Source organism: Haliotis rubra, unplaced genomic scaffold (genome assembly GCF_003918875.1).
Source record: "Haliotis rubra isolate DU_JTF1 unplaced genomic scaffold, ASM391887v1 Scf1088, whole genome shotgun sequence".
Taxonomy (NCBI): domain Eukaryota; kingdom Metazoa; phylum Mollusca; class Gastropoda; order Lepetellida; family Haliotidae; genus Haliotis; species Haliotis rubra.
Genome location: NW_025764990.1, coordinates 41,300 through 185,478, shown reverse-complemented (window position 1 = coordinate 185,478; position 144,179 = coordinate 41,300). Strand labels below are relative to the sequence as shown.

General features: G+C 40.2%; 5 protein-coding genes across 5 annotated transcripts; 2 read left to right on the top strand and 3 right to left on the bottom strand.

Annotated features, from left to right (window-relative positions):
- Nucleotides 1-8,104: 8,104 nt before the first annotated feature.
- Nucleotides 8,105-18,169, bottom strand: LOC124282294 (kremen protein 1-like). The gene is made up of 3 exons (XM_046718252.1): nt 17,782-18,169; nt 9,745-9,881; nt 8,105-8,513 (listed from the first exon to the last, which is right to left on the bottom strand). The coding sequence occupies exons 1-3, from the start codon at nt 17,930-17,932 to the stop codon at nt 8,367-8,369; spliced, it is 435 nt and encodes a 144-aa protein (XP_046574208.1). The 5' UTR covers nt 17,933-18,169; the 3' UTR covers nt 8,105-8,366.
- Nucleotides 18,170-72,834: 54,665 nt separating this feature from the next.
- LOC124282256 lies at nt 72,835-87,549 on the top strand. Its single transcript, XM_046718209.1, has 7 exons — nt 72,835-73,000; nt 75,873-75,947; nt 77,189-77,260; nt 79,111-79,176; nt 81,780-82,078; nt 85,499-85,603; nt 87,046-87,549. Exons 1-7 carry the CDS (start codon nt 72,961-72,963, stop codon nt 87,547-87,549), a joined length of 1,161 nt encoding a protein of 386 aa, XP_046574165.1. The 5' UTR covers nt 72,835-72,960.
- A 6,871-nt stretch (nt 87,550-94,420) lies between these two features.
- LOC124282285 (perlucin-like) lies at nt 94,421-99,746 on the top strand. Its single transcript, XM_046718241.1, has 4 exons — nt 94,421-94,546; nt 97,028-97,113; nt 98,352-98,445; nt 99,509-99,746. Exons 1-4 carry the CDS (start codon nt 94,474-94,476, stop codon nt 99,703-99,705), a joined length of 450 nt encoding a protein of 149 aa, XP_046574197.1. The 5' UTR covers nt 94,421-94,473; the 3' UTR covers nt 99,706-99,746.
- A 1,342-nt stretch (nt 99,747-101,088) lies between these two features.
- Nucleotides 101,089-127,242, bottom strand: LOC124282275 (arylsulfatase B-like). The gene is given in 15 exon segments (XM_046718231.1): nt 101,089-101,446; nt 102,610-102,752; nt 103,299-103,422; nt 104,497-104,555; nt 105,791-105,927; nt 106,109-106,206; nt 107,239-107,302; nt 108,114-108,215; nt 117,734-117,798; nt 118,402-118,508; nt 119,979-120,048; nt 120,051-120,081; nt 121,215-121,266; nt 123,718-123,829; nt 127,134-127,242. Coding segments are annotated over 15 exon segments (1,341 nt in total). The 5' UTR covers nt 127,240-127,242; the 3' UTR covers nt 101,089-101,375.
- A 4,908-nt stretch (nt 127,243-132,150) lies between these two features.
- LOC124282243 (ankyrin repeat and death domain-containing protein 1B-like) lies at nt 132,151-133,241 on the bottom strand. The gene is made up of 2 exons (XM_046718199.1): nt 132,614-133,241; nt 132,151-132,311 (listed from the first exon to the last, which is right to left on the bottom strand). Exons 1-2 carry the CDS (start codon nt 133,239-133,241, stop codon nt 132,151-132,153), a joined length of 789 nt encoding a protein of 262 aa, XP_046574155.1.
- Between the last annotated feature and the right edge of the window lie 10,938 nt (nt 133,242-144,179).

The following is a 144,179-nucleotide window of genomic DNA, read 5'->3' as shown; positions in this document are numbered from 1 at the left end:
ACTTCCATGCAAGACGTATGTGATAAGGCTGCAAAAATGTAAAAGAATGACACATGACTTTGCGAATTTCTATCGAGATAACTGACCTCCAGCTGTTGAGTGAGTAACATCTGCATGTAGACTATCCCTATTCAACACTCAGTCTGTCTGCAAATGTACACGAGGAAACGGTCTTGCCAAGGGAAAGGTTTTGCGATGAAGCACCTGCATTTTCTACTGGTAAGCCATGGCATACATTGTGTTAGCTCATTGATTTACTTCCTACATTATTATTTTCCTATGGCAGTAACGTGTAAGGTATTTGGTCAAGGAAATCTTTGTTTGCTTGTGATGCCATGCATTTTAATCCAAGCTTTCATACCGCAAGGCTGATGCTTTGAACAAAGCCTCACCATTAATACACATACCTTTTTGTATAAACTAAACTTCACCTTTAGCAATTATTAATTACTATTTAATAAGCCTCTTTATCCACGCCCTTTTGCCTTCTCAAGGCGCTGTGTCAGCATCACTCTGTTAACCCTAGCTGCCTGTGAGGCACCAGAAGGCTAACAGTCATAATGACCTATCCCGCCGTATACCCATTCACTGCTGCCTGTGAGGCACCAGAAGGCTAACAGTCATAATGACCAATCCCGACGTATACCCATTCACTGCTGAGATAATCTGTGGAAACAACTTTGAGACCACATGTGTTACGTGTGATTCTCTGTGAGGGAGGACTGATATCCTAGAAACTCGCAGGGGTCAAGCCGCCAAACACGGTCACCCATTCAAGACTCTCCGCTACCTATTCCCCTCGCACTGTTTGATACACCCGATCTTCACATTGTTTTTTCTGTCTCCACAGCTGCTTACTCCGTGTTTGCTGGGGGGCATAGATGCAAGCTCGGAGAGAGGTGTGTTAGTTTTTGACAAACTCGATATTATCATTCCATTTTTCAAATTGTTAAATCTATCACTGGTTGACTGGTTTACAGAAAGCTATGTTTTTCTCCAATGAATTATTGTGACATTACGTAATAATGAAAACAACAAAACGTTATTTTACTTACTGTTAAAAGGGTAATTGCGTGTACTATTGTGTCTAATTTATCATTTGGGCTCTTTTTTGTATATGATATGCACACGTACAGCCAGGCCCTATCGTCCAACAAGATTTGTGCCTCTTTCAGATCTCCAGTTGTGTCCGGCTGGCAGGGCGCCAGTGAAGGGCAGCGATGGAACAGATCTCTATTGTGGACTCGGTTCCTCGGGGAACTGCCCCGTACACAGTTTCTGCAACGTCGACCCTGTTGACAGATTTGCTGTCTGTTGCCCAATCTAATAAAATAAACGGGCTTATTATAATGGATATCATATCAAAGTCTAAACAGTCGCCTTTCATTGTCTTTTAACCTTAACGAACCATGCCTTAAATTTGTAAACTGTTATACAAGGTAAATAATGTTCTGGTTCAAAAACACTTTGCACTTTTTGTACTTTTGCGACATCTTGAACTACTGTGTGGGGTACAGTTTCAGGGTATCCCTTGTGATGAGAGAACCACGGTCAAGCATGTCCTGCTTGGACACAGGGATACATATTTCAATATCAAAACAGTAAAGGACCTTTCTAATAATGTTAATTATCATTTAAGCATTTAGTTTTTAAAAGAGATGGATTTGTTAAATGAATTTTGATATATGTTTTGCAAATAGATAAAGTTTTATAATTGGTAGTTCAAATTACCAAATTAGATTGTTAGTGGCTGTATCCTCAAAGGGGGTTGAAGTAGCGTAAAATTATTGTCCTCCTGAGAGGGTACGTAAGTCCCAAAACTTTCAAACATACCAGGATTTTTAAATGTAGTATTCTTGTTATTTTAAGTTTGGCTCACATTTCTTACAATCGCCAACAGCTGAAGTGATGGTGTAAATCCAACTAGGGTCTATGCAGGTAGCAAATGTACTGTAAGTTCCCATGGTCCCTCGTATGGTGATCTATTTTCAGTTGTTGGCTATCTATAGCCTGTTTTATATTGTATTGTCCAAAAAAGTGCTATTAGTTTTAACTTTCCACTCTAGTTTTAGTTGTAATTGTGATATTCTAGTTGTTTTACTGACCTCGACAGGTTTTTGTAATGTACAGATATTCCATTTCAATGTCACAAATGTCTGGATTATGGCCGACGTGACGTTAAATATTAACTCACTCACTCACAATTTCAGGACTGAAAGAACATGTTTACTGCAACTGAAATGAATCAATTAATCAATACATTAATTTTTATTTTCAACAGCTTGAAAATCCATGTACTGCCAAAATCATTTGACAAAAGCACACTACGAATACTCGTTAAGTAGTTTTTTAAGTCACAATTATCAAAGCCCATTTGCATTTCATAATTATTTACAAGCATACAATCTTCCTGCATTTCAACAAAATTTAAGCAATACTGAAATTATTTACACATGGTGTGTATATAGACTGATTTCTCCATAAACAATAGCATTGAGGCAGGGAAAAAGCCTAAGCATTATGAACGTCGTTATCCTATGGTCCGTAATATCACCTACATGATAGTCCAGGTGGATTTACGGCATCATTTTGACAACTGGTGGTTATCGTGAAGTTTAGCCGAACAATAAACATTAACACCGATTCTACGTAAAATGAGGAAGACTTTCCTCCCTTACTTTCCCACCCACACGCACGAAAACACACCCACAGACACCGCAGACACAGAGACAAACACAGACACGGTACACGCACGCACAGACACCGCATTCACACAGACACACACACCGCACATGCTCTATTAGTGTTGTGAGTTAAGGAAGACACATTGGCTACATATGTACTCCTTTCTCGTGTTACGAGAAAATATACATCATATTTGCCTTTTTTGCAACATATACTTTATTAGTCGTTGTTACATTAAATACTCGGTCGATGACTCATACCGCACTGTGTGTATCATGAACTTCAAGGTAAGAACATTAACTTTATGAATGAGCAAATTGCAATACTCTGCAGTGAGCATGCACGAAACACATCAAGCAGATACAGTAGGACGTAGTATATCTGTTTCATTGTGAATGCCTTCACAGTGCCAACTCTTTTTAATACACAAAATTACGTTTTGCATAATAATATATATATATTTTTTTGCAGAAGATAATGTGCCGGAAACACAACATCTTGCCACTTCTCCATTTCCGTTGATATCACGTTCATGGCCTCTAAGACACACGAGAACTAAATTCATTTCAGTAAAACTTGCATGTGCTATTTTCGTGTACATTGGATCCTATAAGTTATCCTTTTTTAAAGATATAACATAAAAATGTCCAAGATGTTTTAAAAGAAGAAGGTGTAATGTCACACGCAATTTGCATAAACCTCAGAATTATTCAAATGGTGGGTTACCGTAGAGAAACATTTTGGAAAGTGTAGTTTCATATACTAGTAAATAAAAACGTGTCGGATGTCTTTGACGTCCTTACATGATATAAGTGCAATGTGCTTGTCTGATATTCTATGTTGCGTTATATTCTTCAACAATCGATAGGGTAGTATAAGCAGGAAAAGAAGGCATCTGCAAGAGGATTGATGTTTCAATTCTCTAGACCTCCAGTGGAAATACGTATAGGCGTAAATTACAAACTATTGTAAAGAACCACAGCTCATTAAACTTTCCTCAAATGCGCGTGACGAAACTGAAAACAAAACCGCAAATATAACAACGCTGTGTGAAATTCCCATGCAGTTTTCAGCTGGCAATTACAAATATTTTTAAAAATCCTTTGCTACTGATCGAAGGCTGGAGTGAATAAAGGACGGAATTGAAAACTTCCTGCATATTGTAATTTATGGCGTTTACCAAGACAAAAACTTATGCTAAATAAAAGTACAATGTGCGTGTGCATGTATGTCTATATACATTTGCATGTGCGATGTGCTGAAGTGATATCTTGTTTGTCATAATGTCCTCCTAAGAGAGTACGTAAATCCTTAACCATTCAAAGTAAATTTAAGCCCACCGGATTCTTAATCCTAGCATATTTGTGTTTTTTATTATGCCTAATCTGTTTACTTCTAGTTTGTTTGTTTGTGCGTGAGAGTAAGAGTACGTGTGCGTGTGAGTATAAGCGTGCGTGCGCTTGCGTGTTTATGCGGGAGTGCGCGCGTGCGTGTGTGTCGGGATGTAACTAAAATATTGCAGGCTGCAGGGTTTACAATATTCACATTCTCATGTCAATCTGCATAATGTGTGTATAAAAAAATAATAAGTATTATTTACATGATGGAGATAAGCTCAACATATGTCGATCGTGTATTGGAATGCAGGCACATGCAATTTGGTGAACTGAAAAGCGCATCAAAATTCCAAGTTTAATGAAAACCCTGAAAACTCACAAGTCAAAAACACGACTATCAGCTGCACTATCTTTAGGTTTTAGTCGCCAAGCTATACACTATCTGGCGAACCGTAAGCAACAGAGAGGCACCTTGGCAGAAAACGCGGCGTGTGACGTCACACAAAAATGACGTAGTGAGTGAGTTAAGATTTTAAGTCACAGCGGCAATATTTCAGCCATATCGTGACTAAATCAAGTTAGTCAAGTAACAATTACAATTACAGGAAAATTATAAAATTGTGTCATTGAAGGACAGTAAAACAACTAGATTATCACAGATATAAATATAAAACTAGTAACTGAATCTAAAATATTTTAACTATACATGACAATACGATATAAAAACAGGCTATAGACTACCAACAACTAAAGGTAGATCACCATACCAGGGACCATGGGGACTTACAGTACATTTCCAACCTGCATGGACCCTAGCAGGATTTACACCATCCCTTCAGCCGTTAGCAGTTTAGCAAATCTAGCCATACATTAAAAGAAGAGGTATTCTGCGATTAAAAAAGTAGAACATTTTAATTCGTTAGAATATAGTTTGGTTATATATTGTAATGGTAATTTTATACGGCGTTGGGTAAGAGATGGTTCATCTGCCTCGACGTAGAGACTGTCAACAGGAGATGTTCAGAATGACCCTAGACAAAGTCTCAGACCTTGGTGGTGGACAGAATCTAATAGTTTTAGGTTGCTTTTGCAGGCTCCACCATATACGATGGAGCCATAATCAAGCTTCGATCGGACCAGTTACCTATAAAGGTGTAGGAGGGTAGCTTGATCCCTCCCCACTTTGAATTAGAAACGACTTTCAAAAAATGCTTTCAGGCATTTAGTTTTTAGGGATTTGATACGCGGAAGAAAGGTGAAATAGGAGTCGAAAATCCGACCTAAGAACTTGTCCTCTTTTACAACTTTGATGGGAGTGCCATTTAAAGATAGTTCTGGGTCCTTATGGGGCCCTAAACCTCCAGACTCCCGTCCTCCACGGACACAGGGTCGCAACCCACGGCAAACGGCTTGGTGGACCAAATATACCCCCGGGTCCACAGCGGGGGGATTGAAGAGTGCTTAGCTTAACACCCACCACGAGGAGGTGGCTCTTGACGGGTGTTCAAATAAAGTACATATCTCCTCTTGCTGATACTAGCACTTGTTTCGAGGGAAACTGTCAGCACAGACCATCAGGAGTGTGTGTATGTGAGTTAAGTTTTAGGCGCTTTTAGCAATATTCCAGTAATATCATGGCGGGGGACACGCGAAATTGTCTTCACACATTTTACCCATACATTTGGGGTGACGAGCGAACAATTTAATCACTAGGCTATCCCACCGCCCATCATTGAAAGTCACATCGGCAATATCTCAGTGAGTGAGGGGCGGTAGGGTAGCCTAGTGGTTTAAGCGTTCGCCCGCTACGCCGAAGACCCTGGTTCGATTCCCCCACATGGGTATAGTGTATGAACTCCACTTTTCTGGTGTCCCCGCCGTGATATTGCTGCAATATTGCTAAAAGCGGCGTAAAACAAAACTCACTTACTCACTCAGTGAATGAGTGAGAGAGTGAGCTTTAGTGAATTTCAGTGAGTGATCGAATGAGTGAGTGAGTGAGTGAGTGAGTGTTCACTGCACGAAAGGCAGTAAGCACCTCCAACACTGCGCTAAACTCTAACAAATGGAGTGTTTGAAAAAGGTATCCCCGCGCAAATAACACGTTATCGTGAATTTTATGATACAGTGGAACAATTACTACATACAATTGTTTTGAAACTAGCAAAAATGCATGTGTTTTTCTAGTATCTATTCTATTTTAAATACATTACCTTAGAATTTTCACAAAATTGTACAAATAAACTAGGAAATTGATTGGTCATTCACATATATATTTTGAAAACATTGCAATGACAAAATATTTTTGGGCAGGCAAAATTTGGAATGCATTACATTTCTATACAATTACCAATAATGGACAAACCCCATTGTGTCCCCAGTATTACTAATAGGATGAAGATATTTAAGTATACAAGTATAGACACATAACTTACAAATCCCAAGGCGCCCATATACTGTCTTCAGAACTATCACCTCGACCAGAAATGGACCACGGTGGCGTGTGTGTGGCAAACGTAAAAAATGTGTTGAGGATTTTTTTGGGAAGAATAGCCACCCACGATCCAAGAGTGTTTGGCCAATGAAACGAACAGAATAGACACATAAAATCACATTGTAATCGTAGACGGAACAGCCGCCAAACACAGTATGTCGATATTCTCAAGTTATATTAACCTTTTTGAAAACATTAAGAGACTTTTTTTTTTCTTATGTTTCAATTCTATGAAGTATCCTCATTGTCATAGAAGTTCCATCAGTTGTTTGTACTCACTGTTTACAAATTCGTTATTCAATATTTACCACCAACTGTAGCTGTTGCTATACTGACACACATTGAAAACGCTAAGCCCATTTTAGCAATGTCTAACAAAGCTTTATGAAGCAATTTCATTTATCACACGGAAATATAGTGATGTAAAGTTGCCGAATACAAACATATGCACATCTAGGTTCGAACCCTTTTCATGTTTCTGGCATGGGTACAGTTCTCTGGCAGATTCCTTGGAATTTTTGGGGTGCACGATTGGACGCATAAAAGGCACCATGGTTCAACCGTTCCACTAGCAGTCACAAAATGCCAAGGCTCGGAGAACAGCAGAGGGAACAAGCTATCGGGATGCTGTTGGTGGGAACATCACAAAGTGGGGTCGCCCGCCACTTCAGAGTGAGCCCATCCTCAGATCCCCAAATCGTCATCAGCAAACTGGAAGCGTCCGTGACCGATCCCCGACCAGGCCACACTCCGGTCACGACGGCACGTCCAGACCGGCAGATCCGACGAGTTACCCAAAGGAAACCGCTTTATATCCCTTAAAGTACCTCATTCCTTCCACGCATTCTGATTGATTTGACGTAGTTTCGCACATAATATCCATTGATAGTTGGGACGAGTTTTCGTGGACGTTACGGACAGGGGCAAGTGGTGACCAATGGGTCAAGCCCCTCCTGCTTGACTGTATTGGTTTTACAAGGGATAATTATTTCAGTGCAAAAATAGTCAAGGATCTTTTGATAGCGTTATTTTTCATTTGGTTATTGACTTCTTTAAAGAAATCGATTGTTTCAAATTTTGAGTAATTTAGGTTTTGTAAATAGATAAACGGTATCTTATAATTGGTAGTATAAATTAGCAACATATATTGTTAGTGGATGTATAGGCAAAGGGGCTTGAGGTACCAGAAAGGTAATTTCCTCCTGAGAGGGTACATAATGCCACGTCATTCACAGAGTATTTATTTCTACAACGTTTTTAATCGGGGAGTATGAGTTCATTTAATCTTTAGCTAAATTTGTCATACTCGCCAACATTTGAATCCAGCTACTGTCCATGCGGGTAGCAAAAGAATTGTAAGACCCCATGGTGCCTAGTATGGTGATCTACCTTAAGTTATTGGTGATCTATAGCCCGGTTTTATATTGCATAGAAATAAAACGTCTATAATTACAAAGGACAAAGTCCACTAGAATACCTTAAAACTAGATATTCTAGTTGCCTTTCCGTCCTTTGTTGACGGCGCTAATAGTGTGGCTTTATTTGTTATCAATGACTTGTTTTAGCCACGACATGGCTAACACAAACAGTCCGGTATTCCGACTGCCTATGTAAGGACGACTGCGAGTAGGATAAAGCTGTTCGAAAGAAACTCCTTGAGGTTGAGCTACACATCCACTCACCTCATGTACATCCCCGCCGGCAAATCAGCTCATTACAATCTTGTCATGTATTTATCATGTAATGGATACCCAGCTAAAGAAGGTTAGACTCAAATTCTTAATTCTGAGCTGGTTCCCTTGCATTAACAACATGAAAACAACGACATAGAACATTGTTCCTCGAGTTGTTCAGATCAGCTGAAATAAAGACAGTCTGTAGAAACCTCCACACATCTGGTTGTTGTTGCCAGCACATGTAGTGTTGCAGTCCCCTTCGTTCTGGACAGTATACTTCACATGGTCATAGGAGTTTCCACATACACAATGCACATAAGCCTGAAAGAAAAAGTTAGTATGTCATTGTGTTGTCTTGCATATAAAGTAACAATATAATTTCACATTCATCATAGTTACAAGTGACAAGTTTATTTGCATTTAAGGCCACATGGCCCATAGTGCTTCTGCACTTGTATAATGTTTGACCGCCTCCGTGGTGTAGTGGTTAGAGAGTCCGCCCGGAGAGCGGAAGGTCGCGGGTTCGATCCCCGACCACGTCATACCAAAAGATGTTCAAATACGGTACCTGTTGGTCCCTGCCTGGCGCTCGGCATTAATGGGTACAACAAGGACTAGTCGGCTCGGAGTCAGTATAATGTGTCTGAGTGGGGTATCCATGCTTCATTGCGGCATTGTCTCCCAGTGGGCTAGGCACTATAAAACCAGCTTAAGTCTGGGCTAGTACAAGCAGCCGCACATACACATACACGCCTGCACGTCGTCATATGAGCGAAATATTCTCAAGCACGACGTTAAATCCATTTTCACCTCACCTCACTTGTATAGTTTTCAGTTTATGCAGTGGGAAGATTCCGTTTCAAATACAATGATCCATTTTTGATAACTGAAAGGATTTTTGAATGACATAACTGGTATCAGTGGGAGGATAACTATAATAAGAAAGCTGCAAAAAAGTATTTCTCTCCTAGACTGGAAATAAGCACATTCCAAGAGGAAGCGAAACGCGTCGTCAGGGATACGTGAATTACGATGTGTGCACAAACTCATTTGGGGATCATCATTTGCTTTTCACAGTTGATACTGAACTTTCAAATTCATCATACTACTGCATGAAAAGAAGTTGTGACGGTTGTGTGATGTTGACTGTGCAGTGATAGAACTAACCACTCGCATAGTCCGCTTTGCTTCAACTGGGATGTGTCTCGTGTTGGATGAATATTGCGACTGAAGTTCAAACATGATTTCTGATGTTTGATTTGTGTTGTATCAGGTGTCAGGTTGAATAAAGTTCAGTTGTTCTGTTTTGTTGCGTTGATTTGACTGCAATGGAAAGGTGTTTTCCATCTCGATTCAACTGAGTTGTGTAATATTTTGTTGGTAATAGGCATCGACTACACTGCAAAGCAGCCTTTTGTATTCCCAGGTGATGTGGGGTAGTGACCCCTTTCGAAATATTGATCATAATTCGTTTGACCTTGCCAGGTTAGATATACTTTCTCGCGAGAGTTACGTTCAATGTTAGGATGCAGGGTACAGAGAGAGTACTTACCTGTAGTCCTGCAAGAAGAAAGTTGCCCTGTCTGCACTGAGTCAGACACAACTCGTAAGTCATGGAGTCGTTCACGATGTGTTCGTCGTTGATTAGTCTTTCCTTGTCATCCAGGTAGCATCCCAGATACACATACCCTGCAAACAGAGCATTGGGTAACATGTAGGGCTTACTTCTTACATACTGAAACAAATGTAAGCTTCTATTCTTTGCTTGATGTTTATGTAATGCAGTGTGTAAACAATGGCGACTTTATTACACCGAAGAAAAGTGGTTTAACTGAAGAAAATAGCATATCGGGCTCAAAAAGGTTTTGGTTTGAACTGAAAACTTTGAACACTTCTACCGTAGCAAAAAACAATATTAGTTTGATTGAGTGGCATCGACATTTTAGAAATCTTTTCAACTTCGAAACTGAGAATAATACTGATAACTTTGTTGACGATGCAAATCTATCAACATCACCTGATACTAATTTTGCACTCACAGAAGATGAGCTGGATTATCCTATTAGAAGGGAATAGATTAAATGCTAAAACCCAATAAATCAGCAGGAATTGATGGCACAATTAAGAATTCCGCAAATATCATAGCACCACAACTAGAGTTATTATTCATTATTATATTAGAAAAAAGTACTTTTCCAACTAGTTGGACAACTATTGGCCTGCTCCGTAAACAAGGCAGTTTCGATAATCCAAATAAGTACACAGGCATTACTCTTCTGAGTATTTTTAGTAAGATTTAAACTTCTATCATTAAAAACAGATTAGTGTCTTTGGGAGAAGCATTGACTATGATAAATGAATCTCAGGCAGGATTTAGACATGGATTTAGGAAAACTGACAATATGTTTATATTACAAAGTATTATACAGATATACCTCAACATCAAAAGTGATAAACTATATGCTGTTTCCGTTGATTTCGAAAAAGCATTTGATTCAGTTGACAGAGAAAAGCTATGGTCTATTTTAATAAGCATGGTCTCAGTCTGAAAATGAAAAAAAAATATTCATAATATGTATGAACATGTTAAAGCTTGTGTCAAGAATAACAATGACTTCTCAGATCCTTTGAACTACAACTCTGGTTAAGACAATGCAGTATACTTAGACCATTTTTAATCTCATTTTTTTATCAATGAATCAGGATGACAAATTGAAAGCAATTGTGTGTATGGAATACGGTTACACCCTGACCTGGTACATATTTTCTTCTGCTTTTTGCTGTCGATATCGTATTATTCTCACGCACTGTTGCAGGTTTAAAGACCTATAGAAGAACCTGAGAGTTATTGAGGCAAATACAAAGTATCTATAAATAGATACAAAACCAAGGTGGTAGTTTTCAAAAAGGGGGAAACGAAAAATGGTGGCATAAAATCTTGCAAGCACAAAAGGTCATGATTGGTATCTGTAAACAATTAAGTGTACATGGAGCCATTAATCTACGTTCATACTTTAAAATATTTGATGCCAAAATTAGGTCAGTTATATTGCATGGAGCTGACATCATGAGTTTGAATTATTACAATGATATCGAAAGAGATCGTAAAATTTCTTGGTGTTACATCAAATACGACGATTACAAAGAATGTGATAGATATCCTATGCGAGTGAGTGAGTGAGTTAATATTTATAGTCACATCGGCAATATTTCAGCCATATCGTAACGAGAACAGTTTATAATTATATTATAGATCAATAAAGTAGGACATTAAAAAACCTGTTGATGAAGAACAGTAAAACTACTAGTGTATCACAGATATCTATTTAAAACTAGCATTTAAATCTAAAATATTGGAACTATAAATGACAATACAATATAAAAACAGGCTATAGATTGCCAACAACTGAAGATAGATCACCACACTAGGGACCATGGGGACTTACAGTACATTTGCTTCCTGCATGGGCCCTAGCTAGATTTACATCATCCCTTCAGCTGTTAGCAATTGAGATATATCTAGCCATACATTAAAATTACACGTATTCTACGATTAAAAACCGGAAAGTTGAAATTTACTTTGAATGTTTTGGGACTTACATACCCTCTCAGGAGGACAATAATTTTACAGTACTTTAACCCCCTCGAGGATACAGCCACTAACAATCTCAGTTACTATTTCAAACTTCCAATCACAAAATATTTAGCTATTTACAAATCTGTTAACAAATTCAATTCTTTTAAAAAAGCAATAATTAAATGAGGACTTATATTAGTAAAAAGATCCTTCATAGTTCGGGATTTGAAATAGATATCCCTTGTGATGGAGTACTCAACACAGTCAAGCAAGACATGCTTGACCGTGATTCGTTCATCACAAGGGATACAAAATGGAGGATCCTCACCTTTTAATAGGTACTCATGGGTATATCTTGTGTGGCCAATACGACATCGTCGTATGATGACCTCTTCAAATCTGGACTGACAACCCAAGTAAGTGTAACCGATAGTTGGTTTTATTTCATGTAATTTATTGATACCTACTTGGGTGTCCCTTCTTCTTTGCATCAGATCACGTATATAAGATCTTATAGCAGCTTTGTAATCAGAGTATGGGATCAGAAGTGGTGTCACAGATATGTTGATTTCCGCCTTAGCAGCAAAATCAGCCATTGTGTTACCAGAAATGCCAACGTGGCTGGGTAACCAACAAAAGACGATGTCGCATTGGCCAGTAGCAAGCTCATTATACAATTCAATAATTTCTAATAAAAGTGGATGTTTAACAAGAAAGATTTTTAATAGCCTGAGGACAAGAAAGGGAATCGGAAAAGATGATGTTTTGCTCATATTTACGGTGTTTATTAATATATTTAAGAGCTGTTGATATGGCGTTAGCTTCTGCTGTGAAAATAAGTCTGTTATTTGGTAGACGAGAAGATATTGTTCGGGATCCAATGACAGTGGCACATGCCACCATCCTTGGACCCATCTGTAAATAAGGATTTGTGAGTATTATATTTATTTTTTAATTGATTATATTCTTGTTTATATTGTAATTCATTAGTTACAGATTTCTTAAACTTTGTCAGAGTTAGGTCAACTTCAGCCCTCACCAGTTGCCAAGGAGGAGAAGAAAAAAGACGGAAAGGAGCAATACTTGCCAGCTCAGTGCCGGCAGCAGAAATGAAAGGCTTAATTCTGTGCCCAAGAGGCGGAACAAGAGAAGGTTTTTTGTTGTATAAATCCTCATAGAGGGGATTAAAGACACAGTTAAATGCAGGGTTAGACTCGCTAGAATATAGTTTAGTAATGTATTGTAAAGATAATTTTATACGACGTTGTGTAAGAGAAGGCTCATCTGCTTCAACATATAGACTATCAATAGGAGAGGTTCTAAAGGACCCAAGACAAAGTCTTAGGCCTTGGTGGTGGACAGAATCAAGTAGTTTTAGGTTGCTTTTGCAGGCCCCACCATATACGATGGAGCCATTATCAAGTTTCGAGCGGACCAATGATCGATATAGGTGGAGGAGCGTAGCTTGATCCCCTCCCCACTTTGAGTTGGAAACAACTTTCAACAAATCATGTGCCTTCGGGCATTTGGCTTTAAGTGATTTAATATGCAGCAAAAAAGTTAAATGGGAGTCGAAAATTAGACCCAAGAATTTGGCCTCCTTAACAACTTTGATGGGAGTGCCATTTAAAGATAGTTCTGGATCTTTATGCGGCTTATATTTTCTACAAAAGTGTAGACAATTAGTTTTGGACTTGGAAAATTTAAAGCGGTTTTCAAGACACCATTTATTTATTGTATTTAAACACAACTGCAATTGCCGTTCAATAGTATGCATATTTTTACCACGACAAGAAATATTAAAATCACCCACAAAAAGTGATCATCAATTGAATCGTTTAAAACCTTGGATGAACTGTTTATCTTGATACTAAACAATGTGACAGACAAAATACTGCCTTGCGGGACACCCTGATCCTGATTGTAATGGTCAGACAGGGTTGAACCCACTCGGTCTTGAAATTGTCTGTCATTTAAATAAATTTGATATAAATTGAGGCAAACGGCCTCGTAATCCAAACGGCCTCGTAATCCAAAGTCATGTAAATCTTTTAAAATCCCATGTTTCCATGTCGTGTCGTATGCTTTTTCTAAATCGAAAAAGATCAACACTGCATGTTGTTTATTAATGATGGCATTTTTCACAAAAGACTCTAAACGTACTAAAAGATCGATGGTACTACGGTTTTTACGGAAACCACATTGTATATTAGTTATCAGGTTATTGGATTCCAAGTACCGAACAAGTCGATTGTTGATCATACGTTCCATGGTTTTGCAAACGCAGCTAGTCAGTGAAATTGGTCTATAATTAGCGGGATCAGTATGATCACGTCCAGGTTTAGGTATGGGAACATTAATAGCATCCTGCCACGACGAAGGAAAATTTCCAGATGTCCAAATGTCATCAAAAATATGTAAGAGCGTCTCTAAACATGAGTCAGGTAAGTGTTTCAGGAGTTGATAATGTATGTTATCAGCCCCTGAAGCAGTATCATGAGCCTGATCAAGAGCAGTATGTAGCTCATGTATCGAAAAAGGTTCATTGTAGTCTTTCCCATTATCTGAATTGAAATTAAGAGATTTCTTTTCTTGCTGTTTTTTTTTATATTTTTGGAATTCAGGTACATAGTTAGATGAGGAAGAATGTTTGGCAAAAGTTTCTCCAAGTTTATTGGCTATGTCAGATTTATCAGTTAATAATTCATCTCCATCTTTGAGATGCTTAATGCTAGATTTAGAGCCCTTACCTTTGATTTTTTGGATCATATTCCAGACTTTAGACATCGGCGTACGCGAATTAATGTTTGATACATAATTTTGCCAAGATTGGCGTTTACTTTGTTTAAATGTTCGCCTTGCTTTAGCATTTAAAATCTTAAATTTATTCAAATAATGCACCATGGGGTGTCGACGGAAATAATGTTCTGCCTTTTTCCGTTCCTTTCTAGCTTGTTTGCATTTATCAGTGAACCATGGTTTCCGAACATGTGGAATTGCATAGGACTTTGGTAAACACTCGTCAGCTATGATATTCAGTTCATTAGAAAAGTAATTTATAGCATCACGAACATGAACGAAAAGTTCAGGTGTAAGTTTTGTAGCACAGAGAGTTTCATATAAAGGATCGTGATGATGGAAGAACATCAGATGGGTTTATAGGTTTGAGGACTGTGGGAAAATGGTCACTTCCAAAATGGACTGACCATTCAAACTCAATCAGTAGATTAGTGTCAGTAATAGACAAATCAAGAGCTCAATATGTTCCTGTGCCTGGGTGTAAATATGTGTTTGAACAATCATTATATATGAATAAATCATTGTTGGAAATAAACTCCTCCAGTATTTTACCTTTAGCGTTTATAGTTGTACCACCCCAGAGTGGGTTGTGGCCATTTAAGTCACCCATAATAATACAGGGTTTCGGAAGTTGATTGTAAAGGGATTGAATATCAGCCAGCTGAAGAGCTGAAGATGGCGGAATATATAGCGAGCAGAGAATAAAAGCAACGTGCAGAGTAATGCGTACTGCAACGGCTTGAAGATTAGTTTTAAGCAAAACAGGGCTTTGGAGTACATTATGCCCTACAAGGATGAAAGATCCTCCCGTGGCCCTATCACACGGAGGAGAAAAAGAATGATATGCATTGAACTGACGTAAATTGAAATTATCTGACTTCTTAAGGTATGTTTCTTGAAGACAGAATGCTGATGGACTAAAGTCCTGGACCAATAGTAGTAAGTCATTAAAGTTGGTCTTCAGTCCTCGACAATTCCACTGTATAATATTGTTTTGGGAAGCTATCTTTTGGGTGGAATGATTGGGGATCTACCCCGTACCGTCTTAGAGGGCGACATGCTATGCGCCCGTGGCAGGATGTTTTCAGCCACATCCATACTTTCGAGAGATCCAAACTTATTAGATAAATGGATCTGATTATTTGACCCCTTTGAAATCCGATCACTTGGAACTTCAGATGTTGGGTTAGTAGTTGGTTTGTCTCTATGTAATTGCTTTCCTTTCTTCCCTTTGGAGTGACCACTGGTTGGTTTCGATGTAGATGGTATAGATGGTTTATCAATCAAAATCTCTTCTGTCTGGGAACCTGACATAGACCTAGTGACTGGTGAAATAAGCTGGGTAGATTGAATGGTTGATGTTATAGGTTTGTCTGACTTGACCCAGGTCAAGTCAGTCTGACATCCAGTTGAGGACATTACTACAGTGCTAGTGACTGCAGCGGAATATGTAACGTGCAGAGGAGTTGAGGACTGATTTGTGAATAGCTTTTTTGCTTCAAGATATGAAATGTTCTTTTCACATTTTAGTTTCAAGATTTTTGATTCCCGTTGATATACACGGCAGGACTTGGACGACGCGGAATGTGGGCCGTCACAATTTGCACATTTATATTCTCTTTGACAATCTGTATCCTCATGGCAGTCTCCACAACGATAACACACCACAGGGTTTCGACACGAGTGCGACCCGTGACCAAAATGTTGGCACTTATAACAACGGAGTGGATTGGGGATATACACATCCACCCCGATGTTAAATAACCTGCTTTGATCGATTGCGGGAGAGAAGATCTAGAAAACGTTAAGAGGTATGTGTTTGTTTTGGTTACAATGCCCTCTTTCTTGAAGGTGAAACGTTTCACTGCCGTAACACCCTGATCTTGAAGCTATTCAGCAATGTCCTCTTCACTCATATCACACAGACAGCGGGCCCTGTCACGTATGATACCATGACAAGTATTAAGAGTCCTGTGCACAGACACAGCAACCTCGACATTTGCAAATGTTTTAATAGATAACAAATTGAGAGACTGCTGCCCCCGTGCACATTCCACCAGAAGGGAACCAGTACGGAGACGGGTGACATTTTTCACCTCGCCACAAATCCCAGGGATAGCTTTAGAGATAGCAAACAGGTTTAGCCTAATTGGAAGAAAATCCGTAGCTTCGATAACCAGGAAGCGAGCCCATGATTCGACGTTTGCAGAAGTATTTTCAGTAGAGTGATCTATTTCATGTAGACGCCTCTTCTTTTCATTTCGAGTTGAACCAGCTTGTATTTGAGACATGGCTCCCCACCCACCATGGAGTGTCAACAAGGACGATGTCAATATGCACCGGATATCCAAGATGCTGACACCTGGGATACAGGGATGGTATACTGCAGAGAATAAGACTTGAATAGCTGCATTTATCTACCAATTTAATGCTTGACTGGTTCGGCCCTTAAGAAATTGGAGACATACATCATTCAGAGGTCAACATCACCAGATTGGCCCATGAGCCACCGCCTTCTGGCATAGGATTCTAGGCAAGTTAATATAATCAATAATTTTTGGACAATAGTTCAAAATACCCAAGACCCAATGATAATTTGAATGTGCAAATATAATCACCATGCACAGGGCTTGGCGTGACCAGCCGATTGATAGAACCGGGCCAGTTCTACCACCTGTCTAGGTGAAGTAAGGGTCGAAGTGGTGTGTTGGGCAAAAGGAACACAGTTCCAGGCTCCAAGTGCCCTGAACCACAGGACTCCCGCCCTCCACCTACACAGGGGCGCAACCCACGGCAAACGGGTTGGTGGACCAAACATGCCCCGGGTCCACACGGGCGTTGAAGAGCTCTTAGCGTTACCCAGCACCCACCACGAGGAGGTGGCTCTTCACATATGCCAAATGGTGTTTAGAAAATGGTTTTAGATTATACATTCTGCATTGGTGGCTAAGTGACACATATAAAAAAATGATGCCCTAAATTTTTGTATAATTGGATGTTTAAATTTCCCAGGAGGTCGGCAACCCAGGACTCCTGGGTGAGTGTGAAAAACTATGTGCAAGAATAAATGTTTTAATCGTGATACGACATGGAATGTATCAAAAAGAAATGGACACAAAGAAAATATTATTGCCATTTTAACAACTTTCTTACCTGAACTGTAAGAAATATATTATTCAATGAATTAATGTGGTGCATTTCCTTATGACTAACCGTGTTTGATGAAGGTTCTTGCACCGGGAGCTTGAACATCAGATGTTGACACCGATGAATTGTAGAGGTGGCACTGCCCTACATGATGTGTCAAAGAAGCGCATGTGTCATCCTGGGCACAGAGTATCCCACAACCCAGCTGACTCTCCATGTGCAGGACGTTGGATGGGATCTCTCCAGACAGTTTATTATTCAGCTTGTTCTGTCTCACAAAGTATTGATTCAGATAATTCCCCCTGTGCAATAAAGACTGAAATGAAGAGACAGAGGACAATCACCATCATTTTCATCCTTCCTCACAGACGTTTAACAAGCTATGAATATATAACAACTGATAACAGTCCCGAAACAGTTCCTCTGCTACCGATATATGAGACTTTACATTACATCGACGCTCCCCACCCTTTCTCAATCACTAACTGGATGCATCAACCATTCTTTGAAAAGCACAGTGGGCAGAACACGTCGATCTATCTGAGAACAAAGATGAACTAAATGAAATAAAAAACAACCCGCAAGAGTGCATACACTTAAAACTGTGACAACAGTAAGTGAAACATTAACGATCCAACAATGTCAAAACGATTGTTGCTATAGGCACAAACACTGCACAACTCCCAACACATCTCTCAAGTGAGGCGACCGCCTCCGTGGTGTAGTGGTTAGAGCGTCCGCCCGGAGAGCGGAAGGTCGCGGGTTCGATCCCCGACCGCGTCATACCAAAAGACGTTAAAATATGGTACTTGTTGGTCCCTGCCTGGCGCTCGGCATTAATGGGTACAACAAGGACCGGTCGGCTCGGAGTCTGTATAATGTGTCTGAGTGGGGTATTCATGCTTTACTGCGGCATGGTCTCTCATTGGGCTAGCACTATAAAACCAGCTTCAGTCTGGGCTAGTACAAGCAGCCGCACATACACATACACACGCATGCACGTCATATGAGCGGAATATTCTCAAGCACGACGTTAAACCCAATTTCACCTCACCTCACCTCACCTCTTACCTCACCTCACCTCACTCCTCACCTCACACGAGGCATCTTACAATATGTATGCCTCTTAAGAATATTGTTCATATGTTCTTAAGAGAGTATGTGAATTGAAAATTAGCATAGCATTTCAGCCATATAGTGAGTGAACGAATTATGTATAAGAAACATTTGTCACAAAGGACAGTAAAACATTAGCAAGATGTCACAATGTGAGTCTAGAAACTTACCCTTTCAACGATTAATAACAAACAATTTTAACACAAAGACCAGTATGACGTTTAATACCATTTCTGTACGAGCTATAAACCACCTCAGTGGGCGTTCTGGGGACTTCCTGTACTTCAACTTCATGCATGAACCCACAACAGGATTTAATCATCACTTTGGTAAAAGATAGTTGTAGATAACTGATAAGTTATGGACAGCTTTAGCTAATACCAATCTATTTTCCACACTGAAGGGAAAACAATATATAATTACATGAGATATACAGGGTGAAAGAAATACCAGTGATGTGGTTTACGTCACATCGGCAATATTTCAGCTTTATCGTAACAAAAGAAGGTTATACATTAGGAATAAACACATTTATACTCTTGTAAAACAATAGTAAAACAACAACTAGGTTATCAAATATTGTTCAAACTAGCTTGTGAGTGTCACTTTTCCCCGACTTATTATCAATTATGTAATTGTCTTATCCCATCATCAGTTGTACAGTTTTGTAGAGCAAACTGTGCTCTTTCTGGGTATATATTGTACTTCACCATTTTAGCATTGTTTACGGGATATGTTTGTTTTTGTGTCCCAATACAGATTATTCAATTTTGCTCAACTATTACGATGTCAGAAGTATGATTACACAATGCCATTTAGAAAGTAGCAAATGCAGCATATGTTATATTTGGGATTACACTTTCTAAGTAAAGTACACATTCTAGTACTTTTGTTTGGTTGAGTCCCATCCGGGATTCGAACCCACACCCTCAGAGTCAGGCACCAAATCGCCAGCACTCAAAGTCAGCCGCCAAACCCGCTCAGCCACCGCAACTTCCACAAAGGGGTACTAGACTACCAGTTGTCCGACTTCCATGTTTTTCCTATATGCCTGAGTGATTGCCTCTTGAGCTAATTAACAGTTCAGTAGTCAGTGTGCAGTCGAAGCTGACCTTGCATATTTTCTTGACCCTGGTTGTTGGAATAACGGTAAATAAACTCGATATTACTTTTATTCACACTTGTCTTGGTTTTTTAAGTGTTTTGTAGGTGTATTGTACCACCTTCAAGCGGAAACATATGTTGTATTTGTACAGATTCTAGTACTTTTGTTGGGTTGAGTCCCATCCGGGATTCAAACCAACTCACACTCCTAATCGCCATCAAACAAAGTCAAAATATAGCATATGTTACATTTGACCACTTTCTAATGGCATTGGGGGGTTGAAGTAGCGTAAAATTATTGTCCTCCTGAGAGGATACGTAAGTCCCGAAACATTCACAGGAAATTTATATTTACCAGCTGTTTTAAATGTAGTACTTTGTCATTTTAATTTAGGCTAAATTTGACTTCAATCGCCAGCGGCCATAATGGATCCCTATACTAAACAATGGCCAGATTGGATCCCAATAATAAACTATGGCAAGACTGACCCATATAGTGAACGATAGCCAGACTTGATCCCTACAATAAAAGATGGTCAGGATCCCTATACTAAAAGATGGCCAGATATGACCTCGATAATAAAAGATGGCTTGATTGCATCTCTACAATAAGAGATGGATAGAGTTTACCCTTAAAATAAAAGATAGCCGGATTGGATCCTTGTGATAAAAGATAGCCAGATTCGATCCTTATGATGAAAGGTGGGCAGATTAGATCCGTCTAGGAACATATAGCCTGACCGGATACCTATAATAAAGGGTAGCTGGATTGGATCCCCATAATAAAAGATGGCTAGATTGGACCCCTATAATTAAAGATGGCCAGATTGGATCCCTATAATAAAGGGTAGCTGGATTGGATCCCTATAAGAAAAGATGGCTAGATTGGATCCCTATAATAAAACATGGCCAGATTGGATCCCTATAATAAAAGATGGCTTGATTGCATCTCTACAATAAGAGATGGATAGATTTTACCCTTAAAATAAAAGATAGCCGGATTGGATCCTTATGATAAAAGATGGCCAAATTGCACCCCAATAATAAAAGATGGCTTCATTAGATCTCTTTAACAAAAGATGGCTTTTTTGTACCTTCTAATAAAAGATAGCCAGATTGGATCCTTATGATAAAAGATGGCCAGATTCGATCCTTATGATGAAAGGTGGGCAGATTGGATCTGTCTAGGAACATATAGCCAGACCGGATACCTATAATAAAGGGTAGCTGGATTGGATCCCCATAATAAAAGATGGCTAGATTGGACCCCTATAATTAAAGATGGCCAGATTGGATCCCTATAATAAAATATGGCCAGATTGGATCCCTGTAATAAAAGATGGCCAGCTTGTATCCGTATAATAAAAGATGGCTAGATTGGATCTCTATAGGAACATATAGCCAGATTGGATTCCTATAATAAAAGATGGCTAGATTGGATCCCTATAATAGAAGAGGGTGATATTGGATCCTTATAATAAAACATGGTCAGATTGGATCCTTACAATTAAAGATGGCCAGATTGGATCCTTATAATAAAAGATGGCCAAATTGGATGCTTATAATAAAATGTGGTCAAATTGGATCCTTATAATAACATATGGTCAGACTGGATCCTTACAATTAAAGATGGCCAGATTGGATCCTTATAATAAAATATGGTCAGATTGGATCCTTACAATTAAAGATGGCCAGATTGGATCCTTATAATGAAAGATGGCCAAATTGGATCCTTATAATAAAATATGGTCAGACTGGATCCTTATAATGAAAGATGGCCAAATTGGATCCTTATAATAAAATATGGTCAGATTGGATCCTTACAATTAAAGATGGCCAAATTGGATCCTTATAATAAAATATGGACAGACTGGATCCTTATAATGAAAGATGGCCAAATTGGATCCTTATAATAAAATATGGTCAGATTGGATCCTTATAATAAAATATGGTCAGATTGGATCCTTACAATTAAAGATGGCCAGATTGGATCCTTATAATGAAAGATGGCCAAATTGGATCCTTATAATAAAATATGGTCAGATTGGATCCTTATAATAAAATATGGTCAGATTGGATCCTTACAATTAAAGATGGCCAGATTGGATCCTTATAATGAAAGATGGCCAGATTGGATCCTTATAATAAAATATGGTCAGACTGGACCCTTACAATAAAAGATTGCCAGATTGGATCCCAGTAATATAAGATTGCTAATTGGATTATTGTCCTCCTGAGAGGGTACGTAAAACCCAACACATTTAGAGTAAATTAAGGCTTGCCACGTTTTTAATCGTAGAATATGTGTGCTTATAATTTATGGCTAGATTTCTCTTCTGTCGCCAATGGCTGAAGGGATGGTGTAATTCCAACTAGGGTCCACGCAGGTAGCAAAAGTAATGTAAGTCCCCATGGTCCCTGGTATGGTGATCTACCTTCAGTTATTGGCGATTTATAGCCCATTTCTATACTGTATTGTTTTTCCCCTATAGTTAAAACGTTTTAGATTTAATTACTACTTTTACATACATATCTGTGATAGTCTAGTTGTTTTACTTTCCTTCGTCGGCAGGTTTTTTATAATATACATATATTTCATTTCAATATCAAATGTTCTCCTCACGATATGGCTGAAATATTGCCGATGTGACGTTAAATATTAACTCACTCACTCACTCACTAAATTGGATCTCTATAATAAAAGAAGGCTAGATTGGATCTCTCTAGGAACAGATAGCCAGATGGTATCCCTATAATAAAAGATGGTTAGACTGGAATCCTTATAACAAAAGATGGCCATATTTGATCCTTATAATAAAAGATGGACAGATTGGATCCATGTAATAAAAGATGGCCAGATTGGATCCTTATAAAAAAGATGGCCAGATTGGATATTATTATAAAAGATGGCCAGACTGGATCCATTATAATAAAAGATGACACGATTGGATCACTCTATGAACAGATAGCCAGATTGGATCCCTATACTAAAGGATGGCTAGATTGGATCCCTATAATAAAAGATAGCTAGATTGGATCTCTGCAGGAAGAGATGTCCAGAGTGGATCTCTACAGGAACACATGGCCAGATTGGATCCCTATAAAAAGGATGGCCAGTTTGGATCTCTACTGAACAGATGGCCAGATTGGATCCCTATGATAAAAGATGGCCACATGTGATCTCTACAGGAACAGATGGCCACATTGGATCCCTGTAATAAAGTTGGCCAGATTGGATCCTTATGATAAAAGGTAGCCAGATTGGATCCAATACCAAAAGATTGCATGCTGACGACGGCATTTGATCGAGTTGTCATTCTTGGTTACTTTGCTGATTGAGAAGTGATGGCAAAAGGTCAGATATTTAGGAGATAAACCTTCTCTGTTTTGTAGTTAGGGGTAGTGTAACGAAATTATAACAGTTCTAAATTCAACTTAAAACCGAACGCGTGAACGTTTTGATCTTGTGAAATAAGTTTGTATGTATTATCACTTGTTTCTGTTATTTACGCAAGTAATGAGTCAAATTCATCACCTCTAAATCCTTTTTCATAGCCATATGTGTAATTTCCAACAGCAAATTCGCCGTAATCCACCGATGTATCGGGAGTACGTTTGGTGTCCGCCATGTTGATGGGCCAACGAAAATAGTGCATTACCGTGAACCATGTTCATGTATAATTGCGCACGGAAATTCAGAGACTCGTATAACGTGGTCTACTATTTACTGAAGTCAAGACGAGGTTTTAAAGATTGAGTCGCACGTGCATGCAGCACATACATAATTTACTATATATATATGCTGCAGTGTTCCTGTCACGCGACAGCGGAGAGAAAGCAGACATCCAAGTGTTTCAGAAAATTTAACTGTATATTTTGATTACGTTTTCCGTAAGTTCCGAGATTCAGCTGCTTACAAGTAAGGAAAACAATTTAGGATTAGAATTGTTTTAAAACAAGGGGGGTACCAGTGTTAAGTTGTTGGACATGGATAGATGCGTCTGAGCTCGTGATGAATCTTTTGAATCCACGTGTGATAAGAATTATCAGGTCATAATTGTTATTTAAACGAATGAAGTATATTAAGATTTAAGCTATCATTAATGTGAACAGATGTTTGTTCCAAGCTATACTTATGTGTTCTTTGCAGGATTAACAAACATGAACACTGCCATTAGGTTATCGTCTATCGTTAACAATGTCACGGTCGGCTGCAGTTGATGAGTTGGATTCCTTTATTTGGAACGCACGTTATGATGGGTGCATGGGCTTGATGAAAACATTCCTGGTAACAATTCTGGCATGCAACGTTAAGCCATGTCTAACGGAAAATACATGGATTTTGCATTGAAAGCGTTCGTTAATGCTATAGGAGTCCATGCGACGTGATGACATGCAACATTTATTGGGAATTCGATTTTGTCACAGTAAACATTTTAGTTTAGCTATATGCTCATAACACAAAAGCTCAAGATTCGATTTACCACATGTGAACCATGTGTGAAACCATTTCTTGTGTACGGGTCTAGTTATTGCCCGATTATGACAAAACATTTCCTTCAACGAAAATACATAAAATACTATTGATTTACAAAACATGTTTGAAACGTATATTTTTAAATTGAGCAAATGGTACATCTAAGAACACACAATTTTTTACTTATATTACAGATATCGAACGTTCTCTTTGAGGGGTGTTGTCAGTTCAATCGCCTATATTGAGTGAAATTCAATTTCAATATACAACGGGCCTAGAGCATACAAGAAATTGATATTATATTATGTTGTGAATGCAGATGACATTAGGCAGTCGTTAATGCATTTGTTCATAATCAATATAGAGCTTAATCATTATCGAAGACAAAGTGCAGCCTTTACAATAGCGGCGTTAAAAGCTTAAAAGATTTTTGAGAACATGAAATTGGCAATAATTTTACTTCGGTTAAACAGTACGGTTTAAACTGAAGTTTGCATTCTGGAAGGAAATAATGCGTCTCCAATAATGGACAATCATACTTGACGGTACAAGAATCTGTACCGAATCGTCGCACTCTCGAAATAAAGTACTTGTTAACATTCATAAAGTTTGTCCATATCGAACTAAAGGGAGATCACTTTACTGGTGACGTGAACCAGATAGAGTATCCACGGGATGAACTGGATAGACAAGTAGGTTGTCAATGTACAAAGAAAGCCCAACCAATTGCAGGCAGAATGTGTCCCACAGTACAGAATCTGCTTAAGGAATTCAGTCAGTGTCAAGGTTACAACCGCTACTGGCTAGTTGGGCGATATGTCTACTTCCGCCCTCACTTAGAACCAGGGCGTGATGGATAAAACCTAATATAGAGAGACGATATCGATATACACAGCTATGATATTAGTTAGGTCTGAATCCCACGTGGAGCACATAGCTTGTGTTTCCTATAAAACAGTTGATATTCACACACAGTCAAAACAAGAACACAAAGTCTCCTTCCCACTTCCTGGTGTCTGACGACCAGGGATGAGACACTGCCAAATGACAGATCGACAAGCAGGGCATATTTGTGCTAATTCACATGTGGGTCAAATGTGTGAAGCCAATTTCTGGTGTCCCCGCCTTCATATTGCGGGAATATTGCTGAAAGCAGCGTAAACCTAAACTCGCTCACACACCTATAGCGTCGAATAATGAAATAGCTTTAGAAACTCAAAGATCATAAATCAAAAGCGTTGGATACCGATAGTTTTAGTGAGAAGAGTTTCTAATGGACAGGCCATGTTGAATATTGTTAATAAATGATAAAATCCTTGTCAATTATTTTAACATTATCCCTTCATATTTCCAATAGGTAAAACAGGACGTGCAGGTACATACCTACGTCTTGTTTATTTGTTGTGGTTTAAATCTAGTTTTACTTCCAAACCTTAGTTTCAACACAGTCACTGAAGCTAGTAGCAACGTTTTCTTAGCATGCGTCAACAATATCTTTGTGCATCTCTTACAGAGAAGATTCAAGAGCTGAACAATTGTTAGTGAGACCGTTGTGGTCTAATTGTTGATTGTGAAGACAATTCAGATGGTTTGAGTGTTATTTGAATTGACAATGCTACGTTCATCAAATGTTGTTGAGTTAAGTTGAAGTTTTACGTCGCATCAAACTGAGCTGTGGAATTGCAGTGATATTATACGTGCGCATCATGTCAGAGAGAGTCAAGGTGACCCGAAGCCCCCCTGGGTGATAGACTTGCAGCAGCTGACGTCAAATGTTATCATTACCGATACACCATAAACAACACGCATTGATTTATGGCCCGAGTTCGGTCTCTGTCACATCATGTAATTACACAGACAGGCAGGTGTGATACTTGTACACATGACATGTTATGATTGCAAAAATGTTATACACAAAAAATGAGCATGTATACACACACACACACACACACACAATGAGCAGTGAGGGAATCGGCAAATGAACCAGTCGTTACACTTGAGTGCAAACCCACCGCTCTGACTGGGTTCGGTATCCCGGGTGCTTCGTGTCGAGGGAAGTAATCCCAAGTACACAATAGTGCACTTTTGATTTGCGATTGTACGCTTATAAGTTTGTTTATGTTTTTTTTCATCACAAGCAATGTATATTATATGTCATGAATAAGTGATAATTGTGTTTTAATTAAGTTTGATTTTTGGGTTGCTCGAGACCTTTAACGTACTCGTGTCTATAGGATCTTGAGTTCATTATCATAATTACATATCAATGAATGGAACGCCGGACTCAACAATAATCCATCTGTCTGTAAACTTATCATGTCTGAACCAGACAAACCAGATATTAACAATATCCGCATCGATCTACGCAACTGGAGTGAGTGAGTGAGTCATTATTTAAAGTCACATCGGCAATATTGCAGGCATATCGTGACGAGAACATATTTGATTTTGAAGTGGAATATATGTATATTATAAAAACCTGTCGATGAAGGACAGTAAAACAACTAGAATATCACAATTAGAATTAAAACTAGCGTGGAAAGTTTAAAACGAATAACACTATCGGGACAATACAATATAAAAACAGGCTAGAGATCGCCAACAACAGAAGGTAGATCACCATACTAGGGACCATACTAATCCCTTCAGCCGCTGGCGATTGTATGAAAATGTAACCGTAGGTTAAAAGAACAAAAATACTACGATTAAAATGTGGTAAATTTACATCTTACTTTGCAAGTTTTGGGACTTAGGTACCCTCTCAGGAGTTACGCAACGGGAATGACCAGTCAGCGAGCATATCGACTCACTTCCCAATACTGTCTAAAACAAAATTTCACATGCCCAATCAAGACTGTTTTTGTACGTAATGCCATGAACAGGCAATGTGCCTGTATATGAGCGCCATATAAGCGGGCAATTACTATTACTATCACATTCGAACTGACTTAACATGCCCTTAACATGACTTTAGGACCATTATTTGACAGCGTTCAAAGGGCAAACAGTCGGAATCAACCAATGAACTACCACCTTTTGCGAGGAAATTTCTCTTCATGTTTAAAATAGAGATGATAATAATAATAGTCCACTTTCATAGCGTCATTCCATGATGAATAGTGAGTGAGTGAGTTAGGATTTAAAGTCATATCGGCAATATTTCAACCATATCGTTGTTCCAACTAGTTCTAAATTCAAAATACATACACATATTACTCAAAACCCTGTCAACGAAGGACAGTAAAATTACTAGATTATCACAAAATGAGTTAAAGCTAGCTAGCATATATCTTTAAAAGTAGAAAAAAATGGGCTATTGAGTGAGTGAGTGAGTGAGTGAGTTAGAATTTAACGTCACCTCGGCAATATTTCAGCCATATAGTGACGAAAAATGTTTTACATAAACAATAAATTAAAGTTGCTAAATAATCAGTCATCGAAGGACTGTAAAATAACTAGATGGATTCTATATAAAACTAGCATGAACATGTAAAACTATTATATTTACGAAGACAATACAATATAAAAACGGGCTATAGATCGCCAACAACTGAAGGTAGATCACCATACTAGGGACCATGGGGACTTACAGCTCAGATGAATATCTTTTGATCAAAGCGCTATTATAATATCACGATACGATCTTCCGAGATTATCTCCGGTTTCTTTCGTTGTGATCTATCTCTGATTTAGTACAAGCATGGTTCGGATTAGCCAGCACCACAGTTTGGCTGCATGTGGGAGTTTGGAATAGAGAGTTTGGTTGGTCGGTCAGTTAATCTGACAGCATACAGTCAGGCAATGCTTGATTGTCTGGATTTACTCATCACAAGGGACAAAATATGCAGCGTGAGTGAGTGAGTGAGTGAGTGAGTGAGTGAGTGAGTTAAAATTTCAGCAATATTTCAGCCATATTGTGACTTAAAAAGTTATAAATTAACAATAACACAATTACATTATAAAACATCTGTCGACGAAGGACAGTAAAACAACTAGATTATCACAGTGATAAATTTAAGACTAGTAATTAAATCTAAAATATGTTACTTTTAAATGACAATACAATATAAAAACTGGCTATAGGTCGCCAACAACTCAAGGTAGATCACCATACTAGGGACTATGGGGACGTACAGTACATTTGCTTCCTGCATGGGCCATATGCAGCGTGAAAACAGTCAAGGATCATTTAATAAAGTTAGGCCATTTAATTATTGGCCATTTCTTTATAGAAAGTGATATTGAATTCGATTAAAATGTTTTATAAATGTACAAATGTCATTTCATATTTGGTAAATGAAATTAGCGGCTGGAACTGTTAGTGGCGTCTTTTCTGAAAGAAATGAAGTGCCGTAAAATTGTTCTGTTGGGGTACCGTTCGTGTCCTCTTGCATGGTTATCTACATTCCTTTCCTGCAGCATGTCGTCATTCAGCTGTGATATTCCCCTTGAATAACTGTCCCTTGTTGACAGAATGTATGTTGTAACTGTGTTGACTTTGACTTCATGTTACTAATCTTTCCGTGATTACACAATGCCATTTAGAAAGTGGGTGAGGGAGTGAGTTAAAATTTAAAGTCACTTCGGTAGTATTTCAGCCATATCGTGACTATGAGTGTTGCATATCAGACATAAACTCAAGGAGTATAAAATATCTGTCAACGAAGGACATTAAAATATCTAAGTTATCACAGATGTAAGATTAAAACTAGCATGTAATCATAAAACTATATTTCCGCAACAATACAATATCAAAATGGGTTTCAGATCGCCAACAACTGAAGGTAGATCCCTATACTACTATTTATAAAGTTGTCAAATGTAACATATGTTATAATTGGGATTACACTTTCTCAGTAAAGTACCGATTCTAGTAATATTTCCGTGTTCGAAATATAAACCCGACCATAATTTATGTATTTTCAAAGGAAATGCTTGAAATATTGCCACTGTGGGTTCCTGTTTTAACTCTCGTTCATATCGTGTCATTCATGGATCACTGAATACCAGGAGCCTGCGAATCGATCCGCAACACCGGTCACAAACACAGGCTACATACAAAATTAATCCACCAGCTTTGTATCTACAGTTAAGTACTTGTGTACTGGAGGCAGAAGGCGTTCCATTGTTTAGAGTCTGGGTCCACCAGGCCATGACGTATTAGTTAACAAAGGGGCATTCAAGTATAGTCTGTATCTTGTTCTCCTCTGAATGGTGATTGTGTTGAGGAAGAGGCGATGCTAGAATACCATCGTAAATGGTACCACCATAAAATGGCTGTGCAGTCTTTTTTTTACAATATTCTCAGTATGTGATCATATTACGTCTATACTTAACTCTGAATTTGAAAACATCCAACTCTACATTCTGACCACATTTAGTATTAGCAATGTATCTAAAGTTCGCCATTTTGGAATGACCATTTCTGATTCAGATTAGCTATTTTTGTCAAAAACAATAAGATATGATTAAATCTCAGTAGTTTACTTGTTTTTATTTCAAATCAGTTATTACATCAAGACCTATTAAAACAGTTCACATTTTATAACTGAACTGATTTCACCATTTGGCCTTAGCTCCCTTCTGCTGATAGTGAGAAGTGTTCACCAGTGACACCATTACAACAGACCATAGTCCTACATCCACAGTCCAGTGACCTCCTAATCCCTTATCCAAACATTCAGATGTAGGGAAAGTGAGGTTAAACCTTCGATTTTAGTTTGCCTTGAACGACAAGGAGTGCAAACTATGTTTGTTATATAATACTAAACAATCGCCGATTGTGTGCTGCTTACCATATAGACACCATTATGTACATTGTATTTGCTGCACCGACTGGAGGGGCGGTGGGGTAGCCTACATGTTAAAGCGTTGGTTAATCACGCCGAAGACCCGGGTTCGAATCCCCACATGGTACAATGTGTGAAGCCCATTTCTGGTGTCCCCCGCCATGATGTTGCTGGAATATTGCTAAAAGCAGCGTAAAACCAACCTCAGTCAGTGCACCGACTGGAACATCAGTGTCTCTGATCGAAATGCCTGCTCTGATTACAATGGGATTATTTCTCAGATCAACTGCGTCGAGTGTCCTTTCACACACGCAGAGAACATTGGTCTTCACCAAACATGCTTGTCATGTGAGGTGACAAACTGGTTCTGGTGGTCAGGTTTGCTGACGTGGTTGACGAATGTCCTTTCACCCAGTTAAGTCGATCAATGCTTATGATTTGAATCACTGGACAGTTTCTTATTGTAAATAATCGATCCTGGACCAGACAATCCAATGATCAACAGCATGATCACCGACCTGCGCAATTGGGAACCGATGACATGTGTCAACCAAGTCAGCGAGCCAGACCACTCGATCCCGTTAGTCGCCTCTTACGACAAGCATAGGTTACAGAAGGTTCATTCTAACCCGGCTCTTCATTGGTGTTGTAGAAAGGAGAAGCCAGTAAGTGAGTGAGTGAGTTAATATTTTACGTCACATCAGCAATATCGCAGCCATATCCTGACGAAAACAATTTATACAATAAAAAAGTGAAAATATATTGAGGAGTAAAACCTGTCGACGATGGACAGTACAAATACTAGATAATCACAGATATAATATAAAACTAGTGAACAAAGCTAAAACATTCTAATTAAAGAAGACAATACAATATAAAACACGGGCTATAGATCGCCAACAACTGAAGTTAGATCACCATACTAGGAACCTAGCCGGATTTACACCACCCCTTTAGCCGCTGGAGATTGTAGAATAATTTAGTCGAAATTTAAAAGAACAAACATACTACGTTTAAAAACTTGGTACCTGAAAAATTAACTTTGAAAGTTTTTGGGACTTACGTACCCTCTCAGGAGGACAATAAGTTTATGCTACTTCAACCCCCTTTGAGGATACAGCCACTAACAATCTAAGTTGATAATCTGAACTACCAATTATAAAACCTTATCTATTTACAAAACATATATCAAAATTTATTAAACAAATCTATCTCTTTTAAAAATCAATGATTAAACACTAATTAACTTTATTAAAAGGTCCTTTACTGTTTTGATATTGAAATATTTATCCCGTATCATGGGGAATTCAACACAGTCAAGCAGGACATGCTTGACCTTGGTTCTCTCATCACAAGGGATACAAAACGGAGGATCCTCACCTTTCAATAGGTATGCATCTGTATATCTTGTGTGGCCAATGCGACATCGTCGCATAATGACCTCTTCAAATCTGGACTGACAACCCAAGGAGGTGTAACCAATATAAGGTTTTATTTCATGTAATTTGTTAGTACCTACTTGGGTGTCCCACTTCTTCTGCATCAGATCACGGATGTAAGTTCCAATGCTAGCCTTGTAATCAGAGTATGGAATAAGAAGTGGTGTCACAGATTTGTTGAGTGCTGCCTTAGCAGCAAGATCAGCCAGTGTACTACCAGGAATGCCAAAGTGGCTTGGTAACCAACAAAAGACGATGTGGCATTGGCCAGTAGGAAGCTCATTACACAATTCAATAATTTCTAATAAAAGTGGATGTTTACAAGAAAGATTTTTTATAGCCTGAAGACACGAACGAGAATCGGAAAATATTGTTTATATTTACGGTGTTTATTAATATACTTAAGAGCTGTTAATATGGCGTTAGCTTCTGCTGTGAAAATAGAGCTATTTTTGGGTAATCTGGAAGATATTGTTCTGGATCCAATGGCAGTGGCACATGCCACCGCGCCACCATCCTTGGACCGTATACGATGGAGCCATAAACAAGTTTCGAGCGGACCAATGATCGATATAGGTGGAGGAGGGTAGCTTGATCCCTTCCCCACTTTGAGTTGGAAACAACATTTCAAAAAATCGAGTGCAGGACATGTTTGACCGTGGTTCACTCATCACAAGGGATACAAAACGGAGGATCCTCACCTTTCAATAGGTATGCATCTGTATATCTTGTGTGGCCAATGCGACATCGTCGCATAATGACCTCTTCAAATCTGGACTGACAACCCAAGGAGGTGTAACCAATATAAAGTTTTATTTCATGTAATTTGTTAGTACCTACTTGGGTGTCCCACTTCTTCTGCATCAGATCACGGATGTAAGTTCCAATGCTAGCCTTGTAATCAGAGTATGGAATAAGAAGTGGTGTCACAGATTTGTTGAGTGCTGCCTTAGCAGCAAGATCAGCCAGTGTACTACCAGGAATGCCAACGTGGCTTGGTAACCAACAAAAGACGATGTCGCATTGGCCAGTAGCAAGCGCATTACACAATTCAATAATTTCTAATAAAAGTGGATGTTTACAAGAAAGATTTTTTATAGCCTGAAAACACGAACGAGACTCGGAAAATATTGTTTATATTTACGGTGTTTATTAATATATTTAAGAGCTGTTAATATGGCGTTAGCTTCTGCTGTGAAAATAGAGCAATTTTTGGTAATCTGGAAGATGTTGTTCTGGATCCAATGGCAGTGGCACATGCCACCGCGCCACCATCCTTGGACCCATCTGTAAATAACTATTTGTATGTATTATATTTAGTTTGTAATTGATTATATTCTTGTTTATATTGTAATTCATTAGTTTCAGATTTCTTAAACTTTGTCAGAGTTAGGTCAACTTCAGGCCTCACCAGTTGCCAAGGAGGAGAAGAAAGAAGACGGGAAGGAGCTATATTCTCTCGCTCAATGCCGGCACCAGAAATTAAGGGCTTAAATCTATGCCCAAGAGGCGGAACAAGAGAAAGTTTTTGTTGTATAAATCATCATAGAGAGGATTAAAGAAACAGTTAAATGCAGGGTTAGACTCACTAGAATATAGTTTAGTAATGTATTGTAAAGATAATTATATATATGGCGTTGTGTAAGAGAAGGCTCATCTGCTTCAACATAGAGCCTACCGATACGAGAAGTTCTAAAGGACCCAAGACAAAGTCTTAGACCTTGGTGGTGGACAGAATCAAGTAGTCTTAGGTTGCTTTTGCAGGCTCCACCGTATACGATGGAGCCATAAACAAGTTTCGAGCGGACCAATGATCGATATAGGTGGAGGAGGGTAGCTTGATCCCCTCCCCACTTTGAGTTGGAAACAACATTTCAAAAAATCGAGTGCCTTCAGGCATTTAGCTTTAATGGATTTAGTATGCGGCAAAAAAGTTAAATGGGAGTCGAAAATTAGACCTAAGAACTTGGCCTCCTTCACAACTTTGATGGGAGATCCATTTAAAGATAGTTCTGGGTCTTTATGCGGCTTATATTTTCTATAAAAGTGTGGACAATTAGTTTTTGACTCGGAAAATTTAAAGCCGTTTTCAAGACACCATTTATGTATTTTATTTAAACACAGCTGCAATTGTCGTTCAATAGTATTCATACATTTACCAGGACAAGAAATATTAAATTCAACCACAAAAAGTGATACATTGATTGAATAGTTTACAACCTTGGATAAACTGTTGATCTTAATGCTAAACAATGTTACAGACAAAATACTGCCTTGTGGGACACCCTGATTCTGATTATAATGATCATACAGGATTGAACCCACTCGGATTTGAAATTGCCTGTTTCTTAAAAACTGTGATATAAGAAGAGGTAAACGACCTCTCAAACCAAAATCATGTAAATCCTGTAAAATGCCATGCTTCCAGGTCGTATCATAAGCTTTCTCGAGATCAAAGAAAATTGATACAGCATGTTGTTTATTTACAATAGCATTTTTAACAAAGGATTCTAAACGTACCAAATGATCAATGGTACTACGATTTTTCCTGAAACCACATTGAATATTTGTGATAAGGTTATTGGTTTCAAGATACCAAGTTAATCTGTTATTCACCATTCGTTCCATGGTTTTACAGACACAGCTAGTTAGAGATATCGGCCTGTAATTCGACGGATCTGTATGATCCCTGCCATGTTTTGGTTTTGGGACTAAAAAGCCACGAAGGAGGAAATTCTCCAGACGTCCATATTTGGTCAAATATATCCAAAAGTGTCATCAGACATGGTTCAGGTAAGTGTTTCAGTAGCTGGTAATGTATATTGTCATCACCCGCTGCAGTGTCATGATCTTGCTCAAGAGCGGTATGTAGCTCATGTAATGAAAACACTTCATTATAATCTTCGAAATTATGTTTTGTCTTTTCCTGTTGTTTCTGATATCTTTGAAACTCAGGGACATAATTTACCGATGATGAATTTTTGGCAAGAGTTTTGCCAATTTTATTTGCAATTTTAGACTTGTCAGTAATTAAATTATCACCATCTTTAAGATGTTGAACCGCAGATGTTGAACCTTTGCCTTTAATTCTTTTACCCATGTTCCATACTTTGGACATTGGCGTACGTGAATCAATTTTGGAGACATAGTTACTCTAAGACTGCCGTTTGTTTTGTTTAAAGGTACGACGGGCCTTCGCATTGAGTATTTTCAATTGATTTAAATTGTGGACAGTTTGGTGATGGCGTAAATAATTCTCCGCTTTTTCCTCGCTCTTCTGGCTTGCTTACAAGTATTAAACCACGGTTTCCGTACATGTGGACTTGTAGAGGACTTTGGTATACACTCATCAGCTATTTCATATAAAACGTCAGAAAATACCTGAATAGCATCAGCTACATCACTGAAACATTCAGTTCGTAATGTAATTGTGCATAAATTTTGAAATTAGGACCAGTCTGCCTTGGGAAAATTCCATCTCGTGTAAGATGGAGAATCAGAAGGATAAATTGTTGACAATATCGTTGGAAAGTGGTCACTTCCACAGAGGTCATTGTGGACTGACCTATCAAATTCATTGAGGAGGTTAGAGTCTACAAGAGACAAATCCAGTGAAGAGTAAGTGCCGGTTGCCGGATGCAGATAAGTTCTCGAGTCCTCGTTAAATATACATAGGTCATTATTAGAGATAAAATCTTCAAGTATTCTACCTTTAGTGTAAGTGTGTGTACCACCCCAGAGTGGATTGTGGCCTTTCATATCACCCATTATAATACAGGGTTTGGGGAGTTGGTCGTAGAAATTTTGAAGATCAGCCTGTACAAGTATTGAAGACGGCGGAATATATAGAGAGCATAATGTAAAAGTAACATGTAAAATAAGTCGCACTGCAACGGCTTGGAGATTAGTATTAAGTGTAACAGGGCTATGGATACTATTCTGGCGAACAAGGATTGGTGATCCTCCAGTGGCTCTCTCACCTGCAGGTGAAAAATAGTGATATCCACTGAAATGACGCAATTCAAATTTGTCTGTCTGTTTTAAATAAGTTTCCTGCAGACAGAATACTGACTGTGTAAAGTCCTGTACTAATAAATGTATTTCATTGAAATTTGTCTTGAGTCCTCTACAATTCCACTGTATTATTTTATTGGAATAACCTATCTTTTGGGGGGAATGATTGGGGATCTACCCCGCCCTTTTTTCCTGGGCGACAAGCTATGTGCTCTTGGATGGAAGTTTTCGGACACTTCCATATCCTCAAGTGAACCATATTTATTATAGAGTTTAATTTGATTATCTGATCCCTTTGATACTCTGCCACTTTGATGTTTTATCGACGATTCTGGTCTTGGTTTACCTTTACTTTTACTGACTTGCTTGATATTTGTACATGGTTGAGACGATGATTTCTCGCGTGCTACAGCTGAATCGTGATTAACCATTGATTCACACTGGATTTGAGATGTTGTTGGAATTATTGCAGCTGTTTGCGTGGATTGTTCAGGTGAAAACCTCTCAGGAGCCTCCGTTTTCACCAATGTCAAGTCTGTCTGGCATGTAATTGATGCCGTTATGACTTTTGTTATTTTGGGGTTTGTATCAGAAAGGGTTCTGGTAATTGATGCATATGTTTCCGTCAATTCTGGAGTTTGTACAAGTTTTTTTGCTTCTGCAAAGCTGATGTATCTACTGAATTTGATTTTGTTTATCTCCATTTCTTGTTTCCTTATTGGGCAATCCTTAGAGGAAGATGAATGTGTTTCGGAGCAGTTTGTGCACTTTTTGTAGTTACTGTCACAATCTTCTGTCACATGCGTCTTCTCACTGCAGTGAGCGCATGTAACAGACAATGTGTAGGTGTTCATACCGTGACCGAACTTCTGACACTTAAAACATCTAAGAGGGTTTGGAATATATGTGTCAACCTTGATATTGCAGTAACCAGCCGTTATAGATTTAGGAGCAATATGAGATGAAAACGAAAACAGATATGTGTTTGTCTGATGGGTTTCTGAGTTTTTACGAGCGGTTAATCTTTTTACAAAGGTGACACCTTGTTCTTTCATTTCTGAGTCAATGTCGATTTCTGCCATGTCAGAAAACAATCGATCCCGATCTCTCACAATACCTTTGCTGGTATATAGTGTTCAGTGTGCAGAGACTGTAACGGGAATACCAACAAATGAATCGGTTGACAGAAGATTGGATGCTTGTTGTCTCTTGGTACATTCAATTAACAGTGCACCTGAGCGTAGGCGTTTAACATTCTTCACATCTCCTGCGATGCCTTGAATGCCCTTAGATACTGCAAAGGGATTTAATCTCAGAGGCGTTTTATCAAGAGTCTTTATAAAGACAGTACTAATAACAAGTGGATCTCTGACTTGCAGCACCATGGATACCCGGATGATATACTCCAGCAGAAAAAAATAAGAATTAATTAATCTACCAGATTGGCCCATGAGCCACCGTCTTCTGGGTATATGACTCTAGGCAAATTACAAAATTAATAAAGATGCACTTGAAATTCAAGTGATAAATCATTTGGCCAAGACTTTTATCTAACAAAATAAAAAGTTGAAGTATTTTGTGAAACACAATAATACTCAGGGCTTGGCATGACCAGCCGATTGGTTGAACCGGGCCCATTCAGCCACCCGTCTAGGTGAAGTAAGGGGCGAAGTGGTGTGTTGGGCAAAGGAACACTGTTCCTGGAACCAGTGCCCTCAACCACCAGACTCCCGTCCTCTACCGACACAGGGGCGCAACCCACGGCACACGGGTTGGTGGACCAAATATACCCCCGGGTCCACAACGGGGGTTAAAGAGAGCTTAGCGTTACCAAGCACCCACCACGAGGAGGTGGCTCTTCACGGGTGCCGGAGAAGCCAGTAAATATGCAATAGTAAGATCAAGAGTTGAAATACTAATATGTGAAGCCTGTGGTATTAACAGACAGATTATGACTATTGCGAACAATTGATAAGTTGGTGGTACGTCATAGCCTTGATCACGGTTGACTGATGGTTGGAGTTTGTTGAAGATTTCTTCTTTGATTTTGTGATTTTGATATTTTTGAGGTTGTTGTTTGAGCCTCGACTCTTCGAGCAGTAATCAAATACACACGCATTCAGATCTACTTGGAACACATGACGATGGATTTTGGGATGAACATAGAAAATGCGAACGAGTAGTGTAGCTCAGCGATTCGTGTGTTTTTCAGTAGTAACCCGAAGGACCCATAAATAGAGAACAGATATACATCTTCCATTTTGGTAAAAAACATCAATATCTAAATGCAAATCCTTGTCAATTGTTATGAATTTTTCAATGGACGTCGCTATAGTAGAATTCACAGCCAAACTATATTCAACTCTGGTGACAGAAAATATTTTCCATTGGTCAAAGAGGTACTTCAAAATTATGCTTGAAGCATTAGAGCATATTCTCAAAGAGGACAACTGATGGCATCGATAATGATTCCATTCGATGAAAGTGACACAATGAATACAAAACTAAGACTATCTAAGATAAAATTACATGAGATACAACCCTATGTTGGTAACACCTACACGGTTGTCAGTCCAGATTTGAGGAGGTCATCATGCGATGTCGCATTGGCCATACAAGATATACACATGAATATTTGCTCAAAGGTGCGGTTCCTCCGTTTTGCATCCCTTGTGATGAAAGAATCAGGGTCAAGTATGTCCTGCTTGACTGTATTGATTTTTCCATCACAAGGAATAAATATTTCAACGTTAAAACAGTGAAGGATCTTTTTAGTGTAAATTATCATTTAATCATTGAATTTTTAAAATAAATAGAATTGCTAGATCAATTTTTTAAAAATGGTTTGTAAATAGATAGGTATTTTATTATTGGTAGCTTGGATTTGTAACTGGGATTGTTAGTGGCTGTACCCTCAAAGGAGGTTGACGTGTTGTAAAATTATTGTCCTCCTGAGAGGGTACGTAAGACCAAAAAACCCATTCAAAGTCAATTTAAACTTACCAGGATTTTTAAACGTAGTATTCTTGTTATTTCAATTTTGGCTAACATTTCTTACAATCGCCAGCAGCTGAAGGGATGGTGTAAATGCAGCTAGGGTCCATGCAGGTAGTCCCCATGGTCCCTAGTATGGTGATCTACCTTCAGTTGTTGGCGATATATAGCCTGTTTTCATATAGTATTGTCCGAATAGTACTATTAGTCAAATATGTTCTCTTCACGGTATGGCTGAAATATTGCCGATGTGACGTTAAATATTAAGTCACTCACTCGCTATCTAAGATAAGAGAATTGATACAAAGCCATACAGATATTCGTAAACAACAACATAACGCATTGATTCAGGTACATGTACAGACAGTCTGTAGAGGTTAACTACAGAAGAGACATCAATTATTAACACATAAGAAAACAATAGCACTCTCTTCATATAGACCTGCATTTGTGTGGCTATTCGAATCTGAATATCAATGCAGAATACCAGGGGCGAGACATCACCTTAAGCAGGCGATAGTTTTAACTTGAGGAGATGAAATTTGTTTACATTTCATCAGTACTGGCGTTACTACCGGTGGTGTTGTCATTGCAACAGCATTTCGACGACACTTCATATAGATGCGACGAAGGCTTTTACACAGTCAAGTATACACACACCTATATCGGGTGTGTGAGTTTCTGCTGGTACTCTAAAAGATGTAAGGCTGTTACCTGGGACAAGACATCCAGAGACTGTCGGCTCCATGACTCAACACTCACTGATCCATCAACGTCCATTCGAGATCCCCGATGTATCAGTGCAGATGTAAACGCATCAAACATGGTAGGTAGTTACATATTACAGGAAACTGTAGCTGTAAGTAGAATGACAGACAGATGTAGTAGTTTGCTTGAAGCATGGTGGTGTGAAACATAAGGGGCCATATTTACGAAAACAGTTCAGGCCTAGTTTTACACCAAGTCCCAGTTTCGAGTGGGCTTAAACTACGGCTCGTATTACAGAAGCAGGTTTGTCAATGATAGTAGTTTAAACCAAGGTGTAGAAATCAGGTCTGACGATTTTGGTATTTTCGAAAAAGGTTTTATATCGTCGGCAAACTTCGGAAATCGTCGGGATCGGGTACGAAGTCAGCCGAAAACGCCAGTTTAAACCAGGAGTGGATTGCATAACGTGGCGTAATGCCCCTATGTTTAAAACCTGACTGACATGGTCACTCAGGGAGACCAGGCAGAAACGAGGTGAGGAGGCGGGCCCAGGTCATCGACAGAAGCGGACGAACTGTGCGGCTAGTCGGGGCGTCGGGCACGGCCGTCGCCTCACCAACGACTACGTCGATGATGAAGAATCGCCGTCCGACTTCTGAATGTGTGTAAGTGACAGAGCGGGTCTCCACATCGGGAACATTGGCCACTCGGTCCCTATGTGCGTTATGTCGCGTGATTTTCATCTTATGTACCATTTCTGCTATTTTCGAAACAGGTTCAGAGATAAACCTTGTTCAAGCGAGATGGTTTATCGTCCAATTTGCAGACCTGGTAGAGGGGTAGTTTGCACCTGGTTTATCTGTAGAAATAGAACCCAAAACTCAGGTGCATGGAAAAAGTAAAAGCAAACCTTACTCTTTCAGTGACTTGCAGGTACCATTAACACAGATACACATATAATTCCACTACCTGCGTGTGGAACAATTTCAGTGTGTCATAATTTGTATCACACAAACCAAACTTATCGGCATGACCTATATCTATTTTCATTTGTGACTGAGGACGTTACGCATGTGCATACACATTCAGATATTTTATAGATTAGTACCAAATGCTTCGGCGATGGTGAGATGCGCGTTTGTTTACAAACAAGAGAAACTCCGGTCACGTGATATGCAAATTAGCCTGTGGCAGTGATGTTATGCTAAGTCATTGCTGCGCCGGAGTGTGATGTGAACTGGAACACGTGTGTAACTAAAATGAGCAGGCGTGGGTTGAAATCTCGAAATTATTTTCACAACGAAACGAAAAAGGTAATATTCCATACAATACATCCTTCCATCACATAATGTTTGCTACGATTCTGCATCATATAGTCACAAGTTTACCTAGTACGTTACACAGTACATAGTTTATACCTACCTACATTACGTTATACCAGTATATATTTCTCTGTTAGGGTCCGGGCCACCCGTGTACAGGACGTCCTTGTCCTGTCACCCTAGTCTGTGCTCCAGCTGAAGCAGCCTCCAGCCACGTCTGCCTCCCTCTAGATGGTAATCGCCTTTACTGATATTTCACTAACCACATTATATTTGATGTAGGAGTTTAGTTAACAAGAACATCTAGGACGACATAAAAATTGATGCTTTGAAACGTTTTCTTTTGGATGAGGAACATATACAGCCAAAGAGAAATGACCTGCCAACAAATTTGATCTTGTCTCTTGCCCTTTTTGATAAAACCAATTACGTCATTGGACAGATTTAGGAAAAACATAAATATGTTGACTTGGCCTTCAAATGTAGCGTTGCATCCCAAGTACACTGTTGTTACGCTCCCCCTTGTTCTCGGTGCCCTTGGACTGGTACGTTTTCATTTTTTGGCGCCGATCAGTAGTGAGCCCGGTTTCTCCGTAGGGAGCAGAGCTCTTCTTGGTAGTGCAGAGGGCAGCAGCACATCTTGGGAGAAGTCCCATTCACTGTCTGGGTTTCCTGTAAAGGAGTAGCGTTCCTGAGCTGATGAAAATCTTAACCAGATTGATTATACAGGATCTTTAGTATTTAAATGTACAATGATGATTTCAATGATGACGAAAATATTTCATTTTTCTTTCTAGTCCGTACACATAATAAGGATACCATTATTTGCTTTGATGCTGGCTCTAAAAGTAAAACAGAATGGAAACTGTCAGTGTGTGACTTGACATAAAAAATAATGTAAAATGTACATTAAGCTCTGAATTTAATTAGCCTGCCCATCACCGTGTCAGTAGGTGCCTGGCATTTTCGAAAAAAGTACATTAAGTGATATATTGTCTTTGCCATGATTGTAAAGGGCACCGTGGAAAATATTTATCAGCTTCCATGACATAGGCCAGGAATCAGGCCAACAAACAGGATCATAATGATAGTTCTGTAGCACCACCTATATACCAATATAATCAATATAGACAATCCATAAAGGTCATAAATAAGTAGATGTCACCAATATATGTTAATGAATAACTGATTCAGTTGTTATAGGAAGTGTAATGAATAAAGGTAGTCGATATGTGTGATTAGTAAAATAACCATCCAAATGTATTTAAAAGGAAGAGGGGCGGTGGGGTAGCCTAATGGTTAAAGCGTTGGCTCGTCACGCCGAAGACCCGGGTTCGAATCCCCACATGGGCACAATGTGTGAAGGCCATTTCTGGTGTCCCCCGCTGTGATGTTGCTGGAATATTGCTAAAAGCGGCGTAAAACCAAACTCAGTCAGTCAGTCAGTAAAAAGAAGAATGAATCCACGTTGATGCAATACTGATGTCATGAAAGTAATATCAACATTAGGAGTGTGGGGGAAAATAAACATGCCAAGATTAGCCTTTGTATATTGTGTATTGCTGTTCAGAGTTTCCTATATTATGTGTTTAGTATGATATTAGTTTACTACATCAGAAATGACAGCCTCTGAAACATTTGCTGTGATGATTGCTACTGCTACTGTCAATGCTACGTCAGTTGCGACTCACCCCTGAAGATCCGGGTTAGAATTAATCATGCTTGTCGTAAGTTGCGACTAACGGGATTGCGTGGTCAGGCTCGTTGACCTGGTTGACACATGTCATCGTATCCCAAATGCGTAGATCGATGCTCATGATCTTGATCCCTGGATTGTCTGGTCCAGACTCCATTATTTACAGATCGCTGCCATATAGTTGGAATATTGCTGAGAGCGGCGTAAAACTAAACTCACTCACTCACTCACTCGCGACTATATCTCTGGGTGCCACTGCTTCTGCTGGTTTGACTGTTATTGTTGTGACTGCAGACCTGGTCGCCACCACTACCACAACTGCACTGACTGTCTCTACCTCATCTGCCACTTCAACAGCGATGACTTCCACAACCACATCAGTAACTACACCAGATACGTCGTGTAAGCATGATATTTCTCTCGACGACACATATAATGAATAGTTCATAAGTGTTGTTTTGCAAAATTTACACACGGTAGCCTTCATGTCTGAATACATCTTCCTCTCGCCCAGCATGTCCAAACACTCTCAGTGTCTTGTCGCAATAGTCATTTCTCTCAAACAGCAACTGTTGTATATCCACAAAACTCTCCTCATTGTTAATCGACACGTTATTGTTTGGCTCTATTATTTATTTCGACAGTTTTAACCTTGTGCGGATTGTCTGCAGCTCAGTATATATTACTGATTATTATTAAAAGACTTTTCGGCGCGTCAATTTCTATCTCATGTAAGTCTCTGACATGTGTATCCACGTGAAGATCTGCGTCAGGTTTGATCCTCAGCAACCCGTCCTGGCATATTTGGTGAACCAAACCACTATAAAAACACATGGTCATACATTGAACATCCTAACTTCATGTACAGGCACTTTCTTTGTAACGGTCTTAATCGGGATTATGTGATCTCATTGCTATGGAACAGATAGGTACTCATGATGCCAGTCACTGGAATGATTGTCCAGATCCGATTAGTTACCAGCTGCTGCGATATAGCGGACATACTGGTGAATGTGTGAGGGGAAAATAAGGAAATAATGTTTCAATATGAAAAATGTAAGAACTACATGAAATGAAACGTCATCTGTTTTCAGGTTATGTGTACCTGGGATGCTACAGGGATGACGGTGACAGAATGCTAGATGATGTACATGACAGGAACAACTCCATGACGCACGAATGGTGCCTGACTCGCTGTAGACAGGGCAACTATCTTCTTGCTGGACTGGAGGCAAGTAACTTGCACTCCAATACCCTGACATTGAACGTAGTTCTCCTCTTGTACAGTACAATTTAATTTAAAGATTGTATATATTTTTTTTCACTCATTACTCACGTATTAAATGTGAATATAAGCAGAACATAACTACAGATTCAAAGACAGGTGAACAGTTAGTATATTGTCAAGTCACCATTGGCAGCAATGCAGGCTTCAATGCGACGGGGCATACTACTGATCAAAGAAGTTAGAAAGTCGTGGTCCATGCTGTCCCAATATCGGACCACCTCTTCTTTCATTTCAGCAATATTTGTCAGATTTTTCTTTTTGACACGGCACCCGTGAAGAGCCACCTTCTCGTGGTGGGTGCTGGGTCACGCTCAGAGCTCTTCAAACCCCTGTTGGGGACCAGGGGGCATAGTGGTCCACAGCACCCCATTGATGGTCCTAGGACCGAATTAGGCAACCTGTTTGCCATGGGTTGCGCCCCTGTGTCGATGGAGGACGGGAGTCTGGTGGTTGAGGGCACTGGAACCAGGACCAGGTGCCCAACACAGCAATTCGCCCCTTACTTCACCTAGACGGGATTGTTGAATGGGCCCGGTTCACAATGGGCCCGTTTCACAGGCCCTGTGCATTCTATTTCACATTGCACAAATCTTATTTCTCTAAATGATCTTGTTTAGGGTTCTGGTCAAATCAATTCACTGAATTTGTATTGATTTAAAAATTCAAATATGTTCAATTTGCCTAGAGTCGTATGCCCAGAAGGCGCTGGCTCATGGGCCAATCTGGTAATATTTGACCTCTGAATTCTGAATTTCTCAGGACATTTCTGGGTCGAACCAGCCTAGGATTTCGTCTTTCAGATTTCTTAGCTATTCATGTCTGTATTTCTGGAGTATATCAACCTTGTAGCCCTGGTGTTGCAGGATGGTTTTCACTGCAACATCGTCCATGTTGACACTCGATGGCGGGTGGGGAGCAGGGTTGATGAAAGGTTCAGTTAAAGGAAATAAAAGAAGACATCTTTCTTCTTCTGAGGATGAAGAAGTACCTCAGTCTGGTGATTTCTGGCAAAAATACTTGGTTATTGCAGCTGCGGACGGAAGTCCTTTCAAACATAACCCTTTTGCCGTCTCCAAAAGCATCCAAGGTGTCTGCGGAGAGGTTAAAAATGTCACTCGCCTCAGAGGTGGTTCACTTTTAGTGGAATGTGTTCGGAGGCAACAATCTGTAAAACTGCTGGGTCTACGGCAGTTTGTTAACACACAGGTTGTTGTTTCAGCACACAGGTCATTGAACTCCTGTAGAGGCATCGATCAGATTGGTCACGCTCTTTGTCTGATATGTCAAAAGAAGAGATTGCAGATGAATTAAAAGACCAAGGGGTCACTGCTGTCAAACACTTTACAAGGAAACAAGATTCAGGCACTGTGAACACAAATACTTATCTGTTTACTTTTGGTATGACGACTCTTCCAAAATCAATTCAAGCTGGCTACTGCAATATCGGAGTGGAGGTATATGCACCAAATCCACTCCGTCGTTTTCAGTGTAAAAAAATTGGACATGGTGCTAAGTCCTGCCATGGCAAAACAAAATGTTCTCGTTGCAGTGGGGCTCATGCGAGCTCTGACTGCACAAATGACATGAAGTGTGCCAACTGCAATGGTGACCATATGGCATCATCAAATTCTTGCCCATCTTTCGAAATTGAGTCCAAAATAATGAAACTCAAATGCACAAAAAACATGTCGTATTTTGATGCAAATAAATTAGTTCAGTCAAACCTGAATACATCTCTTACCTATTCAGCTGCAGTTTCTTCTCCTACTCAAGTACTGGTTACCAAACCTGTAACAGTTTCCACATCCTGCCAAACGGATATATCTTGGGTAAATGACAAGCAGCAAATACTTGAGGAAATCAGAAAACAACCGTTACCAGGTAACATCTCTTCAGCTTCTCAAACTGAAGAATCCAGTATAGAGCCAAGAACTGAAACCGTATCCCCACCAGCAATTACAAAGAATGACGCTCACCTTACTGCTAAAGAAAAGAAAAAAAATGGGGAGAAAGACTAAAGCTCTTCAACATTTGGAAGAATCGTCACCTTCAGCAACACCTGTTGTGGTTCACAATCTGTTTGAATCACTTGACATGGAGGTCATTCCTTCACAAACACCTTATAGGAGTGGCACTTCTCCGCGCTCTCGATCATCTCCAATCGAACCCCCATGAGCAGATCTATGAATTTAATTTAATGGAATTGTAGAGGACTTAGGAACAATTCTTCTGATATACAATTGTTATCACAAGATTTCAAACCATCGGCTTTTAGGTTACAGGAGACATATCTAAAAGATGAAGATAAACTTGATATTCGCCAGTACCATTCATATCATTCGATTTCACCTCCAGGAAATAAAGCTACAGGTGGCGCTTCTATTTTGGTGAGGCAGGGTGTCATCCATAGCCCTGTCCCTCTAAAATGCAAACTTCAAGCTGTGGCAGTTCGTTTGTCTTTACACATAACTTTTACTCTTTGCTCCTTGTATATTTTTCCATCTTCTCCCCTTCAGCAGTCCGATCTTCAGAATCTTTTTGACCAGCTCCTTAGACCCTGTATCATCATGGGTGATCTAAATGGGCATAACCCTCTATGGGGAAGAATCACTGCCAATGCTAGGGGAAAATCCTTGAAGACATCATTGGAGATAATAATTTATGCATATTTAATAATGTATCAGACACATATTTACATCCCGGTACGGGAACATATTCCGAAATTGATTTATCGCTCTCAGATCCACATATTTATAATGCGTTTGAATGGTCGGTCCATGATGATCTTTGTGGAAGCGACCATGTCCCTACAATTCTCTCTACAATAAATCCGACTGATGAGCCGCCTGCAACGAGGTGGAATTTTAATAAGACTAACTGGCCTTTATTTAAGACCCGTTGTACTGACGAATTAAAGTCTATCTATTTTGTCAATGATAAGGATCCTATTCAGTTATTCTCGGATAAACTGAATCAAATAGCTGATGAAACTATTCCTAAGTCCTCTGCGACACCACCCATTCGTAAACCATGGTTTACTTATGATTGCAAAAAGGCCAGGAAGTGTAGGAAGAAGGCAGAGAAATACTTTCGCCGTCATCCTACAGTTCACAATTTAAATAATGTTAAAATAAATAGTACCAAGGCTCGGCGTACTTTTAAGCACCATAGACGACAGTCTTGGAAGAACTTTGTATCAAATATCCATTCACGCACACCTATGACGAACATAATACAGAGAATCAAGGGTAAAGGTACCAAATCTAGTGTTCATCACCTGAAGGATGGACCCACTATAATAACTAATAAATCTGACATTGCAAATAAGTCGGGTGAAACTTTATCTGCACATTCTTTGTCATCAAATTATAATCCTCAATTTCAGAAATATAAAAATGGTGGTGAATACTACAATGAAGTGTTTTCACTACATGAGCTTAATACTGCCTTAGTACAAGCACATGATACAGCAACAGGAGCTGATAATATCCACTATCAGCTTTTAAAACATTTACCCAACTCATGTCTTGAAACACTTTTAAGTATTTTTGATAATATTTGGACAACTGGACATGTTCCTCCTTCATGGCGTAATGCCATTGTTGTCCCTATACCTAAGCCTGGCCGGGATCATACTGCTCCATCTAACTATAGACCTATTTCATTGACAAGCTGCGTTTGTAAAACCATGGAACGCATGAATAATAATCGACTGGTATGGTTTTTTAGAAACCAATAATCTTATCACGAACATTCAGCGTGGTTTTCGAAAAAAATAGGAGTACTATTGACCATTTACTTCGCATGGAATCATTAGTTAAAAATTCCATTGTAAATAACCAACATGCTGTATCAATCTTTTTTGACCTGGAAAAAGCACGATACAACATGGAAACATGGTATTTTAAACGATATACATGACTTTGGTTTGAGAGGTCGTTCACCTCATTTTATTTCTCAGTTTTTAACTGACAGGCAATTTCAAGTCCAAGTGGGCTCAACCCTGTCTGATCATTATAATCAGGATCAGGGTGTCCATAAAGGCAGTATTTTGTCTGTGACATTATGTAATATTAAAATAAACAGCCTTTCAAGGGTTTTAAATGATTCAGTCGATGGATCACTTTTCGTGGATGATTTTAATGTTTCTTGTCGTGGTAAAAATATGCATACAATAGAGAGGCAACTACAATTATGTCTCAATAACATTCATAAATGGTGTCTTGAAAACGGTTTTAAATTTTCTAAATCCAAAACAAATTGTATTCATTTCTGTAGAAACTATAAACCGTACAAAGACCCAGAACTATTTCTAAATGGCACACCCATCAAGGTTGTCAAGGAGGCCAAGTTTTTAGGACTTATTTTCGACTCTCATCTCACTTTCTTACCACGTATTAAATACCTAAAGAATACATGCCTGAAGGCACTTGACTTGTTGAAAGTCGTGTCTAATTCAAAGTGGGGAGACATCAAGCTACCCTCCTCCACCTATATTGATCATTGGTCCGCTCGAAACTATGGCTCCATCGTACATGGTGGAGCCTGCACAAGCAACTACTTGATTCTGTCCACTACCAAGACCTAAGACTTTGTCTTGGGTCCTTAAGAACCTCTCCAATTGATAGTCTCTATGTTGAGGCGGATGAGCCATCTCTTACACAACGCCGTGTAAAACTATCTTTACAATATATTACAAAACTATATTCCAACCAGTCTTACCCTGCATTTAACTGTATCTCAATCCCCTCTATGAGGATTTATACAACAAAAAATCATCTCTTGTTCCGCCTCTTGGGCACAGAATTAAACCATTCCTTTTTTGCTGCCAGCATAGAGCTGGGAAATATATCTCCTTCCCGTCTTCTTTCTTCTCCTCCTTGGCAACTGGTGAGACCTGAAGTTGACCTAACCCTGACAAAGTTTAAGAAATCTGAAACTAATGTATTACAATATAAACAAGAATATAATCAATTAAAAAATAAATATAATACATACAAATCCTTATTTACAGATGGGTCCAAGGATGGTGGTGCGGTGGCATGTGCCACTGTCATTGGATCCAGAACAATATCTTCTCGACTTCCAAATAACAGCTGTATTTTCACAGCAGAAGCTAACGCCATATTAACAGCTCTTAAATATATTAATAAACACCGTAAATATAAACAATACATTATCTTTTCCGAATCTCTTTCGTGTCTTCAGGCTATCAAAAATCTTTCTTGTAAACACATTTATTAGAAATTATTGAATTGTATAATGAGCTTGCTACTGGCCAATGCGACATCGTCTTTTGTTGGTTACCCAGCCACGTTGGCATTTCTGGGAACACAATGGCCGATCTTGCTGCCAAGCACAAATCTGTGACACCACCTCTTATTCCATACTCTGATTACAAAGCAGCCATTAGATTCTACATCCGTGATCTGATGCAGAAGAAGTGGGACACTCAAGTAGGTGAAAACAAATTGCGTGCGATAAAGCCATATATTGGTTACACCTACTTGGGTTGTCAGTCCAGATTTGAAGAGGTCATTATGCGACGATGTCGTACTGGCCATACTAGATATACTCATGAATACCTGTTAACAGGCGAAGATCCTCCGTTTTGTTTCCCTTGTGATGAGAGAATCACGGTCAAGCATGTCCTGCTTAGCTATATTGATTTTTCCATCACAAGGGATAAATATTTCAGTGTAAAAATAGTTAAGGATCTTTTGTATAATGTTAATTATGATTTAATAATTGAATTTTTACAAGAAATTTGAATTATTACATACATTTTGAATAATATGTTTTGTAAATAAATGAATGGTATTTTAAACACGGTAGTACGAATTAGCAACTGCGATTGTGAGTGGCTGTATCCGCAAAGGGGGTTAAAGTATCGTAAAATTATAGTCCCCCTGAGAGGGTACATAAGTCCCAAAACATTAAAGACAATTTAGCTCTACCAAACCTTTAAACGTAATATATTTGTTATTTTTAATAATGGCTAAAACTCAGCATAATCGCCAACAGCTGAAGGGATGGTGTAAATCCAATTAGGGTCCATGCCGGTAGCAAAAGTACTGTAAGTCCCCATGGATCTTAGTATGGTGATCTACCTTCCGTTGTTGGTGATCTATAGCCCGTTTTTAGTTTGTACTGTCTCTACTGATATAATTTTATGATAGTGTACTAGTTTTAAATTTATATCTGTGATGCTCTAGTATTTTTACTGTCCTTCGATGACAGGTTTTTATGTTCTAAATTTATTGTTTTTTATATTGACATAAATTACCTTGTTCACGTCACTATATGGCCGAAATATTGCCGATGTGACGTTAAATATTAACTCACTCACTCACTTGTATTGACGCTTTCCTTCATAAGTCCACAAACATTTTCTATTTGATTTAGGTCGAGGCTATAGCTTGGGCAATCTAATAATGTCATAGTTTTGGTCCGAAACCAGGCCTGTGAATGCTTTGAACGATGTTTTGGGTCGTTGTCCTGCTGGAAAATCCAAACTTTTCCATAGAACACGTGAGCAGATGGAGTAAATGTCCCTCGTGAATATCTGTGTACAGCTCACTGTTCATATTCCCTTCAAATACACAGAGGGGCGTTGCCCCTAACACAGATATGCCACCCCACACGTTAACTTTCGGACTGTACTTTGGGCGCTGATACAAAGGTTTTTCAGTTTGTTTGGTCCTGAATTTCAGTGTATTAGGAAACATCCACACAGAAGTTTCATCTGAGAAAATCACATTGTCCCAGTTAAAATTTCTATGCTGTAAGCACCAGTTCAACCTTCGCTCCTTTTGTTCAGGTTTCATGATCGGTGATGGAATGCTCGACTTTTCTGCCAACCCATTGCATGCCGCTCAGTTCTAATGGTCTCCTTACAGACAGCCACAGTTCCTCTATCAATCATATCCAGCCTTAAGTTTTCTAAACTCCTTCGTTTGTTTTTAGAAACAAGAATACCAAGCCGCCTCCTGTCACCGACAGTCAATTTTCTGGCCCTCCTGCGCCTCCTTGGTGCTCAATGCCATATCCATTTGCAATATTTTTTAAAACACGATAAACAGTGGACGAAGGGATGCCTGTTCTACTTGAAATAACTTTAGCTGATCTGATGTCCTTGCTATAATACTCTAAAATCAACTTCCTCTTCTCTAAATCATCCATTATGAGGATCACTGAAAATGTTTCCTAGCAGGTAAACTAAGGGGGATAACTCTTCACAAACTAATGAAAAATGATTAACGGAGGTGTCTCTTTTGAATGAAACCAAGCACTTGATTGTGTGCGGTCTGGCGTTGTCCTGCTGTAGCGTCACCCCTGGTCCATGTTGCCGTATGAACGGTAAACGGCTGACTGGAGAACCTCATCGCGATATCGCTGCCCTGTCAGATTACCAGCGATGATGAGGAGGTCTGTCTTCCGTGTGTAGCCGTAATTACACCCCAGAACATCACGATACCGCCTCCAAACCGATCAATTTCCATGACACAATGGTCAGCATAACGTTCGCCACGTCGACGGTAAACTCGCACACGGCCATCAGCTCTGTGAAGCGAAAATCTGGACTCATCCTTTGAAGAGGACATGATTCTGCTGACGTTGAGTCCATCTCACATGCTGTCTTGCCCACTGTAGACGTCGTTGGCGATGTTGTAACGTCAAAATCGGCCGTCTTGACTGGCGTCGTTCGATGGTCCCAAAACGCCCTAAACGTCGACGAACGGTTTTTGGTGATATCCGCCTCAGTCCAGGGATGGTTGCTGCCGTGACTGTTGCTGCCTGAGAGCCGTTCCGGAGGTGTCTATGTCGAATCCCGTTGACGTCGGGTCGCTTACCGGGGTTCGACCAGTACGAGGACGGTCTCTGACGTGATTTGTCTGTTGGTGTCGTTGCCACAAGTTCCATACTGTGTTTCGATGGACATTGAATCTGCAAGCAACTTCTCGTTGTGGAGTACCGGATTGGAGCATTCCAATAACTCGCCGACTTTCATTTTCTCTTAGCCTTGGCATAACAATTGTTTAATTCTGCTGAGAAATTATTTTTTTTTTCCTTCAACGTGTATTTATCAGGAATGAAACATTCTCTCCACTACCCAGGTTTAAATATTCACAGTCTAACACATTCTTCACTAAATTTCTCGTGGAAAATAATTTTTTAATGATTTGCAAACATTACCTTGACAGATGTGTTTGGATAGTTTCTTTTGATGATTTGTATACAAAAGTTAGTATTCATTAAAAAATATCCGTGCCTCAAGAACTTTTGTTGTTGAGTTTATAATGTTCGTGCATGACAAAGTTCATGCAGGGTGATGGTCTCACAGGAATGCCTTGAGTTACGAACGGCCAATTTCGTTCATTTGGCCAATTACTGACACGCGTCAGTGCTACAGGCGAAAGCACTAGTGTGTATCTACGTGTGGAGCAGCTACAACGAAGTATTCATGATGTAAATGACGATGGGGACTGGAAGTCTCTACGCCGACTAGTATTTAGTTTTATACACCAAACCACAGCATATTGACAAAGGCACATTTTCTTCCAGCATTATGACGAATGCTTCTGTGGAAATTCCTACGACAACGTGAGATATACTATCAGGAACGAAAGGGAGTGCAACACTCCATGTGAGGGCAACAACAGCCAGATTTGTGGCGGCCCCTACAGGCTGTCTATATTTCAATGCATCTGAACCAACTTGAAGAACAAAGCTGATTGTCGCAGGTTTCTTATCTATGCCTCTTTGTTTTGAATTGTCAGTCTCTTGCTTTCAAAATAGTTCATTTTAGTTTTGATTGTTGACACCACTTTCATCAAATGCAGTTTGTAGCAATGTCTTGAAACGTTTGTCAATCTCAAGGTAACATTGCTTCTTTTCACATATGTCTTTTAAATACTGAGCTCATTAATAAACCAGAATATCATTTGATGAATAAAGTAGTCAATGTTTTCTCGTGTTAAACCGTTATTGCACTAAAGGTCGTTATGGGCCCATGAGACAGGAGTCCACAGCCATCAACGTCTAATGTGTCAAGGGAGATAAGTTGATTCGTCTTTCCAGCTGACTGATCTACTCACCTTTAGCTGAATTATATATACTGTAATACCTGAAGAAATACCAGGACAGAAAATAAACGTGGTTGTGCCAACTTGCAATTTCTAGAGCTCCAAAGAGACTGATAAGTATCGCCATGCAGTTACAGTGGCATACTATTCTCATCTATACAAGGAAATACAAGGCTGGTTGGTTGTTTAACGCCGCACTCAGTAATATTACAGCCATATGTCGGCGGTCTGTAAATAACTGACACTGGCCCAGACAATCCAACAACAGCATCAACAGCATGCATATCGATCTACGCAACTGGGATACGATGACATGTGTCAACCAAGTCAGCGAGCCTGACCACCCAATCTCGTTAGTCGCCTCTTACGGCAAGCATGGGTTATTAAAGGTTCATTCTAACCCGGACCTTCACGGGTGATTTGCGTCAGTGTTCTTGATTGGATTCGTTATATTGGTAATAGATCTAGTAGACAGCGTGAATGTCCAGGATTCTAACCCGGATCTTCACGGGAATGAAATACAAGGTGGTGTCCACATGCCTGACTAATGTTCCTTTCCTCATTTGTCCATGTAGGTAGCAAAGGCACTGTAAGTCCCCATGATCTCTGGTATGGTGACCTACCTTCAGTTGTAGATCTATAGCCCATTTTTACATTGTGTTGTCACTTAACAGTTTACTATTTTATATGCTCCCTAACTAGTTTTAAATACAATGGGATGTACTGGTTGTTGTGCTGTCCTTTGGCGACAGGATTTTATAACTTTTTAGAAATATCTCACATTTTTTTTTGCTGTATAAGGTTCTCTCGTCACGATATGGCTGAACTATTGCCGATGTGACGATAAATTTTAACTCACTCACTTCTTTCCCCATTTAAAGAGTAGTTGTATCAATCACATCAGAAGAACGTGAGAAACTGATGACTACAAGAAGCGTGGTCCAGGATTCAAACAAGGAAATACACGCTTCGGGAATGCTAGTGCGACGCAATTCTCCACAGCAGACAATACCAAGCATGGGTTGCTGAAGACCAACTCCGACCCGGATCTTCACGGGTCACAGAAGAGTGAGCCGTGTCACACACCTTGCACATATGCAGGTGCTGTCTTTCTCTTGAGACAAGTAGGACTCGATTGACGTTTGGTCAGGTAAGCTTCGAGGAGACGATCTCTTACTGACACCGGAAGTAAAACTACGCTCAACAAGATAGTATTGCAAAAGATGGGGCAACGAGCCCGGCATTGGGGCATAAGTTAGACATCCGGCTTGTTAGACCTTGTTTGTTGAATTGTAATGACCAATGAATCGTACAAAGATCATCTTAAAATGATACATTTGGTGTGTTGGAAATATATACATAATTGCGACTGGTAAATAACTTTGAGACAGTCACGATTCCCCACATGGGTACAATGTGTGAAGCCCTTTTCTGGTGTATCCCGCCGTGATATTTCTGGAATATTGCAAAAAGCGGCGTAAAAACATGCTTACTCACTCACTCACTTCGAGAGTGTAACGTTTACACATCAGAGATTAAGAGTGAGTAAGTGAGTGAATTTGATTCTATGCCGCTTTTAGCAATATTCCAGCAATATCACGGCGTGGGACACCAAAATTGCAGAGATTTAGAAGAAATACACATGGACCAACCTTTTACTTCAAGCAACTGTTCAACATGTCAAAAATTAAAACATATATGATGAATACAGTATATAACTTTACCTCAGATAAACATGATCCATTCTTTTCAATTGTGATTGAACATTTAAAAAAAAACGGGGAAAACATATAACGCATGTTATAATTTGCCTTCTCCGTGAAGGACAAGTTCTAGTAAATGTTTTAGTTTGAGTCCCATCTGGGATTCGAACCCTCACTAGATCAGAGAATCCCGAATTGTGACATATGTGACATTTGACAACTTTCTAAATGGGAGGTACGTTCTCATTATGTTGTTTTCAAAAGACATTGAATTAGTAAGTAATTTTGAAAACTTTTTTTTGTAATTTATCGGTGATTTTCATTTGGTACAATAAACACATAACTGAAATTGCTAGTAGTTTATTTTCAAAGGAAGTTGATGTAGCGTAAACTAATAGTCCCGCTGTGAGTGTACATTTGTCCTAACGTAGTGTGTTTTGAAGATAGGAAATAGCTTTAAATTGTATATCTATTGCACTGTCCTTCTATAGACAGGTTCTATATCCTCTTATTTATGTATACCTAGTGTATATTATGGTTACAGTCACAGTATTGCTAAAATATAATATTGCTGACGTTGCCTATTGCTCTACAACTCACTCACCACTAAATTCATTCTCTCTTGTTCATTAATGCAGCTTTTTGATAGATATTAAAAAAATGAAATGCAATGTTCAGATTTAGGTGTGTAAACTGTTAGCTCATTTTCATTATTGTAGAGATCAAATATATCCTTCAAGTTATTCTTAAAGAGATCCTTGTTCTCACGTGCGCATACCGTTAGTGGTAAAATTGACAGGATGAAAAAAAGTTATTCCTTCTTGTTTTTTATGTAGTGTAGGAGAGAGTCCTGGTTGTCCAGTGATGTGAACAGCCACAGGACATTATCATCATCATTGGCGTGAACATGAACCTATTGTGAACCATCTCACACTCCATCAAAGTTTCCGTTTTAGTGGAAATGGATTGCTCATTGTTCCAAATGATAGCAGGCCTCCCTATTCGTCATTCACACCATATCTTAACTGAAAGTTAAAAAAGATCCACTTAATTTCACTTTATTAAGGCCATTTCACTCACTACCCTACCGCCCCAGCATTGAAAAGACAGTTGATATGGTTTGAATGCAATATACAGAAAGGTGTATATCAATGCAAAGGTAAAGGTAGAGGTTGGACATTCCTTATTTTCTATGTTCTGGGAATAAATATTCACGTATGTTTTATATATGTACGATACAACTGATTGTGTACGACATTTGAAAATTATATATGATACATTATTAACCCCAAATACCCTCATTTATTGCTTTGAACTATTTGAAATCTACGTCAAAGGAAGCCTGAAATGTTGAACAAATACATCTTCTCTTTATTTGTTAATAATACACAAACTCCTTAACATGGACACGTAAAGAGCCAAATGTGGCATAGCAGATAAATATTGTAAATTTTGAAGCAATGGAAATAAATAAATTACCAAACGACGCCTCTTTAGAAACGCATGTTAGGCAAGAAAGAAGAAAATAATAGCTGTGACAATAAATCAGATTGGTTTAAAATGATCACAGATGAGTACTTCTTGACAGTTATGATCATCTTTTATGAAGGACTGTTTCAGAATATGTTCTCGTTTAATTATTGTTTTTTTAAAATGCAAATTGAGTTCCTTGATAAAATTTGATATGGTGTTGTTTTAAGTTTAATATAATATGATTATGAACTTAGATAGTGGTGGTAACTATTGGATTGAATATGGGCTTGACCTACTACAGAATTATTTTTCCAGCCTGAGAGTGTATGTGAGAGTGCGGCTTTAAAAATATTATTTACTACCGATAGAAATCTAAACATATCTCGTAATGATAGTTCATTGGCTAAAAAGTGTGAACAACACCAGGGTATTACAGCAGTTAAACGTTCCACCATAAAAAAGAAGAAGTCGTCACAAAAGCAAACACTTATCTCTTGACTTTTGCCCGAACATCCCTTCAGTGATCAGTCAAAGCAAGATATTCTATCATCGGAGTGGAGACGTATGTGCCAAGTCCATTATACACTTAATACAATGACTTGAAGCACAGAGCCATATAATATGCTTGCAGTCCATAATTTAGGAGATCATAATAAGACGAAGTCACATTTTACACTCGAGAGAAACATGGCTATTTATTGAACGGTTAGGTTCCTCTGCTTTGTGTCCCTTGTAATGAAAAGATCACGGTCAAAAGTGTTCTGTGGTGATGAATTCTATCACAAGGGATAAAACATTCAGTGTAGAATAACTTGACATGGTAGTCTATAGTCATACTGCTGCTGTGTGTGTCCTGTCAACTGACTACATTTCCTCAGATGAACATGAACATATCTAACGACACGGGGAAAACATAGCTTGACGTTTCACATGTCAATTTCTTTCTAACATTGACTCGTTTAAGACAATTTTGATACTTGATTTCAATTATAGTTCTATACGCTACAGTTAAATTGTCCGTTGAGTGATCTATACTTGTACGCCTTATCTACATACATTAATAATTAATTATATAACTTTACTTCTTAGTTATACGAGTTGGGGCATTACTGATATCAATGACTCTCCATTTCTATATCATAATAATAATAATGTCTTTTCCCTCGCTTTTCATTTCGTTTACAATCTGCAGTAACCTATGTCTTCCACATATGTGGAGTTGTACGCGACTTTTCCCTCGCTTTTCATTTCGTTTACAATCTGCAGTAACCTATGTCTTCCACATATGTGGAGTTGTACGCGACTTTGGTGTGCACGCATAAACTAGTTTATCTAAAACGACTTTTCCCTCGCTTTTCATTTCGTTTACAATCTGCAGTAACCTATGTCTTCCACATATGTGGAGTTGTACGCGACTTTGGTGTGCACGCATAAACTATTTTATCTAAAACGACTTTTCCCTCGCTTTTCATTTCGTTTACAATCTGCAGTAACCTATGTCTTCCACATATGTGGGAGTTGTACGCGACTTTGGTGTGCACGCATAAGCTAGTTTATCTAAAACGACTTTTCCCTCGCTTTTCATTTCGTTTACAATCTGCAGTAACCTATGTCTTCCACATATGTGGAGTTGTACGCGACTTTGATGTGCACGCATAAACTAGTTTATCTAAAACGACTTTTCCCTCGCTTTTCATTTCGTTTACAATCTGCAGTAACCTATGTCTTCCACATATGTGGAGTTGTACGCGACTTTGGTGTGCACGCATAAACTATTTTATCTAAAACGACTTTTCCCTCGCTTTTCATTTCGTTTACAATCTGCAGTAACCTATGTCTTCCACATATATGGAGTTGTACGCGACTTTGGTGTGCACGCACAAACTATTTTAATCTAAAACGACAGAAAATACCTGACTAGGACCAGTTACATCAATGACACTTTCAGATTGTAGTTCCGATTGGCACATAATTTGATGTAAGGAACAGTTAGCCTTCGACAAATCCGATCTTGTATATGATGGATAATCAAGTGGATTTATTTCTGAATGATTAGTAGGGAAGTTGTCACTTTCGCAAAGGTCAGTGTGGCCTGACCAATCAAATTCACTGAGGAGGGTAGAGGCTGCAAGAGAGGAGAAGTGAGTGAGTGAGTGAGTTAAAATTTAACGTCACATCAGCAATATTGCAGCCATATCGTGACGAGGAAAATTAATTTTATACATAGTAAGTAATGGTTAACTGTAAAAACCTGTCAACTAAGGACAGTAAAATAACTAGATTATCACAGATTTGAATTTAAAACTAGTAATTAAATCTAAAACATTTCAACTGTAGGGGACAACGCAATATAAAAATAGGCTATAGATCGCCAACAACTGAAGGTAGATCACCAAACTAGAGACCATGGGGACTTACAGTAAGAGAGGAGAAGAGTACGTGCAAATACGTGCTTTCAAGAATCGTCATTGTATCATTGTACAAGTCATCATTAGAGATGACATCTTCCAGTATTTCACCTTTAGTGTTAGTGTAATTATGACCGTTTAAGGCACCAACAATAAGAGCGTATGGGCAGTTGATTATACAGAGGCTGGAGATCAGTTTGCTAAAGTGCTGGTGAAGGCAGACTGTATGGCGAGCTTAATGTAGAGGCAAAATGAAGAGAAAGTCATACTGCAACAGCATGGATATTAGTTGAAAAATGAAGGCAATTTTCATGGATATGGAACTTCTTTTTTCTGAATAGGTGACGTTTCGACGTGGATTCTAATGTCGTCAAAACACCAATTGCTTGACAATGACATTAGAATCGATGTCGAAACGTCGCCTATACAGAATAAAGAAGTTGTATATCCATAAACATTGTCCCCATTCTTCATCTCCTTAACTTCTAGAATGCCAATCAAAGAGAAGAAATGGATATTAGTTGAAAATGTTACTGGGGTATGGATAATAACCTGCATAACAACGATTGGAGTTTCTCCCGTGGGCCTGTCGCCAGGATATGAAAAATAATTATAAGCATCCAACTGGCGTAAACTAAACGGACCTGTCTGTTTCAGAAAAAGTTCCCTGCAGACAGAATGCTGATGGTGTCAAATCTTGGACGTGAAACCTAAATTTATAATAATTTTTCCTTAGTTTCGCTGCAAATCCACTGTACTAACATTTTAGAATACCATAACTTGCTGGTGGTTTGAGGGGGCATCATGGCTTGCAATACTTTTGGACATTTTTTAAATGAAATATGGACTTTATGAAAATTCACCCCTTCGTTGCGTTATGCAATTGTTGTTGCTATATCTAAGCATGGAAAATATCATTCAGATGCATCTAGCTATTATCCACCTTTATCATTAAGTACATGTTCACCCTAGCAGTTTCACCCCAAGTCGTTTCACCTGGTTGTTTCACCTCATACTCTTTAACCCTAATTAGAGTCGGTTTAACCCTAGCAAAAATATTATTATTATCAAGTATAAAAATGTTTCAATATTTTATTCATCTATGTATAGTGTCGAAACGGCATATTTAGATTGTTTGAATAATTATATCAGTTCATAATAGCCTGTAGTATCATGGATGTGGATCTTCTCGAATTTCTGTCATTTGTCTCTTTATAGAAGACCATTCTGAATCAGGCGCACTTGGGTTTTTACTTGGTCAGCCTCACTTCTCAAGAGTGGCACAAGAACATAGATGAGACATGAGATTTTCACCCCATATATAATGTCTTAAAACTAAGTCCTTGAAGGCACTTGATCTGCTCAAAGTTGTGGGCGTGGATCAGGCAACCGATCTTCACCGTTATTCGATCTAAACTATATTATGGTTCGATAGTATACGATGGAGCCTCCAAATGTGTTCTTTTATTTTACGAATACTTTCAGATCCATCAAATATAGCTTACAGTTGTGACTTCCATACTCTTTACAAAGGCTTGCTTCAAAATACACCCAAGCTTTTCCCTCCACTTGGAATTTGGATCAAGCCCCAGATTACTGATGCTAATATCGACTTAGATATAATATCCCAAACTGGCTTGTCTACTCCTCTCTCGCAAATAGTCAGGCCTGGCGTTGAAATTTAATATATCTGACACAAATCAATTTATTTCATGAACAAGAATATGTACGATTGCGTGCTAAATATGACTCTCATCGTTCAAATTTCACAGATTGTTCCAAGGATATTTGCAAGATTTTAAGTCGACGATCTAAACTCACATCTTCCAGGATTCCTGATCACAGTTCTATCTTTGCAGTTGAAGCCAGTAAGTCCCCATGATCCCCGGTATGGTGACCAACCTTCAGTTCCTGGTGATTCAGATGTGGCTGAAATACTGCCGATGTTACTATAAACGTTTACTCACTCCCTCACTTACATCCAAATAGCTTTGGAATATGCTCAGCACCAATCTACACATACGAGTTCGCAGTTTATCATCTTCTCAGAGTCTCTCTCCTGTCTTCAGGCACTTAACGGCTCACCTTCAAACCACCCTTTCATACTAGGTATTTTAGAATTGTGCAAAGAACTCTCAATTGGTCAGTTCTAAATCGTCTTTTGTTGGTTACCAAGTCATGTGGGCATTGCTGGTAACACGGATGCTAATGAGGCACCGAAAGCAGCTCTTTGAGAAATCAATCTTTCCACTACGAATAAGTTACATTGATTTAAACCCTCCATTAGATACATCAGGTAGCTGATGCAATCTAAGTGGACTACCCGAGAAGGTATAGTCAAACGTTTTGAAATTAGGTTGTGCCTACTTGGGTTGTCAGTCAAAGCACGATGAAGTCGGAAGAAGACGTCGAATTGGTCATACACGTTTTACTCATGAGTATTTGTTGAAAGCAGAGGATCGTCCAGTTTGTCCATTGTGGTGAGAGAAACAAAGTGAAGCACATGCTATATAGATTTTTCTCTTATAGGGGATACACTATCATGTCGTATTTAGAGAACCGGGCCCATTCTACTACCCGTTCAGGTGAAGTAAGGTTGTGTTAGGCACACGGTTCCTGGTTCCTGGTTCCCACAACCACTGGATTCCTTCCTCCACCAAAACAGGGGCGAAGCCCACGGTAAACAGGTTGCCCATTTTGGTCGCTTCTTACGACCAGCAATTGATCATTTGGCCAATATAGTGCAGTGGAATAACAGAGGACGTAAATATAACTTCAGCGAAATACAATTATTCATACAGGATTTTCAAACGTCAGCATTATGTCTCCAAGAAACATACCTAAAATCTACAGACACTTTGAATTTTCGACATTGCAGTGATTATCACTTCTTCTCTCCTCCATGAGATAAAGCAACTGGTGGGGCTTCTATTTTGGTACGGCAGGGTATGATACACAGCCTTGTCTTTAAACTGAAGCTGTTTCGTCTTACTGCACATTGCGTTGACACTGTGCAGTTTGTATATCTTATTTTTCATCAGAAGCCAACGCTATATCCACGGCCCTTACATATAGTCAAAAACACCATAAATATAAACAAAAATATAATAATTAATCTTTTTGGACTCTTTCGTGCTTTCAGGCTATTAAAATCTTTATTTTTTAAGCGTCCACTTTTAATCGAAATAATTGATTTATATAATGATCTTGCTACTGGCCAATGCGACATCGTCCTCTGTTGGTTACCCAGTCCTGTTGGAATTTCTGGGAACACAATGGTCGATTTTGCTGTTGCGGCAGCACTCAACAAATCTGTGACACCACTTTTTATTCCATACTATGATCCCATAGTCAGATTACAAAGCTACCATTAGATCGTATATCCGTGATCTGATGTAAAAGAAGTGGGACACCCAAGCAGGTATCAATAAAGTACATCATATAAAGCCAACTATCGGTTACACCTACTTGGATTGTCAGTCCAGATTTGAAGAGGTCATTATGCGACGATGTCGTATTGGCCATACTAGATATAATCATGAATACCTGTTAAAAGGTGAAGATCCTCCGTTTTGTATCCCTTGTGATAAAAGAAACACGGTCAAGCATGGCCTGCTTGGCTATTTTGATTTTCCATCACAAGGGATAAATATTTCAGTGTCAAAATAGTAAATATGTTAATTTTCATTTAATTATTGAATTTTAAAAAGAACTTGAACTAATTGCAAATTGTTGATTCATGTGTATTGTAAATAGATACCTTTTTTTCTGTTTGGAAGTTTAAATTGGTAACTGAGATTGTTAGTGGCTGTATCCTCAAAGGGGGTTAAAGTATCGTAAAATTATTGTCCTCCTGAGAGGGTACGTAAGACCTTTTACATTCGAAGTAAAATTAAAACTTACCACTTTCTTAATCGTAGAATATGTGTGTTTTATAATTATGACTCTATTTGTCTTAAAGTATCAGTGGCTGAGGGGATGGTGTAAACCCAACTAGGCTCCATGAAGGTAGCAAAGATACTGTATGGTGATCTACCTTCAGTGACTGGTGATCTCAAGCCCGATTTGTATGTTGTATTGTCCAGACAAAAATGTTTTAATTCTCTATCTGTGATAATGTAGTTATTTTACTGTCTTTCGTCGACATTTGTTTATGGTTTGATTGTGTGTATTATGAAGTCATATATTTTTAGAGTCACGATGAAACATTGCCAATGTGACTATAAATCTTAACTCACTCACTCACTCTTATGCCAAGAATGGGTTGCTGAATACAGATTTTAACCGGGAGCTTCACACGGGTGCAGCCATGAACCCTAGTTCCAAAACCCCAGTTACACTACTTGGCGTCGAGATCAACAGGCACACAACATGCGACTTACCTTATAATGCACATGCTGTTGTTTCACAAACTATATCAGAATTTCAGAACATGTAGGAATGAAAAACCCTTGTCCTTCTTAAGAACCAAAATGGATGTATTAGTGCACACAAGTCCACACACTCCATTCAATTTATGTTGTACTTCAATAATCACTTGCTCTTTATCATTGATTAAATATAAGGTTGTAGTAGACATGGCAATAGCAAATGTGCCATCATAATTCCACTTAATGTCCAGAACGTCCTTCAGTCCTTCTACCTCCCCAGACTCTTTCAACGAGAATGCACCTTCGTCAGCCTGGATGGAGTACCTTTTCATTGCAGACCTTTTGCCTTGAGGGAGATAGAGACCCATTCCAGACTTCCATTTGCAGGCAAATACGCATTCTTTGAATGCAGGAGCAGGAATAACTCTGCAAAGAGGAACTCATGTATATGGCAGATATACATTCAGGCATATTTTGTTTTCTAAAGGTGAACCTTTAGCGGGTTGCAGGTTGTGAATACAGCAAGTGGACTTTGAAAATAGAGATGTGCCTGAAGAAACTCGATCACCAAGTTTTGGAACAAATGTCTCATCAGTCACAATAAGAGTTTTCCGCACGTTCGTTACTGTTGAGGAAATGTACAGGCAACATTAATCAGTTGTATTTTTAGGTTATGCTTAATCAAGAAACACAGACTGATTTGACCCTGTTAAGCATAATTGTAAGGATTTTCAGATAGCATTGATTATGGAGTACGTTCACTTGCGCATTCTTTCCACCATTACATTTTGAGAGGGCGGGGTCTTATTGACAGTTTAAATCGTTAACCTTGTCTGATGGAAACAACATTATTTGGGACCCTTGCTTCAAGGCGGCCAACGCTATTTCTTCTGTTGACCTGAAAAGCATATTTTAAGTCAGGCATAGGGTTTCAGAGGTTTGACGACATGAATGTTGTTGCTCATAAAACGTTTCATGTAACGACATTTCTCCTCATGAACAGCGAACATTATTACAAGGGAATAATGCTATATTACCGTGACACAATGCGCCATTTACAGTTACTTTGTCAGCGTGGTGACAACTAATATAGACAACAACGTAGTTATACATACTGTTGTGTTATGTCTTCTTGCCTTTCTTCAACCAGTTGGCTTGGATTAAGGACCCGGTAGGAGCTTACATGCAACACACGATATATATATTTTTGATTCCGCATTATCTTTCCGAATATATGTATGCAATTCATACTGTCATCTCTCAGACAACGCCCTGTGTCAATCGTGTTTGGGACAAACGTCCGTTCAGCAACGGGCTTCTGTCCAGACTGTCTCTCCAGTGTATTACCTTTGAGCCTGTAACGTTCAATTGAGTTTCCAAGCCAGGTATAATATGTCAGAAAGTAGAAATCATCAGAACATAAGGGGCTCCAAGTCGTCGATTTTATATTGCCACGACTGTTGATCTTGGTCGTGGTCCAAATGCCGTTCAGTTCTGCAATGTATGATATTTCATGCCGTCATACCTTTGGCACATATCATTTGCATACTGCTAACTGTTTAAAGTCAACGCACTCACTTTTCTCGCCAAAACTCATATATCTGCATAAGATCTTTCGCCATTCAACGGCTCTTCAGATGTATAATGCAAAGTGAGTGCATAGGTGCATAAAGGTAGTATCTATGTCGCCATCAAGTGTATGACGTTACAGTTAGAGACAATAGCGGGAGACGTAACACGTAGTCATGGGTGAAAGTAAGGTTACGTTTGCGACGTCATCCTATTTTTTGACGTCATCTTTAGTAACAATAGTGGTGGACGTATACGCATTATCGTTTCAGTGCGCACATAGATACTGAGCTACAAAAAATATACTTTTGAATTAAGCCTAGTTTTAAACAGCCTTATGAATATTTGTTCTTTTCCCATACGTAATTATTTATCCATGGTTGAACAATTGATAAATCGGAAAGCTAGTAAACTGTCCACTCCCGCATTCATCAATGTGTATGCTTACATTTGCCCATGGTTAAATAGCCCACGTCAAGAATCAGTAAGTGAAACACATAAAATATTTACAGTGTGAATAGAGATGCAGATAACACACGACCTTGACCAACCCATTCACAATTAAAACACAAACACCCCAATGCTCACAAACGACAGTATCGATGGTATATTCTACGTATGATTCTCCACAGTTTACCATCTGCACCATACCCGTGAAGATCCGGGTTAGAATTGGTCTTCAGCAACCCATGCTTGTTGTAAAAGGCGACTAACAGGATCGGGTGGTCAGACTCGCTTGACTTAATCAACATATCGTCGCCTGAAATCCAGAGTGTTCTAAGTCCACTTTTGACAAAATTAGAGTTAGTATGCTTAAGGTAGGTTTTAGAGCATAATCTATTACTCTAGCAACTTTTTACAGTGCTATCTAGCTTTGAAAGTTGTTTTTCAAACACAAACTTTGTTCTATCTCCATGAAAATTCACATGTTGTTAATTTTCGAGTGTTCTAAGTTGTCTATTGACTAATGAGCAAGCACAATTTGATCACGTGACATTGAGATTTACCAATTTTGAAGTGATTGTCATCATGGAAATGGAACATTTTAACTCTGTTCTGTTTTCTGCTTTATTTAATTAAATATAGTACTTATGAAAGTAAAACAGGTTTAAAAGACAAAAATACAACCTGGTAGTGAAGAAATAAAAATCAAATATCGATATAATAATAATAAAGCTGAGTTTTGGCTGTGTTTTTTTACACTTAGGACACTTCTTTGGTCAAATGTTCTATCTCCAATCATTTTTCGTGAGTTTCTTATTTATTTCAATAGTTTGAGCATATAATTTGATATTTTTTGATAATGTGTAACATGTCACGTGCATGTGCAAAATTGGAAAGAATTCGATTGAAACGTTTAGAAGATATTGTTGTCCTAAATTTCAAGAATGAATTTCTCGGAAATAGGTTTTTGTGACTTAGTACACTCTGGTTTTCAGGCTACGATATGTCACCGTATCCCCATTGCGTAGATCGATGCTCATGATGTTAATCACTGTATTATCTGGTCCAGACCTAAATATTTACAGACCGCCGCCATATAGCTGGAACATTGCTGAGTGCAGCGTTAAACAGCAAATCAACCAACCAATAAAACATTTTTTACTTCAAGACTGAGCAAAGGTGTCTGTCTTTCCAATATTCAATGGACGCTTAGCTTTTAGTAGGTAACGTATAAAATCCGTCTTTAACTTCCAACTGAAAATACACGGTAAAATAGGATTGCAGTATCATTGTTATGTAAGAAGTCGATACAAGTCAGTTTTGTCTGACGCAGCTTCCAATTCTTTACTCAAGATTACTTTCCAAATATCTGTATCTTGCAATAATCAGGGGCGGCGGCGTAGACCGGCGCTTAAAGCGTCTGCTCGTCACGCCGTTGACCCGGGTTCTATTCCGCACATGGGTACAATGCGCGAAGCCCATTTCTGGTGTCCCCCCGCCAGGATATTGCTAAAAGTGCAGTAAAACCAAAGTCACTCACTCACTCAATTACTCCACACAAGTTAGAGCATTCCAAGATTCAGTGACATGTGCTTTACTGTCTTTGTCGGCAGGTTTTTATACTATCTATATATATTCTATTTTAATGTCAAGTGTTCTCGTCACGATATGGCTGAAATATAGCCGATGTGACGTTAAATAATAACTCACTCACTCACTCAGTGACATGTAACATTTAAGGTCATTTTTACATGCAAGTGCAAAATATTACCTTGTGGTGTTGTGTTGAATAACTCAGTAACTTTTTCTAACTGTTTCGACATTCTGACTTTCTTCTGTTGTTTCTCTTGTACGTCTGGAAGCATAATATTAGTACTGATTTTAACCAAACCACGAAATGTTTAAATATTTCAACAACAAGATTCAGTACCCCATACGTTTCTGCAGGGGACAATGTAGGCAAGTACAGCATACAGATAGCGTCTTGTGGTTACTTGCCGGTGTTGTATGTAACTCTGTGATATTTTAGTTACTGTACAGTCCTTTTTTGACAGATGTATAGATCGTTTGTTCAGATATACAGCTTGTTCAGCTTGACCCCATCAAGTGAATACTAATGTGTTGCATGACCGTGTTACAACCGAATGAGTATTATTGTAAAGGGGTGCACCTTTGCAAGTTGATTGTCAACATGTCCGAACAGCCGAGGCACGGTCGCCGTTTGACATCTCAGTGTCGAGAAATCGTCAACAATGTCCCAACTTTTTTTAACAAAAGATGCTACAGATGGTTTAATGTTTCCGATTCGGGCTTTTAGGCAGCGAGCAGCAACAGCGACATTAATAGAATTTTCTGCTCCCCTACTCAATGAAGTTAACTCGACCTGCTGTTTGTGCCAATTGACCTCCGGGGTCATGCATATGTAGAGTAGCTCAGGTCAAGCTGAACAAGCTGCAGCTGTTACAGTCACGACATGGCTGGAATCATGCCGATGTGACTTTAACTCACGTGTGTGAAGTCCATTTCTCACTCACTCACTCACTCACCATAAGGGACACACTTTGTTTGACCACTCCTGGCCTTAACGCACCGGGTTCCTTGCAGACACTCGGGACAGAGAACCTGTGAAATGAAAGAATAGGTTTGACATACACATGAACAGTTGGTGACATGTGGGAGCGGATTTATGGCCTGTACAGGGGTTGTCTGATCCCTTCCTCCAATATTTGAAACGACGTTTAGCATGTCAACATCATCCAGATATTGTATGAAGACATAAAGCGTTCGCCCATCACGCCTAAGACCAGAGTTCGATTCCCCACATGGGTACAATGTGTGAAGCCCATTTCTGGTGTCCTCCGCCGTGATATTGCTGAAATATTGCTAAACTCACTCACTCACTCCGCCAACACACTGACGCAACCCACAGCAATCAGGTTACATAATTAAAGCCACATGTTATGATCAGAAAGTGTTGTTTCAGGTCCCATTACTTAAAGCTCGGGATCAGATAACTGTATACACCTTACATATTTCACATATATTTTTATCTAAGAAGCAACAAACGTATACCCTTACCTGACGTATTTTCTTCCAACAAATCCAACCTTGGTCACTCTTTGAGTTCACAGGTTTACCAGTCGGCAGAGTCTTTGATGTTCTGCAGATCAGCTTCTTTGGGTGATATTTTATATGAGTACAACTAGCAAGTTGCAAACATTTACTGAAGCACTGTAAGATCCCCCATGGCTTGAATTCAGCAAATGGAGTGTCATTATCACATCGCTGCTCTGATGCATATTTGGTAAATGCAGACATGTCCTCAACTTCAGCTAATCCATACACTGAGACCAATGGCAAGGTATAACACAAACAAAGCACTTGATGCAGCATCTCTGTATCAACAGCTCTGTCTCCTTGATATCTAAGATGCTAGTTGCCTAATGTAAACTGTTATTCCTGCCTAGTCTCTGCAGAGACATTGTCATCCCCAACAGAAACTGTTGATCTTTATAATGAGTGCAGTCGATACCAACAGCAGGGGTGGAAGGCTTGCTGGTGCTTCTGTTATGAGTTGATACAGATCACGTATGTTTCTGGTTGAATTACCATAAGTGTCAGATTATCATAATCATTACTATCACTGGTGAATTATGATAGGGAATAAACTGAGCGTTCAGCAAGTCTCACTGCACCACTTCTCCCTGTTCACGGGAAATGGATTACTCGCGGTAACTGTCAGTGTTACCTGACCTTCAACAAAGGCTTGTTTTGCAGCAGGCTTGTCCCATTTTGAAATCGGCAGCTAATTCCCTTGAATTTTTCTTCTCTCAAATTTGATATGTGAGACATTTTATTAAAAATACATTAAAATATTAAAAATATCAATACTAAATGGATCATCAATTATATCAATAATATTCAGCTCTTTCTTGGAATTAAGAAGTAAAGTTTCACATTTAACTATTAATATATTAAGCACATGAAAGTCACTAAACAGACAATTAACCGTAACACAGTGAGTTATAATAAAGTATTATAATGGTGTTATAGGAGTGAGTTTTATGTAAATCAGGACATATATAACATCCAGTTATGTTTTCCATGTGGAAACACAATGCCATGTAGAAAGTAGCCAAATGTCACATATGTTATAATTTTGATTTGCCCTTTCTTTGAGAATTAGGGTTTTAATCCCGGATGGGACTCAATCTAACCGCAGTACTAGGATATGTTCTTTGCTTATAAAATATAACACTAAATTATAACAAATGCTGCATGTTTCCTATCCACATGCACTCAGCAATATGCCAGCTATATGGCGACGGTCATTAAATAATCGATCCTGGACCAGACATTCCAATGATCAACAGCGTGCGCATCGATCTACGAAATGGTGATATGATGACATGTGTCAACAAAGTCTCTTAAGACGCCTCTTAAGACGAACATGGGTTGATGAAGACCAATTCTACCTCGAATCTACAGGATTGATCCCCCTTGTCCACTTCGTCAATATGCAGTAAGTGGCTCAAGGCGTATTCACTGGTATACTTAATATATTCATATGTTATAACTGCTATGTTCACTGCCCCATGGTAGCTTCAGGAAGGGGCAGCTCAATGGTATTTACACTATGAAAACCTGACCTGTGGTACGAGCGTTTATTGATCGAGCCGTTTCCCGATTGCGGGTTCATTGCCCATAATGTCAACCGATCGTTTCCCCCAAAGTTCACTGTTATTTGCATCCGTGAAATCAAGCATTGCAAGCCCGAGGCATTGTTAGGACATTGTTTAAAACACTGGAACCTCTCACTCACTCGTTGCTTCTCAAATCCAAAATATATTTTCACAAACGGAATGATATTTTTGTCAAAACGAGATGAAACGATACGAAACGATACTTCAATGTGGGGAAACAGCGTCAGCATACGTCAATGTGGGAAAAGGTGTCAGCATACGTCAATGTGGGAAACATCGTCAGCATACGTCAATGTGGGGAAACAGTGTCAGCATACGTCAAAGTTGGAAACAGCGTGAGCATACTTCAATGTGGGGAAACAGCGTCAGCATACTGCAATGTAAGAAACAGTGTCAGCATACGTCAAAATTGGAAACAGCGTCAGCATATTTCAATGTGGGAAAAGGTGTCAGTATATGTCAAAGTTGGAAACAGCGTCAGCATACTTCAATTTGTGAAACAGTGTCAACATATGTCAAAGTTGGAAACTGCGTCAGCATACGTCAATTTGGGAAAAGGTGTCAGCATGCGTCAATGTTGGAACTGTTTCAGCATACGTCAATGTGGGGAAACAGTGTCAACATACGTCAAAGTTGGAAACAGCGTCAGCATACTTCAATGTGGGAAACAGCGTCAGCATACTTCAATGTGGGAAAAGGTGTCAGTATATGTCACAGTTGGAAACAGCGTCAGCATACTTCAATTTGTGAAACAGTGTCAACATATGTCAAAGTTGGAAACTGCGTCAGCATACGTCAATTTGGGAAAAGGTGTCAGCATGCGTCAATGTTGGAACTGTTTCAGCATACGTCAATGTGGGGAAACAGTGTCAACATACGTCAAAGTTGGAAACAGCGTCAGCATACTTCAATGTGGGAAACAGCGTCAGCATACTTCAATGTGGGAAAAGGTGTCAGTATATGTCACAGTTGGAAACAGCGTCAGCATACGTCAATTTGGGAAAAGGTGTCAGCATACGTCAATGTTGGAACTGTTTCAGCATACGTCAATGTGGGGAAACAGTGTCAACATACGTCAATGTTGGAAACAGCGTCAGCATACTTCAATGTGGGAAACAGCGTCAGCATACATCGTCAGCATACGTCAATGTTGGAAACAGTGTCAGCACATGTCAATGTGGAACAAAATGTCAGCATACTTCAATGTGGAACATGTATCAGAATACGTCAGTGTGGAACATGTGTCAGAATATGTCAATGTGGAACATGTGTCAGAATACGTCAATGTGGAACATGTGTCAGAATACGTCAATGTGGAACATGTGTCAGAATACGTCAATGTGGAACATGTGTCAGAATACGTCAATGTGGAACATGTGTTAGTGTACGTCAATGTAGGAAAATGTGTCGGCATACATCAATGTGGGAATCATGTCAGCAGAAATATTTACACTGTAAGTCGGTGTGTAATCACTGCTTCATGATGAACGATACGTGGAACTGTATACTGTGCCTGTGGCCAGCTTCACGAATCAAAATGTTACCTGCAGTAAGACTGACTGACTGACTGAGTTTAGTTTTAGCCGCTTTTAGCATAATTCCAGCAATATCACGGCGGGGAACACCAGAAATGGGCTTCACACATTTTGCCCATGTGGGGAATCGAACCCGGGTCTTTGGCGTGACAAGCCAACGCTTTAACCACTAAGCTACCCCACCGCCCCACCTGCAGTAAGAGGCAGACAGCGCCAGCAGGAATATGAACAAAAATAACAGCTGCATATGTAGTCAGCCAATAACCACAGCGCACCAGTTGAGTAAACACTGCACTGAAGTCAGTTACAAACGCGTGCAGACAGACCGCTTGGCAGAGACACTGGAATAAATCCAAAGAAAGGTGAGAAATAGGCCTCCTTTGCTTGTCGAGATGTGTTGAAAACCGATGTGTACACTTTGTTATGGGCATTGATAACCGGTAGTGCTGCCATCTTATTGACTGTCCATCATCCTGCGGTCTCTATGGTCACTGCCTCAAGAATTGGTGTGGCGTTTACAGACACATAGACAAATGTTTAGAGATTTACAGACAAGCAGTTCATAACCCTTACATTCTGTACATAACAGACACAGGGGCCATTGTCGATACATTCAGATACACCGGTCATTGGGTATGGTGATCTACCTTCAGTTATTGGCGATTTATAGCCCATTGTTATACTGTATTGTTTTTCCCCTATAGTTAAAACGTTTTAGATTTAATTACTAGTTTTACATACATATCTGTGATAGTCTAGTTGTTTTACTGTCCTTCGTCGACAGGTTTTTTATAATATACATATATTTCATTTCAATATCAAATGTTCTTGTCACGATATGGCTGAAATATTGCCGGTGTGACGTTAAATATTAACTCACTCACTCACTACACAGGTCATTGTATATGCATTCCCCATGGTCCCTAGTATGGTGATCTGCCTTCAGTTTTTGGCGATCAAAAGCCCATTTTTGTACTGGGTTGTCCTAGTTTGAACTACACATTTTAGAGAGAGTTGCTAGTTTTATTCCTTGATACTGTGATATTCTAGTTGATTTTACTGTCCTTCGTCGGCAGGTTTTTATAATCTATATGTATTATGGTGAATTCACAACTTATTTATAGTCACGATGTGGCTGAAATATTGCCGATGTGACTTAAAATCTTAACTCACTCACTATATACATCCACGAACACATAGGTCATTGTCTATACATTCACAGACAAACAGGTCATTGTCTATACATTAACAAACACACAGGACATTGTCGATACATTCACAGACAAACAGGTCATTGTCTATACATTCACAAACACACAGGTCATTGTCTATACATTAACAAACACACAGGTCATTGTCGATACATTCACAGACAAACAGGTCATTGTCTATACATTCACAAACACACAGGTCATTGTCTATACATTAACAAACACACAGGTCATTGTCGATACATTCACATACAAACAGGTCATTGTCTATATATTCACAAACACACATGTCATTGTCTATACATTCACAAACACACAGGTCATTGTCTATACATTCACATACAAACAGGTCATTGCCTATACATTCACAAACACACAGGTCATTGTCGATACATTCACAGACAAACAGGTCATTGTCTATACATTCACAAACTCACAGGTTATTGTCTATACATGCACATACAAATATGTCATTGTCTATACATTCACAAACACACATGTCATTGTCGATACATTCACAGGTAACTGAATGAACACAATGACAAACACTAATTGTTCATGCATTTACATATAAAAATATCCGTTTTACATGTCGTCAGTTCATGTATCACCATTGCCCAAGACACATTTGTGTACGCCAGACAGAATATATGTGTCTTTACCAGCCTAGTGTAGCAGCAGAACGACCAGCCTTTCTTGACGCACAGCTCACAGCTTGATACACTGCCCACACTTACTCTTCGATCACAAATCCTGCTCCAAACTGAAGGATCGGAAACGAGAGAAGTGACGAAATATGAGATGTCTCATCGAGCGGAGAAAACAGATATTTCGGGGTAGGTCCTTCTCTTTTGGATTCTAATCTATGGTTACAAATACCTTTTACTTTTTCTTAATATTGATTCTTTCCTTAGTCTGGTTTCCTTCTTTACAACTCCTAATCTATTCAAAAGTTTATACGTCACCACTGTACATTTGTTTAATCATGAAGCGATTAAAATTATATTTGCTAGGGATATATGGATGGACAACGTCTTTATTACTACACCGAGGAAAGTTTCGGTGCAGGTTCTATCATCTTATTCTAGCAACTGAATATGTTCATCTGTGGGTACCCAGCATTGCTAGATACTTCTAAGCAAAAATAACTATGTATCCACTGTGTGGTGTGGTGTGGTGTGGTGTGGTGTGGTGTGGTGTGGTGGTGTGGTGTGGTGTGGTGTGGTGTGGTGTGGTGTGGTGTGGTGTGGTGTGGTGTGGTGTGGTGTGGTGTGGTGTGGTGTGGTGTGGTGTGGTGTGGTGGGTGTGGTGTGGTGGGTGTGGTGTGGTGGTGTGGTGTGGTGTGGTGTGGTGTGGTGTGGTGTGGTGTGGTGTGGTGTGGTGTGGTGTGGTGTGGTGTGGTGTGGTGTGGTGTGGTTTGGTGTGGTGAGACGTTGCACTTAATAATAGTTTGCTCATATGACGACGTGCATGTTTGTGTTTGTGTGGCTGCTTGTACTAGCCCAGACTTAAGCTGGTTTTATAGTGCTACCTCACTAAGATGCCATGCCGCAGTTTAGCATGAATACCCCACTCAGACACATTAAACTGACTCCGAGCCGTATCCTTGTTGTACCCATTAATGCCGAACGCCATGCAGGGACCAACAAGAAGCATATTTTAACGTCTTTGGATATGACGATGGGAATCGAACCCGCGACCTTCCGCTCTCCGGGCGAACGCTCTAACCACTACACCACGGAGGGGGTCCAGAGTGAAGTAGACATAATGCGCAATTGTTAATGCTTAATGGCAACTGACCAGACAAGCACAAGCTGTACACATACCCATCCTCTAGTGACGTGGGAGGTCAGAGGATGGTTTGCAGATTTATTTGCCACCAAAAACCATCCTTCACAAGCAACATACTCAATAAATATATGCATAATCGATATTATGTCTGACAATCATACAAATTAGTAATTAAAACGGAATTCACCGAACGATTCCGACTTTAAAGTACGCATGTCTTTATGCATCACTATCAAACATTGATGACACCAGGTGTTCATTCATAAATGACACACAAAGCTCTACGAGTGTTTGCGAAGGGTGAGTGAGTTTGGTTTTACGGTGCTTTTAGCAATATTTTAGCAGTATTCCGGCGGGGAAACACCAGAAACGTGTGTTTGGGAAGAAGTAAATTACAGCATGTAATATATCATGGTTGTGGTACATAATCAAATATACATCAAAGGTCAATATCACAGCGAATGCATAAATGTAAAGTTCATCAACGTGCACGTGCTGATAAGAAACTGGAATGTGAGTTGGAGCTCGAGAAAAGAGTGAACTGTTAAATACCTCATCTGTAAAGTAATTTTATAATGCTTATATTGAAAACAGCAATGGCGAAAATATGTTGACAATTCTCAGAATATTTGGGATGCACACATATGTCACATTGAACGGGCATCGAAGAATTGCTATATTGTTCTCATTCAAGTCTATGATCTACAATGTTCAAGGAATTAAACTGGCCCAGTTTTGTGATCTATCCTACAAAGCATTCGGTTCTTACTTTAATTCCCATTTCGAAAGGCAATGTCCTATGTGTTACACAGAATGAAAATTCTTACATATTCTTTTCTTAAAGACCCGTGCCATCATAAGGGATAACTATTTCAACATCAAAACAGTAAAGGACCTTTTTAATAAAGTATATTATCATTTAATCATTGATTTTTTAAAAGAGATAGGTTTGTTAAATGAATTTTGATATATAATTTGTAAATAGATAAAATTTCATAATTGGTAGTTCAAATTATCAACTTAGATTGTTAGTGGCTGTATCCTCAAATGGGGTTGGAGTAGCGTAAAATTATTGTCCTCCTGAGAGGGTACGTTAGTCTAAAAACCTTTTTGTTATTTTTTGTTATTTTAATAGTGTTATTTTAAAATTCGGCTAAATTATCCTACAATCGCCAGCGGCTGAAGGGATGGTTTAAATCCAGCTAGGGTCCATGCAGGTAGCAAAAGTAATGTAAGTCCCCATGGTTCCTAGTATGGTGATATACCTTCAGTTGTTGGCGATCTATAGCCTGCGTTTATATTGTATTGTCCACATAGTGCTATTAGTTTTAACTTTTCTCGCTAGTTATAATTCTTATTGTGATATTCTAGTTGTTTTACTTTCCTTCGTCGACGGGCTTTTATAATATACATATATTCCATTTCAATGTCAAAAATGTTCTCGTCACGATATGGCTGAAATATTGCCAATGCGACGTTAAATATTAAATCACTCACTCACTTAAAGACCCGTGAAGATCCGGGTTAGAATTGGTCTTCAGCAACCCATGCTTGCCGTAAGAGGCGACGTCGTAAGAGGCGACCAAGGGGATCGGATGGTCAGGCTTGACGACTTTGTTGACACATGTCATCGGTTCCCAATTGCGTATAACGATGCTCATGATGTTGATCACTGGATTGTCTGGTCCAGACTCGATTATTTACAGACCACCGTCATAGAGCTGGAATATTGCTGAGTGCGGCGTAAAACTAACTTACTCACTCTTTTCTTACACGTATGATAAAGGGTATGCTTTGGAAAAAGTTGAAAAAAAAAATATTTTTGCACTTTCACCAATTGTGTGGAAACGGGAATACCTGGCTTCATTGTTTCTGTATCTGAGATAATGAACAATAACGGTTGAATTTATGTCGCAGGTGCCGCCATCTTAGCTGCATGTTTAGCACTGGTACTTATAGCCAAAGGTCGTGTGCGACAGGGAGCTCGAGAACGTAAGTAGTCAAATCTGTGTACTATTGTCATAATCAGACCTCTTTTGTCAATTACTGATATCCGCGAAAAGTAAGCCAACGTAAAGTAAATTACTTCAGCCTAAAACAAGTGACGCCAACGTGAATTATCTGACACGAACCTAAAACAAGTTACATGAACGTAGAGTATCTCACGTCAGTCTAAAACAAGTGACGCCGACGTAAAGTATCTGTGATCAGTCGAAAACAAGTGACGCCGACGTAGAGTATCTCACATAAATCTAAAACAAGTGACGCCGACGTAAAGTATCTCACATCAGTCTAAAACACGTGACGCCAAAGTAAAGTATCTGGTATCTGTCTAAAACAATTGACGCCAACGTAAAGTATCTGACACGAGCCTAAAACAAGTTTCATGAACGTAAAGTATCTCACGTCAGTCTAAAACAAGTGACGCCAAAGTAAAGTATCTGACACGAGCCTAAAACAAGTGACGCCGACGTAAAATATCTGACACGAGCCTAAAACAAGTTTCATGAACGTAAAGTATCTGACATCTGTCTAAAACAAGTGACACCGACGTAAAGTATCTGACACGAGCCTCAAGCACGTTACATGAACTTAAAATATCTGACATAAGTCGAAAACAAGTGACGCCACGTAAAGTGTCCGACATCAGTCTAAATCTAGTGACGCCACGTAAAGTGTCCGACATCAGTCTTAAACAAGTGACGCCACGTAAAATGTCCGACATCAGTCTAAAACAAGTGACGCCACGTAAAGTGTCCGATATCAGTCTAAAACAAGTGACGCCACGTAAAGTGTCCGATATCAGTCTAAAACAAGTGACGCCAACATTTAGTAACGTGCGTACAAATGTATCGGGTTGAACGGAGCAGCCCATTGCAGGTATAAACATTAGGAGACCTTGTCTCGTGTCAATACACTTGGGACGGTTGCGCTACACTTCACACGGTCAGCGGAAGATCAAACCTTCGTGCGGATAAATGAGTCAATTTTGTGTTGATTTAGCCGTTCGGTTTGTAAAATTTACCGTCCGGAAATGGAAACAGCATATACGTTGGAAACAGTCACTTCTATAACGTAAACTCTACCATGTGACTCATGCAATAACTCTATAATTATACGTCATATAAGCCTGAAAACATGCACGACTTTATACAACGAACAGGTTAGACGTTGCAGCACAAGTAGTTGTTAATCAATTATTAATATTATTAATTTTGTATAATTCTTACCAGCACAAGAGACTTCCCTGAGAGACGAGATTCCCATGGTTTCGCTGCGGGATGAATTCAAGGCCAAAATAGAAGGTTAATGCCCAAGCTTTCTTACAAAATAAATACAATACAAAAGTACATTATGTTCCACGTGTAGGGCTGCTGTTTAGAAGACTCGTTGTTCGCTGAGCTAGACCCAGCACAAATTGATTGCATAGTATTAGCTGAGACACACCAAGGTTATTACATCCATACTGCTTACCGCCAACTCATCACAAAGCAGTCTTGATCCCATTGTTCTCATTCTTCAAAATATAACTGGGTTCCTCTTTAATCCCGTGTTGTTAACTCTGCATTGTGTAAACATTATCCTTATTATGTAAACAACCATTACACCTTGTTCAACAGCCTTGTCATTTGTGTATACATCATCGACATTATCAGGCAGTACCTCTACTGCATACACATAACTTTATTCGTGTATGTACATATTTTACCTGCAGTAATGTACATCACTTGATAGCGGTGTTAACTTCTACACATCTCAGCAGAAGGTTTCTCATGCAATTAGTTTCCAGTTATATGTTGTTTTCATAAATATTAATGTTTAATCTCCATATATCATCACCTTCTTCAACTTTCACAATGTATCCACATTGGAATCGAACCCATGTCTTCGGCATGACGGGCGAACACATTACCCACACGTCTTAGTCATTGCTAACATATCAGCAAAAATAGCCAACACCTGAAGGAAGGAGGAACTTAAATAGTATGTTTTTAAAACACAGATTTAAATACATCTTGATTGTAGTCAATGCTTCAAAATCAGACCTTTAATTACAACTAGATTGTAACCCATAATTAAACACACAACTTTTCAGTACACAGTCACTGTTATCGGTAGTTAGACACAAAATATTTAAGCACACTGTGTGTGAATGTAATCAGTAGTTAAACACACACAATTTAAGTACACCGTCACTCTTATCAGTAGTTAAACACACACAATTTAAGTACACCGTCACCGTTATCAGTAGTTAAACACACACAATTTAAGTACACCGTCACTGTTATCAGTAGTTAAACACACACAATTTAAGTACACCGTCACCGTTATCAGTAGTTTAACACACACAATTTAAGTACACCGTCACCGTTATCAGTAGTTAAACACACACATAATTTAAGTAAACCGTCACCGGTATCAGTAGTTAAACACACACAATTTAAGTACACCGTCACCGTTATCAGTAGTTAAACACACACAATTTAAGTACACCGTCACCGTTATCAGTAGTTAAACACACACAATTTAAGTACACCGTCACCGTTATCAGTAGTTAAACACACACAATTTAAATACATCGTCATCGTGATCAGTAGTTAAACACACACAATTTAAGTGCACCGTCACTCTTATCAGTGCTTAAACACACACAATTTAAGTTAACCGTTACTGTCACCACTAATCAAACATACACAATTTAAGTGCACCGTCACTCTTATCAGTACTTAAACACACATAATTTAAGTGCACCGTCACTCTTATCAGTACTTAAACACACACGATATAAGTACACCGTCACTCTTATCAGTACTTAAATACACACAATTTAAGTGCACCGCCACTCTTATCAGTACTTGAACACACACGATTTAAGTACACCGGCACTCTTATCAGTACTTAAACACACACGATTTAAGTACACCGGCACTGTCACCAGTACTCAAACATACACAATTTAAGTACACCGTCACTGTTATCGGTACTTAAAGACACAACATGTAAGTACACCGTGACTTTATTAACTACTTCAACACACACCATTCAGGTACACAATGAATGTAGTCAGTGCTTCAACACAAAACGTTTAGTTTCACCATGATTGCAATCCGAATTGAAGTCTTTCCTATACCCAGCATCCCTGTGATTTGTTTAGATCTACAAACTGCGGGATTATGGAAGCCAAACCGATCTCTGAAGCCATGCAGAAACACCCGAGGCTGTAAGTATTCCATCTCCGTCTGTCCATTTCCAACTGTTCTACGCACTGTTCAGAAAAGGCATGATTAAAATTCATCTTGATGTCCATTTATAAAGCGTTCGTAACGCTTCTTAAGCCTATGATAAGTATAGAGTTACAATAGGTCGTAACGTTACGGCCGTTTTGTTGATCGGGACCTTGGTCTCCTGTGTCATTTTCTTCTGAATCTAAGTCGACTTGACTTCATAGTTCCGATAGAATCATAAACAGAATACTGTCTGATACAGGCACTCTGCCGATTTCGAAATATAGATAAGTCTTTAGGGCGATACCAGGTCATCGAGATGTCTACATTTGGCTACACTGTCATATGTTTACTGGTTGGTTGGTTTGTTGTTTAACGCCACACTCAGCAATATTCCAGCTATATGGCGGCGGTCTGTAAATAATCGAGTCTGGACCAGATAATCCAGTGATCAACAGCATGAGCACCTATCTACGCAACTGGGACATGAACACATGTGTCAACCAAGTCAGCGAGCCTGACCACCCGACCCCTTTAATCGCCTATTACGACAAGCATGGGTTACTGAACATCAATTCTAAACCAGATCTTCGAAGGTATATGTTCAGTGTATTGCTGTGCTGAGTCACACAATTCATACTCCAAAATTCTTCAAAGTCTGATTTATAGTGGCGGTTGGAACCAGCAGGGCAGACTAGACTTTCAATTCCTGTGAGCCCCTGCCACCTGCTGTCTTCACTGACTGGCAGAGATCCATATATACACTACTTTCCGCCACTATTTTCCCTTTTACAATGAGTAGAATCTTATGATCTTTACCTGCTTTCCACCACTTTTTCCCTTTTACTGGTAGAATCTTATTATCTTTATACATACACTATCCACCACTTTTTCCACAATGAGTAGACTTATTATCTTTATACATACACTTTCCACCACTATTTTCCCTTTTACAATGAGTAGAATCTTATTATCTTTATACATACACTTTCCACCACTATTTTCCCTTTTACAATGAGTAGAATCTTATTATCTTTATACATACACTTTCCACCACTATTTTCCCTTTTACAATGAGTAGAATCTTATTATCTTTATACATACACTTTCCACCACTATTTTCCACCACTATTTTCCCTTTTACAATGAGTAGAATCTTATTATCTTTATACATACACTTTCCACCACTATTTTCCCTTTTACAATGAGTAGAATCTTATTATCTTTATACATACACTTTCCTACACTATTTTCCCTTTTACAATGAGTAGAATCTTATTATCTTTATACATACACTTTCCACCACTATTTTCCCTTTTATACCCAATGAAAATTACCTCCGTGCACCCAGCAGAAAATGGGTACTCAGGAGATCAGGGGGTGCTAAACCAAGGGCACCGAGAACTATGGGCAGTCTGACGACAGTGTACTTGGGATGCAAGCGATACATTTAAAAGGCGAGGTCCACAACTTTGCATGCCTTTCCTAAATCTTGCCAGTCACACTGCTGTCAAAAGGGAGGGAAATTCAATGATATAAATAAATTCATTGGTGTTATCAAAAAGGGCAAGATCAGGTTTGTTGGTTGGACTTCTTTTGAGAGTGTAAATGGGCCTAATCTGTCATTTTCCATGGCGCCCAGGACTTGTTCAGGGTCGTTCCATGGAAGGACCTCAGAGTCAAAGCCATAGGCATGGCGAAGACGGTACCTGGTGTAGTCCCATCACTGTACCGTCCAGCAGTACATTGCCATCAACAAAATCAACCTCAAATTTCAGATTCTGTTCCAACAACCTTGGCACGCTTAAGATATCTGTGGAATTCATTGCATTCACCATGAGTCTTGACATACATCACCAGAGGATCATAAGATAAATAAATATGTGGAAAAGTACACAATAAACTGCTATCATGAAGAGCCTCCACATTAATCAAACCCCAACCTCCCTAATTGATTGCCTTATATAAACGATTAAGAGAGAAACGAGGGTGGTATGCTCCTTCTAATCAGGCGGTCAAGACTCTAAATGTCGTGCTTTGTCCAAACAACTACTCCAAAGGAATAAGAAAGGGCTAGCACAGCAAAAGTATTGGTGGCTTTGGCTTTGTTTCGAGCATTTAGCTCTGATTTTTTTTAAGCGAGGTTTATACTCAGCCCGACGTTTGTCTTCAATCTGGACATTTGGGAGCTTGTCCCGAACTTGCATTCTAAGATAGGTGTAGGCCTGATCTTCCACAAGATGCACAATAACTCCTCCAGCTATACCATGACCGATCCATCATTAATTACTTTGCCACGTTTCAAATGAAGATTATTACATTTGTCGAGTCCGAATCCCAAGCCAATAACATTAAGAAACACTCGACAAGTTATTATGACAAAAGGACACCACTCACCATTGTTGTAAAATATATTTATTTATTTCCGACTTATCTGGCATTTTCACTTAGAGTTACTTTTCAGATATTTATCGATAATCGATATTTAGTTAACGATTATCGATCTCTATGATGCATAAAAATAGCAAGCCCTAGAATCGTATCATCAGTATTACACTTTCCATCACTACGAGGAATGTTATCATCATCATTATTGCAGCAGATGCATGTTACGACACTGCGTGCCACCAGAGGCCATCTGAGGGACTTGAGGAAAGATTACAGAATGTCAGGCGGTCTGCAGTAACTGTGGATACAGCTGTCAGGAATGACATCATGAAGATTCTGAATGTCCAGCCTTCTGGCAAGCGAGTCCTCATAATAACAGGTGCGTCGTCTGACCACTTCCTGGAGTCACAGGGTTTGATTCAGAGCCTTCACCAGAACGTCTTTCCTGAACTGAACAACTACACTTTTGTGTACTACGATCTTGGGCTTAAAGCAAAGCAGATCCAACAGGTAAATATGTCTAGACATCTCAGATAGAATCCAATAAAATCTCAGAACAGACATGTCAAATGACCATTGTTTATTATGTTTAACAGATTAAAGATGATAAATGCAGCAGAGAGGGTTCGGGTGATCCTGGCCCAGTCAGGCTGGTAAGGCTCATCATCAGCTCAGGGCCCTTGCCCCCTCTACACACAGCCCAGACAGACAGTGAATGGAACTTTTCCCAGGAAACACTGCCTAGTCGAACCCACCAAGAACTTTCCGGAGAATATGAAGGCTCCCCAACACTGCAGCCTTCTGCATTATACACAGTGTCAGAAAGGGCTGTGCTCCCGTCGGAGAACCCGGGCACTCTCCTGATCTGTGCCAAGAGATCAGGAGGTACCAAGCCAAGGGCACCGAGAACAATGGGGAGCCTGACGACAGTGTACTTGGGATGCAAGCGAGACATTTCAAAGGCGAGGTCCGCATATTTATCATGCTTTTCCTGAATCTTGCCAATCACATTGCTGTCAAAAGGGGCAAAAAATTCATTGAAATAAATAAATTCATTGGCTTTATCAAAAATGACAAGATCAGGTTTGCTGGCAGGAATTCTTCTGAGGCTGTATATAGGCCTATTCCACAAAAGTTTAAAAGCATCATTTTCCATGACGCCCTGGACATGTTCAGGGTCATACCATGGATGGACCTCGGAGTCAAAGCCACAGACATGGCGGAGACCGTAGTAAAAGCAAAGAGCCATGCCATCGTGTTGTTTAAGATATGCTGTTTGTGCCAAAGAAGCGCATCCACTGACAAGGTGTTGGACAGTCTCATATTGATATCTTTTTTAAGAGTCACATTTTGGCGATTACGACTGGGAAGTGACTGGTCCTGAGCAGCAAAAAGGAAGCCCTTCAGTTTCACTTTTAAGACCAGCCGACTTCATCCACGTGAAGGAGTCGGTGGGATTGCTACTCTGTTCCACACACTGCATGTACATACGATGCAATGGTTTTTCAGAAAGCTTCTCCGCAAAAGAAGTCTGGGCAGACTTGGTGAAGGACTTCGCCTAGTTTACTCCCATCGCTGTACCGTCCAGCAGTACATTGCCATCAGCAAAATCAACCTCAAATTTCAGATTGTGTCCAACAACCTTGGCACGCTTAAAACAGCTGTGTAATTCCTTGCTTTCACCATGAGTCTTCATATGCATCACCAGAGGATCATCCGATAAATAAATATGTGCAAAAGTACAAAAAAGAATTCTATCATGAAGAGCCTCCACATTAATCAAACCCTGACCTCCAGAATTGACTGGCATATATAAACGATTAAGAGAGGAGCGAGGGTGGTTGGCTCTGTTATCAGACATGATCCTTCTGGTCAGGTGGTCAAGACTCTGGATGTCTTGGTTTGTCCAATCAACTACTCCAAAGGAACAGGAAAGGACTGGCACAGCAAAAGTATTGGTGGCTTTGACCTTGTTTCAAGCATTTAGCTCTGAGCTCCAGATTTTCTTTAAGCGAGATTTGTACTCGGCCCGAAGTTTTTCTTGAATTTGGGCACTCTGGAGTTTGTCTCGAACTTGCATTCCAAGATAGGTGTTATGATTATCATTGTAGGATATTTATATAGTGCACATATCCAGGCAACTAGTGCATGCTCACGGCGCTGGTACTTTTTTTTCCCTCAATCATTAGATGTCAATCTCAACAGCACATCATACGTATTATCAATCTCAACACCCTGGGGAGTATACAACTCTTGCAGCCACTAGGCGCACCGGGTTATTGTGGCTTTCTCATCCTTACTTATATTTATAAGGTGGTTTCTATTCAAAAGCATATGATCAACATATCAGTAATTTATGATTCATATTCTATCCCCAGCTCTGGCAGAGACGATATTTGAATCTTCCTTATTGGCCTCCAACAAAATTAAATGGGAACGGGTCCATTGAAAGTCCAAGTGATTTTGACGTCATTGCAACGTCACTTTTTGTTTCCCTTTGAGTAACACACGTGTAACTACTATATTCATATGGAAAGAAGCCAGCTGGAGATGGTGAACAAACATGCTCATACTCACCTATACGTTGATTATATAAAGTTTAGGCAAATAATCAGGAACTGAGCACATTTGTATTTCTCCGTGACCGCAGTTATTGACACTGGGAAGCAATGTATACACAGTAGATATCCACCTGTCATAACTTGGAATACATGGTGTAATCTATACTATACACAGGCAGCCTGAGCTAAACATTTGGTCGTAGCTTCATATAGTGGTAAATATCAGTACTAAGCAATAAACGTTGTATATTTATGATGGGAGCGTTTGGCACGTGGCTGAGATGGCATTAATATGGAAGAAAAGGAGGGCATCGCAGTTTTTAATGTATAATTCTTCAAATAACTAAAGATTTTAGATTTGGTTTCATTCAGTAAAGTAGGTTGTGCATTATTGAAGTGCAGTTTTATTTGTACAAATTGGCCCGAGACACAACTCAGAAAACTAAAGTGTAGTCTACCATACTGCTAACAATTGGCGAGTCCATCTGCGGTAACAGGCATGGCATCTATCAAGCAGGCTGTCCATATATGTGATATGTATAGGTGAGGTGAGGTGACATTGGGTTTAACGTCGTGCTTGAGAATATTTAGCTCATATGACGACGTGCATGCATGTGTATGTGTATGTGCGGCTGCATGTACTAGCCCAGACTCAAGCTGGTTTTATAGTGCTAGCTCACTGAGATACCATGCCGCAGTGAAGCATGAATACCCCACTCAGACACAGTATACTGACTCCGAGCCGACCAGTCCTTGTTGTACCAATTAATGCCGAACGCCAGGCAGGGACAAACAAGTACCATATTTTAACGTCTTTTGGTATGACGCGGTCGGTGATCGAACCCGCGACCTTCCGCTCTCCGGGCCGATGCTCTAACCACTACACCACGGAGGCGGTCTGTGATATATATAGGTGTACACACGTTATTGTAAAAAAAACCATTAAATACACAGTCAAACATAAACTCTTCCCCGAACTCTCTCAAAAAAAATGATATTCATGCGCGTACAATTTTTATCTCTAATTTTTTATTTTCCTTAAAATAAACAAGAAGTTGTTAGCCACAAAGTAGTATTCTTCATTATTGACTCACCAACTTCCAGAATGCCGATCATACAACGTGATGACCTATACTTAAGTAGTGGTCAGTAGTTTCTGTACTCATGTCAGTGAGATCAATCAGGAAAACGTTGACACAAATTATTCCTGTTCATGTCCGAATTGACTACAATAATACATCATCAATCTTAAAGAGATAGGCAGGAGATCGTAACTGTTGATATTGTGATCTCTCGATCTCCGCACTAGCCGAATCTAATCACAAACACGGGCAAAGAAAATATAACATTACCTTCCGTCTCATTTCAGTTGAAAAAGCATTGCCAGTGCGAGGTACGACGGTTTCCTGTAGAGAAGATGCCACCCATGCACCAAAAGCTCAGATGTTACACGTGGAAAGCATTCATCATCGAGGTAACAGTGTGAGCAAGTTTAGTTTTACGCCGACTTTAAAATAGCACCTGAAATGGGCTTCACACATGTGAGGCATTCAGCCTGGCGAGCGATGGCTTTAACCACAAAGTTACCCCACCGCACCTCAAAGTTCACGGTATGTGGCAAACTGTAGTCTGTGGCAAACTGTAGTCTGTGGCAAACAGTGTTCTGGGAACATCGCTTGAACGAGCCATCTGGAAACACTTCATCATCGTCATCATAGTACAGACGATAGGGGTACTGGATCACGACCCCCATTGGCTATACTACTCCAGTTTTCAGTGATCTAGGATGCGCTGGAAGGTACAATGTAAAGAGATGTGTATGTTTCTGCAATCGCATATATTCAAGATCCAAAATAGATAAGTGAGGCCATAATTATAATGGTTGCATGAATAAAGTACAAAGAAAAGATACAGGAATACAGAACAGTGAGGAAGTGGACATAGGAGACATGAGAGAGTAAGATTTGAGGGAACCATGGATGTGTCAAATATGATTCGCCCTCCAATATCCCATCCCCCCAGTGTGTCCACACCAGCCACACTGTTGGAGCGTCAACAAGCAATCGTTGGGAGTGCAATTCAGTTGCGATATAAATTTCACTAATATCTGAAAATCAACGTCCAAAATCAGGGATGATGGCTTTGCTGCTATTTAATGTCCTGTGAGGAGAAACCTCAACATGAACACTTGTCAAAGATTTTCTTTTGAACAGAATCTTTGATTGTATTTGTTTCCATCACCCAATTAGCAGAATAACCAGATCAGAACTTTTTAATTTCTCTCACCTCACCGACCAAACCTTCAGTGCCCTTAAGAGAGACACCATGAGGGGTACACATAACACTAATACAAAGCCAGTTATCACGGTTGGTGAAAGTTAATTGAGCTTCATCCTCTGTGGATCTCCAATAGACGACACGAAAGATACCAGGAGGTAACACACGAGCTGGAAAATATCTTGAAAAGATATGTCCTACCAAATTGGCCCATGAACATAGGACTCTAGGCAAATTAACCAACCAGTAATGTGTAGTTTCATGCACGAGATAATGGCCAAGATCAAATGGTATATTTCAGAAAAATAGAAATGTGTCCAAAATACTCAGCACAGGGCTTGGCATAACATGCTAATTGATAGGAGCCAGCCCACTGCACCAAGTATTGGTGGAAGTGGTGTATTGGGCAAGGAATGCTATTCCTGGAACCAGTGCCCTAAACCAGCACAATACTGTCCTCTGACGACACAGGGGCGCAACTCAGGTTGCCCAATTCACTCAGGCCGCAATGACAAGTGAGGTACACGCTCTTTTCAGACAATCATGGTGCATTTACCAGTCAGGTGGTACACACACGTACGCACGCACACATGCATACATATAAAACATACAGCATGCCGTCGGTTTTATTACTTTCAGGCAAACATCCGATTGGCGGACATTTTGATTTGGGCCGATGCATCTGTACGATTTCATAAGTCGACAATTGGACCACTTCTCAAAGAAGCCAACGCAAAGGGCATCATGATGGAAGCGGGATTATACCCCTTCTCAGTCTCCGACCATGTGCAGAAAATAATGTTTGATTATTTCGCTGAACAGACCTGCTATTTCGCACAAGTGGGCGAGATGCAAGCAACGTTTCTAGTTTTTAAAAACGAACGTTTCATTAGAGAGGCCATACTGAAGCCTTGGCTAGCCTGTGCCTTGGATTCCAGATGCATGTGTCCTTCAGACCCAGAGAAACTTCTAATGTGTAACATAAACGTTAGAAAATACAACAAATGTCACAGGTTTGACCAAGCAGCTCTGAATATAATTCTAGCCAAGTTGTTCTGGGGCTATGAGCAATCATTTACTCCATCTAGAAAATATATTGATGTAAACAGAGATGGTAAAGTTCACTATTTTGATCACTTGTAAAAACAAATGCTCAATAAAATTTCGTTACACTTGATAACACTTTCGTTTCCTGGAAATATGCCAAGCAGTACAAAAAGGTGAGTGAGTGAGTTTAGTTTTACGCAGCACTCAGCAATATTCCAGCTATATGGCTATATGGTAATCGAGTCTGGACCAGACAATCCAGTGATCAACAGCATGAGCATCGATCTGCGGAATTGGGAACCGATAGCATGCGTCAACCAAGCCAGCGAGCCTGACCACCCGATCCCGTTAGTCGCCTCTTACGACAAGCTTTGGTTACAGAAAGTTCATTCTAACCCGGACCACCACGGGTCCAGTACAAAAAGAATCAGCAAATTTATCGGTAACTTCCTTGACACAAACGGTGCTGGAGACGCAGTTACAGAGATCCTTGATGTTTAAAAGAAGTCTTGAACACAGTTACACTGTCACATTCATCCGATACCCTATACAATATTCCCTGAAACTGCAGGAAAACAACTCTCTATGTGTAAATATTTTAACAAATATACTTGTGATTTCCAAATGCTGAACCACATCTCGGTGATGTGGGATGGTGTACTATATATGCTATATCACTAAACATGTGGTAACTTGGTGACAGATATATACAACGTAGCAGACAATCAGTGAGTGTGAGTGTGAGGGAGGGGTTGAGTTGAGTTGAGTTTGGCTGTACGTCACATCGGCATTATTCCAGCCATATAGTGACGAGAACAAGTCTGCATTAATAAACAGTGTAACTACAGAGTCACAATGTGTTTTATTTCAAAAACATATATTCATTACATTGTCATTTAAAAGCAGAAAAAGTCATAGCACTAAATTTAAAGGCAGGCAGGAGCGAGCAAGTGTCAATGGTTTAGTTATATTGTGACGAGAACAGATTTGACATTAAAAAGGAACATATTTGCACAATAACACGAATCGTATATATCACAGATAGGATAAAAGGCTTTATGGGGACTATATATTATTGAAAACAATCTTAAACGATATGAATACACATGTCAACAAAGGAGAGTGAAATAACTAGAATATCACAGATTGACATTTAAAACTAGCACGTAGCCATGTAAAGGCATTTGTTTAAAGGACAGAATATATAATCGGGCTACAGATCGCCAGCAGCTGAGGGCAGAACACCATACTATAGACCAAGGGGCCTAACACTAGTTTTGCTACCGGCATGGGCTGGATTTACACCATCCATTCACGTGTTGGTGATTATGACAAATTCAATCATGAATTCTACGATTAACAATGTGATGGGATTAAACATACTTTGATAGATGTATTTTACATACACATGAACTTGAAATTACTTTAAAAATGTTCTATCAACTGAGGTAAACCTCCTCTCAAAACCAAAATCGTGTAAATCCTTTTGGTCTGTTTGTTTGTTTATTCATTCAAAGACCACAGGCCCATAGGACCTACATTCACCTCATATACACATTTTGTTATACATCAATCTATAAACGATGAATACATTTCACAAGGAAGTACTATAGTAATACACAATACATGAAAATAACGTTATTGGTGTTCCGATGAGTAAAGTCATTCTAAAAATACATACTCACTTAAATTTAACAATGTTTGAGGACATGTGAAACTGATAAAATTAACAAATGCATCAACAAAAGGATATTCATGGTGTGCAGGGTGAAGATATGATTTTCGTAGATATGAAAAGGTTTTGCACACAAGAAAGAAATGGAATTCATTTTCAACTACATCTATTCCGTAGCGGCTGCAGTGTGTACATTATCTGCTTTCTTCTTAACATGCTTCCAGATAGTAATGCTGGTTACATCTTATGGCATTTTAACAAATGACTCCATGCGAACTAAATTGTCAACAACACTCCGATTTTTCTTAAATCCACAATGGATATTTGAGGGTATATCATTAGATCCTAAGTACCATGAAAATTTATTCTTGACCATGCGTTCCAAAATCATATGTTTGCAACGACATGAAATGTTTCAATCATGCACAATAAGTCCCGGACAAAACACTGTCTTGTGGGACATCCTGATCCTGGTAATAAACATAAGAAAGGGTTGAATCCCTGCGGACTTGAAATTGCCTGTTAGTCAAAAAGTTCTATATACTTCGAGGCAAACGACCTCGTAATCCAAAATTATGTGAATATTTTAAAGCACCATGTTTCCATGGAGTATGGTATGGCTTTTCTAAATCGAAAACGATACACTTCATTTTGGCTATTCATGATTGCAATTTTAACAAATGACTCCCAGCGTTCTTCGATTTTTCCTGTATCCACTCTGAATATTTGTAAATTAAATTATTGGATTCAAAGTACCATATTAATCATTTGTTGACCATTCTTTCCATACTTTCTCAAACACAGCTGATTAATGAAAGGTCTATACTTTAAGGGATCCGTAAGATCCCGTTTAGGTTTGGAAATAACACTTACTATTGAGCCTCGCCATGAAGATCGGATATACTGACATATAGATAGCGGATAGTTCCAGACCTTCTCCGTCGTTTCTCTTTGGTGGAAGTTCAGGAGTATCAACTCTTGAGCCAGCTGGTTCACAGCGATGCGTGGGACGCCACTGATGGCATCATCGATTCTGTTGATCGTTTAGTAGGAAGGAAGAAGTTTCATCATACAGAGCAACATTGCATTTATCCCATACACTGTACCATGTTCAAAATTCATCCCTATTCAATCAGGTCAGAGGCACCCGTGAAGAGCCACCTCCTCGTGGTGGGTGCTGGGTAACGCTAAGCGCTCTTCAACCCCCCGTGTGGACCCAGGGGAATATTTGGTCCACCAACCTGTTTGCCGTCGGTTGCGCCCATGTGTCGGTGGAGGACGGGATTCTGGTGGTTGAGGGCACTGGTTCCAGGAAGAGCGTTCCTTTGCCCAACACACCACTTCAGCCTTTACTTCACCTAGACGGGTGGTAGAACTGGCCCGGTTCTATCAATCGGCTGGTCACGCCATTCCTCAGCAATTATTGTACATTTTTGACAATGAATGTTATTCTTTGAACTTATTATACTATGCATGTTTGCCCTGAGTCCTATGCTAGAAGGCGGTTGCTCATGGGCCAATCTAGTGATGTTGACCTCCGAGTATTGTATGTCTCACATTCCTTGTCATGGGCCGAACCAGCCTGGCATTGAATTGGTAGACAAATACAGCTATTCGTGTCATATTCTCTGGAGTTTACCATCCCTGTATCCCTGGTGTCAGCATCTTGGATATCCGGTGCAATTGAACACCGTCCTTGTTGACACTCCATGGTGGGTGGGGAGCTTTGACGACAGGTTTATATGATATACACCTGTTTCATTTCAATGTCCAATATGTTCTCGTCACGATATGGTTGAACTATTGCCGATGTGACATTAAATATTAACTCACTCACTCAATCAAGTGTTGGTGAGGATCTAAGATCCAATTGCCATGGAACAAGTCTAACGTCATTAATATCAAATTGTATTTATGTTATTACACTGTGTAATGGCAGAGTTATTTGTAACGGTAAGTGGTCCTCCTATAGTTATTGACCATGAACACTCACCTCATAAAATTAAACACATGCTTGTTTGTTAATTGAAATATGTGTTTCAACATAGTTTTACAATCACATAGCCCCGTGTGTGTTGGACAACATTTAACGTATGCTAAATAAACCATTTTTCATCATCAAGAATAGAGGGCTAAAACAGTCGAGCCGGTAAAAGACCGATAGTCCTGGTTGTGATTTGTAACTGTGTCGGTGATCAGGAAGTTAAGTTAAATCTTTAAAAATCTGAGTTGATATCCGAGCGGGGAGTCGCTTATATTGTTAAAGCAACTTATGATGACAGACTTCACTTCATGATTCATCATTATCCAAGGAGATCACCTCAGTCAACATCAATGCAAAGTTTTAAAAACACCCCGCTAAAGTCAAGATCTAATGGGTCTTGTATGAGGCAACAAGCCAGGCTGTTGTATGATTAATATAGTGTTTTCGTCTATATTGTAAGTCCATGTGTTACATGCGGGGAGTATGATCACCATAATATGCCAGTAACAACTGCTAAAATTTAATAATAAATCAATAAATATAATGCATATGCTGTGCAGGCAGACAATATGTCAGTTTATAAATATACTAAGCAGCAAAAAGAAGCGTCACTTTGGAATTTCCTTTGCATAAACGTATGACTGTAAACTCATTTAATGTTTTGATTGTATATTTTTGGCAACATCTCCTGAGCAAAGACATCCCTTCCCAAATTTACAATGGAACCCAGGAAATAGTCTCAAAAACGCAACCTGACCTCGGAGATGGTACAGTGTTCTCCATGTTTGTCATTCACCTCATGCTGCACGTGCTGTTCACAAGGACCAATCCTATAAAATGCACCACCTAAACCTGGTTGAAGCATTTACATTACAACGTCAGCATGATGCCACGACTCGCGACAGCTGAGAGGAACCAGGCGCTTAGAAGACTTGAAGCTGGCCACACTGCACAAGCCGTTGCCAATCACTGCCAGGTCAACGTTCGGACCACCTACAGGCTGCAGCAACGTTTCCGGGCCACCAACACCACACATGATCGCTCCCGTATTGACAGACCAAGGGTTACCACAAGACGACAAGACCGCCATGCTGTGCGACAGCATGGACAGAATCCCTTCATGCAGGCATCCGAAACAGCACGCCAGACAGTGGGAACACACGGAAGACCAATCAGTACTGATACAGTAGACCTTACCATTGACCTATCCTCACCCCTCGTCATCGGCGTGAACGTCTACAATGTGCCTGACAACACCAAAACTGGCGATACAGGCAATGGAGACATGTTCTGTTCACAGATGTGAGTCGGTACCGGTATCAACTGCAGATGGCAGAACAAGAATATGGCGACGACGTGGCCAGCATTACTCAGACCAATGTGTTATGGAAAGAGACTCATGGTGAGGTTCAAGCACCATGGTATGGGGTGGAGTAGGCGTGAACCAGAGAGTGGGTCCTGTGGTGTTCCAGAACTTTGGTCCAGGGAGAGGAGGCGACATCACAGCGGTGCGCTACTTCGACCAAGCTCTCAGAGCCCACGTCATACCACATTTCGCACGTCACCGGAACAACACTTTCCAGTATGATAACGCCTGGGCCCATACTGCCACAGCTATACGGGACTTCCTACAGCAGAACGGTGTCAAAATTATGCAGTGGCCAGGCCTTAGTCCTGATTTAAACCTAATTGAAAATATTTGGGATGAAGTTCAGAGGAGACTGAATAATGTCATACCAAGGCCGAACACAGCCGATTTGTTGCGCCAGGCCTTTCTCAGAGTGTTGTTCCAGGTGCCAACGGCCTTCATCAATCGATGGGTGCACTCCATGCATAGACGCTGTGCTGCAGTTATTGCCGACCGTGGTGGTCACACTAGATACTGAAGTCAAGAGTCTGAATGGACTGCAAATGTTCACGTAATGTCTTGAAATTGTGCTGAGTTATTCATTGATGTGTCAAGATATTGCACACAAAACATGTTTTTGATCCGCTTATTATGTCAGTTTCTGTAATGATTTGATTACAGTGCCTATCTAGTTTTGAATTCGTACTGACGTGTTGTTTTTTGCTTCTGAGTATACATTGTGATATCTCGAAAGTAAGGACGTTCTTTTAGCCATGAAGCTTTGTACGTTTTGCGACCTATGAAGATCCGGTTTGCAATTTATCTTCAGCAACCCATGCTTGTTGTAAAAAGGCGACTAACGGGATCGGGTGGTCAGGCCCGCAGGTTTGTTTGACACATGTCACTGTATCCCAGTTGTGTAGACAGATGCGAATGATATTGATCACTGGATTGTCTGATCCAGTCTCGATTATATACAGACCGCCGTCCAACAGCTGGAACATTTCTGAGTGCGGCGTTAAACATCAACAAACAAACAAACAGTACGTGTTCAGCAATGGATAAAAAAGGTACATAAGCATAGCAACGAGGTACGTGGATGGTAAAATATATTATAGACGTTACAGAGGGCTACTGTCGCGTATGGAAACGTCTTGGCAAGACATATCACCAGGAGATGGTCCATGAATCATTTGGTGGTGGCTCAGTGATTGGGTGAAGTTGCATTTCGTGTGAGTGCAATTTCGATCTCATTATGGAATCAATAGCCAACGTCATAGAGTGATAGTATTGGGTACATTCGTCGTGCCACATTTTGATAACTATCCCCTTGCTAATCGGCCGAGTTTCATGGTTGACAGCGATAGATCTCAGCGCCGGGGTAACAACACCATAATATTGTCATGAATTACGAACCCCATCGAACAGGTTTGAGAATGTAATGGACGACCGAGCTGGAGGTCTGCTTATTTCAGTGTCATTCAGTCGACTCCTCAACCAACAATATATGTGTCTCAACCGAATTTGTGTGACAATGGCAAATCTGACACGTCACCCCTCGCACAGGAATTCTTTGGTAACCTGCCTCCTGACTGTAACAATGTCCTGTTTACTAGTATTGGAATAATACTAAAATGTCAATTTTTCTGTAAAAAAAGGTCGATATTTAAAGGGAACTATTCGAAGGTCATAGTGGGGTTAAATTATAGTTGTAGGGCTATGTAAGTTCGGTTTTCCAACTTTCATACATCGCAGGAAGAAAGCAGGATCAATATCTCGCAAATGTGAAATGTTCAGCATGGTAGTCTGCTGACAAAATTAGCAACAAAATCTATTGTGCAGAACATGCCAAGGCAACCCGCTTGTATAACACGATGGGGCATCGATTAAACAACATTATCTCTGTACATTCGATCAGGACTGCTTACAAAGCAGACCTGCTGTTGTTTTATAGGGAGCTGTCACCATGCATTCCTGTCATGTAATTTCGCAGATGAGAAAGTCTCATTCAGGATGATGTGGCAAGGCGGAATTCTTGGGTGGTTCGTACTGTTTTCACTGTGTTCAGTGTGCTTGGACGCTGAAGGTAAGAATTGACTTTTACACGCTTTGACATCCGAGCCGCATGCATACATCATTCGGTTAAACGATTCTAGGTTGCAAAAAAACAACTCTTTTCAATACATTACAAAGAACATTTCCAAATTTGTCACCTCACCAAAACTTTCTTGCAACCACAAACAATATATCATCTGGAACTGTATTTTGGTGGACGATCCCGTCAAACATTTCATGGAAGTCGTTGAGTGAGATCACCTCTTCCCCTTCAGAGGAGAAGACAGCACGGTCAACAAATGGAAATGTCTGGAAGTCTGTCCTGTCCGAGTCATCCGACTCCTGATTTCTGTCCTGTACGAGTCATCCGACTCTTGATTTCTGTCCTGTACGAGTCATCTGACTCTTGATTTCTGTCCTGTACGAGTCATCTGACTCCTGATTTCTGTCCTGTACGAGTCATCCGACTCCTGATTTCTGCCCTGTACGAGTCATCTGACTCTTGATTTCTGTCCTGTACGAGTCATCTGACGCCTGATTTCTGTCCTGTACGAGTCATCTGACGCCTGATTTCTGTCCTGTACGAGTCAACTGCACAGAAGATTCAAGCTCTTTCCTTTGATTGACCGAGTATTCCAGGTCCTCGTGGAAAGGTATCCTGCCCCACCGGTGGCACCCTTCATAGATACATGCGATCGCACGTCCCTTTGTTGACATGGAAAGATAAAACGCCAGTGCAAAGGAATACCCATCTGTTACTACCCTCAGGAATGTGTCTGGTGTAGGACTAAGATATAGCTTTGGAAATCACAAGAATGGACCACTGAAATCAATGATGAGCTATGGTTTTGGCGAAAAGGGTAAGCGAGTCCTGCCCTACCGGTAGCATCCCAATTCACACAATTTGGTACAAAATGAAATTATATACATCCAAGGAAAACCAAGAAAACGAATTGTACTGGTTAAAATAGGAAATAGGTGTAACTAAATAAATGAGATAATGTTGTAACTGTCAAATTTCAAAGTGTCCTAAACATGACAAGTATGAAACATTTTGAGAACTGTACTGAGGCCTTCAGTGTTGTAATCTTGATCTCCTGGTAATGGAGCATTCGCGATCGTGCCTAAACAGCTGTGAAATGCAAACATTAAAATGAGTGAGTGAGTGAGTTAAAATTTGACATCGCATCGGCAATATTACAGCAGATATAGCGATGAAAACAAGGTAATCGTTTGGAAATATCTGTCGACAAAGGACAGTAAAACCAACTAGGCTATCACAGATCTATCTATCTATCTATCTATCTATCTATCTATCTATCTATCTACCTATCTACCTATCTATCTATCTATCTATCTATTAAAACTAGTATTGAAATCTAAATTAATTTAACTATAGAGGACGATACAATATAAGAACAACTGAAGGTAGATCACCATACCAGGGACCATGGGGACTTAAAGTACCCTTGCTACCTGCATGGACCCTAGCTAGATTTACACCATCCCTTTTGCTGCTGGCGATTGTAGTCAAATATAGCCATAATCTAAAATTACAAAAATACTACGTTAAAAAAATATGGTAATTATAAATTTATCTTGAATGCTTTGGGACATACGTACCCCCACAGGAGGACAATAATTTTACAATACTTTAACCCCCTGAGAGGATACAGCCACTAACAATCTAAGTTGTTAATTTCAATTACCCTTAATAAAATATAGATCTATATACAAAACATATCTTCAAAATTTATCAAGTAATTCTATTTCTTTTAAAATTCAAAATTAAATGATAATTAACATTAACAAGATTCATCACTGTTTTGACATTAAAATACTTATCCCTTGTGATGGAAAAATCAATACAGTCAAGGCAAACATTAGAGGCTGTACCTACAGCAATAGTCCATGAAGGGAGGGCTGACGACTGGAAGTCATATACCTTTTACATTCTTTTGTAGAAGAGTTTTGACACACTGATTATTTATGCATGGATCTAAATATGAACAAGATAAGGCTGTGTCAGTCGTTTCATTCAAAACGACAATTCCGGAATATTTTGGAACATATAATCGTCCTTCTTTTGAAATTAATTATCGTGGCAAAGATGCATTAGTTAGGTTAAGTATATTATGAATCAGGTGTTTCCTTTTCCTGTCAGATAATGAGAGATATACACATAATGCAATCTACCACATAATTCCGTTTAATTAAAAGATCTGGTTCCAAGTTTGATTCTCCAAATGGTATGGTTCGTAATATGGCAATGGACTTAATCTGCTATCATTAACGGTGGAAGACAACAGCACGAGTAATGTCAAGCGATCGTTACTTGATCATCTTGACACATGTGTGGTAAATCTATGTCTGTAGTCGATATCGTGCTTATTAAGGTGTGATTTCTTACATTATTAAGGTTTGATTTCTTACATTATTAAGGTGTGATTTCTTACATTATTAAGGTTTGATTTCTTACATTATTAAGGTGTGATTTCTTACAACAAAACAGGTATATCATGTCCGGCGGATTTCCATGAAGTTTCCGGATCCTGCTACTGGTATTCAGACACGAAAGCATCGTTTAAAGATGCCACAGTAAGTTCCAATTCTTCTTTATGTATCGCTAGACATGATACAAAATAGACCCCTTGCATATATCATACTCTTGTACCTAAATAATGGGATACAGACTTGTTGGCATCAAAATGCGCACGGATGGGAACACGAGACATGCGAGATTTCGTGGATTTACAATTTCGGCTTGATTACGTTTCTAGCATTGGCCCAATCTGCGTTTTCCTCACTTAGCACTTCACAGGCTTCCAATAATGTGGAGAGTCTATGGCTAGAGAAACCATGCCTGTCTCCCTGATGTTACACAATGCGATGTATCTCCCTGTATGATAATAACAATAATGGATATTTATAAAGCTCCTGTTTCCACGCACTTGTGCATTATCACCTCGGATATCCCACCTGTGAGGTGCTAGATGGTTAAAAGTCATATGACTTATCCCACCGGGTACCCATTCACTGCTCGTTGAACAGAGACAATTCATGAACTCACTTGGAACACACACCACCGAAGTTGTCGGTGTGATATCTCCAGTTGCATGCCTTCTTCACAGTTACAAGTACCTGGAATGATATCCTCCTGTTTCACAATGTATGTCTCCCTATAGGATCTCCAAGATATGATATCTCCGGTTACACCAAGCATGTCTCCCTGTAGGATGTCCTAGATATATACCTTTATCTCCAGTTACATCATACTTGTTTCCCTGTAGGATGTCCTAGATATGATGTCTCCAGTTACACCACGCATGTCTCCCTGGAGGATGTCCTTGATATGATATCTCCAGTTACACCACGCATGTCTCCCTGGAGGATGTCCTTGATATGATATCTCCAGTTACACCACGCATGTCTCCCTGTAGGATGTCTCCCTGTAGGATGTCCTTGATATGATATCTCCAGTTACACCACGCATGTCTCCCTGTAGGATGTCTCCTTGTAGGATGTCCTTGATATGATATCTCCAGTTACACCACGCATGTCTCCCTGTAGGATGTCTCCCTGTAGGATGTCCTTGATATGATATCTCCAGTTACACCACGCATGTCTCCCTGTAGGATGTCTCCCTGTAGGATGTCCTTGATATGATATCTCCAGTTACCCCGCATGTCTCCCTGTAGAATGTCCTACATATGATATCTCCACTTACACCACGCATGTTTCCCTGATGGAAGCCCATCATAAGATATCCCGCAGATGCATTACGCTTGTCAGGCTGACACGTGGCGATCCTTGTACTACATTCTGTATTTCTCCAGGTGCAGTGCCGGAAAATGAGCAGTCGCTTGGTCGTTGTTGCAAGCCCTGAGGAGACTGCGCTCCTCCACTCCAACATATTGCTTCAAGGAAAAGGTAATTGTTTTGTTTAAACTAAGACAAAATCATGCTATTTTAACACATTGTGTTCAGCTTGACAACAGATAACAATATAGTTCACATTTGAAATTTCAAGCATTCCTCGGGTGAAACGATTCACCAAACTAAGCCTCTTATCACTGTCGCGGGTTGTGTAGGATGAAATGTCACGAATATTCTGTTTTCAATTGGAGTTGGCTGGGGGATATTATGCCATATCGAACTTAAAGTTCAGTCAGAATGCGGGATGATGTTGAGCGAACTGGCTAAAGCGCCAGGCTAGTGATCCAGCGAGCGTGAGGTGACGGGATCGAGCCCACCTATGACCGGGTGTAAGAACCTTGGAGTCAACTTTGTGTGCAGACTCGTTCAGTGTTGTCACAACCCCTAGTGTACAGTACACAACCCTGTGCACTTATAAGAATCCACGATTCCGTTGGTAAATGACCAGATGGTGGTCACATGAATACGTGCAAACACCTAGTTGTGGGTACAGCAACGTGCAGTAAACTATGGAGGGAGGGATGGATGATGGATGGATGGATGGATGGTAATGGATGGATGGATTGATGGATTGATGATCGGACACGGACGGATGGATGGATGGATGGATGGATGGATGGACCTAGTTGGATGGATGGATGGATGGATGGATGGATGGACGGACGGACGGACGGATGGATGGATGGATGGATGGATGATGGATAATGGATGGATGTATGAACTGATGATGGTTAATGATGGATGATGGATGGATGGATTTATGGATGGATTTATGGATGGATGGATGAATGGATGATGGATGGATGGATGGAGGATGGATGGATGGATGGATGATGGATGGATTTATGGATGGATGGATGGATGAATGGATGGGTGGATGTAGGGTGATCGTACGTTGTAAACTGTTGTTTTTTCGACTTTTCGATGACTTCGATGACTTCATCAGGAACAATTTTCAGACTTTCATCTGAGTTTAATTTCAAGGTGTTTAGATTGTTGTACAATGTCTTGGTTATTTCCAGGTTAGGCATATTCTACGTGTACATCCGTGTTTCAGCCGACGTGTACTACATTGGCGCCCGATATCAAGACAACAATAGACTTTGGATCTCAGATGGCAACAAACCGACCACTACGCCGACGACGAGGAGCACCACCGACCTCAAGTGCGTTGTCATGCGCGTACAACAACGTGTCAGATGGTATAATGCTGACTGTAACGATAAGATCCGTTTCATTTGTCAATTCCAATAATAAACTGAAAGTATCCGATGCACCGAAGACGGGCAAAACGATTCGGTCTTGTGTCATGCTGTTCCAATGCTATCATGTTTACACATTCAACTGTTTACATTACGGGTGGACATTCAACTGTTTACATTACGGGTAGTCATTCAACTGTTTACATTACGGGTAGTCATTCAACTGTTTACATTACGGATGGGCATTCAACCAGATACATTACAGGTGGACATTCAAGTGTTTGCATTACTGGTGGACATTCGGGTGTATATATTACGGGTGGACATTCAACTAGAAACATCACTGGTGGACATTCAACTATAAAAATTACTGGCGGACATTCAGGTGTATACATTACGGGTGGATATTCAACTAGATACATTACAGGGGGACATTCCGTTGTATATATTACGGGTGGATATTCAACTAGATACATTACTGGTGGACATTCAGGTGTATACATTACGGGTGGATATTCAACTAGATACATTACAGGGGACATTTCGTTTTATACATTACGGGTGGATATTCAACTAGATGCATTACTGGTGGACATTCAAGTGTATACATTACGGGTGGGTATGCAACTAGATACATTACTGTTGGACATTCAAGTGTATACATTAAAGGGTGGACATTCCACTAAATGCATTACTGGTGGACATTCAACTAGAAACATTACAGCGGTACATTCAGCTGTATACGGGTGAACATTCAACTAGATACATCACTGGTGGACATTCAACTATAAAAATTACTGGCGGACATTCAGGTGTATACATTACGGGTGGATATTCAACTAGATACATTACAGGGGGACATTCCGTTGTATATATTACGGGTGGATATTCAACTAGATACATTACTGGTGGACATTCAGGTGTATACATTACGGGTGGATATTAAACTAGATACATTACAGGGGGACATTCCGTTGTATACATTACGGGTGGATATTCAACTAGATACATTACTGGTGGACATTCAGGTGTATACATTAGGTGGACATTCAGGTGTATACAACTAGATACATTACTGGTGGACATTCAAGTGTATACATTAAGGGTGGACATTCCACTAAATGCATTACTGGTAGACATTCAAGTGTATGCATTACTGTGGGCAATCAAGTGTATACATTACTAGTGGACATTCAAGTGTATACATAACGGGGTGGACATTCAACTGCATACACTGTAAACAATAATTCGCTGAAACATGGTCATAACGTCCAATGTTTGTATACTTTTCAAAAAATATGGAACACCCACTGCCTATTCCTCCGTGAATAATGACCCAATGCTGGAGATTGTCTGGATCAGGTTTATCGTCCGACGACATCATATAACTTGAATGGTGATCTGTGCGGCGTGGAACAAGGAACAAACAAACACACAGGTACTTTACAATCTCTTGAGGAATGAACATGTCAATCATCAATCATCACGCATTTTTATCGAACATTTAATCAGACGTCTCAATATAAAACTCATTTTCCTTTGACGTACATAATCTAGATATGTGCACCACACGTGCACGAATTATACACACACAGAAGTACATAGCTTGAAGCCTTAATCTTCAGCACCAGCCGGGGGTCCACACTCCCCCAAAATGACTGGGATCCCCGTTTGGATCTTCCTGGGGAAAGTTGGCGGGTACCATTTGCTTCTTATGCTCCATCATCCGGGCACGTAAAGTTTCCACAACATCCGGCATTTGGCTGGCCAGGTTCTGTTTCTCGAGGGATCAGCTGGAAGGAGAGTGCAAATAATAGAAAATCGAGGGAGATTGTTGACAGATTAAACTACAAATCCAAGATATATATATATTAGGTGGTCCAGGTTAGGACTGGTTACCTACACATATCATAGAGATCAATCATCGTTAACTAAATATCGATCGATTATCGATAAATATAAAAAAGTGTCCACAATGTCTGAAAGAAATGAATATTTATTACATCACTGGAAGGTGGTGATATGATTTTGCATGGGGTATTAGCACAACGGTGTCCTGAACATAATTTAGAATCAGGCCATGAAGAAAGTCCTACATGTGTACTAGAGCGTGAGAAAATTTAAAGCATTTCAAACTTAATGAACGATCTTATCGATAATACAATTTTCATATCGATAATCATTAATAATTTTCCCTATCGGCGACATTTCCGATTACCGACCTTTTTAGCCAGCCCTAGTCCTGGTACCATCAGGCTGGTTGGGTTTATTATCACCTCAGTAACCGTGTCCCGTTTACATACGTCATCGACAGAAAATGGGAAATAGGAAACGCTGCTCAGTCGAATCCACCAGGAACGTTCCGAAGGATGTTGGAGGGCGGTGATCCCACCTACCCCTAACTACATCCATACATACCTCCATCCATACCTCCATCCATCCATCCATATATACATGTACGTACGTACCTACCCATTACTTACACACACACGCACGTACGCACGCATACACACACACACGCACACGCACGCACGCACGCACACACACACACACATATAGTACATTACATTACATTACATACATACATACATACATACTATACATACATACATACATACATACATACATACATACATACATACATACATACATACATACATACATACATACATACATACATACATACATATAAAAATACATAAATACATTGCATACATGCATACACACATACATACATTAATTACATACATTACATACATACATGCATGCATGGATGCATGCATCACAATGTATGTAATTAATGTATATACATACATACATTGATTTTGTGTAACCTCTACCATGTCCCGTGTAAACACGTCACAGGCCGACGTCATACAACTGCATGTTGATGAGTGCCGCATTAAACATAGTACACGACTATGATACATTATGTGTGACAACCTTTGCAATATACCTGTCAGGTTAAAGAGCCACACCATCTCGTGCCTAGCATCATATATGAAGTCTTCTAGAGGCGTGTCTTCTGTGTCATTCATAGGGAGGTACCAGTTGTCATATAACCCGGGGTATCCGTCCACCAGCTTCATGTCTCCCACCCTGAAACAGACATCGGGTTGGACAAGTTCATACTAGTGGTGGTCCGATTAATTGAAATAATCGAAGATTGGTCGTAGTGACTAAACGACCAAGCAATCGATCATAATTGGTTGGTTTTGTCTGGTATATTTCATAAGCACTACAAGTTTCAAGTCATGATTGAATTTATCTTAAAGATTCCAGGAAATTTATGTTCCTAACATACTAGTCATCCTTTAAAGATATGAAATTTTGCCAAAACACCCCAAAAGAAATACATGGGTTTTTTCCTTATTTTTAAGCGCATTAACAAATTTCATAAATGATGCTAACCAATTATTTTCGATGATTGATCGGTAGTAATGAACCAATCATCAATTATGAGATTTTAACCAATTCCCAACACTAGTTCATAACATGAAGAGCACTGCTCCGTAAATGTTAGGGCCTAGCCCAGTAGGGTGCCGCAAATAGCCAGTTGCGTCTCTTTGGAACACCAACAGCGTATGGTCATGAGTTCAGCATAAAAATGTAATGTGGCTCTTGGGTGAAACTATCCCCACGTACCTGATGGCAGCATGTCCTGTGACGGGGTAGAAGTAGTCGTCCAGGTTGTAGATGAACTCAGTCCTCTTTGAAGGAAGCCCCATACGTATAGAGTCCCACTGACTTACTCCATCTATAGACGCATCTTTAACAAAAGTCAATGATACAATAGTTTATATCACTGACGTACTCCATCTATAGACGCATCTTTAACCAAAGTATATGATACAATAGTTTATATCACTGACTGACTCCATCTATAGCCGCATCTTTAACAAAAGTAAAATGATACAATAGTTTATATCACTGACTGACTCCTTCTATAGACGCATCTTTAACAAAAGTAAATGATACAATAGTTTATATCACTGACTTACTCCATCTATAGACGCATCTTTAACAAAAGTAAAATGATACAATAGTTTATATCACTGATTTACTCCATCTATAGACGCATCTTTAACAAAAGTCTTCAGTAACCCATGCTTGTCAAGGATATCTGTAACTGCGTCTCCAGCACCGTTTGTGTCAAGGAAGTTACCGATAATGTTGCTGATTCTTTTTGTACTGGGCCCGCGATGGTCCAGGTTAGAATGAACCTTCAGTAACCCAGGCTTGTCGTAAGAGGCGACTAACGGGATCGGATGGTCAGGCTCGCTCGCTTGGTTGACACATGTCATCGGTTCTCAATTGCCTAGATCGATGCTCATGCTGTTAATCAATGGATTGAAATATTTCAAAAGCAAAGCGCCTTTGAGCAGCTTAGCTGGATATTGTCGCTATACACATATTAGAATGATGATGATGATGATGAGAATGCTGATCACAATATACATTACCAGACTTCCCAGTCCAGACTGCAAAAAAGCCGGGATAATAAAGTGATGATTTATGAATTCATTTGTAATTCCCGGCTAGAGAGCAGCGTCAATCAATAAACGTTTCAACCAGCAGTTTCCACACAATGGAAACTGTTACACCCGTGAAGATCCGGATTAGAATTGGTCTTCAGACACGCATGCTTGCCGTAATTGTCGTAACCGGGTGTCTGGCTCGCTGACTTGGTTGACACATGCCATCTTATTCTAATTGCGTAGATCACCTCATGATTTCGATCACTGGACTGTCTGGCCCAGACACGATTATTTTCATACCGAGGCAACATAGCTGCATATTGCTGAGTGCGGCGTTAAAGAACATATATTCACCCTCCTCGTACCTGGCTTCCCCCCTGCTGCAGACAGAATAGTCGGAACGTAGTCAACCGCGTGGAACATCCTGGAACAAAGGTCCTACACACAACTAGGAATACAAACACACCATCCTGGAACAAAGGTCATACACAACTAGGAATACAAACACACCACCCTGGGACAAAAGACATCATCACACACAACTAGGAATACAAACACACCATCCTGGAACAAAGGTCATACACAACTAGGAATACAAACACACCACCCTGGGACAAGATCACACACAACTAGAAATACAAACACATCATCCTGGAACAAAGGTCATACACAACTAGGAATACAAACACACAACACTGGAACAACGGTCATACACAACTAGGAATACAAACACATCATCCTGGAACAACGGTCATACACAACTAGGAATACAAACACATCATCCTGGAACAAAGGTCATACACAACTAGGAATACAAACACATCATCCTGGAACAACGGTCATACACAACTAGGAATACAAACACATCATCCTGGAACAACAGTCATACACAACTAGGAATACAAACACACAATCCTGGAACAACGGTCATACACAACTAGGAATACAAACACATCATCCTGGAACAACGGTCATACACAAACTAGGAATACAAACACACCACTCTGGAACAAAGGTCATACACAACTAGGAATACAAACACATCATCCTGGAACAACAGTCATACACAACTAGGAATACAAACACATCATCCTGGAACAACGGTCATACACAACTAAGAATACAAACACACAATCCTGGAACAACGTTCATACGTAAAACTAGGAAATCAAGCACACCATCCTGGAACAACGGTCCTTGGAACTAGGAATACAAATACACAACCTTGGAAACTAGGTACTACACAACTTGAAATACAAATGCGCCGTACTGGAACACAGGTCACACGCATCTATAAATACAAATGCACAACTCTCGAACAAATGTCATACACAAGTGACGCTGTTTTAGTTGTTGTATACCAAATCAGTTTACATACAGATTACAAGAAATACTTTGTTTCATTTTTACACGTAACAATTGCAAACATACAACTTAAATGTCGTGTCTGAACAAGACAATCTGGTGATTGGCCTCATGAGTATGTTGACATGGCAAGTTAGTTAATTTGAACACCCAATTCCTTCCGTCGCCTTTTACGACATGCATCAGCCACTGAAGACTAGCTGTAACCAGACCTTCACAAGAGGCGTGGTTTGCTAAAAATCAATTCCAACTCGGATCTTCATAAAGGTTGTGGCATCAATAATATATACTTACCCATCATACGTGTAGCCGGTGCGTGTTATCCCCGCCCCATGGGCAAACGCCGCCGCCCTCGTGCCTCCCTCCCACAACGTCAGTTTACCGCCACGTAGAGGCCAGTTGTTGCCGTACTGAACCAGCTCGGCGCCATTCTTCACCAATCATAGTAAACAGTAGTTACAATACAATGTCAGCAGTAAAATGTATTCTTAATTTACGCTTTGATTTCTCTTTAACAGAAACGTCGACTTAGTGTTTGGGGAAAATTGAAACCGATGTGGAACCGTATGGCATCATTATCGTTAATATTAATCTGAACGCAAATGTACTTACATCAGCAGTGAAAAATATCAGTGTGTTATCAAACACTCCCTGTTCCTGCAAAGCCCGTGTGATGTTACCGACTGCGTCGTCAAGGGCTGTCACCATTCCTGTGAACACGATATATATACAAATCGCTTTAAATAACGCAACACGGTTCTGAAGTGATTCGATTGTCGGTCACACATGAAAGTATTGACCAAATACAAATTAAATCTTCCTGGAATATGTATCTGTCCGAGGAACTGACAGCTCATTACACAAGATGTTAACAGATCGTACTCGTTGTTTCCCTGCCTGGTGTTCGGCATTCAGCACAACCACTACGAAACCAGGCCATAAAAGACAAGTACAAACACGCATGCATGCACGCACACACACACGCACACACACGCACACAATCACAAGCACACATGCATCCACGCACGCACGAAAGCACACACAATTGCAAATTTAACCCCTAACGCCATACTTTCCCAACGTCCCTAAGGATTGCTTTCAATTGAACGTGAACGCATATATTGTATTTCCTGAACGGAATGTTGGGAATTTGACACCGCATTGAACAGCATTCCAACTACGTCAGCCAATGAGCTTGATGTGGGAGGAGAAGATCGTGCTTGTTTCTCGCTGCCAAGAGAAGATGTTACTTCGTCAAGTCACCCAGTCAGTTGTTGGCGATCTATAGCCCATTTTTATATTGTGTTGCCCCCTATAGTTAAAATGTTTTAGATTCAATTACTAGTTTTACGTATATATCTGTGATACTCTAGTTGCTTTACTGTCCTTTGTCGGCAGGTTTTATAATCTCTATATATATTCTATTTCAATGTCAAGTGTTCTCGTCACGATATGGCTGAAATATTGCCGATGTGACGTTAAATAATAACTCACTCACTCACTCAAGTCACCCAGCCGACACACAAAATCTAACGGGAACACCCTCCAGGAAACGGATGAGTGAGTGAGTTAAGTTTTGGGCCGCTTTTAGCAGTGTTCCAGCTATATCCCGGCGGGGGACACCACAAATGGGTTTCACACACAGTACCCATGTGGGCAATCGAACCCGGATTATCAGCGCGATGAGCGGACCCCACCACACCGAGGCATGGGTGAACAGGGATGAATGGGGTCATGCTTACCACAAAACTTCCGACGACCGATGTTTACAACATTTGGATACATATCTTCATATTGCTGTGGCACCTGAAGAAAAAAAAAGAACAAAATAAACCAAACATCCTATGAACCACCTGTAGATGTGCATGTGTTGGCAGAACGTATGTCTGGGAATGTACTACGCCGCTGTCTGTAGGATCATAACTATTACTAAGACCTGTAAACAACAGAGCCCTGGCCAGACACCCCAGCGTTTGATATTGTGGCGTCATGCAACCCATATCACGCAGTCTGACCACACTATCCCCTCTTGTGTAGGGATACAAATGTCATCAAAAATCTGTTCCGATGTTCCTGGCACAATCAAACTCCTTCGGCTCATCATCAGTGCTATTTTGGACTCTCCTATGATGCGCCGCCCAGTTGAACCCACCAAGATGTTTCCGGAAAATAAGGAAAAGAAAACAGCCTTCTGCATTACCCAGAGTGTCAGAACGGCTATGCTCCCAGTGGGGAACCCGGGCTCTCTCCTGATTTGCGCCAAGAGATCAGGAGGTACCAAACAAAGGGCACCGAGAACAATGGGGAGCCTGACGACGGAGTACGTGGGATGCAAACGAGATATTTCAAAGGTCCACGCCAAGAGAAAGCGAAGACCCATCCAAGCATTGCGAGAAAGATGGGCTGTCAGTCAACAAAATGGGAGGTACCAGACTTTATGTTTCTGGAAGGGTTGTCAGTCAACAAACTGGGAGGTCATACTTGCTTGACAACGATACAAGAATCTGCATCGAAACGTCGCATCATACGAATAAAGAAGTTGTTCATTCATAAAGTTTGTCCTTCTAAACATGTCACTCAAAGAAGTTAAACTGGGAGGTGTCAGTGTTACACGTACCTCTATCGGAGCGTGGACGGACTGGAAGGGCAGGTACAAGAAGAATGGCTTGGACTTGTCATGGTTGTTGATGATATCTACAGCCTCCCTGGCAAACCGGAACTGGAAATATATGCACACTGATTAATACTGTATCATACTAAATCATTACATTATAACATCAGTGTGTAACCATTAGAGTACATGCAAGCCTACAAGTGTTTACATGATGCTATATTACGTCCACAAGTCTCTCTGATATCTACATGTCCAGACAATGAGGTAGATGAAAGTCCTACTTTCAGTGGACATATTCTCAGTAACCTGGAGCCTTTCACAGATAAGGAGGTCAAATCACTGGTAATTGGAACTAAGTCTACAACATGTGAATCTGATCCAATGCCGACCAAACTTGTTGTGAAACACCTGGACTTGCTCATTACTATAATCACTGAGATTGTGAACAAAAGCCTACAATTAGGTGTATTTCCAGAAGCTTTTAAGAATTCATTTGTTCTACCACAACTCAAAAAGCGCGACCTTGAGAAGTCTGAACTAAACAACTTCTGTCCAGTATCCAATTTCCTCTCCAAAATCGTGGAGAAGGCTGTCAGTGTGAGGTGAAGAACCATCTGACAAGGTGCGACCTAGTGGACAAGTACCAGTCTGCATACCGGGAACATCACAACACTGAGGCAGCTCTTATACATGTCAGTGATATCCTGAGACAAATTGTGGATAGAGGGGACGCAGGGGCCTTGATACTCATAGATCTATCATCGGCCTGTGACACTATAGATCACAGTGTCCTGCTAAAGGTCCTCCAAACAAGATATGGAATTGCGGGGACAGCCCTCCAGTGGATTCCTATCTCCATAACAGATGCCAATGTGTGACCATCAGGAACAAGACATCAGAGAGCGTTACCGTACCACACGGTGTGCCACAAGGCTCCGTATTGGGTCCACTGTTATTTGTTCTGTACACTGGTCCCGTTGCTGACATCATCTCAACTCACAATCTGCAGCACCATTCATATGCAGATGATAACCAACTCATCAAGGCAATTTCTTGCAAAAATCCCTCTGACGGTCTAGCTGGAATTTCTGACTGTACAATACACGTCAAACCTTGGATGACAAATCATATGTTGAAACTAAATGACACTAAGACCGAAGCTCTTCTGATTGGATCCAAACAACTGCTGTCGAAAATCCCTACCAGATCTGTGACAATAGCTGATGCTGTCGTCCCTGTCTGTTCCACTGCAAAAGATCTCGGTATTGTCCTCGACTCCTCACTTTCGATGGAAGCTCAAGTCTCTCAGATCTGCAAAACCTGCCACTTTCACCTTCGTTTCATCAGTAACATCCGTCCCTATCTCTGAGGGGTGCTACCCATGCCTTGGCCGGAGCCCTCATAACCTCAAGATTGGATTATTGCAACAGTGAATTTTTTGGCATTTCTCAGAAACTCTGTGACAGACTCAAGAAAATCCAAAACACGTCTGCCCGCATCATTTATCGTCTCCCTAAACGCTGCCATATCAAGCCAGTACTGAAGGAGCTTCACTGGTTGGCCATCAAAGCCAGGATCGAGCATAATATACCGTGTCTGACCTACAAAGCCAAGCATGGTCTTGCTCCCCAGTACTTGTCTAACATGTTGTCATCATACTTCAGTTCACGCAATCTTCGTTCCAACAGCCAGGATCTGCACACTGTGTCCAGCTTCAGTCTGACAACTTTCAGACAGTGTTCTTTCACCTATGCAGCCCCTACTCTCTGGAACTCTCTTCCTTATGACCTCAAAACTATTGACAATTTCTACTTGTTCAAGTCCAGACTTAAAACCTACTTCTTCCAGCAGTATCTCCCTTAATGTGCTATAGTATTACTTCTGTACATATGTACATACCTGACTCTGTAGCGTCTTGAGTATGTCTGTCGAGGTGGATTGGGCGCACATATAAATATGCATTATTATTATACGTACGGTGGAGTGAGTGGAAGCTATATGTAAGGCGGAGTGAGTGGAAGCTATACGTACGGCGGAGTGAGTGGAAGCTGTATGAAAGGTGGAGTGAGTGGAAGGTAAATGTAAGATGGAGTGAGTGGAAGCTATACGTACGGCGGAGTAAGTGGAAGTTATATGTAAGGCGGAGTGAGTGGAAGCTATACATACGGCGGAGTGAGTTGAAGCTATACGTACAGCGGAGTGAGTGTAAAATATATGTAAGGCGGAGTGAGTGGAAGCTATACATAAGGTTGAGTAAGTTGAAGCTATATGTAAGGCGGAGTGAGTCGAAGCTATATGTAAGGCTGAGTGAGTTGAAGCTATACATACGGCGGAGTGAGTTGAAGCTATACGTACGGCGGAGTAAGCGGAAGGTATATGTAAGGCGGAGTGAGTGGAAGCTATACATACAGCGGAGTAAGTTGAAGCTATATGTAAGGCGGAGTAAGTGGAAGCTATATGTAAGGAGGAGAGGGTGGAAGCTATACATACGGCGGAGTGAGTTGAAGCTATACGTACGGCGGAGTAAGCGGAAGGTATATGTAAGGCGGAGTCAGTGGAAGCTATACATACAGTGGAGTAAGTGGAAGCTATACGTACAGGGGAGTAAGTGTAGGCTATACGTACGGCTGAGTGAGTGTAGGCTATACCTACGGCTGAGTGAGTGTAGGCTATACGTAAGGCTGAGTGAGTGGAAGCAATATGTAAGGCGAAGTGAGTGGAAGCTATACGTAAGGCTGGGTGAGTGGAAGCTATACGCACGGCAGAGTGAGTGGAAGCTATACATACGGCAGGCAGAGTGAAGCTGGAAGCTATGGAAGCACGGCAGAGTGAGTGGAAGCTAAATTTAAGGCGGAGTGAGTGGAAGGTACACGTAAGGCGGAGTAAGTGGAAGCTATACGTACGGCGGAGTAAGTGGAAGCTATACGTAAGGTGGAGTGAGTGGAAGCTATACGTAAGGCGGAGTGAGTGGAAGCTATATGTTAAGTACAGATGAAGTGGAAGCTATAAATGCAAAGGCGGAAGCTATAAGCTATATGTGCGTAAGGAGTGGAAGTATAGTGGAAGCAGTGGAAGCTATATGTAAGGCGGAGTAAGTGGAAGCTATACGTAAGGCGGAGTGAGTGGAAGCTATATGTATGTGGAGTGAGTGGAAGCTATACGTAAGGCGGAGTGAGTGGAAGCTATATGTAAGGCGGAGTGAGTGGAAGCTATATGTAAGGCGGAGTGAGTGGAAGCTATACGTAAGGCCGAGTAAGTGGAAGCTATATGTAAGGCGGAGTGAGTGGAAGCTATACGTAAGGTCGAGTAAGTGGAAGCTATATGTAAGGCAGAGTGAGTGGAAGCTATACATGAAGGCGGAGTAAGTGGAAGCTATATGTAAGGCGGAGTGAGTGGAAGCTATACGTAAGGCGGAGTAAGTGGAAGCTATATGTAAGGCAGAGTGAGTGGAAGCTATACATAAGGCGGAGTGAGTGGAAGCTATATGTAAGGCGGAGTGAGTGGAAGCTATACGTACGGCGGAGTGAGTGGAAGCTATATGTTAGGCGGAGTGAGTGGAAGCTATACGTAAGGCGGAGTAAGTGGAAGCTATATGTAAGGCGGAGTGAGTGGAAGCTATACATAAGGCGGAGTGAGTGGAAGCTATATGTAAGGCAGAGTGAGTGGAAGCTATACATAAGGCGGAGTGAGTGGAAGCTATATGTAAGGCGAGTGAGTGGAAGCTATATGTAAGGCGGAGTGAGTGGAAGCTATACGTAAGGTCCGAGTAAGTGGAAGCTATATGTAAGGCAGTATTGGAAGAGTGATATGGAAGCTATACAACAGGTAGTAAGGCGGAGTAAGTGGAAGCTATATGTAAGGCGGAATGAGTGGAAGCTATAAGGCGGAGTGAGTGGAAGCTATATGTAAGAGTGGAAGCTATATGTAAGGCAGAGTGAGTGGAAGCTATACATAAGGCGGAGTGAGTGGAAGCTATACATAAGGCGGAGTGAGTGGAAGCTATACATACGGCGGAGTAAGTGGAAGCTATATGTAAGGCAGAGTAAGTGGAAGCTATATGTAAGGCAGGTGAGTGGAAGCTATACGTGTAAGCGGAGTATTGGAAGCTATATATGTAAAGGAAGTAAGTGGAAGCTATACATAGTGAGTGGAAGCTATATATTACAGAGTGTAAGAGTAGGAAGCTATATGTAAGGCAAGAGTGAGTGGAAGCTATATGTAAGGCGGAGTAGTAAGTGGAAGCTATATGGAAGTGGAAGCTATATGTAAAGGAGGAGTGAGTGGAAGCTATACATGCAGGAATGAGTAAGTGGAAGCTATATGTAAGGGTGATTGGAGTGAGTGTGAAGCTATACGTAAGGCAGAATCGAGTGGAAGCTATACATGGGCTGGCCGGAGCTGAGTGGAAGCTATATGCAAGGCAGGAGTGAGTGGAAGCTATACGTGTGGAGGCAGGAGTAAAGTGGAAGCTATATGTAAAAGGCGGAGTGAGTGGAAGCTATACGTAAAGGCGGAGTGAGTGGAAGCTATATGTAAGGCAGAGTGAGTGGAAGCTATACATGAAGGCGGATGAGTGAGTGGAAGCTATATGTAAGGCAGGTGAGTGGAAGCTATATGTAAGGCAGGAGTGAGTGGAAGCTATACATAAAGGCAGAGTGAAGTGGAAGCTATATGTAAGGCGGGTGAGTGGAAGCTATATGTAAGTGCAGAGTAAGTGGAAGCTATATGTAAGGCAGAGTGAGTGGAAGCTATACATAAGGCAGATAAGTGGAGTGGAAGCTATATGAGATGAGTGGAAGCCAGATCACAGGCAAAGCTATACGTAGGCAGAGTGAGTGGAGTGCTATACATAAAGGCAGAGTAAGTGGAAGCTATACGTAAGGGCAGAGTGAGTGGAAGCTATATATAAGGCGGAGTGAGTGGAAGCTATACATAAAGCGGAGGTGAGTGGAAGCTATATGTAAAGCGGAGGAGTGGAAGTGGAAGCTATATGTAAAGAGTGGAGTAAGTGGAAGCTATACGTAAGGCAGAGTGAGTGGAAGCTATATGTGGCCCGGAGTGGAGTGGAAGCTATATGTAAAAGGCAGTGAGAAATGAGTGGAAGCTATACAAAAGGCAGTGAGTGGAAGCTATATGTAAGGCAGAGTGAGTGGAAGCTATACATGAGAGCGGAGTAAGTGGAAGCTATACGTAAGGCGGAGTGAGTGGAAGCTATATGTAAGGCGGAGTGAGTGGAAGCTATATGTAAGGCGGAGTGAGTGGAAGCTATACGTAAGGCAGAACTAAGTGGAGAGTGGAAGGAGTGAGTGGAAAGGGTGAGTGAGTGGAAGCTATACATACAGGCAGAGTGAGTGGAAGCTATACGTAAAGGCAGAGTGAGTGGAAGCTATACGTAACGGCAGGTGAGTGGAGCTATCGTACGTACGGTGATGAGGCGGAATAAAGTATGGTATGTAGCGTGAGTAAGCAGAAGCTATACGTAAAAGGTGGAGTTGAGTGGAAGCTATACGTAAAGGCGGGTGAGTGGAAGCTATATGTAAGGCGAAGTGAGAGTGGAAGCTATACGTAAAGGCTGGAGTGAGTGGAAGCTATATGTAAGGCAGGAGTGAGTGGAAGCTATACATGTAAGGCGAGGAGTGGTGGATCAGTGGAAAGCTAGGTGGAGTGGAAGCTATACTGTAAAGGCAGAGTGAGTGGAAGCTATATGTACGTCGGAATGAGTGGAAGCTATACGTAAGACAGCGGAGTAAGTGAGCTGGAAAGCTATAAGTGGGAAATATTAGAGGAAGGAGTGGAGTGGAAGCTATATGTAAGGCAGAGTGAGTGGAAGCTATATGTACAGGCGGAGTAAGAGTGGAAGCTATACGTGGGTGGAGAATGAGGTGGAAGCTATGGCTAAGGTGAGTGGAAGCCATCAGAGAAGTGGAAGCTATATGTAAGGCAGAGTGAGTGGAAGCTATACATGTACAGCCCAGGTAGATGAGTGGAAGCTATATGTAAGGCGGAGTGAGTGGAAGCTATATGTTATAAGGCAGTGAGTGGAAGCTATATATGTAAGGGCAGGTGAAGTGGAAGCTATACGTAAAGGCAGGTGAGTGGAAGCTATACAAAAGGCAGAGTGAGTGGAAGCTATACATAAAGGCAGGTGGGTGGAAGCTATATGTAAAGGCGGAGTGGAGTGGAAGCTATATGCATGGCAGGAGTGAGTGGAAGCTATCACATTAAGGCCAGGATATGAGTGGAAGCTATACGTAAGGCGGAGTGAGTGGAAGCTATATGTAAGGCGGAGTGAGTGGAAGTGGAAGCTAGTAAGTGGAAGCTATATCGCACGGTAGAGTGCCAGTGAAGTGGCAAGAGTATATGCTATATGTAAGGCGAGTAAGTGGAAGCTATACGTAAAGGCAGAAGCTATATGAGTGGAAGCTATATGTAAGGCGGGTGGTAGAGGTGGAAGCTATATGTAAGGCGGAGTGAGTGGAAGCTATATGTAAGGCGAGTGAGTGGAAGCTATATGTAAGGCAGAGTGAGTGGAAGCTATATGTAGTAAGTGGAAGCTATATGGTGTGAGTGGAAGCTATATGTATGAGGCGAGATGAAGTGGAAGCTATATGTAAGGCAGAGTGAGTGGAAGCTATGGTAGGCTGAGTAAGTTAAGGAAAGCTATATGTAAAGGCAGAGTGAGTGGAAGCTATACATGGGCCCGAGTGAGTGGAAGCTATATGTAAGGCGGAATGAGTGGAAGCTATACGTCTGTGTGAGGAGTAAGTGGAAGCTATATGTAAAGGCAGAGTGAGTGGAAGCTATATGTAAGGCAGAGTGAGTGGAAGCTATACAATAAAGGCGGGTTGAGTGGAAGCTATATGCTAAGGCAGGTGAGTGGAAGCTATACGTAAGGCAGGTAGTAAGGAAGTGTAAGCTATACGTAGGCAGAAGTGGAAGCTATATGTAAAGGCGGAGTAAGTGGAAGCTATATGTAAAGGCAGGAGTGAGTGGAAGCTATACGTAAGGCGGAGTAAGTGGAAGCTATGTCTGATTAAAGGTGGAAGGCAGGTGGAGTGGAGCTATATGTAAGGTGAGTAAGTGGAAGCTATATGTAAGGCAGAGTGAGTGGAAGCTATACGTGGGAGGCAGAGTAAGTGGAAGCTATATGTAAAGGCAGGTGAGTGGAAGCTATATGTAAGGCAGAGTGAGTGGAAGCTATATGTAAGGCAGAGTGAGTGGAAGCTATATGTAAGGCAGAGTGAGTGGAAGCTATATGTACGTGGAAGCTATATGAAAGTGAGTGGAAAGCTATATGTAAAGTGGGAAAGCTATCTCGAGTAAGTGGAAGCTATATGTAAAGAGGGAGTGAGTGGGTGGAAGCTATATGTAAGGCAGGTGAGTGGAAGCTATACATAAGGCGGAGTAAGTGGAAGCTATATGTAAAGCAGGTGAGTGGAAGCTATATGTAAGGTAAGTGGAAGTATATGTGGAAGCTATACTGTACGGCGGCAGAGTGAGTGGAAGCTATATATAAAGGCAGATGGAGTGGAAGCTAAACGTAAGGTGGAGTAAATGGAAGCTATATGTACGGCGGAGTGAGTGGAAGCTATATGTAAGGCAGAGTAAGTGGAAGCTATATGTAAAGGCGGAGTGAGTGGAAGCTATATGTAAGGTGGAAGCTATAAGCAGGGCGGTAGTGGAAGCTATATGTAAGGTGGAGTGAAAGTGGAAGCTATACGTAAGGCAGAGTGAGTGGAAGCTATATGTACGTCAGAGTGAGAGTGGAAGCTATACGTAAGGCAGCAGTGAGTGGAAGCTATATGTAAAGGTGGGAGTGAGTGGAAGCTATACGTAAGGCGGAGTAAGTGGAAGCTATATGTAAGGCAGAGTGAGTGGAAGCTATACATAAGGCGGATCGAGTGGAAGCTATACATACGGCGGATTGAGTGGAAGCTATACATACGGCGGAGTGAGTGGAAGCTATATGTAAGGCGGAGTAAGTGGAAGCTATACGTAAGGCGGAGTGAGTGGAAGCTATATGTAAAGGCGGAGTAAGTGGAAGCTATATGTAAGGCGGAGTGAGTGGAAGCTATACGTAAGGCCCTGAGAGTGGAAGTTGGAAGTTATATGTAAGGCGGAGTGAGTGGAAGCTATATGTAAGGCAGAGTGAGTGGAAGCTATACGTGAGACTGCAGAGAAGGTGGAAGCTATATGTAAGGCGGAGTGAGTGGAAGCTATATGTAAGGCAGAGTGAGTGGAAGCTATACATAAGGCGGAGTGAGTGGAAGCTATACGTAAGGCGGAGTAAGTGGAAGCTATATGTAAGGCAGAGTGAGTGGAAGCTATACATATGGCAGAGAAGGTGTGAAAGCTATATATAAAGGCAGAGTGAGTGGAAGCTATATGTAAAGGCAGGTGAGTGAGTGGAAGCTATACGTAAGGCGAAGGTAAGTGGAAGCTATATGTGTAAGACAAGAGTGAGTGGAAGCTATACGTACGGCAGAGAAGGTGGAAGCTGTATGTAAGGCAGGAGTAAGTGGATAGCTGTATGTAAGGTGGAATGAGTGGAAGCTATACATACGGCAGAGAGTAGGTGGAAGTTATATGTACGTTGGAGTGAGTGGAAGCTATTCGTAAAGGCGGTAAGTGGAAGCTATATGTAAAGGCAGAGTGAGTGGAAGCTATACGTACGGCAGAGAAGGTGGAAGCTATATGTAAGGCAGAGTGAGTGGAAGCTTTATATAAAGGCGCAGTGAGTGGAAGCTATACATACGGCCGGAGGTGAGTGGAAGCTATACGTACGGCAGAGTGAGTGGAAGCTGTATGTAAGGCGGGTGAGTGGAAGCTATATGTAAGGCAGAGTAAGTGGAAGCTATACGTAAGGTGGAGTAAGTGGAAGCTATATGTAAGGCGGAGTGAGTGGAAGCTATACGTAAGGCGGGTGAGTGGAAGCTGTATGTGTAAGGCGAGTGAGTGGAAGCTATATGTAAGGCAGTGGAGTAAGTGGAAGCTATATGTAAGGCCTAGGTGAGTGGAAGCTATACGTGCGGCAGCGTAAGTGGAAGCTATATGTAAGGCGGAGTGAGTGGAAGCTATACATAAGGCGGAGTAAGTGGAAGCTATATGTAAGGCGGAGTGAGTGGAAGCTATACGTACGGCGGAGTAAGTGGAAGCTATATGTAAGGCGGAGTGAGTGGAAGCTATACATAAGGCGGATGAGTGGAAGCTATATATAAGGCGGAGTGAGTGGAAGCTATATGTACGGCGGAGTGAGTGGAAGCTATATGTAAGGCGGAGTAAGTGGAAGCTATATGTAAGGCAGAGTGAGTGGAAGCTATATGTAAAGCGGAGTGAGTGGAAGCTATACGTAAGGCGGAGTGAGTGGAAGCTATATGTAAGGCGGAGTGAGTGGAAGCTATATATAAGGCGGAGTAAGTGGAAGCTATACGTAAGGCGGAGTGAGTGGAAGCTATATGTAAGGCGGAGTGAGTGGAAGCTATATGTAAGGCAGAGTGAGTGGAAGCTATACATAAGGCGGAGTAAGTGGAAGCTATATGTAAGGCGGAGTGAGTGGAAGCTATACGTAAGGCGGAGTGAGTGGAAGCTATACGTAAGGCGGAGTGATTGGAAGCTAAACGTACGGCGGAATACTCCCCTGTTGCGTTCCGCACCACATCAGTATTATCTCGGTAGTCCAAATATCCATCTGTTGTGGTCAAGTGAAAGAAATGGACAGTGGAACATTTGATGCAACTAATATTATATTGTATATTAAAGCTCTTAAGGTGTGCGTTCCAGCATGCGAGCGTACATCCGTCTTTGGGCATCCAGGGATATCTATACAACCACCATCACTCCCCTGTGTATACTGCTTGTAGCACAGTAGAGTTACTCAATTGTGATCTCTACCTATATGTGTTGATCTGAGCTGAGGTGATAACGGTTTGACATTGCGTTCAAAACTGTGTCAGCTGCAGCCATGAGACTTGTGCACAGATCCATCTTCACCTTTGCTATTTTTTCCAGAACTTTTAGCCTGAAGTATTCTTACACACTTGCCTGATCAGATTATCCAAACAATCTGACGGACATAAGCTTGATTCAGAAATACGCAGTTGAGATAAGTCAACATCAACAATGTCGACGATCGTAAACATCCGGTCCCGTTGGTCGCCTATTACATGCATGTTTTTATGAAGTCTAAATCTCGCGGGATCTTCCCTACATCAGCCCATTTCTACTATATTCGGCACTAGGATATCAATCTGGACAATTTTCGAACTGCATGGGCAGTCTGCGACCTACCTACCCATTTCGTGTGTGTAGTAGTCCTCAAACGCCTGGTAGTAGCCGAAGTAGGTGTCGAACCCCCGGAACGTCGGCGTGCAGTTCCAGTTGCAGAATCCGAGATGCCACCTGGATGTACACGAACAGGACATTACTGTCCCATATGCAGTGAGTGAGTGAGTAAGTTAAAATGTATCGTCACATCAGCAATATTTCAGCAATGTCGTGACGAGAACAATTAATTGTTATACATAGTAATTAATGGTAAATTATAAAAACCTGTCAACGAAGGATAATACAATAACTAGACTATCACAGATATGAATTTCAAATAAGTAATTAAATCTAAAACAGTTGAACTATAGATGGCAATACAATATAAAAACAGGCTGTAGACTGCCAAAAATTGAAAGTAGAAACCGTACTAAGGGAAATAATTTTACAATACTTCAACCCTCTTTGAGGGTACAACCACTAACAATCTCAGTTACTACTCTAAACTACCAAGAATAGAATATTTATGTATTTACAAACCGTTTATCAATAATTATCTAGTAATGATATTTCTTTTAAAGATTAAATAATTAAATGATAAGTAATCCTTAAAAGTAATCCTAAAAGATCCTTAACTGTTTTGACATTGAAATATTTATCCCTTGTGATGGAAAAGTTCCCTATGCAGAGTCATACAAAACGTGTCATTTCCAGTTAATATATGCTCACTAACACAGTTTAATTTCTCAGCTGATTATATTTAACTGCAATTCATTTACTGAATATCATCCGGCCACGTAAAACTTTCGAAGTTGTTTGACACTTCTATAGCGATTAGTTTCTTGGAGGAAAGAGTGAAGAAGGTGCTAGTATTTTGTCTGTCGTCTGTTTCTTGAAGGAAAGAGTGAGGATGGTTCAAGGGTTTGGTCAGTCGTTTGTTTCTTGAAGGAAGGAGTGCAGCTGGTTCAAGGGTTTCGTCAGTCGTTGGTTTCTTGAAGGCTGGTTGGCTGGTTGGTTGTTTCACGACGCACTCAGCAATATTACAGCTAAATGACGGCGGTCTGTCAATAATCAAGTCTGTACCAGACAATCCTGTGATCAACAGCATGGTTATCAATCTACGCAATTGGGATACTATTACATGCCGGCAAGTCTGACCACCCTATCCCGTTAGTTGCGTCTTGCAACAAGCATGGGTTACTGAAAACCAGTTGTATCCCAGATCTTCGTGGCTTTCCTATAGGAAAGAGTGAAGAAGGTTCTAGGTTTAGGTAAGTCGTTGGTTTCTTTGAGGAAAGAGTAAAGATGATTCTAGGCTGATTGTGTCCTTAGTTCCCCGACCTCCTTTTGTCTGTTAAAGTATTGAATAACAATTGTTATTGAGTACACAGTATTAATATTGGGTGATATTCAACATTTGTATGACTGCCAAAATATTGAGCAACGCAGCCACGAACGTTTCGGAAATGCCGATGCAGCAGTATTAAGTCACTCCAGTGTAGAGAGGTTTGAGTCTATGATCAAATATCCAAGAGTGAGTTGACCCTTGAGAGTGACCTGCTCCACCTGCACTAGACATTGTGAAATGGATCCATGGTTACGTACTTCCCTATAGCGTGAGTGGAATAGCCCAGCGCCTTCAGATACTGAGGCAGGAAGGTGAAGTTGAGGGGACACACACTGGCTGAGCTTTCCAAATCACAAAATGCTGAAATAAGTATAGTCACATTTTTGGTGTTTTTAAATAAAATATACATTTGACAATAACACTCCATAAACATTACAAAAAACGACATTATACTTAATTATGAATACTTCTTACGAGTAAGCAGGTGCCGTTTACTTGTATTCAGGAGTTCATATAATTTGTAATCGTTTGAAACCCATCAGTGAGTGAGTTAGGATTTAAAGTCACATCACATATTTCAGCCATATCGTGACTAAAGAAGTTTTGAATTCACCATAAATACATGTAAATTATAAAGACCTGTCGACGAAAGACAGTAAAATCAACTAGAATATCACAGTATCAAGAAATAAAACTAGCATCTCTCCCTAAAATTGGATTTCAAATTAAGACAATACAGTACAACATGGGCTATAGTGAGTGAGTGAGTTCTTATTTAACGTCACATCGGCAATATTTCAGCCATATCGTGACGAGAACACTTGACATTGAAATAGAATATATATAGAGATTATAAAACCTGCCGACAAAGGACAGTAAAGCAACTAGAGTATCACAGATATATATGTAAAACTAGTAATTGAATCAGGGGCGGTGGGGGTAGCCTAATGGTTAAAGCGTTGGCTCGTCACGCCGAAGACCCAGGTTCGAATCCCCACATGGGCACAATGTATGAAGCCCATTCCTGGGTGTCCCCGCCGATGATGTTGCTGGAATATTGCTAAAAGCGGCGTAAAACCAAACTCAGTCAGTCAGTCAGTCTAGTAATTGAAGCTAAAACATTTTAACTATAGGGGACAACACAATATAAAAATGGGCTATAGATCGCCAACAACTGAAGGTAGATCACCATACTAGGACACCACGGGGACTTACAGTGCCTTTGCTACCTGCATGGACCCAAGCTGGATTTTACACTTAAACCAAATAGTACCGACCTGTCACCAGATTAAACCTATGAACCCAACAAAATACTAAATTATGAATTTTACTATTTTTTTTTAATCAGCTGTCACTGATCTGTAATCATAGTAGTAGATATAGTATGTGATCGTTTGAAAGCTACCAGCACCTACCTCTCACAGCATTCGCTCAGCAGTCTGTTTAGTAGTACGTGTCCACAGTAATCCTTACCTGTAATTAGTCATTCTTACCTGTGTTCCGGCCTTAAATGGGTAAATTCCTGTCATGAAAGCGGTTCTTGAGCTGCATGAAAATGAAGATACTTAAACGAAGAAAACAAACTGTACATAACTTACCATCGTAATATTGTGTTTATACTAAGTTCCCCAATCCCATGGTGAGTGAGTGAGTGAGTTAAAATGTAACGTCACCCCGGCAATATTCCAGCCATGTAGTGACTAGAAATGTTGTACATACACAATCAATACATGTAAATTAAATACCCAGTCATCGACGGACTGTAAAATAACTAGAGTATCACACAAAAGAGTAAAAAACCAGAGTATTATTTTTAAAGTAGGAAACTATTTGAGACAATACAATGTAAAAATGGGCTGAGTGATCGCCAACAACTGAAGGGTGGAGATCACCACACTAGGGACTATGGGGACTCACAGTGTTTTGCTACCTGCATGGACCCAAGATGGATTTTCACCATCCCTTCAGCAGCTGGCGATATGTAGGAACATTTAGCCGACAGTTAAAATAACAAATATACTCCGTTTAAAAATTGGGTAAGCAAAATTTTTAACTTTGAAAGTTTGGGGACTTACGTACCCTCTCAGGACCCAATCCCATGAATACACACGGTAGCAATGCATTGTAATAGTGATGTGTGTCTATTTCTAATAACATAATGAAGTGAGTATATGTACAACGTCTTGACATCAAACAGTCCCGAATGCGTGCCAGTACTCAGTGTGCCAGAGGTTGATGTGCCAGAACGCGGTGTGTCAAAGCTCAGGTGTCAGAACTTTGTGCGTCGGAACTCGCACATGACAAGGTGTGTTAGGCCTCGGTGTATCAGAACTCAGTGTGCATTATGTCAGTGTGTCAGAAGTCGGTTTGCGAGAACTAGAAGTGTCAGATATCAGTGTCAAAAGTCGGTGTGTCAGAAATCGGAATGTCAGTTAGTTGTGTGCAACATTTCAATGTGTCAGAACTCGGTGTACGAAAACTAGAAGTGTCAGAAGTCAGTGTCGAAAGCCGGTATGTCAGTAATCTTATTTAAGGGGCATTCAGAAGCTGCTATGATGAAGAGGATCACTTTTGTATGGATGGACATTAAAGAAGTTGTATATCCATAAATAAGTGAGTGAGTGAGTGAGTTAATATTTAATGTCACATCGGCAATATTTCAGCCATATAGTGACGAGAAATCTTTTATATCAACAATGAAATAAATGTTGCTAAATAAAAACCCTGTCATCGAAGGACAGTAAAACAACTAGAGTATCACAGATGGAGTCTAAAACTTGTAAAACTATTTTATTTACGAAACAGACAATACAATATAAAAACGGGCTATAAAACGCCAACAACGGAAGGTAGATCACCATACTAGGAACCATGGGGACTTACATTACCTTTGCTACCTGCATGGACCCTAGTTGGATTAACACCATCCCCCAGCTGCTGGCGATTGTAGGAAAATTTAGCCACAAATTAAAATGACAAGAATGCTACGTTTAAAAAATCACAGGACGTTTAAATGGACTTTGAACATTAAAGAACTTACTTATATCCATAAATAAGTGTTCCTCTTCATGTCAGTTTTATTCAGAAGTGGTCAGAACTAGAAGTGTCAGAAGTCAGTGTCGAGGTATGTTAGAAGTCGGTGTGCGAGAACAAGAATAGAATTGTCAGAAGTGTCAAAAGTCGGTGTGTCAGAAAACAGAATGTTCGTAGTCGGTGTGCAATATTTCGGTGTGTCACAACTCGGTGTGCGAGAGCTATAAGTGTCAGAAGCCATTGTCAAAAGTCGAAGGGTCGAAATCGGTATGTCAGAATGAGCGAGTGAGTTAAGATTTACAGTCACATCGGCAATATTTCAGCCATATCGTGACTAAAACAAGCTTTCAAATTCATCATAAATGTACATGTGAGTGAATGAGTGACTTAATATTTAGCGTCACATCGGCAGTATTTCAGCCATATCGTGACTAAAACAAGCTTTAAATTCATCATAAATACATGTGGGTGAGTGAGTGAATTAATATTTAGCGTCACATCGACAATATTTCAGCCATATCGTGACGAGGACAATTTCGTTTATATCAATATTCAAATGAAAAAATCTAGAACGTAGAAACCTGTCATGGAAGGACAGTAAATATATCATAAATACAGTTTTAAAACTAGCATCTTTCATTAAATTTGGATTTCAAATTAGGACAATACAGTACAAAATGGGCTATAGATCGCCAACAACAGAAGGTACATCACCATACTAGGGACCATGGAGACTTACAGTGCCTGTGCTATCTACATGGACCCTAGTTGGCGGTATGTCAGATGTCGGTGTGCAATATTTCAGTGTGCCAGAACTCGTCGTGTCAGAACACATTGTGCAGGCCCTACAGCTGCCTGACAGTGGTTTGGCATAGACGTGCGGTCATCTGGCTATACACAGTGATCCGTTTCCTTCTAAGATTGATCTGACAGAAATCATAGGGGTGTTAGTTCAATACTCACGGGCTACACACGGGCAGTACATAAGAGTGGTTGAAGATGACGCCACTGTCTGCCAAGGCGTCGATGTTGGGGGTGATCATGGTGGGATTGTGAAAGCCCACGTCGTTCCATCCTGCAGGGATATACCATCACATATGTTGAACACGTTGTACTGGTTGTTGTGTGACGAGTTGTACAGTTTTCCAAACCAATAATATAAATGGCATCACAGAATCCAGACAGTTTGGTCAGACAGCTAGACAGGAAAGCCTGTAATGATCGTCACATAATACAGACAGTTCGTTCAGACAGCTAGACAGGAATCCTTATAATGATCGTAACAGAATACAGACAGTTTGTCCACCCAGCTAGACAGGAAACCTTATAATGATCGTCACAGAATACAGACAGTCCGTTTAAACAGCTAGACAGGAAACTCAACAGTAATGACACAAGACACTTTGTTCAGACAGCTAGAGTGAGTGAGTGAGTGAGTTAAAATTTAACGTCATCTCGGCAATATTTCAGGTATATATAGTGACAAGACAGGTTGTGTATAAACATGAGTTGCTAAAGAACCAGTCATCGAGTGATTGAGGTATTATTTAACGTCACATCGGCAATATTTCAGCCATATCGTGACGAAAACTATTTATACAATAAAAAGTGAAATGAGAATATTTGACAATGAAATGGAATATAAGTACCTTATAAAAATCTGTCGACGAAGGACAGTAAAACAACTAGAATATCACAAGTACAACTAAAACTAGTATGGAGAGTTAAAACTGATAGCACTATTTGGACAATACAATATAAAAACAAGCTATAGATCGCCAACACCAGAAGGTAGATCACCAAACTAGGGACCATGGGGACTTACAGTACCTTGGCTACCTGCATGGACCCTAGTTGGATTATCCTTCAGCTGCTGGCGATTGTAAGAAATGTTAACAATTAAACTCAAGAATGCTACGTTTAAAACAGGCAAGTTTAAATTGACTAACCATCATCGAAGGACTGTAAAATAACAAAAGCATCACAGATGGTGTCAGACAGCTGGACAGGACTGACTGACTGAGCGTGGTTTTACGCCGCTTTTAGCAATATTCCAGCAACATCACGGCGGGGATCACCAGAAATGGGCTTCACACATTGTGCCCATGTGGGGATTCGAACCCGGGTCTCCGGCCTGACGAGCCAACGCTTTAACCATTAGGCTTCCCCACCGCCCCAGCTGGACAGGAAATCCTACAGTGATTAAGACGGAATACAGGCAGTTCGTTCAGACAGCGAGATCGTTACAGAAACAGACCTATTCAGAATGATCGTCACAGAATACAGACAGTTCATTCAGACAGCTAGACAGGAAAGGATATACTGATCGTCACAAAATACAGACAGTTCGTTCAGACAGCGAGACAGGAAACCCTAAAATGATCGTCACAAAATACAGACAGTCCGTTTAAACAGCTAGACAGGAAACCCGATATTAATGTCAGCTCGCCCGGCAGTCAATAGGAAAGGCATTATTTTAATTTTACAGTTTGTTTGTCTCTTAATTGTGATTTTTCTGAAAAACAAAGGATGAATATTGTGTTGTCATGGGTAGCAGTAACAGTAATAATAATTTGTGTTCTCCAGAGAATGGCGTTCACACGCGTGTGTGCGTCTTCGTAAATATATGCGTGCGTGGTGTGTGTGCGTGCGTACGGTTGTGTGTAAATGCTACATAACGTCAAAGTCAGCAATATTTGAGCTATGACGGCAGCCAGTAAATAGTCTTATCGAGATCTGTGATACACAAATAACATATCTGATTTGTTGACGTCAGATCACGAAACTGTGATCTAATCTGAATACGCCATTCAAATATAAACAGGATGGCACTCGATAACACTAAACTGTAAAACTTGACCTCATTTGATACTGCATAATCGATTTGATATCATCCTATCGTGGAAACCTTGTGTCCAGGGCCACGTTAATCAAAGCGATCGTAGGGCTACGACTGTCGTAAGTCTATGTTAAATTATAGGAGTTACGACCACCTTAGGGTTACGATTGCTTTGGGGAACGAGGTCCTGTTGTTCAACTTAGATAATACAGTTTCCTAAGCTGCAGATGAAACAAGCGACCATTGATAAATGTTTTGCCGAATGCTGTATCTGTGCCAAGGTCAGGGAACAACAGACATATAGTTACTGTATAGCAATCACTACCGATCACCACTGATATGATTAGAGTGAGTGAGTGAGTTAAGATTCAAAGTCACATCGGCAATATTTCAGCCATATCGTGACTAAAACTAGTTCTTAATTCATAATACATAGATATAATATATAAAACCCTGTCAACGAAGGACAGAAAAATTATCACAAAATGAGTTAAAACTAGCTAGTATGTATCTTTAAATGTAGAAAACTATTTTTGGACAATACAATGTAAAATGGGCTTTAGATCGCCAGCAACTGAAGGTAGATCGCCATACTAGGGACCATGGGGACTAACAGTGCCTTTGCTACCTACATGGACCCTAGCTGGAAATAGAGCATCCATTCAGCTGATATGGTTAGAAATAGATCTTATACACAACTGAAATAGCAGTGTTAAACGTATCTATATTCGACTCACATCGGACTAACTTTATTTTCCTGAGCTTCGGCTGTAAGTCTTATGAATGAGCTGTTTTCTCTGTTTTTCCAACATTTGACATTAATACACGTTATAAAGTTAATACCTAAATCCGTGGATTTACATAGTTGACAATTTCATTCGGTTACAGGTATTTTTCTACCTACTTGTGTCAGTCTGAATTTCAGGAATACATACAAAAAACATTTTCCGGCAGATTTAGAAAATTAATTATGAGATGTCAGTATCAGAGCAGTGTGTGACATATGCCGATTAAAGTGTAGAAGACAACAATCAGAATGGGCTTTCTTCAACATACACGAGTGAGTGAGTGATTTTTGTACTTTTAGGCCGCTTTTAGCAATATTCCAGCAATATCACGGCGGGGGACACCAGAAATGGGCTTCACACATTGTAGGGAATCGAACCCGGGTCTTCGGCGTGACGAGCGAACGCTTTAACCACTTCGCTACCACACCGACCCGTTTAAAATACACGATGAATAGATACAAATTCATGTTCAATTGAAAAACCCGTCATGTTGTTTTGATGTTTATGTGTATTTCAGGATGATAAATACCAGATTTCCGGGTAGTGATTTGAGCGTTTCAAACGATTATAGATAGATTACATATCCGTCGACATATATTTTACTTAATTTAGGCCTCAACGTGTCTTTCGTGTAGCCCAGAAGGAGAATACGTAATTATATTAAGGTAACTGGTCCGCCCCTCAGAGCCGTGAGGGATTTGTAGGCAGTGTACATCGTAACTTGATGTATTTATACCTAGAAGTTTGCTTACCCAAGTCGTCAGCAACAATGAAAATGATATTTGGCTGACTTGCGCTCGTACAGCCTCCCACAACCAGACAGAGCACGAGAGCAGACAGCGAGACTGTTGACTCCATCTTAGCTCGAGTCGTGTGTACTACTCGCTTATCAACCTGGCCTAGCTCAGTAAGGGCCGGGTGGCGTGTGATACTGGTCCTGAATGAATTACCTATCTGTTTAAAAGTCACGTTAGTAATACATACAAACATAAAGTTGGCGTTTGCATGGTACTACATTAGCGAACCACAAACAGTCTGTTGAAGTCCGTACAGTGTGCCCGACTCGAACATTTTGCTCTGCAGAGCTGGAACATTGATCACCAGGTAAACACAAACGAATATACAAAAAATCGTATATAAAATAATTCCAAAAGTTAATAATTTTTTTAAAATTTTGAATGACATTTATACGGTTGAAAATTTCATATCCAGAAGGAACAATAAATCTGATAAATTTGCAGACAAATGGTTTCCTTTATTCTCAATATTTAATTTCTGACGTAATCTTTAATCAAAGGGGAATACTTTTACTGGAGTATATTCTCTCTATGCTATCAGTTGACCTAACATTTTTGTTGAACCCAATGAACTTTGATCATGTATTTATGCATTTATTGCTTTACTTTATATGCTTGTACTCAATTATGGGAACAAATAAAAAGATTTAAAAAAATAAATAAAAAAAATATACTGACTGACTGACTGAGTTTGGTTTTACGCCGCTTTTAGCAATATTCAAGCAACATCACGGCGGGGGACACCAGAAATGGGCTTCACACATTGTGCCCATGCGGGGATTCGAACCCGGATCTTCAGCGTGACGAGCCAACGCTTTAACCATTAGGCCACCCCAAAAAAAATTTTTAAAAAAAATAAATAAATAAAAATATACAAAAAAGAAGGAAAAAGCAAGTGGGTCGCTGAATTGTTATTAGCCGGTACTGTGACGTCACGGAAGTCGGAGGGAGGAGCGAGGTGAATAGAAAGTCCGTTACATAATGGAGACGTTCCTGCATGTGTGTGTGTGTGCATGCGCCACGGTACAAGTGTGTGTGTGAGAGAGAGAAAGGGAGAGCGACAGAGAGACAGAGAGAGAGAGAGAGAGAGAGATAGTTTGTTTATGACGTCATCACACAAGTGTGTCACCAATCAATAAATAATAAAGTAAGTGAGTTATATCATGTAAGTTCTTTATTTAAGTCCAAAACGCCACTAACGGTGGTACATGAGCTACAATATAAAATCATAAAAACAAAAGTTACAAGATGGACAATGGCAAAAAGGTAAATGGTAATTACAATAACATAAAACACAACATTTTGTGAAACACATCATAATTATATATATTTATACATATAGCGAGAGAGAGAGAGAGAGAAAGAGAGAGATATAGAGAGTAGATAGAGAGAGAGAGATAGAGAGAGAGAGATAGAGAGAAAGAGAGAGATAGAGAGAGAGAGAGAGAGATAGATAGAGAGAGAGAGAGAGAGAGAGATAGAGAGAGAAAATGAGAGAGAGAGAGAGAGAGAGAGAGAGAGAGAGAGGGTATACAGTATACAATATATAGTGTACAGTATACATACAATCATCATAAATTATCATGCAAGCAAATGCGGATCAGGCGTTTTTGAAAATATTATAAATGTTCAATAAATAATTCATTCATATTCCTAGTAGATATAAGTTTTTGAAAGTTGCCGCAATTGGGCCCTATTGCCAATATGAATAATATATTTAGGGTAAATGTCCCTTTTGCAGTACCCAGACGCCTGTTTTCCTTACAGCTTTAACTTTGTGTTGTACATATAATGTAAATCCATCAATTTGTAAATCAACTAAACTGTCAGTTTTTCCTCTTGAAGATATATTACATCATTTTCAATAATAAGATCTAAAAATTCTTGATATTTCAAGTACTTTCTTGAGCCACACATATTCAAGTTAATAAACTTCAGCATGCAACCTTGACCATCAACATCACCACCACCATCATCATCATCATCATCATTAGCAATATATACATCATTGTCAACATTAGGATCAATATATACTCTAACATGCTTAGCTTTGTTACAAACATGATCAGCTTCACAATTAGAATCTGGTACTGGGTGAACACATGCATGAACATGTGCATTAGCACCAGCAGCAATATCAACAGCATTAACATTTTTGTCATCAATAGCATTTTCACAGTTTGGAAAATCTGGAGTTTTTATGTTAACATTATCATGAGTCACAAAAGTCCCTTTACTAAAATTTAATATACACTTTGATATTTGGAACATCGATCAATGCTATTGTTAATGACAGTTTTGCTGTGTGCTATAGTTGATACTGAGGGAATAGAAACAGTATGGGTGTCATTGGGATCACTGTTCTCATTGACCTTGCCCATTTAAGATATTGAGATTACTAAATGAGTGTCTGTCAGATACCATTTATCTTACAACGAGTTGTTTCAAGACGTATCTAGTGAGCGAAAACAGTAATCTGTTTCTTACATGACATGAAATTGCACCATTTTATTGTCGAATAGATTCAAATTTCATATTTTCTCATCGTAGTTGCGCAATAATACACAATACAACACATATACAACATGTTCATATATGTAGGTGATATAACATAGCATTAAGCAAATTATGCTTATTCTAGTATAACTATCATAATAGAACATATATCACTCTATCAATTCTGAAATACATATCACATAATCCTGATTATGGCATACATAAACCAATAAATCTATGAAATGAACCTGCTTAAAAAATCTATATGCCTTACTCGCACAACATGTATTATGTGTTTAGGTGTATACTGGGTATATATATATATATATATATACAATATATGAATAGTGAGTGAGTGAGTTTACTTTTACTACTTTTACGCCACACTCAGCAATATTCCAGCTATACGGCGGCGGTCTGTAAATAATCGAGTCTGGACCAGACATATATACAATAAAAAGTAAAGAACATAATAATGATTTCATGTTGTATAAATACTACATGAACCATACATATAAAACATGGCCGACAACTATGGCAGCAGGCACAATACTCATGTGTCGTCTGACCTTATAAATATGACGGTACTATTAATACACTTATCATAATAACCGCACTGTCGTGAAATACCAATTTACATTAATATTAGTGAGTGAGTATGGTTTTACGCCGCTTTTAGCAATATTTTAGAAATATTCCAGCAATATCACGGCGGGGGACACCAGAATTGGGCTCACACATTGTGCCCATGTGGGGAATCGAACCCGGGTCTTCGGCGTGGCGAGCGAACGCTTTAACCACTAGCCTACCTCACCGCCCTACACTAATATTAAAACACATTCGTACCTCAACAATTCACAATAACCTAAGCAAGAATAATGTTTATAACACAACTATACATAAACACATATAAGGTACATCCTACATAATATGTGTCTACTGTAGTTAAACATATATTAGGTTTAGAGTTGAAGGAGAAGAACCCAGAAGTTGGGCTAAATGTCAAAAGTCTGCTAATTTAGTCTACCTCACACAGCTGCAGAAATAGTCACCCGATGACTATCTTGTGCCGCTGCATGAGGTAGACTAACTTATATTGTTTAAGAAAAAGATTGAACTGACCAATTAGAAAGTAAGGGATAGCTGGCCCTAGGAGAGAAGGACCCGAGAATACCCTGCACTCCCACAGTGAAACAATAAAGCTAGCCAGCCCAGGTCTAGCTTGTGGCAATCAAGCTGGATACAAATGCTGGATACAAATACCGTATACAATACAAAAGATACCACAACCAAACCAACAATACCTTCTTTCTCAAGAAATGGTGAAGCGACACTTCCAAACCATTTTAATAGTTTGGGAGGTTTACCACTTGACTAATGTCAACAGATTTTTTGCATGGAACCATCCTCAGTTACATTTAGTTTGGATAGTTTTTCAGTCTGTTATCAGCGTAGGCCTTCAAACAGTGGTATCAAAGGCTTCATGTCATCTGCTCTTATTTTCCAACATATCGGTTCAGGGGTAACCCTCTCATTCTGTGATCTCACACATTCCATGTTCGCCATGGGAAATAGGTTCCGCTGCAGCAGTAACATCGTAATAATTACTGATGTTGATGGCATTTCTTCTTCCCCGATTTAGCAGTTCTGAATGTCCTGTTCTGTGTGGTATGGAGTCCCCTGATGATTGAAATGGCCAGATTTCTCAACAATTGCAAACATGTGAAAGGATGGTGTAAATCCAGCAAGGGTCCAGGCAGGAAGCAATCTACTCTAAGCCACCTACTCTCAGCTGTTGGCAACATTGTATTGTTTTCATATTGTAATGTCTTCTATAGTTCAACTATTACAGATTTATATGCTAGTTATACACCTACATCTCTGATTTTCAAGTTGTTTTAGGGGCGGTGGGGAAGGCAAGTGGTTTAAGCGTTCGCTCGTCACGCCGAAAATCCGGGTTCGATTCATCACGTGGATACAATGTGTGAAGGCCTTTTCTGGTGTCTCTCGCCGTGATATTGCTGGAATACTGCCAAAAGTGGCGTAAAAGCATACTCACTCAAGTTGTTTTACTGTCCTCTCCTGACAGGCGTTTATAATTTTGTATAATGTATTATGAATCTATAACTTCTTTTGTCACGATAACTTCATGTCAATCTTATCTCACCCACTCACTCACTCTTGCCACATGAGTCATGTTCTTTCTTTTTCAAACATCGGTGTTGGTTCCTTCTTTACTTGGTTTGCGCAATGTATGTTGCTCAGGCCACACATTTAGGTGGTTGTAATTTGTAATCGGGAACCTTATAAAGTATAGTTTACAGAATTTGTTTAATATAAATTAATGACGTTTCTGTGCTTTTGCTTGTTTCATTATGTATGGATGGATTTTCTCGGGAAACGAGTAACAACATTGCTTTATATCTAAACGCAGATGCAAGTAAACAATCACATATACAAGAATAACTACCATTTCCTAACCACTCCCAGTCCCGTTTATCGCGTTAAGGTAGTGAATCAATTCCGTCTTGTTTCTTTTCTGTGCATACATCCGAGGTGTCCAGCCGTACTCATTTGTAGCCTCCAGACCCACACCACTTCCCTGAAGGATGTGCTTCACCATCTCCACATGGCCTCCTTTGCAGGCAAAGTGAAGCATGTTGTTTTCACGATCATCAACCAATGACATATTGCCTCCTTTTCTGACAATGAACTGCACCAGTTATATATTTCCTCTTTCAGCTCCCATCATCAATACTGTCTTTCCCGATATCTCTCTACTGTTAATGTCCACAATATTTTTAATATAATATGCTTCACCATCTCCACTTTCCCACAGTGCAAGGCGACATGAAGGATATTGCACTTTTGAACATCGACTAAATGCACATCAGCTCCTCTATTGGCAAGCATGTCAAACACACCTATATGTCCCTCACTTGCTGTATTCATCAATGGTGTTCTCTTGAAACTCCCTCTGCTGTTGATGTCAGTAATGTTCTGAGAGAGAATATACCCAACCAAGTCCACATGTCCACTTAGGCTGGCCAGATGTAGGATGTTGTCCCCAAATCTATCCACAAGTGAAGCGTTAGACCCCTCACTCACGAGGGAGCGGAACACGTCTACATTTCCACCGGTTGCTGCTGACATCAAAGGTGTCCGCCCGTATCTTTCTCTACCGTTGATGTCCACAATATTCTGTGAGAGGATGTGCGTCACCATGTCCAAATGCCCTCGAAGACTGGCAAGATGTAGAACGTTGTTCTTATATGTATCTACAAGTGAAGCTTTGCCTCCTTTACTTACAAGAAAGACAAACACGTCAGTGTGTCCCTCGGCAGCGGCCAACATCACTGGTGTCCTCCGGAATCTATCCCTGCTGTTGATGTCAGTGATATTCTGTGAGACGATGTACTTCACCATCGGAACGTGACCTCCAAGGCTTGTCAAATGAAGGATGTTGTTACGATCAGAATCAACAACCGACACGTTACCTCCTACACATGCACAGAAGTCAAGGACATCTGTATATCCTTCGCGGGCTGCAAACAACACAGGTATCATCCCGTGAACCCCTTTTGTGTCTCCTTGGTCTTGGGTCCAGGCCCATTGCAATCGTCCAAACTTACCCTTCTTGCAGGCTTGAAGAATCTTTTTCTTTTCCTTATCTCGACGTTGGTGGTCAGGTCTCGAATGATGGAACTTCTCATCTGTGAGTGAGTGAGTGAGTGAGTGAGTGAGTGAGTGATTATGGTGAAATGAGCCAAGCATTCAGTGAGTATCCTGAGTGAAGATGGGTAAGTTTAAATTTACTTTTAATGTTTAGGGTCTTAGTACCGCCAGTGAAGAGTGACTTGGAAACAGTGTGTTTGAGTGAGTTTTATGATTGGTCTTCGTATTAATTTTATTTATAAATCCAGTGTTAGATTTCGCACTTTCTATGTTCACGAGAGTGACTTGAAACAGCAATGAGTGAAGGCATTGCCCATGGAGTGAGTGAGGAGGAGGAGGAGTGAGTGGGTGAGTGAGTGAGTGAGTGAGTGAGTGAGTGAGTGAGTGAGTGAGTGAGTGAGTGAGTGAGTGAGTGAGTGAGTGAGTAGTGAGTGAGTGAGTGAGTGAGTGAGTGAGTGAGTGAGTGAGTGAGTGAGTGAGTGAGTGAGTGAGTGAGTGAGTTAATATTAATCGTCACATCGGCAATATTTCAGCCATATCGTGACGAGAACAGTTTATAATTATATTAAAGATCAATAAAGTTAGAAAATAAAAACCCGTTGACGACGAACAGTAAAACTACTAGTGTATAACGGTATCAAGGAATAAAACTAGCAACTCTCTCTAAAATTGGATGTCAAATTAGGACAACACAGTATAAAAAATGGGCTATAGATCGCCAACAACTAACGGTAGATCACCATACCAGGGACCATGGGGACTTACATTACTTTTGCTACCTGCATGGACCCTAGTTGGATTTACACCATCCCTTCAGCCGCTGGCGATGGTAGAAAGACTTAGCCAAAATTTTAAATAACAAAAATACTACGATTAAAAAGTATGGTTGACTACGATTTAAAACCTGGTAGACTTAAATTTACTTGAAATGTTTTGAGACTTACGTACACTCTCAGGAGGACAATATTTTTACGCTACGTCAACCCCTTCGAAGGTACAGCCACTCACAAATTCAGTTTCTCATTTAAATCACCAATACTAAAAATGCATGTATATACAAAACATATGAATCAAAATTCATCTATCATTTCTATTTATTTTATAAATTCAATAACAAAATGATAATTGACATTATTAAAAAGATCCTTAACAGGTTTAACATTGAAATATTTACCCCTTATGACAGAGAATTCGACACAGTCAAGCAGGAGATGCTTGACTGTGACTCTCTCATCACAAGGGATACAAAACGGAGGATCTTCACCTTTCAACAAGTATTTGTGAGTATACCTTGTATGGCCAATGCGACATCGTCGCATAATGACCTCCTCAAATCTGGACTGACAACCCAAGTGAGTGAACAGGTGACAACATCCTTCACTGCGCCTGTAGGGGAGGAGATGTGGAGGTGGTGGAGTACATCCTCTCAAAGATGATGGTTCATATTGACAGTAGGGGATACAAACGCCACACACCAGTGGTGTTAGCAGGATACGGGGGATATAAAGAAGTTGTGGAGTTACTTGTCAAACATGGAGCTAATCTAGCTCTCTCAAACAGCGACAGAAACACCATCCTTCACTTGACCTCTTACGGAGGATCTGTGGAAGTAATGAAATATGTCCTCTCACAGAACTCGGTAGACGTAAACAGACGGGGTTGGAAGACGAGGACGGCAGTAATGATAGCAGGACAGAAAGGACGTAAAGGATTGGTTGAATTATTCGTAAAACATGGAGCTAAACTGTCACTCACAGATAGAGATGGTGAAAACATTCTTCACTTAGCCATTCATGGAGGACATTTGGAGGTAGTGAAATATATCCTGTCACTGGGTACTGTGGACATCAACGTCAAGAACAATAAGAGACAAACAGCAGTGGGGAAAGCAAGAAAGAATAGACACCGAGACGTGGTGGACCTACTTGTGACATACGGTGCTCACACAGAATCCAGGACAAAATCCACCCGGACCAAATCCACCCCAAAATTGCAAACTAGGACAAAATCCACCCGGACAAAATCCACACCTAATAAATTCCACCCTAAGAAGAAAAAAACACCTAATGACATGTTTAGTCACAGAAATGAATTTTATTCATATCAGTCATTAAAAAGTATGTTCTATCAAAACATGAGTATAAAGGGCTCCAATCAGGCTTGCAAAAACATCTTAATTCTTTAAGGTGATTACGTAATGATCAAAGTGTGAGACTACTTAATGATACATGAAAGAGGATTAAGTAGTGATCAAAATGTGACAAATGGAGAAACCTTTAATGTTTGAAACAACATCTAGGAACAACAGCCAATTAGGAAAACGTAAATGCTATCAAAACAATGCTTGCAATGCTTGAGAAAAACATACGTAATGATCAAAGTGTGAGACTACTTAATGATACATGAAAGAGGATTAAGTAGTGATCAAAATGTGACAAATGGAGAAACCTTTAATGTTTGAAACAACATCTAGGAACAACAGCCAATTAGGAAAACGTAAATGCTATCAAAACAATGCTTGCAATGCTTGAGAAAAACAACTTGATCAAAGATCAGGACACACTAAAACTTTTAACAATAGCAATTTGAGAAGGGTGGATTTTGTCCATTTTTTTGTTAAGAAGAGGTGGATTTTGTCCGGGGTGGCAATTTTGGGGTGGATTTTGTCCGGGTGGATTGTGTCCGGTCACCGCTCGCACATAACAGTTGCTTTGTTGTGAAGGGTTACATGTTCTTTGCTTCACGTGTCCATGCTTCCGTTTCAAACATATTGATGTGTTGAATAATCACACCAGGAACAGATATATTTACGAATTGAAATTATACATACATGTTATACAGACAAATTGACGTGTAGGATACATACATGTGATACAGACATATTGACGTGTTGGATACATACATGTGATACAGACATATTGACGTGTAGGATACATACATGTGATACAGACACATTGACGTGTAGGATATATACATGTGATACAGATGCATTGATGTGTAGGATACTGTAAATCATGAAATTAATGCGAGCATTTCATTAATGCGAAAAATGCATCTGTACTCTACTCGCATTAATATAATGACGCGTTTCAGTCTGACCATGTCTACTTTTGAGAACTTAATAAAAGACAGAAAACGTAAATCTCTTGTCGCCTTTATTGTCTTCAGGTTAGCATTTATCATAACAATACAGAATCTAACAACAATTCAGACATCTCTCATTAAGTTAATTGACAAATGAGCACTTATGTCCGTGACACTAATTGATATCCATTGAACTTCATTCATCGGCAAATTTTGTAACAATAGCGGAGGTGTTGACACTACACATATACTACACACCAATACAGGTCACTTCCTCATTACAGGTATCTCAAGTCAATTATCACTGGTTACAATCACTAGTCATTGTTCAAAGTCACTCAAGCACATCAGCCAGGCCGGACATTCTCCAACCACGCAGGATCATTTCTCGATCTTTACTTCACCTTTGAAATCGCGGCTTCCATCCACCTGGCATGAAGAGGCTTCATTACGCTAATGCGTAAATCAACACGTGTGTCCTTCTTTGACTCCATCAAATTCTCCGACACTTTGTCAGCGTACCAGTTGATGCAGTTGATGCAGACATAATGCAGTTGATGCAGACATATTGACATGCTGATGTGTTGGATACATACATGTAATACTTACAAACTGACCTGTAGGATACATACATGTGATACAAACGTATTGACATGTGAAATACCATACATGTGATACAGACATACTGACCTGCGGCATACTGACGTGAAACAGACATATTGACGAGTAGGATACATACATGTGATACAGACATGTTGACGTTAGGGATACATACCTGTGATACAGATATATCAGCGTAAGTGATGCATACATGTGATACAGATATATTGACGTGTGGCATAGAAACGTGATACAGACATATTGACGTGTAGGATACATACATGTGATACAGACATGTTGACGTAAGGATGCATACATGTCATACAGATATACTGACGTGTGGCATAGAAATAACGTAATAAAGATATATTGACGTGTAGGATACATACATGTGATACAGACATATTCATGTGTGGTATACAAACGTGATACAGACATATTGACGTGTGGTATACAAACGTGAATCAGACATATTGACGTATAGGATACATACATGTGATACAGACATATTGACGTGTGGGGTACATACATTTGATATAGATATATTGACGTAAAGGATACATACATGTGATACAGACATATTGACGAAACGGATACATACATGTTATACAGACATATTGACGTAAGGGGTTCATTCATGTGATACAGACATATTGACGTGTGGTGTACTTACATAAGATACAGACACAGATACATACATTTCGACATATGGGATACATAAATTTGATACAGATATATTGACGTAAGGGATACATACATGTCATACAGACATATTGATGAAACGGATACACACATGTGATACAGATATATTGACGTAAGGGACACATAAATGTGATACTGGTATATTGACGTAAGGGATACATATATCTGATACAGACATATTGACGTGTATGATACATACATGTGATACAGATATAGTGACGTGTAGGGAACATACATCTGATACAGACATGTTGACGTGTAGGATACATACACGTGATACAGATATATTGACGTAATGGATACATACATGTGATACAGATATATTGAAGTGTGGGATTATACTTACATGAGATACATACATTTCGACATATGGGATACATAATTGACGTTTTGACGTTAGGGATACATACATGTGATACTGACTTATTTACGTAGGGGATACAGACATGTGATACAGATATATTGATGTGTAGGATATATACATGTGATATAGACTTATTGGCATATGGGATACATACATGTGACACATACATATGGACGTAAGGAATACATACATCTGATACAGACATATTGAAGTAAGGGATACATACATATGATACAGACTGATTGGCATATGGGATACATACATGTGAAACTGACAAACTGCCGTAAGGGATACATACATGTGATACAGACACATTGACGTGTAGGACACATGCAAATACTACATGTGAATTTACATTAAACTGATCCCTCAATGTTTTGAGTGAGTGAGTTAAAAATGTAAGTCCCGTCGGCAGTATTTCGGCCTATAGCGTGACTATATCAAGTTACTTATTTATAATACTTATAGGAAGATTATAAAAACCAGGCAACGAAGGACAGTAGAACAACCTTTTTTAGCACAGATATAAATTTAAAATCTAGTGATATACTTGAAAACATTTTAACTATACAAGACGATACAATGTAAAAACAGGTTCTAGACTGCCAGCAACTGAATGTAGATCACCATTCTAGAGATCGTGGGGACTTGCATTGCCTTTGCTACCTGCATGGAGCCTATTTACACCATCCCTCAGCTATTAGCAATTGTAGGCAAACAAGCCAAATATTAAAATGGCATATCTACTGCCGTAAAAAAAGTAATAAGTTCAAATATTCTTTGAACATTTAGGGACTCTAAGGAGTACAATAATTTTACAGTACTTTAACCCCATTTGAGGATACATACCTTAACAATTCCAGTTGATAATCTAAACTACTAATTATAAAATATATATCTATTTATAAAACATATCAAAATCATTGCCACAATTCTATTTCTGTTAAATATCAATAATTAAATGAAAATTAACAGTAGCAAAAAAGATCCTTAACGGATTTTACATTGAAATACCCTCTGTGATGGCAAAACTCAACAGAGTCAAACAAAATACATTGATACAGATGCAGACAAGGTAAATAAGGTCTATGATTGGCCAACTCCAGAAAACCCAGATCAGGTCAAGAAGTTCCTTGGATTCGCAGGCTATTACCGGAAATTTCTCAAGGACTTCTCTTTGATTGCCAGGCTAATCCCTTAAGGAACAGCCAAGAAATACAAGTACTGGAAACTCCTGGAATATATCGACTGTATTTGGGGACCAATAATGTGCCTTTCAGGAACTAATGACATGTCTGACTTCACCACCTATCCCGGGATATGCAGACTACAGGAAACGATTCGAACTCGTGGTTTAGGATCTGTACTATACCAGGAGCAGGATGGTCACCTCAAGGTCATCGCTTATGGCAGCAGGTCATTATACAAGCCAGAACGGAATTATTCCGCCCGCAAGCTAGATCTTCTGGTACTGAGATGGGCAGTATCTGAAACGTTCCATGATTACATAAGTAGTATATAGAATAGCGGTACGGGATCACTTTTGACAAAAGTGTACTTTTTTGACGGCACTCAGAAACAGTTCGTGTCAAACGTTGAGGATGCTATTAATGCTCCAGTTGATCTACCGAGTGCCATCCAACGCTACCAAAACGGGTTGGAATACGCCCGGTCGAAAGTCGACTAGGTGTTCGGTGTGTGATTGTATATGGCTCTGAGCGACATGCAACTGAGAATCCATAAAGTGGTGGGCTACAACAACGAAATCATCATCGCCACCGCTGATCAAAAGTTGGGTCAACGTCTTAACCATCACGCCTACGATGACCGGTGAAACTGGTATAGTGGCATCATCCCCGAAACCTAGGAGGGTTCGACCACAACCACCACAGCCCCTTTCACCACGTGAGGTGGTTGAAAATAACGAACACCTCGATAGTAAAACGAGGTCGGGCGGACTGTGCCTAATTTGATTAAAAATTCCTTAGCCGCGACGTACACCAGACCCTCCACGGTGCCGATGGCTGCCCACAGGTTTTGACCGAGGCACATGACAGTTTTAGCCAGCGTACTCAGTAGCCACGAGATGATGCTACCCAGGATTCCCGGAAGTGCTTTGGCAGCTTTGCCTGCAAGTTTAGCGAGGGCTTCACCAAGTTTTTTTATCCAATCTCTGACGCCACCACTTGGTGTTGTGCCTCCGCCGCCGCCCATCAGCGATACGACCAGGGTCGATATGATGAAGCCCAATGCTCTAAGAACGCTGGTGATGGTAATGCCTTGTTACCAGAACAGAGTTTGAACCCTGTCGGTCAACATGGTGTCCTCGTGGAGGACTCGGTCGATGGTTTCTCACACGCGACTGATTTGGGATCGAAGGGCTTCTCGGTTGGTGGAGGTGGCTTCTATTCGAGTAAATCTTCCTTCTTGTAAGTCGCATAATCTCTCCTCGATACGTTGCCTGCTGATCTCGTCGTCGTCATCTGCTTGTTCTATTTTTGTCATCTCGTAAGCGATACGGTCGTCTAGTGCGTTCAGTTTGGTGATGTTATTAACCAGCGATCCGCGCATGGTTTGCATGGCTTTGTCTAAACCTCGAAGTTCGCGAAGGGGCTTCATTCATCGTGGCCAGTATGTTGTCGAGTCCGTTTTGAACGTCTCTCAGATCGTCTCGATCCAATGCGCTCGCCATGGCGCCGAGTTCGGTTCGAGTCTTTTGCAGATCTTGAACAACCTTCCGTGGAAGTTGTTTGAGCCGTGCGCCACCGTAATCTTGCATCTGTAATTCGTTGCGGAGCAGTTGCCCACCATGGCGGTTGGCGAGTGTTGACAAGGTGAGTGGTTTTCTTATGTGTTTGTTCATGAGATCGACCTCTGGATCAGCTTTCAATTGCAGCGCCCCGTTGTTGCCAATTTCGAATTTGGAATAGTCTCGTCCCAACGGTTCAGCTTTATTTTTATCTCGCCTCAATGTGTTGTAATATTCGTCTACCGTCTGCTTTAAATGTTCATTGCTAACGGTGTCACCCATGAACGAGGTGTCAAGCTGAGGGTCGATGAAATCAGTCATTTCGATATCGTCCATTATATTAATTATATTTAACGTATATATAATGTCACAATACGGAAGAAAGCTAGATCCTTTTCGGAGATTAAGAGAGCCGTGCGTCAGTCGGTGACTATCACCAATAATCCCAGCAAGATAGATGAAAACCAAACGCTATTGTTTCGATTCGCCAACCTGGGTGAGAATGACCTTATCGTTCCTGGCACTGTTCGACTGGCGTTTAACATCACATTGACATCCGACAACGACAAATGTGAACTCATGCAGAATATCGGCCGTGCCATCATCCAGTAAAACCACCTTCAAAATCAGCTGCAACGAGGTGTTGAGTATAGACGACAGCGATGTGTTTTACTGTTATATAGATCTATGGAAAAGCGAGGGTGAACGTAATAATGATGTATATCAAGGTATCAATAAATCGACTCAGTTGCACGTGGGGTACGTCTTCATGCAAGATCAGCTCAACAAAATCCCGGCGGACGAAAAAGCCATCGCCGTAGCGTATGGGAACCGGTTTTGCGTGCCGCTCAACTTCGAGTTGCTCACAGGACACGTGTCGTTTTACGAGGCTGCGCTGGCTCACGGTTGGAATACGAACTCACGTTTAACGATTACAGCAAAGTCGTGCGTACGCCGAACGGTGATGCTGGTAGTTACGCAATCGACAACATCTCGCTTGATTTCGACATGGTAACGAGCCCGGAGCTGGCCCGGCAGATTCAAAACCAGTACTCAGGAAAGCTGTCCATCCTGTACGATCGAGTCCTGCGGCACCGGACGATCGTACTGGACAAGAGCGACACGCTGTGGAACATCAACTTGAACGTGCCGGCGCAATCGATGAAAGGCATCTTGATCGTTCCTGTGGAGGATTACGAACCGTTTCGAAGAGACAGCGAAAGGTTTTTCAACCCCGAAATCATGAAAGTGGAAGTAACCATCGAGGGCTTGCCCAACGAACTTTTCAGCCAAGGTATGAGGGCACACCAGCAGTGGGATGAGATGAAAAAGCTACCCAACGTGAAAGAACCCATGCAGATTGGGGATTACCTGACCACCAAGTACGCGCTGTGGTTGGACATGCGATCCATGGACGATGATCGGTTGCACGGCAGCGGTCGCCGCATTGACATCGGCAGCGAGGGGATAACCATCCAAATCACACAAAAATCCAAAACGAAGGCAAATTAAAATTATATTTGGACGTGATTATGGATGCGCAACTTAATATAGACAATGGAAGATTCGTGCAAGCCATCTATTGATTTGCCTCGAGATCCACACTGCGCTATTGTGTGCGGTCAGACGGGCTGTGGGAAGACCGTTTTTGTGTTGAACATGCTGGAAAGATACTATCCGTACGTGTTCGATAACATCGTTATTATTTGTCCTACTTTACACATCAACAAAACGTACACGGAGAGATGTTGGGTGATGACAGACCCGGACGTGCACAAAGTCGACCCGGGGACACGTCTGCAGGATTTCTTGAAAGCTTATCACAACAAATTTAAAGGGGAGTCGACGCTGTTCATCCTTGACGACTGCAGCGCTAATAAAGAGATAACAAAAAAGAGAGACATGCTATCGTATTTAGCATTTTCTGGTCGACACGCAAAACACGTTTGGGTGCTAACGCAGAAATTCAACTCAGTGTTGAAAGACTTCAGGGAACAGACACGATGGGTAGCCTTATTTCACTGCAAGGACAGGGAATCATTCGAGGAATGCTTGAGAGAAAACGACGTGATTCCTAGCAGACTAGAACGGGAACGAGGGAAAACACAGCTCGCCGAAACACGCCAAACTCGTGCTTTATCGAGTGTTTTAGTTTAGCAAATTCTAGCAAATCTTAGCAAATTCATAGCAAATTCTAGCAAATTCTAGCAAATTCTAGCAAATTCTTAGCAAATGAAAGTTTATAATTTTATATTAAATGTCGACTTTTGAAATTCTCATCTAGCTATGTTTCACGTGCATTGGATATCATTTTGTTAGAATTAAAAATCGTTTGTTACATTATAAAATGAGTGACAGATCAAGTCAGAGTATGTTCTTGTAACTTGATATAAATAAGTGGTTAAATCATTTGAAATGCATACGTTATTTTCTGAAATAAATTCCTCGAGGTTTTGTCGTTTTGTATTTGTATTGACACCTCCCCAAAGTGGGTTGTACAAGTGAATATTATTTCTTGAAGATATGCTGACGGTTGGAAATCATGTATCAATAGTGGTATTTCGTTGAAGTTATGCTTAAGTCCCCTGCAGTATACGAAGGAGGGTATATACAAGCTTCACAGCATAAGGGCAATGTGCAGATTCAAACGATCAGCACCAGTTTGAAGAGTTGTAATAAGTGCGACTGGGCTTTGAATGATGCTCTGATGTATCAAAATTGAAGCACATCCAGCTGCTTTATCCCCTGGAGGAGAGAATGAGTGATAATCACCATATTGTCTTAATGACATAATGCTGACGGTGGAAGATCTTGTGTGAGTAACTGAATTTCATTGAAGTTATATTTAAGCCCTCAGTAATTCAACTGAATTCTTTTGGCCAGCTGCGTCATGGTGGCTTAATTGGAGATCTCTCTCGTGAATGTGGGGTGTAACTATTTCCTTCGCCTATCCTTCGAGGACAGGGTAACCTCTAGAGTTACTCCAGAGTTTCGGAACCTCGGAAATAATGGGACAGAACGTGATTTGTTTCTTTATGGTTTTTTTCTCCTTTTGAATTAATACTGTAATATTTGTAAAAGAAAAAGCAGAAATGTATCAGAAAACAAAACAAATCTTCCCACAGGGACAATAATAATTCAAACCTTTTTTTGCATACAATGAAAAGTCTCAGAAATCAAACTGTAGCACTACAGAAAGGCGATTAGACAGAACAAATTTCTCCATAATTAAGGAAGATTGATCTTAACTAATCTCAAATGAAGTTTTATCTAAATCCACCAAAAATTGTTTTTTTTCAAATTTTGAAAATATCAGCAAGAACATATTTTA

Coding starts and splice junctions, on each gene's coding strand:
- LOC124282294 (XM_046718252.1), bottom strand. CDS start 17,932: ATGGAGAGTCAGCTGGGTTGTGGGATACTCTGTGCCCAGGATGACACA. Junction 9,882..17,781: donor AAGAACCTTCATCAAACACG/GTTAGTCATAAG, acceptor CTCTGTTTGCAG/GGTATGTGTATCTGGGATGC. Junction 8,514..9,744: donor TTCTTCTTGCAGGACTACAG/GTAAGTACTCTC, acceptor TTTTTCTTTCAG/GCTTATGTGCATTGTGTATG.
- LOC124282256 (XM_046718209.1), top strand. CDS start 72,961: ATGAGATGTCTCATCGAGCGGAGAAAACAGATATTTCGGG. Junction 73,001..75,872: donor GAGAAAACAGATATTTCGGG/GTAGGTCCTTCT, acceptor TTTATGTCGCAG/GTGCCGCCATCTTAGCTGCA. Junction 85,604..87,045: donor GGAAAGCATTCATCATCGAG/GTAACAGTGTGA, acceptor TATTACTTTCAG/GCAAACATCCGATTGGCGGA.
- LOC124282285 (XM_046718241.1), top strand. CDS start 94,474: ATGATGTGGCAAGGCGGAATTCTTGGGTGGTTCGTACTGTTTTCACTG. Junction 94,547..97,027: donor AGTGTGCTTGGACGCTGAAG/GTAAGAATTGAC, acceptor ACAACAAAACAG/GTATATCATGTCCGGCGGAT. Junction 97,114..98,351: donor CATCGTTTAAAGATGCCACA/GTAAGTTCCAAT, acceptor GTATTTCTCCAG/GTGCAGTGCCGGAAAATGAG.
- LOC124282243 (XM_046718199.1), bottom strand. CDS start 133,241: ATGATACCTGTGTTGTTTGCAGCCCGCGAAGGATATACAGATGTCCTT. Junction 132,312..132,613: donor ACCATTGATGAATACAGCAA/GTGAGGGACATA, acceptor TTGCCTGCAAAG/GAGGCCATGTGGAGATGGTG.